The sequence below is a fragment of the Genypterus blacodes genome, unplaced genomic scaffold (assembly GCF_046128005.1).
Source record: "Genypterus blacodes isolate CSIRO-AG114 ecotype Tasmania unplaced genomic scaffold, CSIRO-AGI_Gbla_v1 ptg000039l_1, whole genome shotgun sequence".
Lineage (NCBI taxonomy): Eukaryota > Metazoa > Chordata > Actinopteri > Ophidiiformes > Ophidiidae > Genypterus > Genypterus blacodes.
The window spans coordinates 5064279-5204968 of NW_027466852.1; the positions used below are offsets into that span (position 1 = coordinate 5064279).

At 42.6% G+C, this 140690-nt stretch overlaps 11 protein-coding genes across 21 annotated transcripts; 1 reads left to right on the forward strand and 10 right to left on the reverse strand.

The window, feature by feature from the left end:
• Positions 1-1066: 1066 nt before the first annotated feature.
• LOC142997010 (peroxidasin homolog) lies at positions 1067-8460 on the reverse strand. The gene is made up of 9 exons (XM_076148168.1): positions 8085-8460; positions 6522-6794; positions 6009-6341; positions 5247-5498; positions 5059-5091; positions 3242-3493; positions 3078-3110; positions 1995-2246; positions 1067-1857 (listed from the first exon to the last, which is right to left on the reverse strand). Exons 1-9 carry the CDS (start codon positions 8155-8157, stop codon positions 1667-1669), a joined length of 1692 nt encoding a protein of 563 aa, XP_076004283.1. The 5' UTR covers positions 8158-8460; the 3' UTR covers positions 1067-1666.
• Positions 8461-19816: 11356 nt separating this feature from the next.
• LOC142996993 (vascular cell adhesion protein 1-like) lies at positions 19817-26623 on the reverse strand. 4 transcript variants are annotated; one of them, XM_076148145.1, is made up of 5 exons: positions 26352-26621; positions 23374-23646; positions 22861-23193; positions 22110-22361; positions 19817-19993 (listed from the first exon to the last, which is right to left on the reverse strand). In XM_076148145.1, the coding sequence occupies exons 1-5, from the start codon at positions 26422-26424 to the stop codon at positions 19962-19964; spliced, it is 963 nt and encodes a 320-aa protein (XP_076004260.1). In that variant the 5' UTR covers positions 26425-26621; the 3' UTR covers positions 19817-19961. The 4 variants fall into 4 exon arrangements, with proteins under 4 accessions (XP_076004260.1, XP_076004257.1, XP_076004258.1 ...); XM_076148142.1 differs by lacking the exon at positions 19817-19993 and adding an exon at positions 20432-20788 and having other exon boundaries at positions 26352-26622; XM_076148143.1 differs by lacking the exon at positions 19817-19993 and adding an exon at positions 21615-21942 and having other exon boundaries at positions 26352-26623.
• Positions 20865-40127, reverse strand: LOC142996996 (vascular cell adhesion protein 1-like). Of its 4 annotated transcripts, none has more exons than XR_012961797.1 (5): positions 39843-40127; positions 39339-39662; positions 33154-33405; positions 32598-33001; positions 20865-21483 (listed from the first exon to the last, which is right to left on the reverse strand). XR_012961797.1 is itself a non-coding variant. In XM_076148152.1 (5 exons), the coding sequence occupies exons 1-4, from the start codon at positions 39931-39933 to the stop codon at positions 32832-32834; spliced, it is 837 nt and encodes a 278-aa protein (XP_076004267.1). In that variant the 5' UTR covers positions 39934-40127; the 3' UTR covers positions 30587-32122; positions 32784-32831. The 4 variants fall into 4 exon arrangements, 3 of the variants coding, with proteins under 3 accessions (XP_076004267.1, XP_076004268.1, XP_076004266.1); XM_076148152.1 differs by lacking the exon at positions 20865-21483 and adding an exon at positions 30587-32122 and having other exon boundaries at positions 32784-33001; XM_076148153.1 differs by lacking the exons at positions 20865-21483; positions 32598-33001 and adding an exon at positions 30587-32122.
• Positions 40128-40737: 610 nt separating this feature from the next.
• LOC142996994 (vascular cell adhesion protein 1-like) lies at positions 40738-46590 on the reverse strand. 3 transcript variants are annotated; one of them, XM_076148146.1, is made up of 6 exons: positions 46355-46590; positions 43379-43651; positions 42866-43198; positions 42104-42355; positions 41466-41957; positions 40738-41171 (listed from the first exon to the last, which is right to left on the reverse strand). In XM_076148146.1, exons 1-5 carry the CDS (start codon positions 46425-46427, stop codon positions 41785-41787), a joined length of 1104 nt encoding a protein of 367 aa, XP_076004261.1. In that variant the 5' UTR covers positions 46428-46590; the 3' UTR covers positions 40738-41171; positions 41466-41784. The 3 variants fall into 3 exon arrangements, with proteins under 3 accessions (XP_076004261.1, XP_076004263.1, XP_076004262.1); XM_076148148.1 differs by lacking the exon at positions 46355-46590 and adding an exon at positions 46250-46340; XM_076148147.1 differs by lacking the exon at positions 41466-41957 and having other exon boundaries at positions 46355-46588.
• A 3209-nt stretch (positions 46591-49799) lies between these two features.
• Positions 49800-57300, reverse strand: LOC142996995 (vascular cell adhesion protein 1-like). Of its 2 annotated transcripts, none has more exons than XM_076148149.1 (5): positions 56849-57300; positions 52466-52738; positions 51953-52285; positions 51203-51454; positions 49800-51002 (listed from the first exon to the last, which is right to left on the reverse strand). In XM_076148149.1, the coding sequence occupies exons 1-5, from the start codon at positions 56919-56921 to the stop codon at positions 50830-50832; spliced, it is 1104 nt and encodes a 367-aa protein (XP_076004264.1). In that variant the 5' UTR covers positions 56922-57300; the 3' UTR covers positions 49800-50829. The 2 variants fall into 2 exon arrangements, with proteins under 2 accessions (XP_076004264.1, XP_076004265.1); XM_076148150.1 differs by having other exon boundaries at positions 49800-50233; positions 56849-57297.
• Positions 57301-60798: 3498 nt separating this feature from the next.
• gtf3c1 (general transcription factor IIIC subunit 1) lies at positions 60799-75861 on the reverse strand. 2 transcript variants are annotated; one of them, XM_076147776.1, is made up of 40 exons: positions 75417-75861; positions 74470-74679; positions 74160-74336; positions 73888-74031; positions 73396-73492; positions 73185-73308; positions 72644-72826; positions 72361-72476; positions 72044-72096; positions 71574-71953; positions 71400-71456; positions 70832-70971; positions 70618-70739; positions 70376-70529; positions 70024-70127; positions 69641-69777; positions 68848-69219; positions 68590-68735; positions 68252-68349; positions 68059-68155; positions 67640-67823; positions 67434-67524; positions 67062-67194; positions 66868-66955; positions 66608-66672; positions 66364-66472; positions 66097-66242; positions 65439-65581; positions 65278-65362; positions 65079-65191; positions 64818-64877; positions 64629-64722; positions 64347-64519; positions 63643-64251; positions 63357-63496; positions 63036-63140; positions 62661-62929; positions 62061-62575; positions 61765-61951; positions 60799-61243 (listed from the first exon to the last, which is right to left on the reverse strand). In XM_076147776.1, the coding sequence occupies exons 1-40, from the start codon at positions 75635-75637 to the stop codon at positions 61034-61036; spliced, it is 6651 nt and encodes a 2216-aa protein (XP_076003891.1). In that variant the 5' UTR covers positions 75638-75861; the 3' UTR covers positions 60799-61033. The 2 variants fall into 2 exon arrangements, with proteins under 2 accessions (XP_076003891.1, XP_076003890.1); XM_076147775.1 differs by having other exon boundaries at positions 70832-70974.
• A 1195-nt stretch (positions 75862-77056) lies between these two features.
• Positions 77057-88964, reverse strand: LOC142996787 (axin-1-like). The gene is made up of 13 exons (XM_076147873.1): positions 88794-88964; positions 87269-87959; positions 85284-85477; positions 84939-85091; positions 84065-84199; positions 83786-83882; positions 82600-82737; positions 81699-82086; positions 81408-81585; positions 81115-81294; positions 80120-80422; positions 79880-80029; positions 77057-79718 (listed from the first exon to the last, which is right to left on the reverse strand). Exons 2-13 carry the CDS (start codon positions 87887-87889, stop codon positions 79592-79594), a joined length of 2664 nt encoding a protein of 887 aa, XP_076003988.1. The 5' UTR covers positions 87890-87959; positions 88794-88964; the 3' UTR covers positions 77057-79591.
• A 9638-nt stretch (positions 88965-98602) lies between these two features.
• On the reverse strand, positions 98603-101077 carry thumpd1 (THUMP domain containing 1). Its single transcript, XM_076147616.1, has 5 exons — positions 100553-101077; positions 100045-100222; positions 99867-99952; positions 99529-99691; positions 98603-99388 (listed from the first exon to the last, which is right to left on the reverse strand). The coding sequence occupies exons 1-5, from the start codon at positions 100760-100762 to the stop codon at positions 99045-99047; spliced, it is 981 nt and encodes a 326-aa protein (XP_076003731.1). The 5' UTR covers positions 100763-101077; the 3' UTR covers positions 98603-99044.
• A 303-nt stretch (positions 101078-101380) lies between these two features.
• Positions 101381-105626, reverse strand: eri2 (ERI1 exoribonuclease family member 2). The gene is made up of 9 exons (XM_076148003.1): positions 105469-105626; positions 105132-105193; positions 104968-105048; positions 104426-104553; positions 104196-104340; positions 103677-103777; positions 103514-103595; positions 103323-103411; positions 101381-103075 (listed from the first exon to the last, which is right to left on the reverse strand). Exons 1-9 carry the CDS (start codon positions 105489-105491, stop codon positions 101633-101635), a joined length of 2154 nt encoding a protein of 717 aa, XP_076004118.1. The 5' UTR covers positions 105492-105626; the 3' UTR covers positions 101381-101632.
• A 342-nt stretch (positions 105627-105968) lies between these two features.
• On the forward strand, positions 105969-111645 carry rexo5 (RNA exonuclease 5). The gene is made up of 19 exons (XM_076147975.1): positions 105969-106065; positions 106576-106832; positions 106914-107040; positions 107122-107242; positions 107421-107528; positions 107615-107703; positions 107926-108041; positions 108218-108356; positions 108586-108680; positions 108771-108873; positions 108973-109067; positions 109307-109415; positions 109552-109668; positions 109758-109895; positions 110146-110238; positions 110331-110706; positions 110791-110984; positions 111129-111232; positions 111322-111645. The coding sequence occupies exons 2-19, from the start codon at positions 106597-106599 to the stop codon at positions 111452-111454; spliced, it is 2493 nt and encodes an 830-aa protein (XP_076004090.1). The 5' UTR covers positions 105969-106065; positions 106576-106596; the 3' UTR covers positions 111455-111645.
• A 115-nt stretch (positions 111646-111760) lies between these two features.
• Positions 111761-119403, reverse strand: parn (poly(A)-specific ribonuclease (deadenylation nuclease)). Its single transcript, XM_076147976.1, has 26 exons — positions 119309-119403; positions 119009-119086; positions 118845-118924; positions 118695-118762; positions 117785-117866; positions 117632-117692; positions 117392-117557; positions 116768-116830; positions 116612-116650; positions 116486-116528; positions 116319-116399; positions 116102-116158; positions 115850-115927; positions 115703-115746; positions 115553-115595; positions 114810-114885; positions 114608-114718; positions 114438-114507; positions 114303-114358; positions 114128-114214; positions 113966-114040; positions 113689-113866; positions 113448-113569; positions 113015-113081; positions 112782-112939; positions 111761-112670 (listed from the first exon to the last, which is right to left on the reverse strand). Exons 1-26 carry the CDS (start codon positions 119325-119327, stop codon positions 112624-112626), a joined length of 2049 nt encoding a protein of 682 aa, XP_076004091.1. The 5' UTR covers positions 119328-119403; the 3' UTR covers positions 111761-112623.
• Between the last annotated feature and the right edge of the window lie 21287 nt (positions 119404-140690).

The following is a 140690-nucleotide window of genomic DNA, read 5'->3' on the forward strand; positions in this document are numbered from 1 at the left end:
TTCTGTCTATTCTAGAAACAAAAATCTCACTTGTTATTCACGGTGACTTTCTTTTTCCAGGATACTGTTCCAGGTTTATTCTTAAGATAATTCTGTGTTAAGCTCTTCAATATCTGCTTTAATACAACAACACTGTAAGTGAATCAGTGCGTATTACTGTGAACCAGGAGAAAGCCAATGGTCATACCACCACTTGGACAGCAGGGGTCACTATCTAGCCATAAGAGTCAGCTACAGGAACTAAATCAACACGAATCCAACCAAATCTTATTATGATATGACATTAACATAAACGGAACCTTTCCTAAACTGCTACTCCTACAAAATAATAAATAAAAAAGTGTATGTTCTCAGGCAAACATATTGAATTGTTTAAGATTGGTGGACATTTTCTAGACATTTCTTTTTGCAAATTCATGAGCTGTTAAAAGTCTGTTTTATGTTTAAGAAAAAAAAAGTGGATTATCCTCCCCTAGCATGAAACAGATGCATTTCTGTCTGAGCACTTACCCCGAGGAACAATGATGAACCACATTAGAGACACATTTCAAGCCTGGAGTAAGCTATAACACTAAGGGACTTCCTATCACGATGACATAAAATCATAAAGAAAAATGTGGCACAGGTGCTTCCTCCTCAGGAAATCTACACTCATATTTGCCGTTGTAACCTCGCTATGAATATAAGCCATAATGAAAAATCACAGGACCATCAAGCAGTTAGTTCAGTAGTGATGTCTGACAAATTATCTGCTTTCATTTGAGTGGGTAAAAAAACAGAATTTTTTCCAGTGTAGGCTCAGGAAACAAGTGAGGTAATGCGACTGAATCGACAGGATGGCAGCTGATTATGGATTTCATGAGCTACACAACAACTTCATCAAAGGCACATCAGAGTCTTATCTTATCATATTTTTATTTATGACTGAGATTCCAGTGTACAGTTCATGTATTTGACAGTATTAACTTCTGATATGCATTCAGTCAGTATCCACACACACACGCGCACGCACACACACACACGCACACTTGGAGTGCCTGTTGCTCTACATGCAGCTGCAATCCAAGCACAACATGATTTCTCACACAGATTTAAAAGCTCGTCACACAATAACGGTGCCAGTAAGCACCACACAGATTCAACAGGAAATGGTTTAAAAAATTGAAAAATATTCTGATTTCAACAATAGCTTGGTAAAAGTGAACAGTGTAACGTGGAATTTCTAAAATGATTTCTTAACAATGTGAGAAAGGGATTTTTTTTAACCCTTTTTTGCCTATTCATTCAAAAGTAACGCACCAATTTTAATGCCGAAGACACAGATACATTTTTTAAAAAACTGCTGTTTCCTAAGATAGCATGGTGGCACAGTTGTTGCAGGTCATGGTGGCACAGTTGTTGCAGGGTCCCCGAGCGAGGCCCTGTCCATTCTATGCTGAGGATGTACATCTCCACTGAGAGGTGTGCTGGAGGTTTGCATCTCTCTGGCTTATTTAGACAACTTGGTGATATCTGATGGGTTTAGAGCAAACTAAGGCACAGCTGCACATTCATTTGCAGCAATCAGGTTTACGTGACTTAAAGGTTTCTTCCCTAAAATACAGTTGTAAACCCTAACCTGCAAAATGACAGAGCAGCAGCTGGTCCACACACTGTTTCCATTCATTCATTCCATTTGATTGGACACTGGAGCATGTTGAAACCTGTTCCTGAACCACAGTGTGTACTGTCCCATTCGGTTGTGTTTGTAACGCTTGATGTAGACTATGGCGGCGACGATGATGACAACAACCACCACAACTACCACACCTATTATAATAGCCACGTAGTTGACTGCAGGGGTTGGGGTCGGGAGCGCTATGAAAGAAGAGAGCGAACACAGAACGTTACGTCAAAACAATGGACTCGCTGCTCAACTGATGTGAGAGAGCAATCTGAACTCAACTTAATACCAAACACAAACACAAACACAAACACAAATCTCTTGCACTCACCGTTGACAGTCACATTATAGGTCACAGTGACGTTTCCCCGCTCGTTGCTGATGACGCACACATACTGGCCGCCATCTACCAAAGCCACAGAGCTGATGTTGAGGACGCTGCTGTTGAAGGAGTGAGGGCGAGCTGGCGGGAGCGTCCAGGTGTAGGAGGGCGCCGGGTTTGCAATGGCAGAGCAGTTCAGACTTAGCAGTTCTCCAGCTATGAGGGTGATGGACTGACTTGTCTGATCTGTCTGAGGCCCGTCTGTGCATGTGGGTTCACAAAGAGAGACCAGTGTGACCAAAGATGGACAGTTAACAAAGAGACACGTCCATAAAAGACAGTGAGTCGTGGATTAGATCAGAACACATTTAGGTCATGTGTATGTGGAAAGACTTCCAAGCATCTCAGACCAAATGTGGAGAACAAATTATAATCTTTTCCTTAAAAAAATGAAAATAAAAGTCATGTTCTTATTGTGCATTCCACATAATATTGAGCTGTTATTTCTGTTTAATACTTACGATTTTTCTAACCCAACATCAGAGTACACAATAAATATGCATGTATTACACTAGGAACTGCAGAACAGACAATAAAGATCATGTCAGCTTTCACATCACACCAGGTTAGAGTTGAATGAATCAGTCACATATCCTCACTTTATACTCTACTTTATACTGGAAGTTGGTAGTTATACTGGTAGTTGGTGCAATCAACATAATAAGAGCGCAAAAAACAACAAAGTGTAAATCTAAACTAAAAAATATACACCGTTATTTACAGAAAATGTAAGTGAATGGGCATGAGAGGCGCCGCCCCCCGCTGGAGGAATCTCCATAAAGCCTTTAGAGGGGCTCAGTGTATGTTTCACTCATTTTATGTTCGTTCTGAGAACACAAACGAAAAAAGGCCACATAGACTTATTTTGAATGCAACTTTTTTCATTTTGCTCTTCAAAGCATTCAAACCACATTAGAGGAAACACTAAACAAAAAAAATGGATTCTGTGAAACTGGACGTGTTTTCTATTATATTTAAACATCAAACAGTGTCTGCATGGAGGAACATAGGACAGTTACACTCTTCACTCACGTATTGGAATTGCAGGGGGTGGGGTCGGGAGCGCTGTGAAAAAAGAGAGAGAACACAGAACGTTACGTCAAAACAATGGACTCGCTGCTCAACTGATATGAGAGAGCAATCTGAACTCAACTTAATACCAAACACAAACACAAACACAAATCTCTTGCACTCACCGTTGACAGTCACATTATAGGTCACAGTGACGTTTCCCCGCTCGTTGCTGATGACGCACACATACTGGCCGCCATCTACCAAAGCCACAGAGCTGATGTTGAGGACGCTGCTGTTGAAGGAGTGAGGGCGAGCTGGCGGGAGCGTCCAGGTGTAGGAGGGCGCCGGGTTTGCAATGGCAGAGCAGTTCAGACTTAGCGGTTCTCCAGCTATGAGGGTGATGGACTGACTTGTCTGATCTGTCTGAGGCCCGTCTGTGCATGTGGGTTCACAAAGAGAGACCAGTGTGACCAAAGATGGACAGTTAACAAAGAGACACTTCCATAAAAGACAGTGAGTTGTGGATTACATCAGAACACATTCTTGGTCATGTGTATGTGGAAAGACTTCCAGGCATCTCAGACCAAATGTGCAGAACAAATTATAATCTTTTCCTTAAAAAAATGAAAATAAAAGTCATGTTCTTATTGTGCATTCCACATAATATTCAGCTGTTATTTCTGTTTTAATACTTACGATTTTTTAAACCCAACATCAGAGTACACAATAAATATGCATGTATTACACGTAGGAACTGCAGAACAGACAATAAAGATCATGTCAGCTTTCACACCACACCAGGTTAGAGTTGAATGAATCAGTCACATATCCTCACTTTATACTCTCACTGAATGTGCTCCAATGCATCAAGTAGGAAAGATGTCAACGTCATGAAAGCTTTGATTGTGATTAGTCCTTACATCCTGAATTCACTCAACCAATTCATTCAGTGTGCACAGAGGTGTTGCAACTAGTGACAATATAAGAGTTTTGCACAATAAAGAATCCAAAAGATTATACAAAGGGGATGGATCTTTGAACTGAACAAAATAATATGAATAATTTTTTTCAGGTACATCTTGTTTATTAACAATGCAATGTAAATCTTCTGCAGGCCCATCTCTACTCTTTAGGAGGAGTTAACGCTGAGCTCACTCAATCCTTGTTCTTTGGGAAGGTAAAGGCTTATCTGTAACTTTGAAGGTGGAGGACCAAAGAGGGAAAGTTGTTTCACCATGGAGACGCTGCTCTCCAAAGATGAGGAACTCTGGGACCCTGGAATGGCCAATCTGAAACAATTACATCCAGAGTCTCTTTGTCCTTGATTTAATGAGTTTTTAATGGGTCTAAAATATATAACATATGAATAATAACATAACGATCGCTATAGACAGAAAAGAAAACCCTGGTGATTCAGGTTTCCTTGAAATAAAGAACATAACTCCAACTGTCCACTGAGTGGTGCTGTAGTTCTGAACAAACGGCGGGACTAGAAAGAGGGAGTAGTCACTGTCCTTACCCAGAAGAACCCCCCTCATCAGAATCGGAATCAGAATCAGGAGAGCTTTACTGTGAATTAGGTTTCCACTTACAAGGAATTTGCTTTGGTAGTTGGTGCCAGAAATATAATAAGAGCACAAAAAACAACAAAGAGTACATCTAAAAGAAAAATATACACCGTTATTTACAGAAAATGTAAGTGAATGGGCATGAGAGGCGCCGCCCCCCGCTGGGGGAAGCTCCATAAAGCCTTTAGAGGGGCTCAGTGTATGTTTCACTCATTCTATGTTCGTTCTGAGAACACAAACGAAAAAAGGCCACATAGACTTATTTTGAATGCAACTTTTTTCATTTTGCTCTTCAAAGCATTCAAACCACATTAGAGGAAACACTAAACAAAAAAAATGGATTCTGTGAAACTGGACGTGTTTTCTATTATATTTAAACATCAAACAGTGTCTGCATGGAGGAACATAGGACAGTTACACTCTTCACTCACGTATTGGAATTGCAGGGGTTGTGGTCCGGAGCGCTGTGAAAAAAGAGAGAGAACACAGAACGTTACGTCAAAACAATGGACTCGCTGCTCAACTGATGTGAGAGAGCAATCTGAACTCAACTTAATACCAAACACAAACACAAACACAAACACAAACACAAACACAAACACAAATCTCTTGCACTCACCGTTGACAGTCACATTATAGGTCACAGTGACGTTTCCCCGCTCGTTGCTGATGACGCACACATACTGGCCGCCATCTACCAAAGCCACAGAGCTGATGTTGAGGACGCTGCTGTTGAAGGAGTGAGGGCGAGCTGGCGGGAGCGTCCAGGTGTAGGAGGGCGCCGGGTTTGCAATGGCAGAGCAGTTCAGACTTAGCGGTTCTCCAGCTATGAGGGTGATGGACTGACTTGTCTGATCTGTCTGAGGCCCGTCTGTGCATGTGGGTTCACAAAGAGAGACCAGTGTGACCAAAGATGGACAGTTAACAAAGAGACACGTCCATAAAAGACAGTGAGTTGTGGATTAGATCAGAACACATTCTTGGTCATGTGTATGTGGAAAGACTTCCAGGCATCTCAGACCAAATGTGGACAACAAAATTATAATCTTTTCCTTAAAAAAAATAAAATAAAAGTCATGTTTTTATTGTGCATTCCACATAATATTGAGGTTATTTCTGTTTTAATACTTAGTATGATTATACTACTATTTCTTTGCAATTTAAAAAATAGAATTAAGTTCTCTGCTTTTGCAGAAGATTTGGATTGGACAATTGAAACAAAAAACATTAAACCTTCACATCCAGGTAAAGAACCAATACTTATAATACAAATTAAGATTAAAGATAGAAACTAATAATTTAGGTTCAATAAATAAGCCTCTGCACTGCATCAAGCTGGACCTGTGGGTTAAACATGGGTTGCTTTTGTTGTCACACTCACAGTGGACAGTGGACTTGAGGCTTGTTGACTCAACCACAGGTTTGTCTCGTGGTCCATCAGGTCCCAGTTCTAGCGCGGCTTGACACCTGTACTGGACTCTGTCATCTTCCTTGGTAGCGGTGATGTTTAGACTGAAGAATTCAGTCACTGGGGTTTTCTGTCTGGTCATGGTGGATTGTGAAGGCCCGAGTGGTTCCTTTCCTTTGAGGAAGGTCACAAGGAGGTGCTCGGCGGGAGCCACGCCCTGAACCGTACACCGCAGAGTGTACTGGTGACCTTCAAGCATTGGTCCTGAGTGATCTACCAGGCTGATGGACACAATGTCTGGAGGCTCTGGGAGGGGGAGGAGGGTACAGAGGCAGAGAGAAAAGGAAAGAGATGAAGGAAGATGAACACGTGGCCGTCAGAACCCAAATCCAAACTTGTAACTTATTACAAAGTGAAGTCAAATCTAGCTCTTGATCAGTATTTGTGATTGTGAGGTTTGCTGTGTTTAGTGATGAGGTCACTTACGGTAAACAGTCACAGCCAGTCTGGCACAACATTGGTCGTCGTCATCATTAAAACTATAAATGCACATGGGAGATGTATCCCACTCAGTCATACGGTCAACATTCCAGGTTATCCTCGTTCCATTTGATGTTTTAGTCCCTAAAGCTGACTCCAAGTCAACGATTCTGTTTAGGCAAAGCCTTTTACATGCGACACACAGAGCCGAGGCCGGGTCATTAAACTTCACTACCAGTCTGGGTGGGAAGAATGCAGGTTTATCTTCACACGACCAAACTGCGGAACAGACAATAAAGATCATGTCAGCTTTCTCACCACACCAGGTTAGAGTTGAATGAATCAGTCACATATCCTCACTTTATACTCTCACTGAATGTGCTCCAATGCATCAAGTAGGAAAGATGTCAACGTCATGAAAGCTTTGATTGTGATTAGTCCTTACATCCTGAATTCACTCAACCAATTCATTCAGTGTGCACAGAGGTGTTGCCACTAGTGACAATATAAGAGTTTTGCACAATAAAAAATTCAAAAGATTATACAAAGGGGATGGGTCTTTGAACTGAACAAAATAATATGAATACATTTTTACAGGTACATCTAGTTTATTAACAATGCAATCTAAATCTTCTGCAGGCCCATCTCTACTCTTTAGGAGGAGTTAACGCTGAGCTCACTCAATCCTTGTTCTTTGGGAAGGTAAAGGCTTATCTGTAACTTTGAAGGTGGAGGACCAAAGAGGGAAAGTTGGTTCACCATGGAAACGCTGCTCTCAAAAGAAGAGGAACTCTGGGACCCTGGAATGGCCAATCTGAAACAATTACATCCAGAGTCTCTTTGTCCTTGATTTAATGAGTTTTTCATGGGTCTAAAATATATAATATATGAATAATAACATAACGATCGCTATAGACAGAAAAGAAAACCCTGGTGATTCAGGTTTCCTTGAAATAAAGAACATAACTCCAACTGTCCACTGAGTGGTGCTGTATTTCTGTACAAACGGAGGGACTAGAAAGAGGGAGTAGTCACTGTCCTTACCCAGAAGAACCCCCCTCATCAGAATCAGAATCAGAATCAGGAGAGCTTTACTGTGAATTAGGTTTCCACTTACAAGGAATTTGCTTTGGTAGTTGGTGCAATCAACATAATAAGAGCACAAAAAACAAGAAAGTGAAAATCTAAAAAAAAAATTTACACCGTTATTTAAAGAAAATGTAAGTGAATGGGCATGAGAGGCGCCGCCCCCCGCTGGAGGAAGCTCCATAAAGCCTTTAGAGGGGCTCAGTGTATGTTTCACTCATTCTATGTTCGTTCTGAGAACACAAACGAAAAAATTACATACAGTATATATTATATTATATTATATGACATTACATTATAATGAGGCAGCTCTATGCTCTCGTCTTGCTTCAGTCTGTAAACTTTGCGGCTGATATGAAACATAACGTCACCACTGACCTCTGTGTAAATCACACGCAGTTATATCGCTTGTAATAAATTATTGCCAACAAGGAGCATTTCCCCGGCGCGTCAAACACTGACAACAGCAAACTCTTCACTCACCGCAGCTGGAAACATGGAAGCGACGCTGAAAAGTCACCAGGGCCCAGAGAGCGAACACAGGACGGAGCAACATGGTGTCCAGAGAAACAAAGGAGGGAAACAAACCAAGCGGGCCGATAGCGCCAGAGGAGAAGCGAAAATAGATCCAGACTCTGCGCCGCCCCGCTGCGTCTCAAGATGCTGTACTAGCGTTGATTGATAAGTTCTGGGTCCAGCAAAGAAAGCATCTGAGGAGTGTTTCCGTTAGAGGGGCTTGATTCTTGTCTTCCTCCTGCCTCTCACAGGTAATGTGATGAACACATCCGAAGCAAAACTGAAAACGTTCCGTCAGTGAGTAAATGTGGTGAATGACTCATAGTGTAAAGCCCCAATGGTGTGTAGTATGTTGGTATTCCACAAACCACAAACAAAACCAATGTAGCTTATGTACAATAACAGGCTCAGAAGCCTGACAGAAGCCATGTGTGACCATGTTGACATGAGGAACACACACACACCGCACACACGTCACCAGCAGCACATGCAAACTTTGGTGATATATGGAGGAATTTTCTGGTGCAGAAACACAACTGGGAGCTTGAGTGAGGACATTCCTGGACTTCCCGGTGATCTTTATCATAGCTTCCTGAGAGTCTCCTCCTCCCCATACTAACCCCACCCTCACACTCACACACACACACATTCACCTCACTCCACCTCTTACACCAATAAGCTGAGATCATACTCCACATTCAAGGCTAATAGAGCTCAGGGTGAAGCAACAAGAACAGAGATTAAACCGGAATTAGTTAATCAGTAGAAGAGTGTTGGCTAAAGTATAAACCACAGAGTCAAGTTTGTTCATTTCCTCAAACAATCCTCAATTTCTCTTTTTATAAAATACTATAAATTTTACTTCGACTCCACCAATGTTGGGGAAGCTACTTTCAAGCTACTCTTGATTGAAAGTAGTTAAGCTGTATTGAGCAAACTACATTGAACTTCGTGGGGGATCATTACATGGTTGTATTGTTTCACTGGAAAAGAAATTAACCTGAAAAATGTGTGAAACAATGATTAATTTAAAGTAAGGCAAACATCTTTATATCTTTCCATAAAAGGTACAATGTGTTTTTCATAAATAATGTAAATAGTAGGGCTGTCAATCGATTAAAAGAAATTAACTAATTAATCGCACAAATTTCTGTAATTAATCGCGATTAATCGCGATTAATCTATCAAGAAATTAATTGCATTTTTCTACTTAAGACTGAAGCTTATAATGAATATCTTTTAATGTAAAATCATCAAATGAATGTAGAATAAACACTTTAACTGCCATAAATATTATTTGTATGATTTATTTTCATTAAGATTGATATGTTGTATTAACTCAACGCAGGAACTATGTTTATATGTCATGTTGTTCCGGGGACACCTTTAGTTGTTGCGACCGTCTGCAAGAAGAAGCATGAGAAGTTTTATACTCTGCTATAAGTTTAAGAGTAAGGTGCAAGATTTATGTTTTTTCCTTTAACAAGTGAACTCATTCTCTCTCGGTTGTGTGCAGCCAGCGAGGTATGTTTAGTTACATGTTTATGTTTGTCGCGCATTTTCATTTTGTCTTTAAAGTTGCGTGTGATATGAATGTGTGTTAATTTTGCATGTATTGTACATATTTGAACAGTTCGACGGTGGATTTGATGACGGCGATGTTGGAGCGCAATTAAGATAAATAAATCCATCAGTGATGAAGAACTATGGTGCCGTGTATTAACTGGAGGGAGTGATAGTCGAACTCGGACCTGCGTGAACTTTCCCTGACCTGCTCGTGCCCGACAACTCGTCAATACGAAAATACAGATAAGCCACTGTTTAGCGTAAAGGACACAAATTCAACAGTTTTTCATGAAGACGTCCATAAGTCAGACACTTAAGTTTGTGTTCTGAAACGTGACATAAAGACTGAAAAAAGAAAAAAAACTACAAGGGACTGTGTGTAACCTAATAACAACAACAGTGTTTTACAAGATAGGAAGGTGCATTGATGTAATTGGTTTACAAATATGTTCGTGTACATTTAAGTAAGTTGACATTTTGAGGGGAATGTTCTATTCATGGTTTTGTAGTGTTCCAAGCAAGTTCATTGAAGTGTCAACTGTAATTGATTTGAAAGACAGTGACCTACTTAAGTTAGCCTTTTCACCTGAGTATTTTGTGGAAATGCTTGTTGTTAACTGTACTGCTTATGTGAAACAAGTTGATTATGTACAGGTAATTGCTAAATAATTGAACATGTCACAAACAAATGTAGAGACTCAGGGTGTAGCAGCTGCCATAGCACAATCTGCAGAGCCAGAGCAGACAGAGGAGTCTAGCGAGGTACAACGAGTAGCACAGTCTGCAGAGCCTCGTAGAGGGGAAAGAGCCCGCACATTAACAGAAAAGGGAAAGGAATTTCTGAAAGAAAAGACAAAATGGCTTCTACTTCGCTTTGACAGTATTTATGAACGCTGGAAGGCTCTAACTAAAGTGGCTAAAAAATCTGTGATAAAACAGGATCCCAGTGACATCCTACAAGAACACATCCACACTATTCAAAGGGAATTATCTGAACTGAATACAGTTTATGATGAATGCCGAAGGATTGAAAGCCCAGCTCATGACATGCGCCGCAAGATGGACAACTGCATATCAGTCACCAGGATTGTTGTACAGAATGCCCAGTCTCTAATTCAAGGAACAAAGGAGGAGCTGATTTGGCCTGATGCCAGCTCTGTGTTTGCATCTTCAATATCCAGTGTTTCACCTCCAGCCTCTGATGGTTCTAAGGCTTCCTTTCGCTCTAATGTATCCTCAGTCAAAAGACAAGAAGCTGCTGCAGAGTACGCAGCTACGCAAGCTGTATTGAAGATTATGGCTGAGCAAGAGTGCCACCAAGAGAAACTGCACAGACTTGAAGCTGAGAATAAGCAGATAGTTGCAGACCAGGAAATAGCTGCATTAACTCGCCGTCTTCAAGGAGAAAGGGAAGAGACTGAACGTAGGATAGAAAAGGAGAGACAAGAGGCTGCTCTCTTAAAGAAACAGCAAGAAGAGAATTCCGCAAGAAAAAGGTCTGTAGAAGACTTGAAAAGAGAACTTGAGCGATTGGAGGAGCTGAAAAGGCTGAATGCAGCCAAAGCAAGGCTTCAGGTCTATGATGAAATTGAGTTCCATCCAGACCAAGGACTTACACAGCCACTAAGAGATGTGGCTCCGAGTAGTGTGCCTCAAGATGGTACGAGAGAGCTTGTGAAGGTCTTGGCTGAGGCTATATCAGCAAATAGGCTACCCATTCCAGAGCCTACAATCTTTAGTGGGGATCCACTCAAGTTTAATCATTGGAAGTCGTCCTTTCAGACACTAATTGAGAGGAAAAATATTTCAACTGCGGAGAAGATCTTCTTTCTTCAGAAATATGTTGGAGGAGCAGCTAAAGACGCCTTAGAAGGTTATTTTCTGATTGATTCAGAAGATTCATATCACGCAGCATGGGACCTGCTCAATGAACGATATGGCGAGCCCTTCGTCATTGCCAAAACCTTCCGAGACAAATTATATGCATGGCCAAAAATAGCCTCAAGGGAGAGTGCTGAGTTAAGGAAATTTGTGGACTTTTTACACAGTTGTGAATCTGCCATTGCTCACAATGAGAGTCTAAATGTTCTTAATGATGGAATTGAGAATCAAAGACTTACTGCCAAACTACCTGACTGGTTGAGCACTAGATGGAACCGAAAAGCCACACAATACCAACTGGAGCAAAGAAGGTTCCCAAGCTTCAGTTATTTTGTAAGGTTCCTAACAATGGAAGCAAGTATTGTCTGCAACCCCATAACATCTTATCATGCATTACGGCAAAGTGAACATGATAAGGCAAAGATCAAGAACCAAAATGTGGTGGCCTCTAAGAACCAAACTGTAGGTGCTAAGATCTTCACAACCAACACCAGCGAAAGGAACATAGTCACATGTGTGTTTTGTAAGAAAGTAGGTCACGGTGTACACAAGTGTTACAAATTCAGTGAGAAGCCAGTCACTGACCGAGTCAAATTTATTCAGAGTGAGAGACTGTGCTTTGGCTGTTTGAGTCCTGGCCATCAATCCAAGAGATGTAGTAACCGGATGGTCTGCGACACCTGCTCCAAACGTCACCCTACATGCATACACGAAGATCGTTCAAAACAACAACAAGAACAAAGGAGGGAACAATTTAATGAAATAAGTTACAGTAAGGAAAGACAGCCACAGTCAACACAACTACAAGACGTCACCAAAGAAACCACATCCAACAGAGTTGTGCAAGATGGCAATAGTACCCAGACTTCAGCAATAGTACCTGTCTATGTGTCAACGCCAAGTGATTCAAGCAAGGAAGTTCTCGTCTACGCTCTGCTTGATTCACAAAGTGATTCTTCATTCATTCTTGAGGAAGTGGCAGATGTTCTAGATACAAACACGGAACAAGTGAAGCTGAAACTGTCTACAATGTTGTCAAGAGGGACAATTGTACCTTGTAAAAGACTTAAAGGCCTTCAGATAAGAGGACTATATTCCTCTAAGAAGATCACAGTGCCAGTAACTTACACTCGTGAATTCATCCCTGCTAATCGGACACACATCCCGACTCCAGAAACAGCCAAGGCATGGCCTCATTTGGCGCATCTTGCAGAACACCTTGCTCCGCAAAGGGAATGGGAAATTGGTCTGCTGATCGGGTACAATTGCCCACAAGCTTTAATGCCTAGAGAAGTTGTATGTGGGGAGGAAAACCAACCTTTTGCTCAGAAAACCGATCTAGGTTGGAGCATAGTGAGTTATGGTAGCCCATGTGAGTATTACGGTGATGCAATTGGAGTAAGTCATCGTATCATTGTAAGGCAAGTGACGCCTGAACCCAAACCAACAGTCGAGCTCAAAAGAGAAGTTCACTATGTTTGTAAGACTCAGATCAAAGAAATGGTATCTCCAGAGGATGTAATTAAGATGCTAGAATCCGATTTCAGTGAAAGAATCGGAGAAGAAGCAACTGTCTCTCAGGAAGATCTCCACTTCTTGATTAAGCTGAAAGATGGAATCAAACACAAACAAGATGGTCATTATGAAATGCCCTTACCTTTCAAACAAGACAGACCAAATCTACCCAATAATAAGTCATGTGCTGTTCAGCTTCTGGTGTGCTTGGAAAGAAAGCTCAAGAGAGACCAGAAATACTGTTCAGACTACATGAACTTCATGAAGGACATTATCACTCGTGGCGATGCAGAGAGGGTCCCAGAAGAAGCACTCAACAATCAACCAGCCTGGTATATTCCCCACCACGGGGTATACCACCCTCAAAAGCCGGGGAAGATACGTGTTGTCTTTGATTGTTCAGCAAGGTTCAAAGACACATCATTGAACGACCACCTTCTTACTGGGCCAGAGCTCACAAACACCTTGGTGGGAGTTCTTTGTAGATTTCGTAAGGGCCCAATTGCTATTATGTGTGATGTCGAACGAATGTTCCATCAGTTCCATGTAAGGCCTGAAGACCAAGACTACCTGAGGTTCTTATGGTGGGAGAACGGTGATCTAGGAACTCCGCCATTAGTTTACCGGATGAAAGTCCATCTGTTTGGGGCAGCCTCCTCACCTGGCTGTGCCAACTTTGGTCTTAAACATCTAGCCACTGAAGGTCAGGATCAGTTTAGTCAAAACGCTGTTAAATTCATCCAAAGAAATTTTTATGTTGACGATGGGCTGGCGAGCGTCACGTCTGACGCTGAGGCTATCCAGCTCGTCAAGGAAGCAAGAGAGCTCTGCAGTGCAGGCAAGCTGAGACTACATAAGTTCATTTCCAACAGCGAGAAGGTATTGAAGTCAATACCAAAGGAAGAGTGCGCTGACAGTGTCAAAGACCTGGATATGGCTTTAGGAGAGTCGCTCATGGAAAGAGCTCTTGGTGTTCAATGGGGCGTCTCCTCCGATGACTTCCAGTTCAGAGTTACTGTCAAGGAACACGCACTGACCAGAAGAGGAGTGCTATCCACAGTAGCTTCCATCTACGACCCATTGGGGTTCGTAGCACCTTTCATCCTCCGGGGAAAGCTGATCTTGCAACAACTGTGTCGAGACAAGGTGGGTTGGGACGAGCCACTTCCAGAAGAGCTCAGAGCACAGTGGGAGTCATGGCTTCAGGATCTTCATAACTTGTCTAATGTAAAGATCAGAAGGTGCTACATACCAGCAAACTTCACGGATGTCAAGCAGTACGAGCTTCACCACTTCTCCGACGCCAGCGTCACAGGTTATGGGGTGTGTGTTTATCTCAGAGCAATCAATACCAATGGAGACGTCCACTGCTCGCTAGTTATGGGGAAGGCGCGTGTTGCCCCCACCAAAGTAACTACAGTACCACGGCTTGAGTTATCTGCAGCAGTGGTAGCAGCAAAGACCAGCGCTGTGCTCAGAAATGAGCTTGAAATAGATGGTCTTCAAGAATATTTTTGGACAGACTCAAAGGTCGTCCTTGGATACATAAACAATGATGCCAGACGGTTTCACGTGTTTGTGGCAAACAGAATCCAAAGAATCAAATCTGTTACAGATCCCAAGCAATGGCAATTTGTACATACTGAAGTTAATCCTGCAGATCATGCGTCGAGAGGCCTAAGTGCAGATCAGCTCGTTGCTTCAAACTGCTTTAATGGCCCAGACTTTCTATGGGAAAAGGAGTTACCCATAGGAGATGTTAAGGTAGGAACGGTCATTGACAACGATCCAGAACTTCGAAAGGCCCAGGTGCTCAACACCAAAGCAAAGGAAGACAGGACGTTGCTAGACCGCCTGACAAGGTTTTCTGACTGGAAAAGAGCTGTCAAGGCCATTGCTCGTCTTAAGTATCGTGCTAAGCAAATCAAGGGTCTCAAACCGAAGATAAATGAAGACACAAGCGTTGAGGAAAGACAGGAAGCAGAGCTTTTCTTAATCAAACTGGTCCAAACAGAAGCATTCAGCAGTGAGATCAAAAGTATAAGGCAAGGCAAGGAAGTAAAACCCAAAGACAAAGCAAACAAGCTACACAAACTTAGTCCATTTGTAGATGAGTACGGTGTGCTCAGGGTTGGAGGACGCTTGACAAGGTCCGGCCTTCACCCACATGTCAAGCATCCTGCCATTGTACCAAAGGCAAGTCATCTGTCTTCTTTGCTTATTAAGCACTACCATGAGAAGGTACATCATCAAGGAAGAGGAATTACTGTAAATGAATTGCGATCCAGGGGAATATGGGTCATAGGATGCAGCAACGCAGTTGCCTCGCACATCTTCAAGTGCACAACGTGCAGAAAGTACAGAAGGAACACACAAGATCCAAAGATGGCAGATTTGCCAGAAGAAAGAATGGAAAGTACACCTCCATTCACATATTGTGGCATAGATTGCTTTGGACCGTTCTATGTGAAGGAAGCGAGAAAGGAACTGAAGAAGTATGGTCTTCTTTTCACCTGTATGTGTTCTAGAGCCATACATGTTGAAATGCTTGATGATCTCACTACAGACGCTTTCATCAATGCATTGCGTGCATTCATTGCAATACGTGGTCATGTAAGACAGCTGAGATGTGATCAAGGCACAAACTTTGTAGGTGCAAAACGAGAGTTCATGAATGCAATGAAGGACCTGAATCACGAACAGCTGAAAGAACATGGATGTGAGTTCGTAATGAACACCCCATCATCAAGCCACATGGGAGGTGTATGGGAAAGACAGATAAGAACCATCAGATGTGTTCTGACAGCAATCCTGGATAAATCTGCTAAAAGACTTGACAGTGCCTCGCTTAGAACCCTTTTGTATGAAGTGATGGCTATTGTAAATAGCAGACCTTTGACAACAGAGCACTTAAATGATCCAACAAGTCTTGAACCTCTCACGCCTAACCACATTCTCATGATGAAGTCAAACATAGTATCGCCCCCCCCTGGCCAATTTGTGAGTCAGGATCTATATCTAAGCAAGAGATGGCGCCAGGTGCAGTTCCTGGCAAATGAGTTCTGGACAAGATGGAAGAAGGAATATGTTCTTAATCTTCAGCAAAGACAAATATGGCAAAAGGATAAGAGAAATACGAAGGTCAACGACATTGTCATCCTTCACGAGGATGGCTCTCCACGAAACCTATGGAGATTGGCAAGAGTAACAGAGGTGTATCCCAGCACTGATGGGAGAGTCAGAAAAGTAAAACTGTTAATGAGTGACTCAACTTTAGATAACCAGGGAAAACGCACCACTAAGCCAGTCTATCTTGATAGGCCTGTACAAAAGACTGTGCTACTGCTTGAAGCAGGGTAGTGAGAGTGAAATTGTGAAGTGAAATCACAAAATTTGTGATTTGGTGGGAGTTTAACTGCCATAAATATTATTTGTATGATTTATTTTTAAACGTTGAACAAAACAAAATTGTGACCTCTTGTTGGAAATGCCGTTTGTGCTCCATTTAAAGTGGGAGCTAGGGCTTCTTCTTCGGTGGTCGTGCTGATTCATCAGCCCTGCGCCTTTTAGATGCTGATGGTGGTGGTGGCGGTGGTGATGGTGGAGGTGGTGGCGGTGGTGGCGGTGGCGGTGGCGGCGGCGGCGGCGGCGGCGGCGGCAGGAGCTGCGGAAGCGCTGCCTCGATTTCTCCCATGCTGCGGGAGATGGCCTCCAACAGCCTCGCGGCCCTTAATGCCATTGCTCCGGCAGCCCCTGCCGCCCTGATGGCATTCTCCAATGGAACCATCTCTCCACCACTCCCTCCAGCGGCTCCTTGTTCCTCCCCAGAACTCATGGAGTCAGCCGGAAATGGTTCTTTTTTTTATGGTCGTTATTTTGTTGAGACTTCTACCTCAAGACAGAAGATGGCTGATTCTTTGCGCTTGTTTGAGAGAGAGGTGCAAGATTTATGTTTTTTCCTTTAACAAGTGAACTCATTCTCTCTCGGTTGTGTGCAGCCAGCGAGGTATGTTTATTTACATGTTTATGTTTGTCGCGCATTTTCATTTTGTCTTTAAAGTTGCGTGTGATATGAATGTGTGTTAATTTTGCATGTATTGTACATATTTGAACAGTTCGACGGTGGATTTGATGACGGCGATGTTGGAGCGCAATTAAGATAAATAAATCCATCAGTGATGAAGAACTATGGTGCCGTGTATTAACTGGAGGGAGTGATAAACACAAAGAAAGTACATTTGAATTCAAAAAACATTTTTAATGAACAGTGTAAATTCAAAAAAGAAAGGAAAGATACATTTGAAAGTTAAGAACATTTAACATTTTTAAGTGAGACTGTGACCGTTCTTTGCAGAGAGTGGGCCATGCAAGGCAGGTGTTCAAATGGAAGTAGCCTCGCGGCAGCAACCCTGTTACGAGCGCTATCAGTGCCGAGTGTGGTCAACTTTTCCTTGATTTCCCATTCGTTTGCAACATCCAGAAAATGGTTAGCACATGCCTCGGCATAATGTCGCTCCTCGGTTTTACTCACAGTAAGTGCAAACGACTTCAGAGTCCAATCTCGATCGATGAAATGCGCTGTGACGCCCAAATAATTATCGTTGCTGACAGACGTCCAGTGGTCACCTGTGACAGCGACGTGCTTTGCGTGCTGAATCATGTTCGTCCGCTGTGCCCTCTCATCCTCATACAACGTGTGTATTCTTGACACGATGGTTCCTCTCGAGGGTAAATTATAAGAGGTATCTCCCGATGCAACACGAAGTACTTCTCTCAGTCCATCATCCTCTACTGTGCTAACTGGGCGGCAGTTTTTAACAATCCAAGTAACCAAAGAATTGGTTAACCTTTCACTCACGGGTTTCGTCATTCGCCCACGAGTGCCACACTCCTGTAGAGTAGCCTGGCGAGGTCCTGTGGAGGTACTTGCAGCGGGGTGTTTTGCTCTCAGGTGATACGCCAAAGAGGTGGTACTTCTGTGGTAGTTGAATTCGGCTTTGCACAGTGTGCAAATTGCTTTTGTTTTATCCAAAGAGCCAGCCACCACCGGAAGTAAACAAAACCGCGTTAATTGCGTTAAAATTTTTTTAACGCATTAAAGGTTTAAAATTAATCGCCAAAATTAACGCGTTAACTTTGACAGCACTAGTAAATAGTCCTTTAGAGTTTCTGTCCATTTCAGACTTGACTGTTTCTTTTGCTACTGTTTATTCTTTCCTTGTCCACACTTACTGAGTATTTACCTGCATCGTGCGTTCCTGCTGTCTCTTAGCCAGAGGAGGCCTGGAGTGTGTATCAGCAGGTCCGTGTTGTAAATACCTGAGTGACACTTGGAAGTGTTTGGGAAAGAAGCGCAGAGCTGCATCGCCAGGATTACACAGTGGTGCCATGCAAAGTGGATCTCCAGCCCGCGGGAGGAATGAAGGAATAAAGGAATTCTGCAGTGTTTATCTGAGGACATACCACACACTGACAACCCAAAGCTCTATGCATCAGATATGAGACATGAGGATGCAGATACAAGAAATGGGAGAGTGTAAGAAAGACATGCATTTGCAACAATAGATAACAATAGATAACAATTCCAAAGGCATACAAATATCAACAAAGTTATACAATTGATAGCTTCTTGGCAGTTACTCTTGTTCTCTCCTGACTTGATCTTGGCTTGTGTTGTATTCAGATCTCCTTTGTACTCTGCTTTGAAAGCCAAATGATTGTTAAATGTCATGTATATCCATTTAAATCAACAAATGTCTCTCAAATCAAATTGGACTTAATCCTGTGCTCTGTTTAGACCCTCCAGACAAGAGTTGAGACAAATCAAACATGATGTGTGTTGTTATTTAGAATTTTAATTGTTGTCTCCTTTAAGTCCATACTTGTAAATGTCATAGTTGATGTTATTCCACATCTGATCAAACCGTAGCATCTAAACCAACTCTGATACAGATCATTCTATGAGTGAGTCATAAATATGGCGTCATGAATATCTCCATGTTCTTTTATTTCTTACTACTATTTTACTTGTAAGATTATAAAACAGATGATTTGCATGTAGTTTCCAATGTGCTGAAGTTTAGTGTGATTAAGCTTCTACAGTGCAGACAGACAAAGACAAATCATCATCTGAAACCATACAGAGAGCTTTTTCAATGCTTGGGAGGATGTGAAAGTCTGAGGGGAAATCACGTGAGTGTGGTGGGAAGGTTTTGTAGTTCATGACCTCACCATCACAGTTACTATGGGCGGGCTGAAATGAATGCGTCTGATGTGGAGGAAGAGAACTGAAAGATCAAAACAACACAACCGTGATCCAAGCAAGACAATGATTAACGACAGATTACTCAAGAGAAGTCAGTCGTGTTTCTGCATGTCGTCTGACCAGCACATATTATGCTCTGTTGGGTTCATTTCTTTGGGTAACTACTTCCTTTCTATCTGTGATCTTTAAAAAGAATTGTTGTAGTTTAGTCAAAGGCATGTCTGAAACATTTATTAACATTTAATGTTATTTCTCTGTAATCCTTCTTATAACAATCATTACATCCTTAGTGTCATACATTTGTAATATACCTGGAAAAGTGATCATTTTCAGCATTCTTTCAATCTTTACCGTAGTCAGGATCGACTCATTTACACTCATTTCTGGCTAAACATCTGACATTACCCTCACTTTACTGCAACATAAACATCAGTCATGAATGAATTGTGATGTATTTTTATTTACAACAAACATAATCTATAAAGAAAAAGTGTATGAAATAAAAGCGATCTCTTCTGTAAAACCAGAATTGAATGTTTACTGCTCTTATCTCATCTGTCAAAGCAAAGACCACAGAGCGAGAGAAGAGCGAGGGTTTGGGAGCTTTAACCAGGGTTCTACTGGTCACACAGCCAAACTCTACCAGAGCCTGACAGGACAGAGTGTGAAAAACACATCTGGGGTCAAACAAGGTCACGGTCTTCAATTTGACTGTATTAAGTTCTGATACACATTCAGTCAGTATCCACACACACACACACACACACACACACACACACACACACACACACACACACACACACACACACACACACACACACACGCGCTTGGTAAAAGTGTAATGTGGAATTTCTAAAATAATTTCTCCACATTGTGAAATCGTTTTTTTAACCCTTTTCTGCATATTCATTCAAAAATAACGCACAACTTTTAATGCTGAAGACACAGATACATTTTTTAAAACTGCTGTTCATGGTGGCACAGTTGTTGCAGGGTCCCCTGCACCTTTGTTGAACGCACTTATTGTAAGTCGCTTTGGATAAAAGCGTCTGCTAAATGACCGTAATTTAATGTAATGTAATGTCCCTGAGCGAGGCTCTGTCCATTCTATGCTGAGGATCAACATCTCCACAGAGATGTGTGCTGGAGGTTTGCACATTCATTTGCAGCATTCAGGTTTACGTGACTTAAAGGTTTCTTCCCTAAAATACAGTTGTAAACCCTAACCTGCAAAATGACAGAGCAGCAGCTGGTCCACACACTGTTTCCACTCATTCACTCCCATTGAGTGGCCACTGGAGCATTTTGCAACCTGTTCCTGCAGCAGGTGTGTACTGTCCCGTTCGGTTGCGTTTGTGATGCTGGTAGGAGACTATGGCGACGACGAAGATGACAAGTAGCAGCACCACAACTACCACACCTATTATAATAGGCACGTAGTCAACTGCAGTGTGGAGCAGGGCGAAAAAAGGGAGAGAACACAGAACGTTACGTCAAAACAATCAAATCACAGGACCATCAAGCAGTTAGTTCAGTAGTGATGTCTGACAAATTATCTGCTTTCATTTGAGTGGGTAAAAAAACAGAATTTTTTCCAGTGTAGGCTCAGGAAACAAGTGAGGTAATGCGACTGAATCGACAGGATGGCAGCTGATTATGGATTTCATGAGCTACACAACAACTTCATCAAAGGCACATCAGAGTCTTATCTTATCATATTTTCAATGACTGAGATTCCAGTGTACAGTTCATGTATTTGACAGTATTAACTTCAGATATGCATTCAGTCAGTATCCACACACACACGCGCACGCACACACACGCACACTTGGAGTGCCTGTTGCTCTACATGCAGCTGCAATCCAAGCACAACCTGATTTCTCACACAGATTTAAAAGCTCGTCACACAATAACGGTGCCAGTAAGCACCACACAGATTCAACAGGAAATGGTTTAAAACATTGAAAAATATTCTGATTTCAACAATAGCTTGGTAAAAGTGAACAGTGTAACGTGGAATTTCTAAAATGATTTCTTAACAATGTGAGAAAGGGATTTTTTTTTAACCCTTTTTTGCCTATTCATTCAAAAGTAACGCACCAATTTTAATGCCGAAGACACAGATACATTTTTTAAAAACTGCTGTTTCCTAAGATAGCATGGTGGCACAGTTGTTGCAGGTCATGGTGTCCATTCTATGCTGAGGATGTACATCTCCACTGAGAGGTGTGCTGGAGGTTTGCATCTCTCTGGCTTATTTAGACAACTTGGTGATATCTGATGGGTTTAGAGCAAACTAAGGCACAGCTGCACATTCATTTGCAGCAATCAGGTTTACGTGACTTAAAGGTTTCTTCCCTAAAATACAGTTGTAAACCCTAACCTGCGAAATGACAGAGCAGCAGCTGGTCCACACACTGTTTCCATTCATTCATTCCATTTGATTGGACACTGGAGCATGTTGAAACCTGTTCCTGAACCACAGTGTGTACTGTCCCATTCGGTTGTGTTTGTAATGCTTGATGTAGACTATGGCGGCGACAATGATGACAACAACCACCACAACTACCACACCTATTATAATAGCCACGTAGTTGACTGCAGGGGTTGGGGTCGGGAGCGCTGTGAAAAAAGAGAGCGAACACAGAACGTTACGTCAAAACAATGGACTCGCTGCTCAACTGATGTGAGAGAGCAATCTGAACTCAACTTAATACCAAACACAAACACAAACACAAACACAAACACAAATCTCTTGCACTCACCGTTGACAGTCACATTATAGGTCACAGTGACGTTTCCCCGCTCGTTGCTGATGACGCACACATACTGGCCGCCATCTACCAAAGCCACAGAGCTGATGTTGAGGACGCTGCTGTTGAAGGAGTGAGGGCGAGCTGGCGGGAGCGTCCAGGTGTAGGAGGGCGCCGGGTTTGCAATGGCAGAGCAGTTCAGACTTAGCAGTTCTCCAGCTATGAGGGTGATGGACTGACTTGTCTGATCTGTCTGAGGCCCGTCTGTGCATGTGGGTTCACAAAGAGAGACCAGTGTGACCAAAGATGGACAGTTAACAAAGAGACACGTCCATAAAAGACAGTGAGTTGTGGATTAGATCAGAACACATTCTTGGTCATGTGTATGTGGAAAGACATCCAGGCATCTCAGACCAAATGTGGAGAACAAATTATAATCTTTTCTTTAAAAAAAATAAAATAAAAGACATTTTTTTATTGTGCATTCCACATAATATTGAACTTTTATATCTGTTTTAATACTTAGTATGATTATACTAGTATTTCTTTGCAATTTAAAAAATAGAATTAAGTTCTCTGCTTTTGCAATAGATTTGGATTGGACGATTGAAACAAAAAACATTAAACCTTCACATCCAGGTAAAGAACCAATACTTATAATACAAATTAAGATTAAAGATAGAAACTAATAATTTAGGTTCAATAAATAAGCCTCTGCACTGCATCAAGCTGGACCTGTGGGTTAAACATGGGTTGCACTCACAGTGGACAGTGGACTTGAGGCTTGTTGACTCAACCACAGGTTTGTCTCGTGGTCCATCAGGTCCCAGTTCTAGCGCGGCTTGACACCTGTACTGGACTCTGTCATCTTCCTTGGTAGCGGTGATGTTTAGACTGAAGAATTCAGTCACTGGGGTTTTCTGTCTGGTCATGGTGGATTGTGAAGGCCCGAGTGGTTCCTTTCCTTTGAGGAAGGTCACAAGGAGGTGCTCGGCAGGAGCCACGCCCTGAACCATACACTGCAGAGTGTACTGGTGACCTTCAAGCATTGGTCCTGAGTGATCTACCAGGCTGATGGACACAATGTCTGGAGGCTCTGGGAGGGGGAGGAGGGTACAGAGGCAGAGAGGAAAGGAAAGAGATGAAGGAAGATGAACACGTGGCCGTCAGAACCCAAATCCAAACTTGTAACTTATTACAAAGTGAAGTCAAATCTAGCTCTTGATCAGTATTTGTGATTGTGAGGTTTGCTGTGTTTAGTGATGAGGTCACTTACGGTAAACAGTCACAGCCAGTCTGGCACAACATTGGTCGTCGTCATCATTAAAACTATAAAAGCACATGGGAGATGTATCCCACTCAGTCATACGGTCAACATCCCAGGTTATCCTCGTTCCATTTGATGTTTTAGTCCCTAAAGATATCTCCAAGTCAACTGTTCTGTTCAGGCAAAGCCTTTTACATCCGACACACAGAGCCGAGGCCGAGTCATTAAACTTCACTACCAGTCTGGGTGGGAAGAATACAGATTCATCTTCACACGTAGGAACTGCAGAACAGACAATAAAGATCATGTCAGCTTTCACATCACACCAGGTTAGAGTTGAATGAATCAGTCACATATCCTCACTTTATACTCTCACTGAATGTACTCCAATGCATCCAAGTCCTTAAATCCTGAACTCACTCAACCAGTGACAATATAAGTGGAATATGAGTTTTGTATAATAAAGAATACAAAAGATAATAAAAAGGGGATGGATCTTTGAACTGAACAAAACAATATGAATACATTTTTACAGGTACATCTAGTTTATTAACAATGCAATGTAAATCTTCTGCAGGCCCATCTCTACTCTTTAGGAAGAGTTAGCGCTGAGCTCACTCAACCCTTGTTTCTTGGGAAGGTAAAGGCTTATCTGTAACTTTGAAGGTGGAGGACCAAAGAGGGAAAGTTAGTTCACCATGGAGAAGCTGCTCTCCAAAGATGATGAGCCCTTGGACTCTGGAAGGGCAAATCTGAAACAATTACATCCAGAGTCCCTTTGTCCTTGATTTAATGAGTTTGTCATGGGTCTAAAATAGATAATATATACATTATAACATAATGATCGCTATAGACAGAAAAGAACCCCTGGTGATTCAGGTTTCCTTGAAATAAAGAACATAACTCCAACTGTCCACTGAGTGGTGCTGTAGTTCTGTACAAACGGAGGGACTACAAAGAGGGAGTAGTCACTGTCCTTACCCAGAGGAACCCCCCATCATCAGAATCAGAATCAGAATCAGAATCAGAATCAGAAGAGCTTTAATGCCAAGTAGGTTTCCGCTTAAAATGAATTTGCTTTGGTAGTTGGTACAATCAACATAATAAGAGTGCAAAAAACAACAAAGAGTATATCTGAAATAAATATATACACCGTTATTTACAGAAAATGTAACTGAATGGGCACGAGAGCCGCCGCCACCCGCTGGAGGAAGCTCCATAAAGCCTTTAGAGCAGGGGTCTTCAACGTTTTTCAGGCAAAAGACCCCCAAAGTGATGGAGAGACGGAGCGGGGACCCCCTATTGTATAAAATTGTGTTTTATATCAAACAGGGTGTTGTATAAACATATATTTTCTCATCAATGTCTGTTGACCTTGGAGGGATTTGAGACTAGTTTGGAAGTATTCAACAGGTTTGTCTTTTAAGTGGCTGTGGGTTGTCCCCAAGTGACGCTGCAGCTTTGATGGCTTCATAGATTCGTTTGACAGCACAGTAGATCAAATGGCACACATTGGTAATAGATGAAAGATAACATCTTCTGCCTCCGTTCATCCGTTCACTTCAATATGTTGGATTCATGTTATAGTGTACTTAAAGCAGTGGTCTCCAACCTTTTTGCCTCTGAGAGCTACTTTGACAAAATAAAAGTGTCCGAGAGCTCCTTGTGTTCACATTATTAGTAACATTTATCCACATGGCTGATTCTCCACCCAAACCAGCTGAATAAGCGTCTTCTGTGTAAACATTTACAAAATTTCGATATCCAACCCTCACATTTTGTATCAAAATGCACTTCAATTCAGCAACATGAGCTTCTTTGTTTCTGTTTACATTTTCAATGTCAAGCTCACACTAATGAATTCACATCATATTAAGGTCAAAGAAAAAAAACAATGTTATTACTGATTTTACTATTTAACTAATACTATACCTTTCATATTTCACATTTGTCTGTCCACATATCACTGTCACAATTTCCCTTCACATTGCCTGTAATTCAGGGAATTCCCTGTAGTTCCCATCTCATCTGTGCTTCACATGCATTGTCTGTTCTGATGTTAGTGAGATGACAGAGAGTGTGCTACTGTTTTCATGAGGAATTAAAATAGTTTTGGAATGTTCTTGCAGTGAAGCACGTTCTCTGTCCTACAGTTTTGGAATGTTTTCTTGTTTGGAAGAACATAAACTGGATTGAGTCGACATGTTTTTGCAAATTCTGTTGTGAATTGGTTGAACGGCACAACATCAGTTCCAACGTCCAGTCTTCCCCGTGATCATGGCACGGAGAAGACCATCCTATCATTCTGTCTTGTTTTAAGTTGCAGCCTGCTCCCATCGTTCAGTCGGCTCTTTGTTCGCCAACGACACATGACGCCCTGCTAGCTCATTCACATTCCTACATTTCTTTAATTCCTGATGGAAATAGTATATGTGTTGCCTTTTATCGGGGCTATTTTCCACGGTCATCCTCAAATCCAGTGTGCGCTCGCAAGCCGCATGTTACGGTGTCACGTAAACTGAACATGACAGCGGTGTCATTTGTTGGACTGACAGCTGATATAATATATATATATATAAACATAACAGCTTTACCAAGTGATGTGTTGTCAAATGTAGGTATTCTTTGAACCTTTTGCAAGCTACTCAAAAACGGCAGGCGAGCGACCTGTTGAAGAGCACTGATTTAAAGACATTTACAATTGGAGGAAAAAAACACTTCTCAACCACAAATTTCGCGACCCCCTGCAGTACCTTCGCGGACCCCCTGTTGAAGACCCCTGTATTATATTATAGTATGTTATGATGAGGCAGCTCTATGCTCTCGTCTTGCTTCAGTCTGTTAACTTTGCGGCTGATATGAAACATAACGTCACCGCTGACCTCTGTGTAAATCACACGCAGTTATATCGCTTGTAATAAATTATCGCCAACAAGGAGCATTTCCCCGGCGCGTCAAACACTGACAACAGCAAACTCTTCACTCACCGCAGCTGGAAACATGGAAGCGACGCTGAAAAGTCACCAGGGCCCAGAGAGCGAACACAGGACGGAGCAACATGGTGTCCAGAGAAACACGGAGGGAAACAAACCAAGCGGGCCGATAGCGCCAGAGGAGAAGCGAAAGTAGATCCAAACTCTGCGCCGCCCCGCTGCGTCTCAAGATGCTGTACTAGCGTTGATTGATAAGTTCTGCGTCCAGCAAAGAAAGCATCTGAGGAGTGCTTCCGTTAGAGGGGCTTGATTCTTGTCTTCCTCCTCCCTCTCACAGGTAATGTGATGAACACATCAGAAGCAGAACTGAAAACGTTCCGTCAGTGAGTAAATGTGGTGAATGACTCATAGTGTAAAGCCCCAATGGTGTGTAGTATGTTGGTATTCCACAAACCTAAAACAAAACCAATGTAGCTCATGTGCAATAACAGGCTCAGAAGCCTGACAGAAGCTATTTGTGACCATGTTGACATGAGGAACACACAAACACACACACACACACACACACACATGTCACCAGCAGCACATGCAAACTTTGGTGATATATGGAGGAATTTTCTGGTGCAGAAACACAACTGGGAGCTTGAGTGAGGACATTCCTGGACTTCCCGGGGATCTTTATCATAGCTCAGGGTGAAGCAACAAGAACAGAGATTAAACCGGAATTAGTTAATCAGTAGAAGTGTGTTGGCTAAAGTATAAACCACAGAGTCAAGTTTGTTCATTTCCTCAAACAATCCTCAATTTCTCTTTTTATAAAATACTATAAATTTTACTTCGACGCCACCAATGTTGGGGAAGCTACTTTCAAGCTACTCTTGATTGAAAGTAGTTAAGCTGTATTGAGCAAACTACATTGAACTTCGTGGGGGATCATTACATGGTTGTATTGTTTCACTGGAAAAGAAATTAACCTGAAAAATGTGTGAAACAATGATTAATTTAAAGTAAGGCAAACATATTTATATCTTTCCATAAAAGGTACAATGTGTTTTTCATAAATAATGTAAATAGTAGGGCTGTCAATCGATTAAAAAAAATTAACTAATTAATCGCACAAATTTCGCGATTAATCGCGATTAATCTATCAAGAAATTAATTGCATTTTTCTACTTAAGACTGAAGCTTATAATGAATATCTTTTAATGTAAAATCATCAAATGAATGTTGAATAAACACAAAGAAAGTACATTTAAATTCAAAAAACATTTTTAATGAACAGTGTAAATTCAAAAAAGAAAGGAAAGATACATTTGAAAGTTAAGAACATTTAACATTTTTAAGTGAGACTGTGACCGTTCTTTGCAGAGAGTGGGCCATGCAAGGCAGGTGTTCAAATGGAAGTAGCCTCGCGGCAGCAACCCTGTTACGAGCGCTATCAGTGCCGAGTGTGGTCAACTTTTCCTTGATTTCCCATTCGTTTGCAACATCCAGAAAATGGTTAGCACATGCCTCGGCATAATGTCGCTCCTCGGTTTTACTCACAGTAAGTGCAAACGACTTCAGAGTCCAATCTCGATCGATGAAATGCGCTGTGACGCCCAAATAATTATCGTTGCTGACAGACGTCCAGTGGTCACCTGTGACAGCGACGTGCTTTGCGTGCTGAATCATGTTCGTCCGCTGTGCCCTCTCATCCTCATACAACGTGTGTATTCTTGACACGATGGTTCCTCTCGAGGGTAAATTATAAGAGGTATCTCCCGATGCAACACGAAGTACTTCTCTCAGTCCATCATCCTCTACTGTGCTAACTGGGCGGCAGTTTTTAACAATCCAAGTAACCAAAGAATTGGTAAACCTTTCACTCACGGGTTTCGTCATTCGCCCACGAGTGCCACACTCCTGTAGAGTAGCCTGGCGAGGTCCTGTGGAGGTACTTGCAGCGGGGTGAAACGCCAAAGAGGTGGTACTTCTGTGGTAGTTGAATTCGGCTTTGCACAGTGTGCAAATTGCTTTTGTTTTATCCAAAGAGCCAGCCACCACCGGAAGTAAACAAAACCGCGTTAATTGCGTTAAAAAATTTTAACGCATTAAAAGTTTAAAATTAATCGCCAAAATTAACGCGTTAACTTTGACAGCACTAGTAAATAGTCCTTAAGAGTTTCTGTCCATTTCAGACTTGACTGTTTCTTTTGCTACTGTTTATTCTTTCCTTGTCCACACTTACTGAGTATTTACCTGCATCGTGCGTTCCTGCTGTCTCTTAGCCAGAGGAGGCCTGGAGTGTGTATCAGCAGGTCCGTGTTGTAAATACCTGAGTGACACTTGGAAGTGTTTGGGAAAGAAGCGCAGAGCTGCATCGCCAGGATTACACAGTGGTGCCATGCAAAGTGGATCTCCAGCCCGCGGGAGGAATGAAGGAATAAAGGAATTCTGCAGTGTTTATCTGAGGACATACCACACACTGACAACCCAAAGCTCTATGCATCAGATATGAGACATGAGGATGCAGATACAAGAAATGGGAGAGTGTAAGAAAGACATGCATTTGCAACAATCGATAATAATAGATAATAATTCCAAAGGCATAAAAATATCACCGTGGGGGGTAATGTAATGTAATGTAATGTAATGTAATGTAATGTATGGTAATGTTAATGTTAATGTTAATGTTAATATTAATGTTAAGGTGATGTGTGTTATTTAGAATTACATTTGTTGTCTCCTTTAAGTCGATATTTGTAAATGTCATAGTTGATGTTATTCCCCATCTGATCAAACCGTAGCATCTAAACCAGGGGTTTCCAACCTTTGTGCCTCTGAGAGCTAATTTGACAAAATAAAAGTGTCAGAGAGCTCCTCATGTTTTACATTATTACTAACATGTATCCACATGGCTGATTCTCCACCTAAAACAGCTGAATTAGCTAGCATCTTTTGTGTGAATATTTACAAAATGTGGCTTGGTAATTGCTGATGTTAGTGAGATGACAGTGAGTGTGGTATATTATCATGACGAATTAAAATAGTTTTGGAGTGTTCTTACAGTGAAGCATGTTCTCTGTCGTACAGTTTTGTAATGTTTTTTTAGAGTGTTTGCCTGTTTGGAAGAACATCCCAACAGTTGTAGAAGCGCTTACAGTAGCAGGCACGCTAGCCTGCCTTATTTCTTCCAACTGAACTGTTGGATGCACAGTTCTCATGTCTCTGAAGGTTTTTTGCAGACCCTGCTCGACATGACAGCTTCATTCAGCAAATTCTGCCTTTACGTTGTCACAATTGTTAAAATGCATCCAAATGCTGCTCTTTTCCCGCTCTGACTCATCTTTTTGCCCACTGCACTCACCGCACTTCTCTCCCTCTCCCTGTCCTGCTCTATACCTGTAGTAGACAGTCAGCACGCCCCGCCCCTCCCTGCTTGATGTTATGATCCTTGGCTGAATAACATCGCCGAATGTTACGGTGTCACGTTACCAAACATGACAGCAGCGTCATTTGTTGGACTGACAGCTGATTGGCTAATAGTCGTTATAATAATAGTCGTAATAATCGTTTTGGGACAAAAGGGGTCGGGATGTTTGTGAATTTGATTTAAACAGCTTTACCAAGTGATGTTGTGTTGTCAAATGTATTCTTTTAACCTTTAGCGAGCTACTCAGAAACGGGTGGCGAGCTACTGGTAGCTCGTGAGCGACCTGTTGGAGACCCCTGATCTAAACCAACTCTGATATATCTCCATGTTCTTTTACTTCTTACTACTATTTTACTTGTAAGATTATAAAACAGATGATTTGCATGAAGTTTCCAATGTGCTGAAGTTCAGTATGATTAAGCTTCTACAGTACAGACACACAAAGACCAATCATCATCTGAGGCCATACAGAGAGCTTTTTCGATGCTTGGGAAGATGTGATAGTCTGAGGGGAAATCACGTGAGTGTGGTGGAAAGGTTTTTTAGTTCATGACCTCACCATCACAGTTACTGTGGGCGGGCTGAAATGAATGCGTGTGATGTGGAGGAAGAGAACTGAAAGCTTAAAAACAACACAACCGTGATCCAAGCAAGACAATGATCAACCAGGGATAACCAGGGACTGTTTGTAAATGGAAATAAATGAACAAATGCAAGCCTCCCAGGGTTGCTATGGGCAATATTAGAAATCAAAAGGCCTGTAGGCTTTGGTTTTCATATTTGGGAATTACTATAACCAATGTGAAATTTGTGTCCACAATCTATCAGCAACCACCCTGAAATGTGACTTCCATTCCATTCTGTTTAGAAACATTTCATTTCTTCAAAATATCTTGAAGTGAAACATGGAAGTAAATGAAGCTGACGTGAGAGCAAAGGAAGCTGACACATAGGTAATGAATGGAGAGTTTTCAGTATTTTTAAATCATGACATGAGCTGTAGTGTCACCACAGGCCATGAAACCAGCATGACCTTATGACCTACAGTAGGGTCATAAGGTACAAACCTACACCGAATGCACAGAAGCTGATAAGTTGAAAGTTAGAATAGTCTTAAATCCACTCTCTAACATCACATTAGTTACCCAAAACACATTTCCTTCCCATTCAGCATTCTTTGTGCTTAATAAGCAGAATGTTAGTGGGATCTGGATGAGCCGGGTCACACTGAGGTCAACTGGAGGAAGCGTGCAAGCAATAAAAAGAAAACAATGAATGAATGAGGACAAAAAAAATGAAACATACAGGGAAGTCACAGGTGTCGCCACAACTCTGAGAAGCATGGGAATGAGATGATTATGTCGTGATAATAGAAATAGACAGATGAGTCACACAGACAGGATCTACTGGTTCCAGAGGGGACACAGTGTCACAGGTTACTCAAGAGAAGTCAGAAGTCGGATAGCAGTAGCTCAGTTGGTAGGGCTTTCGCTTGGGAACCGACGGGTCGCCGATTCCAGTCCCTGCCGAGGTGCCCCTGAGCAAGGCACCGCACCCTGAATTGCTCCCCCCTCTGTAATGGGTGGTAATGTAATGTAAGTCGCTTTGGATAAAAGCGTCTGCTAAATGACCGTAACGTAAAGTCACAGTTGTCTTTCTGCATGTCGTCTCACCAGCACATATTATGCTCTGTTGGGTTCATTTCTTTGGGCAACTACTTGCTTTCTATCAATGAAATGTAGTTTAGTCAAAGGCATGTCTGAAACATTTTGTTATTTCTCTGTAATCCTTCTAATAATAATCATTACATCCTTACTGTCATACATTTGTAAAATACCTGGAAAAGTGATCATTTTCAGCATTCTTTCAATCTTTACCGTACTCAGGATCGACTCATTTTCACTCATTTATGGCTAAACTTCTGACATTACCCTCACTTTGCTGCAACATAAACATCAGTCGTGAATGAATTGTGATGTATTTTTATTTAAAACAAACATAATCTATAAAGAAAATGTGAACAAAATAAAAGCGATCCCTCTTCTGTTAAACCAGAATTGAATGTTTACTGCTCTTATCTCATCTGTCAAAGCTGTAATGACACCAAAGACTTCATGAGACCCTTCAGGTATGGTCAAGTCCTCTGCGGTCCATTCAGAATGTTCCGTGTGAAGCGGGAGTCGAGCCGAAGATATTTTAGCTACGTACACGTGTGCCAGTGTCGTTCGTTAGGTAAGACCAGAGCGAGCCTCAGGCTGCAGCTGATGGTGGGTTCATAAAACACTGCGTCGGGGTCGTCCGCTCTCACTCCTGTCTGACCTCCCGTCTGGCCCACAGAGCGAGAGAAGAGCGAGGGTTTGGGAGCTTTAACCAGGGTTCTCCTGGTAACACAGCCCAACTCCACCAGAGCCTGACAGGAGAGAGGGAGCCAATAAACACATCTGGGGTCAAACAAGGTCACGGTCTTCAATTTTACTGTATTAAGGGGAGGCAGTAGTCGAGTGGGTAGAGCTTCCGCTTAAGAACCGGAGGGTTGCCGGTTCGAGTGCCTGCTGAGGTGCCCCTGAGCAAGGCAACGAACCCTCAATTGCTCCCCCCTCTGCGAACGGTGGTAATATAATGTAATGTAAGTCGCTTTGGATAAAGGCGTCTGCCAAATGATCGTGTCGTAATGTAAGTTCTGATACACATTCAGTCAGTATCCACAGACACACACACACACCCACACACACACTAGCTTGGTAACAGTGTAATGTGTAATTTCTAAGATAATTTCTCTACATTGTGAAATCGTTTTTTTTAACCCTTTTTTGCCTATTCATTCAAAAATAACGCAACACTTGTAATGCTGAAGATACATTACATTACATACATTTTTTTAAAACTGCTGTTTCTTATGGCAGCATGGTGGCACAGTTGTTGCAGGGTCCCTGAGCGAGGCTCTGTCCATTCTATGCTGAGGATCAACATCTCCACAGAGATGTGTGCTGGAGGTTTGCACATTCATTTGCAGCATTCAGGTTTACGTGACTTAAAGGTTTCTTCCCTAAAATACAGTTGTAAACCCTAACCTGCGAAATGACAGAGCAGCAGCTGGTCCACACACTGTTTCCACTCATTCATGCCCATTGAGTGGCCACTGGAGCATCTTGCAAACCTGTTCCTGCACCAGGTGTGTACTGTCCCGTTTGGTAGTGTTCGTGATGCTGGTAGTAGACTATGGCGGCGACGAAGATGACAAGTAGCAGCACCACAACTACCACACCTATTATAATGGGCACATAGTCAACTGCAGTGTGGAGCAGGACGAAAAAAGAGAGAGAACACAGAACGTTACGTCAAAACAATGGACTCACTGCTCAACTGATGTGAGAGAGCAATCTGAACTCAACTTAATACCAAACACAAACACAAACACAAACACAAATCTCTTGCACTCACCATTGACAGTCACATTATAGGTCACAGTGACGTTTCCCCGCTCGTTGCTGATGACGCACACATACTGGCCGCCATCCTCCAAAGCCACGGAGCTGATGTTGAGGACGCTGCTGTTGAAGGAGTGAGGGCGAGCTGGCGGGAGCGTCCAGGTGTAGGAGGGCGGCGGGTTTCCGATGGCAGAGCAGTTCAGACTTAGCGGTTCTCCAGCTATGAGGGTGATGGACTGACTTGTCTGATCTGTCTGAGGCCCGTCTGTGCATGTGGGTTCACAAAGAGAGACCAGTGTGACCAAATATGGACAGTTAACAAAGAGACACGTCCATAAAAGACAGTGAGTTGTGGATTAGATCAGAACACATTCTTGGTCATGTGTATGTGGAAAGACATCCAGGCATCTCAGACCAAATGTGGAGAACAAATTATAATCTTTTCCTTAAAAAAATTAAAATAAAAGTCATGTTCTTATTGTGCATTCCACATAATATTGAGCTGTTATTTCTGTTTTAATACTTACGATTTTTTAAACCCAACATCAGAGTACACAATAAATATGCATGTATTACACTAGGAACTGCAGAACAGACAATAAAGATCATGTCAGCTTTCACACCACACCAGGTTAGAGTTGAATGAATCAGTCACATATCCTCACTTTATACTCTCACTGAATGTACTCCAATGCATCCAGTAGGAAAGATGTCAAAGTCATGAAAGCTTTGATTGTGATTAGTCCTTACATCCTGAACTCACTCAACCAATTCATTCAGTGTGCACAGAGGTGTTGCAACTAGTGACAATAATAAGAATTTTGCACAATAAAGAATTCAAAAGATTATACAAAGGGGATGGATCTTTGAACTGAACAAAATAATATGAATACATTTTTACAGGTACATCTAGTTTATTAACAATGCAATCTAAATCTTCTGCAGGCCCATCTCTACTCTTTAGGAGGAGTTAACGCTGAGCTCACTCAATCCTTGTTCTTTGGGAAGGTAAAGGCTTATCTGTAACTTTGAAGGTGGAGGACCAAAGAGGGAAAGTTGGTTCACCATGGGAACGCTGCTCTCAAAAGAAGAGGAACTCTGGGACCCTGGAATGGCCAATCTGAAACAATTACATCCAACATGATCGCTATAGACAGAAAAGAACCCCTGGTGATTCAGGTTTCCTTGAAATAAAGAACATAACTCCAACTGTCCACTGAGTGGTGCTGTAGTACTGTACAAACGGAGGGACTAGAAAGAGGGAGTAGTCACTGTCCTTCCCCAGAAAAAATCCCCCATCATCAGAATCAGAATCGGAATCAGAATCAGAATCAGGAGAGCTTTACTGTGAATTAGGTTTCCACTTACAAGGAATTGGCTTTGGTAGTTTGGTTTGGTAGCAGGGGGCCCAGACGGAACACCAGGGAGAGTGATCAGAGACTGCGCCCACCAGCTTGCAGAGGTATTCACAGACATTTTCAATCTGTCACTGTCCCAGGCCATCATACCCACCTGCCTCAAATCTGCCGTAATCATCCCAGTGCCCAAACCGAGTAACATCACCTGTTTGAATGATTACAGACCAGTAGCACTCACTCCCATCATCACAAAATGTTTTGAAAAAGTAGTCCTAAAACACATAAAATCCAGTCTCCCTGCCAACTTCGACCAGCATCAATACGCCTACAGAGCACACCGATCCACAGAGGACGCCATTGCCCTTACCCTCCACACAGCACTCACGCACCTTGACAAGAATGGGACATATGTGAGAATGCTTTTTATCGACTACAGCTCAGCCTTTAATATCATCATTCCCAGCAGGCTGGTCAACAAACTGCTTGGCCTTGGTTTCGATAGCTCCCTCTGTATGTGGATTAAAGACTTTCTGTGTTGTTAAGGGCTGTGTCCTCAGTCCAATGCTGTACTCACTCTACACCTTTGACTGTATTTCCACACACCCAACTAACACAATAATCAAATTTGCCGACGACACAACAGTGGTGGGACTCATTTCAAACAACAATGAAACCCACTACCGTGAGGAAATGGACAAGCTGGCAGACTGGTGCATAGACAACAACCTCACACTCAACATTAAAAGAACTCATCATTGACTTCAGGAGACACCATGAGGACCACAGTCCTCTTGTCATCAAGGGAGAGGAGGTGGAGAGGGTTCGCTGCTTCAAGTTCCTGGGGACTTACATTAGTGAAGACCTTAATTGGACTGTGAACACCTCGGCCCTTGTCAAAAAGGCGCAGCAGCGACTCTATTTCCTCCGCACACTGAAGAAGAACCACCTGTCTGCAGAGCTGCTCAGGGCCTTCTACCAGTGCTGTATAGAAAGCGTCCTAACATACTGTGTGACAGCTTGGTATGCAAACTGCACCGAGGCAGATCGCCAAAAACTCAAAAGGACTGTTAAAACAGCAGGAAAAATAATTGGACTTCCCCTGCCCTCTCGGGACGACATTTTTAAAACTTGTTGTCTCCGCAGGGCCAACACCATCCTGAAAGATGCATCCCACCCTTGTAACTCCCTGTTCTGTCTGTTACCCTCTAAAAGGAGATACAGATCACTGAACACACGCACCACCAGACTGAAGAACAGCTTCTTTGTAAGGGCTGCTTAGTGAGCTAAACAAAATCAAACATTAGACAAATTAGTACCCCAAAAGTCAATTGCAATATTGGGACAAATTGGGACACATTGGGACATATTGGGCATCTTCAGCTATGATGTCATGTGATGTCATATGGGGCAAGGGACATGTGATGTCATTTGGGGTGTGATGTTGTGATGTCATGATGTCATATGGGATGTCGTGGTGTCATATGATGTCATATGTCATATGTGATGTCATGTGATGTCATATGTCATATGGATGTCATGTGATGTCGGGATGTCATATTGGATGTCGAGACATTTCATATCAGACATCTTAAGCTATTGGAACATCTTGAGCTGTGGGACTACTTATGTTTTAATGTATGAATGGAACTGTGTGTTGTTTATTTATTGTTATTTATTGTTTATTTATAGTTGTTTATTTATAGTTTATTGCTGTTATTGATCACTGTTCAAAGATTCAGGCACAGCACAAATGCATTTTGTTGTATCATCATATACAATGACAATAAAAGCTATTCTATTCTATTCTATTCTAGTTGGTCCAATAAAGCGCAAAAAACAACAAAGAGTAAATCTAAAAGAAAAATATACACCGTTATTTACAGAAAATGTAAGTGAATGGGCATGAGAGGCGCCGCCCCCCGCTGGAGGAAGCTCCATAAAGCCTTTAGAGGGGCTCAGTGTATGTTTCACTCATTCTATGTTCGTTCTGAGAACACAAACGAAAAAAGGCCACATAGACTTATTTTGAATGCAACTTTTTTCATTTTGCTCTTCAAAGCATTCAAACCACATTAGAGGAAACACTAAACAAAAAAAATGGATTCTGTGAAACTGGACGTGTTTTCTGTAATGTTTCTAATTGTAAATAAAGAAACTTGGGTTCTACAACAACGTGTCTTTACTCACGAACGTGGCAGGTGGATACAACAACGTACATCAGCTACTACGGTCTACTTCTTCTAGTCTAATTAACACACGCGTTAGTCACTGTTGTCACTGTTGCCATCTAATGGTTATTCTTTATCACTACATCCCCTCTCTGAGAAGTCAACAGTGCACAATAATTCCACATATATGCATTTTAACCAACTTCTGCTGCAAAACAAATTGTTTATATTTATATTTTAAACAAAGTAAACATTTCTTACATTCCTAAGACATAACACTGTTTTGTCTATTGTTTTTTTTAACACAACCCCTATAGATAGATGTTTTTATTCCACCATATTATTACATCTAAGAATAACAACAACAATATCAACTAAGTATTTTTCTTCTTTTTTTCTTCTTCTTCCTCTTTAAACAATACTTTTAAGGTCATAACGTTAAAGGTTGAGTCGCTCAGGGACTTTGATGTGACGTGTGGATCTTCTCAACACAGGCACTGATGCTGACTGCGTCTGTTCATCTGTTCCGCTGTCATCCGGCACTGCTGGTTCAACCGATGTAGTGCAGGTTGGAATGTCCTGTGGTTGTTGCTCTGGAAGTGTCTTTTTTGTTTTCAGCAGACTTCTACGATTCCTCCTCAATATTTGGCCATCTTCCGTCCTTACAGTGTAAGACCTTGGACCCACTTCATCCAAGACAGTTGCCTTTTTACTCCATATGATGAAATCCTCCACTCTCACTGTCTCATTTCTTGCAAGTGGCGTTAGGCTCCTTGAGGACTTGTCGTAGTTGGTTTTCTGTCTCCTTTGCAAATATTTTTGTTTCTGTCTCACTTCTTCGTGCTTCTCCAGGTCAACAGAATGAGGCAGGGTGGTGCGTAGCCTTCATCCCATTAAAAGTTCGGCAGGAGACAGTCCATGTTCCAGTGGTGCACCTCTTTAACTTAAAAGCGCCAAGTATGGGTCTGAGTTACTGTCTTTCGCCTTCCTCAGCAATTGTTTAACAACGTGTACACCTTTTTCTGCTTGACCATTGGACTGAGGGTAAAGAGGGCTCGACGTCACATGTTGAAAGTCATATTCATCTGCAAATGGACCATTATCACTGTAAACAGTCTCTGGTACCCCATGTCTTGCAAAGACTGGCTTCATCTGTCGTATGACACATGTTGCTGTCATGCTTGGGAGGAGTGCCATTTCAGGGTAGTTTGAAAAATAGTCAATCAGCAGCAGGTAGTTTTGTCCATCCCAGTGAAACAAGTCAGTACCAACCTTCTGCCAAGGATGCTGAGGCTGCTCCCTGACTGCCATAGGCTCCTTTGGTTGTTTCGCTTGATGTTTCAGACATGTTCCACAACTTGAGACCATCTTGTCAATGTCAGCATTGATTCCTGGCCAATAAACAGCTGTTCTGGCCCTTCCCTTGCATTTTTCCATACCGAGGTGTCCCTCGTGTAGGCTTTTCAGCATCTCTGGTCTCATTGTTTGAGGAATGACAATGCAGTTTTTTCTGAGCAAAAGGCCATTTACAACACTCAAATCTGCCCTGATGTTGTAATATTGTTGACAGTCATTTCTCGGCCAACCCTCCTGTAGGTTTCTGATTACTCTTTGCAAAACTGTGTCTTTCACTGTTTCGGCTACAATCTGTTTGAATTTTTTATCTGTCACAGGTAGTGACTCTCTTATCAAGTTCACATGAAGACTCACATCAGTCCCTGAAGAGCTCTCGCTGTGAGCTTCGTTCAGTGTTGTCGCCCTGGACAGTGCATCCGCAAGGATAATGTGCTTGCCCGGAGTGTAGATCAGGTTGAAATCATAGCGCTGTAGCTTCATCATCAGTCTCTGAATGCGTGGTGACATCTCACTGAGGTTTTTCTTGATGATGGCTATTAGCGGCTTGTGGTCTGTCTCTGCCACAAATGTTGGAAGTCTATACACATAGCTATGGAACTTCCCAAATCCATACACCAGTCCTAAACACTCTTTTTCAATTTGTGCATATCTGCATTCTGCTGCCGTCATTGTTCTTGATGCGTAAGCGACAGGCCTCCAATCCTCTCCATCTAACTGCAGTAGCACGGCTCCAATCCCATCTCTTTGATGAGTCGGTGGATATTTTCGTCTCCCTGGACGGATCAAAGAATGTTAACACTGGTTCGGTTGTGAGAACAGTTTTCAGCTGAGTCCATTCCTCTTCATCATCAGCTGTCCAATTGAACACACATTGGTCTTGCAACAACTGTCTCAGGTGCACAGTTTTTGTCGACAGGTTTGGTATGAATTTTCCAATGAAATTAATCATTCCCAATGCTCTCAAGACATCTTTTTTTTCCTCAGGTCTGGGCATCTCCATTATTGCCTTGATCTTGGTCTTGTCTGGTTCAATGCCAGCTCCAGATAATTTGTTTTAATACTTAGTATGATTATACTACTATTTTTTAGCAATTTGAAAGAAATAGAATTAAGTTTCCTGCTTTTGCAATAGATTTAGATTGGACGATTGAAACAAAAAACATCAAACCTTCACATCCAGGTAAAGAACCAATACTTATAATACAAATTAAGATTAAAGATAGAAACTAATAATTTAGGTTCAATAAACAAGCTTCTGCATTGTATCAAGCTGGACCTGTGGGTTAAACATGGGTTGGTTTTGTTGTCACACTCACAGTGGACAGTGGACTTGAGGCTTGTTGACTCAACCACAGGTTTGTCTCGTGGTCCATCAGGTCCCAGTTCTAGCGCGGCTTGACACCTGTACTGGACTCTGTCATCTTCCTTGGTAGCGGTGATGTTTAGACTTAAGAATTCCATCACTGGGGTTTTCTGTCTGGTCATGGTGGATTGTGAAGGCCCGAGTGGTTCCTTTCCTTTGAGGAAGGTCACAAGGAGGTGCTCGGCAGGAGCCACGCCCTGAACCATACACTGCAGAGTGTACTGGTGACCTTCAAGCATTGGTCCTGAGTGATCTATGGACACACTGTCTGGAGGCTCTGGGAGGGGGAGGAGGGTACAGAGGCAGAGAGAAAAGGAGAGATATGAAGGAAGATGAACACGTGGCCGTCAGAACCCAAATCCAAACTTGTAACTTATTACAAAGTGAAGTCAAATCTAGCTCTTGATCAGTATTTGTGATTGTGAGGTTTGCTGTGTTTAGTGATGAGGTCACTTACGGTAAACAGTCACAGCCAGTCTGGCACAACATTGGTCGTCGTCATCATTAAAAATATAAAAGCACGTGTGAGATGTATCCCACTCAGTCATACGGTCAACATCCCAGGTTATCCTCGTTCCATTTGATGTTTTAGTCCCTAAAAGTGACTCCAAGTCAACTGTTGTGTTTAGGCAAAGCCTTTCACATCCGACACACAGAGCCGAGGCCGAGTCATTAAACTTCACTACCAGTCTGGGTGGGAAGAATACAGATTCATCTTCACACGTAGGAACTGCAGAACAGACAATAAAGATCATGTCAGCTTTCAAGCCACACCAGGTTAGAGTTGAATGACTCAGTCACATTTCCTCACTTTATACTCTCACTGAATGTACTCCAATGCATCCAAGTCCTTAAAACTTGAACTCACTCAACCAGTGACAACATCCAAATCTTATGCAGGCCCATCTCTACTCTTTAGGAAGAGTTAGCGCTGAGCTCACTCAACCCTTGTTCTTTGGGAAGGTAAAGGCTTATCTGTAACTTTGAAGGTGGAGGACCAAAGAGGGAAAGTTGGTTCACAATGTAGACGCTGCTCTCAAAAGATGATGAGCGGTCGCCATAGTGTGAGTGTGGTGGAAAGGTTTTGTAGTTCATGACCTCACCATCACAGTTACTATGGGCGGGCTGAAATGAATGCGTCTGATGTGGAGGAAGAGAACTGAAAGATCAAAACAACACAACCGTGATCCAAGCAAGACAATGATTAACGACAGATTACTCAAGAGAAGTCAGTCGTGTTTCTGCATGTCGTCTGACCAGCACATATTATGCTCTGTTGGGTTCATTTCTTTGGGTAACTACTTCCTTTCTATCTGTGATCTTTAAAAAGAATTGTTGTAGTTTAGTCAAAGGCATGTCTGAAACATTTATTAACATTTAACGTTATTTCTCTGTAATCCTTCTAATAACAATCATTACATCCTTACTGTCATACATTTGTAATATACCTGGAAAAGTGATCATTTTCAGCATTCTTTCAATCTTTACCGTAGTCAGGATCGACTCATTTACACTCATTTCTGGCTAAACTTCTGACATTACCCTCACTTTACTGCAACATAAACATCAGTCATGAATGAATTGTGATGTATTTTTATTTACAACAAACATAATCTATAAAGAAAAAGTGTATGAAATAAAAGCGATCTCTTCTGTAAAACCAGAATTGAATGTTTACTGCTCTTATCTCATCTGTCAAAGCAAAGACCACAGAGCGAGAGAAGAGCGAGGGTTTGGGAGCTTTAACCAGGGTTCTACTGGTCACACAGCCAAACTCTACCAGAGCCTGACAGGAGAGAGTGTGAAAAACACATCTGGGGTCAAACAAGGTCACGGTCTTCAATTTGACTGTATTAAGTTCTGATACGCATTCAGTCAGTATCCACACACACACACACACACACACACACACACACACACACACACACACACACACACACACACACACACGCGCTTGGTAAAAGTGTAATGTGGAATTTCTAAAATAATTTCTCCACATTGTGAAATCGTTTTTTTTAACCCTTTTCTGCCTATTCATTCAAAAATAACGTACAACTTTTAATGCTGAAGACACAGATACATTTTTTAAAACTGCTGTTCATGGTGGCACAGTTGTTGCAGGGTCCCCTGCACCTTTGTTGAACGCACTTATTGTAAGTCGCTTTGGATAAAAGCGTCTGCTAAATGACCGTAATTTAATGTAATGTAATGTCCTTGAGCGAGGCTCTGTCCATTCTATGCTGAGGATCAACATCTCCACAGAGATGTGTGCTGGAGGTTTGCACATTCATTTGCAGCATTCAGGTTTACGTGACTTAAAGGTTTCTTCCCTAAAATACAGTTGTAAACCCTAACCTGCGAAATGACAGAGCAGCAGCTGGTCCACACACTGTTTCCACTCATTTATTCCCATTGAGTGGCCACTGGAGCATTTTGCAACCTGTTCCTGCACCAGGTGTGTACTGTCCCGTTCGGTTGCGTTTGTGATGCTGGTAGGAGACTATGGCGACGACGAAGATGACAAGTAGCAGCAACACAACTACCACACCTATTATAATAGGCACGTAGTCAACTGCAGTGTGGAGCAGGGCGAAAAAAGGGAGAGAACACAGAACGTTAAGTCAAAACAATGGACTCACTGCTCAACTGATGTGAGAGAGCAATCTGAACTCAACTTAATACCAAACACAAACACAAACACAAATCTCTTGCACTCACCGTTGACAGTCACATTATAGGTCACAGTGACGTTTCCCCGCTCGTTGCTGATGACGCACACATACTGGCCGCCATCTACCAAAGCCACAGAGCTGATGTTGAGGACGCTGCTGTTGAAGGAGTGAGGGCGAGCTGGCGGGAGCGTCCAGGTGTAGGAGGGCGCCGGGTTTGCAATGGCAGAGCAGTTCAGACTTAGCGGTTCTCCAGCTATGAGGGTGATGGACTGACTTGTCTGATCTGTCTGAGGCCCGTCTGTGCATGTGGGTTCACAAAGAGAGACCAGTGTGACCAAAGATGGACAGTTAACAAAGAGACACGTCCATAAAAGACAGTGAGTTGTGGATTAGATCAGAACACATTTTGGTCATGTGTATGTGGAAAGACTTCCAGGCATCTCAGACCAAATGTGGACAACAAATTATAATCTTTTCCTTAAAAAAAATAAAATAAAAGTCATGTTTTTATTGTGCATTCCACATAATATTGAGCTGTTATTTCTGTTTTAATACTTAGTATGATTATACTAGTATTTCTTTGCAATTTAAAAAATAGAATTAAGTTCTCTGCTTTTGCAGAAGATTTGGATTGGACAATTGAAACAAAAAACATTAAACCTTCACATCCAGGTAAAGAACCAATACTTATAATACAAATTAAGATTAAAGATAGAAACTAATAATTTAGGTTCAATAAATAAGCCTCTGCACTGCATCAAGCTGGACCTGTGGGTTAAACATGGGTTGCTTTTGTTGTCACACTCACAGTGGACAGTGGACTTGAGGCTTGTTGACTCAACCACAGGTTTGTCTCGTGGTCCATCAGGTCCCAGTTCTAGCGCGGCTTGACACCTGTACTGGACTCTGTCATCTTCCTTGGTAGCGGTGATGTTTAGACTGAAGAATTCAGTCACTGGGGTTTTCTGTCTGGTCATGGTGGATTGTGAAGGCCCGAGTGGTTCCTTTCCTTTGAGGAAGGTCACAAGGAGGTGCTCGGCGGGAGCCACGCCCTGAACCATACACTGCAGAGTGTACTGGTGACCTTCAAGCATTGGTCCTGAGTGATCTACCAGGCTGATGGACACAATGTCTGGAGGCTCTGGGAGGGGGAGGAGGGTACAGAGGCAGAGAGGAAAGGAAAGAGATGAAGGAAGATGAACACGTGGCCGTCAGAACCCAAATCCAAACTTGTAACTTATTACAAAGTGAAGTCAAATCTAGCTCTTGATCAGTATTTGTGATTGTGAGGTTTGCTGTGTTTAGTGATGAGGTCACTTACGGTAAACAGTCACAGCAAGTCTGGCACAACATTGGTCGTCGTCATCATTAAAACTATAAAAGCACATGGGAGATGTATCCCACTCAGTCATACGGTCAACATCCCAGGTTATCCTCGTTCCATTTGGTGTTTCAGTCCCTAAAGCTGACTCCAAGTCAACGGTTCTGTTCAGGCAAAGCCTTTCACATCCGACACACAGAGCCGAGGCCGAGTCATTAAACTTCACTACCAGTCTGGGTGGGAAGAATTCAGGTTTATCTTCACACGTAGGAACTGCAGAGCAGACAATAAAGATCATGTCAGCTTTCACATCACACCAGGTTAGAGTTGAATGAATCAGTCACATATCCTCACTTTATACTCTCACTGAATGTACTCCAATGCATCCAAGTCCTTAAATCCTGAACTCACTCAACCAGTGACAATATAAGTGGAATATGAGTTTTGTACAATAAAGAATACAAAAGATAATAAAAAGGGGATGGATCTTTGAACTGAACAAAACAATATGAATACATTTTTACAGGTACATTAAGTTTATTAACAATGCAATCTAAATCTTCTGCAGGCCCATCTCTACTCTTTAGGAAGAGTTAGCGCTGAGCTCACTCAACCCTTGTTTCTTGGGAAGGTAAAGGCTTATCTGTAACTTTGAAGGTGGAGGACCAAAGAGGGAAAGTTGTTTCACCATGGAGACGCTGCTCTCCAAAGATGATGAGCCCTTGGACTCTGGAAGGGCAAATCTGAAACAATTACATCCAGAGTCCCTTTGTCCTTGATTTAATGAGTTTGTCATGGGTCTAAAATAGATAATATATACATTATAACATAATGATCGCTATAGACAGAAAAGAACCCCTGGTGATTCAGGTTTCCTTGAAATAAAGAACATAACTCCAACTGTCCACTGAGTGGTGCTGTAGTTCTGTACAAACGGAGGGACTACAAAGAGGGAGTAGTCACTGTCCTTACCCAGAGGAACCCCCCATCATCAGAATCAGAATCAGAATCAGAATCAGAATCAGAAGAGCTTTAATGCCAAGTAGGTTTCCGCTTAAAATGAATTTGCTTTGGTAGTTGGTACAATCAACATAATAAGAGTGCAAAAAACAACAAAGAGTATATCTGAAATAAATATATACACCGTTATTTACAGAAAATGTAACTGAATGGGCACGAGAGCCGCCGCCACCCGCTGGGGGAAGCTCCATAAAGCCTTTAGAGCAGGGGTCTTCAACGTTTTTCAGGCAAAAGACCCCCAAAGTGATGGAGAGACGGAGCGGGGACCCCCTATTGTATAAAATTGTGTTTTATATCAAACAGGGTGTTGTATAAACATATATTTTCTCATCAATGTCTGTTGACCTTGGAGGGATTTGAGACTAGTTTGGAAGTATTCAACAGGTTTGTCTTTTAAGTGGCTGTGGGTTGTCCCCAAGTGACGCTGCAGCTTTGATGGCTTCATAGATTCGTTTGACAGCACAGTAGATCAAATGGCACACATTGGTAATAGATGAAAGATAACATCTTCTGCCTCCGTTCATCCGTTCACTACAATATGTTGGATTCATGTTATAGTGTACTTAAAGCAGTGGTCTCCAACCTTTTTGCCTCTGAGAGCTACTTTGACAAAATAAAAGTGTCCGAGAGCTCCTTGTGTTCACATTATTAGTAACATTTATCCACATGGCTGATTCTCCACCCAAACCAGCTGAATAAGCGTCTTCTGTGTAAACATTTACAAAATTTCGATATCCAACACTCACATTTTGTATCAAAATGCACTTCAATTCAGCAACATGAGCTTCTTTGTTTCTGTTTACATTTTCAATGTCCAGCTCACACTAATGAATTCACATCATATTAAGGTCAAAGAAAAAAAACAATGTTATTACTGATTTTACTATTTAACTAATACTATACCTTTCATATTTCACATTTGTCTGTCCACATATCACTGTCACAATTTCCCTTCACATTGCCTGTAATTCAGGGAATTCCCCGTAGTTCCCATCTCATCTGTGCTTCACATGCATTGTCTGTTCTGATGTGAGTGAGATGACAGAGAGTGTGCTACTGTTTTCATGAGGAATTAAAATAGTTTTGGAATGTTCTTGCAGTGAAGCACGTTCTCTGTCCTACAGTTTTGGAATGTTTTCTTGTTTGGAAGAACATAAACTGGATTGAGTCGACATGTTTTTGCAAATTCTGTTGTGAATTGGTTGAACGGCACAACATCAGTTCCAACGTCCAGTCTTCCCCGTGATCATGGCACGGAGAAGACCATCCTATCATTCTGTCTTGTTTTAAGTTGCAGCCTGCTCCCATCGTTCAGTCGGCTCTTTGTTCGCCAACGACACATGACGCCCTGCTAGCTCATTCACATTCCTACATTTCTTTAATTCCTGATGGAAATAGTATATGTGTTGCCTTTTATCGGGGCTATTTTCCACGGTCATCCTCAAATCCAGTGTGCGCTCGCAAGCCGCATGTTACGGTGTCACGTAAACTGAACATGACAGCGGTGTCATTTGTTGGACTGACAGCTGATATAATATATATATATAAACATAACAGCTTTACCAAGTGATGTGTTGTCAAATGTAGGTATTCTTTGAACCTTTTGCAAGCTACTCAAAAACGGCAGGCGAGCGACCTGTTGAAGAGCACTGATTTAAAGACATTTACAATTGGAGGAAAAAAACACTTCTCAACCACAAATTTCGCGACCCCCTGCAGTACCTTCGCGGACCCCCTGTTGAAGACCCCTGTATTATATTATAGTATGTTATGATGAGGCAGCTCTATGCTCTCGTCTTGCTTCAGTCTGTTAACTTTGCGGCTGATATGAAACATAACGTCACCGCTGACCTCTGTGTAAATCACACGCAGTTATATCGCTTGTAATAAATTATCGCCAACAAGGAGCATTTCCCCGGCGCGTCAAACACTGACAACAGCAAACTCTTCACTCACCGCAGCTGGAAACATGGAAGCGACGCTGAAAAGTCACGAGGGCCCAAAGAGCGAACACAGGACGGAGCAACATGGTGTCCGGAGAAACACGGAGGGAAACAAACCAAGCGGGCCGATAGCGCCAGAGGAGAAGCGAAAGTAGATCCAAACTCTGCGCCGCCCCGCTGCGTCTCAAGATGCTATACTAGCGTTGATTGATAAGTTCTGCGTCCAGCAAAGAAAGCATCTGAGGAGTGCTTCCGTTAGAGGGGCTTGATTCTTGTCTTCCTCCTCCCTCTCACAGGTAATGTGATGAACACATCAGAAGCAAAACTGAAAACGTTCCGTCAGTGAGTAAATGTGGTGAATGACTCATAGTGTAAAGCCCCAATGGTGTGTAGTATGTTGGTATTCCACAAACCTAAAACAAAACCAATGTAGCTCATGTGCAATAACAGGCTCAGAAGCCTGACAGAAGCTATTTGTGACCATGTTGACATGAGGAACACACAAACACACACACACACACACACGTCACCAGCAGCACATGCAAACTTTGGTGATATATGGAGGAATTTTCTGGTGCAGAAACACAACTGGGAGCTTGAGTGAGGACAGTCCTGCACTTCCCGGGGATCTTTATCATAGCTCAGGGTGAAGCAACAAGAACAGAGATTAAACCGGAATTAGTTAATCAGTAGAAGAGTGTTGGCTAAAGTATAAACCACAGAGTCAAGTTTGTTCATTTCCTCAAACAATCCTCAATTTCTCTTTTTATAAAATACTATAAATTTTACTTCGACTCCACCAATGTTGGGGAAGCTACTTTCAAGCTACTCTTGATTGAAAGTAGTTAAGCTGTATTGAGCAAACTACATTGAACTTCGTGGGGGATCATTACATGGTTGTATTGTTTCACTGGAAAAGAAATTAACCTGAAAAATGTGTGAAACAATGATTAATTTAAAGTAAGGCAAACATATTTATATCTTTCCATAAAAGGTACAATGTGTTTTTCATAAATAATGTAAATAGTAGGGCTGTCAATCGATTAAAAAAAATTAACTAATTAATCGCACAAATTTCTGTAATTAATCGCGATTAATCGCGATTAATCTATCAAGAAATTAATTGCATTTTTCTACTTAAGACTGAAGCTTATAATGAATATCTTTTAATGTAAAATCATCAAATGAATGTAGAATAAACACAAAGAAAGTACATTTAAATTCAAAAAACATTTTTAATGAACAGTGTAAATTCAAAAAAGAAAGGAAAGATACATTTGAAAGTTAAGAACATTTAACATTTTTAAGTGAGACTGTGACCGTTCTTTGCAGAGAGTGGGCCATGCAAGGCAGGTGTTCAAATGGAAGTAGCCTCGCGGCAGCAACCCTGTTACGAGCGCTATCAGTGCCGAGTGTGGTCAACTTTTCCTTGATTTCCCATTCGTTTGCAACATCCAGAAAATGGTTAGCACATGCCTCGGCATAATGTCGCTCCTCGGTTTTACTCACAGTAAGTGCAAACGACTTCAGAGTCCAATCTCGATCGATGAAAAGCGCTGTGACGCCCAAATAATTATCGTTGCTGACAGACGTCCAGTGGTCACCTGTGACAGCGACGTGCTTTGCGTGCTGAATCATGTTCGTCCGCTGTGCCCTCTCATCCTCATACAACGTGTGTATTCTTGACACGATGGTTCCTCTCGAGGGTAAATTATAAGAGGTATCTCCCGATGCAACACGAAGTACTTCTCTCAGTCCATCATCCTCTACTGTGCTAACTGGGCGGCAGTTTTTAACAATCCAAGTAACCAAAGAATTGGTTAACCTTTCACTCACGGGTTTCGTCATTCGCCCACGAGTGCCACACTCCTGTAGAGTAGCCTGGCGAGGTCCTGTGGAGGTACTTGCAGCGGGGTGTTTTGCTCTCAGGTGATACGCCAAAGAGGTGGTACTTCTGTGGTAGTTGAATTCGGCTTTGCACAGTGTGCAAATTGCTTTTGTTTTATCCAAAGAGCCAGCCACCACCGGAAGTAAACAAAACCGCGTTAATTGCGTTATAAATTTTTTAACGCATTAAAGGTTTAAAATTAATCGCCAAAATTAACGAGTTAACTTTGACAGCACTAGTAAATAGTCCTTTAGAGTTTCTGTCCATTTCAGACTTGACTGTTTCTTTTGCTACTGTTTATTCTTTCCTTGTCCACACTTACTGAGTATTTACCTGCATCGTGCGTTCCTGCTGTCTCTTAGCCAGAGGAGGCCTGGAGTGTGTATCAGCAGGTCCGTGTTGTAAATACCTGAGTGACACTTGGAAGTGTTTGGGAAAGAAGCGCAGAGCTGCATCGCCAGGATTACACAGTGGTGCCATGCAAAGTGGATCTCCAGCCCGCGGGAGGAATGAAGGAATAAAGGAATTCTGCAGTGTTTATCTGAGGACATACCACACACTGACAACCCAAAGCTCTATGCATCAGATATGAGACATGAGGATGCAGATACAAGAAATGGGAGAGTGTAAGAAAGACATGCATTTGCAACAATAGATAACAATAGATAACAATTCCAAAGGCATACAAATATCAACAAAGTTATACAATTGATAGCTTCTTGGCAGTTACTCTTGTTCTCTCCTGACTTGATCTTGGCTTGTGTTGTATTCAGATCTCCTATGTACTCTGCTTTGAAAGCCAAATGATTGTTAAATGTCATGTATATCCATTTAAATCAACAAATGTCTCTCAAATCAAATTGGACTTAATCCTGTGCTCTGTTTAGACCCTCCAGACAAGAGTTGAGACAAATCAAACATGATGTGTGTTGTTATTTAGAATTTTAATTGTTGTCTCCTTTAAGTCCATACTTGTAAATGTCATAGTTGATGTTATTCCACATCTGATCAAACCGTAGCATCTAAACCAACTCTGATACAGATCATTCTATGAGTGAGTCATAAATATGGCGTCATGAATATCTCCATGTTCTTTTATTTCTTACTACTATTTTACTTGTAAGATTATAAAACAGATGATTTGCATGTAGTTTCCAATGTGCTGAAGTTTAGTATGATTAAGCTTCTACAGTACAGACAGACAAAGACAAATCATCATCTGAAACCATACAGAGAGCTTTTTCAATGCTTGGGAGGATGTGAAAGTCTGAGGGGAAATCACATGAGTGTGGTGGAAAGGTTTTGTAGTTCATGACCTCACCATCACAGTTACTATGGGCGGGCTGAAATGAATGCGTCTGATGTGGAGGAAGAGAACTGAAAGATCAAAACAACACAACCGTGATCCAAGCAAGACAATGATTAACGACAGATTACTCAAGAGAAGTCAGTCGTGTTTCTGCATGTCGTCTGACCAGCACATATTATGCTCTGTTGGGTTCATTTCTTTGGGTAACTACTTCCTTTCTATCTGTGATCTTTAAAAAGAATTGTTGTAGTTTAGTCAAAGGCATGTCTGAAACATTTATTAACATTTAACGTTATTTCTCTGTAATCCTTCTAATAACAATCATTACATCCTTACTGTCATACATTTGTAATATACCTGGAAAAGTGATCATTTTCAGCATTCTTTCAATCTTTACCGTAGTCAGGATCGACTCATTTACACTCATTTCTGGCTAAACTTCTGACATTACCCTCACTTTACTGCAACATAAACATCAGTCATGAATGAATTGTGATGTATTTTTATTTACAACAAACATAATCTATAAAGAAAAAGTGTATGAAATAAAAGCGATCTCTTCTGTAAAACCAGAATTGAATGTTTACTGCTCTTATCTCATCTGTCAAAGCAAAGACCACAGAGCGAGAGAAGAGCGAGGGTTTGGGAGCTTTAACCAGGGTTCTACTGGTCACACAGCCAAACTCTACCAGAGCCTGACAGGAGAGAGTGTGAAAAACACATCTGGGGTCAAACAAGGTCACGGTCTTCAATTTGACTGTATTAAGTTCTGATACACATTCAGTCAGTATCCACACACACACACACACACACACACACACACACACACACACACACACACGCGCTTGGTAAAAGTGTAATGTGGAATTTCTAAAATAATTTCTCCACATTGTGAAATCGTTTTTTTTAACCCTTTTCTGCATATTCATTCAAAAATAACGCACAACTTTTAATGCTGAAGACACAGATACATTTTTTTAAAACTGCTGTTCATGGTGGCACAGTTGTTGCAGGGTCCCCTGCACCTTTGTTGAACGCACTTATTGTAAGTCGCTTTGGATAAAAGCGTCTGCTAAATGACCGTAATTTAATGTAATGTAATGTCCCTGAGCGAGGCTCTGTCCATTCTATGCTGAGGATCAACATCTCCACAGAGATGTGTGCTGGAGGTTTGCACATTCATTTGCAGCATTCAGGTTTACGTGACTTAAAGGTTTCTTCCCTAAAATACAGTTGTAAACCCTAACCTGCAAAATGACAGAGCAGCAGCTGGTCCACACACTGTTTCCACTCATTTATTCCCATTGAGTGGCCACTGGAGCATTTTGCAATCTGTTCCTGCAGCAGGTGTGTACTGTCCCGTTCGGTTGCGTTTGTGATGCTGGTAGGAGACTATGGCGACGACGAAGATGACAAGTAGCAGCAACACAACTACCACACGTATTATAATAGGCACGTAGTCAACTGCAGTGTGGAGCAGGGTGAAAAAAGGAAGAGAACACAGAACGTTAAGTCAAAACAATGGACTCACTGCTCAACTGATGTGAGAGAGCAATCTGAACTCAACTTACTACCAAACACAAACACAAACACAAACACAAACACAAACACAAACACAAACACAAACACAAACACAAACACAAACACAAATCTCTTGCACTCACCGTTGACAGTCACATTATAGGTCACAGTGACGTTTCCCCGCTCGTTGCTGATGATGCACACATACTGGCCGCCATCTACCAAAGCCACAGAGCTGATGTTGAGGACGCTGCTGTTGAAGGAGTGAGGGCGAGCTGGCGGGAGCGTCCAGGTGTAGGAGGGCGGCGGGTTTCCGATGGCAGAGCAGTTCAGACTTAGCGGTTCTCCAGCTATGAGGGTGATGGACTGACTTGTCTGATCTGTCTGAGGCCCGTCTGTGCATGTGGGTTCACAAAGAGAGACCAGTGTGACCAAAGATGGACAGTTAACAAAGAGACACGTCCATAAAAGACAGTGAGTTGTGGATTAGATCAGAACACATTCTTGGTCATGTGTATGTGGAAAGACTTCCAGGCATCTCAGACCAAATGTGGACAACAAAATTATAATCTTTTCCTTAAAAAAAATAAAATAAAAGTCATGTTTTTATTGTGCATTCCACATAATATTGAGGTTATTTCTGTTTTGATACTTAGTATGATTATACTACTATTTCTTTGCAATTTAAAAAATAGAATTAAGTTCTCTGCTTTTGCAGAAGATTTGGATTGGACGATTGAAACAAAAAACATTAAACCTTCACATCCAGGTAAAGAACCAATACTTATAATACAAATTAAGATTAAAGATAGAAACTAATAATTTAGGTTCAATAAATAAGCCTCTGCACTGCATCAAGCTGGACCTGTGGGTTAAACATGGGTTGCACTCACAGTGGACAGTGGACTTGAGGCTTGTTGACTCAACCACAGGTTTGTCTCGTGGTCCATCAGGTCCCAGTTCTAGCGCGGCTTGACACCTGTACTGGACTCTGTCATCTTCCTTGGTAGCGGTGATGTTTAGACTGAAGAATTCAGTCACTGGGGTTTTCTGTCTGGTCATGGTGGATTGTGAAGGCCCGAGTGGTTCCTTTCCTTTGAGGAAGGTCACAAGGAGGTGCTCGGCGGGAGCCACGCCCTGAACCATACACCGCAGAGTGTACTGGTGACCTTCAAGCATTGGTCCTGAGTGATCTACCAGGCTGATGGACACAATGTCTGGAGGCTCTGGGAGGGGGAGGAGGGTACAGAGGCAGAGAGAAAAGGAAAGAGATGAAGGAAGATGAACACGTGGCCGTCAGAACCCAAATCCAAACTTGTAACTTATTACAAAGTGAAGTCAAATCTAGCTCTTGATCAGAATTTGTGATTGTGAGGTTTGCTGTGTTTAGTGATGAGGTCACTTACGGTAAACAGTCACAGCCAGTCTGGCACAACATTGGTCGTCGTCATCATTAAAACTATAAAAGCACATGGGAGATGTATCCCACTCAGTCATACGGTCAACATCCCAGGTTATCCTCGTTCCATTTGATGTTTTAGTCCCTAAAGCTGACTCCAAGTCAACGATTCTGTTTAGGCAAAGCCTTTTACATCCGACACACAGAGCCGAGGCCGAGTCATTAAACTTCACTACCAGTCTGGGTGGGAAGAATGCAGGTTTATCTTCACACGACCGAACTGCGGAACAGACAATAAAGATCATGTCAGCTTTCACATCACACCAGGTTAGAGTTGAATGAATCAGTCACATATCCTCACTTTATACTCTCACTGAATGTACTCCAATGCATCCAAGTCCTTAAATCCTGAACTCACTCAACCAGTGACAATATAAGTGGAATATGAGTTTTGTACAATAAAGAATACAAAAGATAATAAAAAGGGGATGGATCTTTGAACTGAACAAAACAATATGAATACATTTTTACAGGTACATCTAGTTTATTAACAATGCAATCTAAATCTTCTGCAGGCCCATCTCTACTCTTTAGGAAGAGTTAGCGCTGAGCTCACTCAACCCTTGTTTCTTTGGAAGGTAAAGGCTTATCTGTAACTTTGAAGGTGGAGGACCAAAGAGGGAAAGTTAGTTCACCATGGAGACGCTGCTCTCCAAAGATGATGAGCCCTTGGACTCTGGAAGGGCAAATCTGAAACAATTACATCCAGAGTCCCTTTGTCCTTGATTTAATGAGTTTGTCATGGGTCTAAAATAGATTATATATACATTATAACATAATGATCGCTATAGACAGAAAAGAACCCCTGGTGATTCAGGTTTCCTTGAAATAAAGAACATAACTCCAACTGTCCACTGAGTGGTGCTGTAGTTCTGTACAAACGGAGGGACTAGAAAGAGGGAGTAGTCACTGTCCTTACCCAGAAGAACCCCCCTCATCAGAATCAGAATCAGAATCAGAATCAGAATCAGAAGAGCTTTAATGCCAAGTAGGTTTCCGCTTAAAAGGAATTTGCTTTGGTAGTTGGTGCAATCAACATAATAAGAGTGCAAAAAACAACAAAGAGTATATCTGAAATAAATATATACACCGTTATTTACAGAAAATGTAACTGAATGGGCACGAGAGCCGCCGCCACCCGCTGGAGGAAGCTCCATAAAGCCTTTAGAGCAGGGGTCTTCAACGTTTTTCAGGCAAAAGACCCCCAAAGTGATGGAGAGACGGAGCGGGGACCCCCTATTGCACATATGTCAAACTCAAGGCCCGCGGGCCAGATCCGGCCCGCAAATGAATTATCTATGGCCCCCGGGATGATATTTAATTACTATTAGAACCGGCCCGCGGCTGCCCGCTGGTGTTTTGCACGCACCAGCGTAACACTACATTCCCCACAATGCACCGCGAGCGATCTGTCAGTTCATGGAAAGCAAAGGGAAAGACACTACAGCGCTCCGAGATGAGAAGTTCCAGTGTGAAGTGGCGTTTCTGTGCGACATCACGAGCCATCTTAATGTAATGAACCTGCAGCTGCAGGGACGGGGGCGCATCATCTCTGACATGTTCAGTACAGTGAGGGCGTTTAAACTCAAGCTGAGTCTGTGGGAGACGCAGATGCGGAAAGAAAACTTGAGCCACTTTCCGAGCTGCCAGACCATGAAAGAGGAGCTCTCAACCGCTGTTTTCCCGAGTGCACAGTTTGCTGATAAACTCAGCGTACTTGCCGCCGACTTCCGACGCCGATTTGCTGACTTTGAAGCCCAAAAAAGCAGGTTTGAACTGCTCAGCAATCCTTTTGCAGTTGACATGGAAAGCGCACCACCAAACCTACAAATGGAGTTGATTGAGCTCCAGTGTGATGACGCACTGAAGGAAAAATATGAGAGAGTGGGCGCTGCTGAGTTTGCATGTTTCATCCCCGACACAACGCCCCAGCTGCGCATCCAAGCGGCTCAGACGCTCTCTATGTTTGGCAGCACATACCTGTGTGAACAACTGTTCTCTTTGATGAAGCTTAACAAAACATCACATAGGAGCCGGCTAACTGATGAACACCTTCATTCAATCCTGAGGATTTCCTCAGCTCAGAGCCTGACCCCAAACATTGATGAAATTGTACAAAAGATGAAACACCACCAAGTTTCAGGCTCAGCCTCAGACAAGTGAGCATCACAGAGCGTTAACGTATTTTCAGTTTTTAATTCAGTTAAATGTTTACATTTGTTACTATTTTCTCATTTTACTATTTGAAAGCAGTGATTGGTGAGGATCATAGAGCAGTACAATAATGCATTTTGGGTTCATAATGCATGCAATTTCATTTCTGCATTTATCTTGTTATCTTGTTAAGGAACATATTTTGTTTTTGAAGGAAATTTACTTGGTTGCTGTTTGCCTGTTGAAAAATGTTTCTGTTGAAATTACTGACAGAGCCATAAGAAAATATTGCTTGATTCATTAAATGATTCAATAATATACACTGTGTGAGGTCTTGGTTCAATAGGCTATGTGCAATCATTTCAATATGTTTTAATAAACATTGAACCAGTCCGGCCCTCGACTTGTAGCAAATGTAGTTTTATGGCCCTCTGTGTATTTTACTTTGACACCCCTGCCCTATTGTATAAAATTGTGTTTTATATCAAACAGGGTGTTGTATAAACATATATTTTCTCATCAATGTCTGTTGACCTTGGAGGGATTTGAGACTAGTTTGGAAGTATTCAACAGGTTTGTCTTTTAAGTGGCTGTGGGTTGTCCCCAAGTGACGCTGCAGCTTTGATGGCTTCATAGATTCGTTTGACAGCACAGTAGATCAAATGGCACACATTGGTAATAGATGAAAGATAACATCTTCTGCCTCCGTTCATCCGTTCACTACAATATGTTGGATTCATGTTATAGTGTACTTAAAGCAGTGGTCTCCAACCTTTTTGCCTCTGAGAGCTACTTTGACAAAATAAAAGTGTCCGAGAGCTCCTTGTGTTCACATTATTAGTAACATTTATCCACATGGCTGATTCTCCACCCAAACCAGCTGAATAAGCGTCTTCTGTGTAAACATTTACAAAATTTCGATATCCAACCCTCACATTTTGTATCAAAATGCACTTCAATTCAGCAACATGAGCTTCTTTGTTTCTGTTTACATTTTCAATGTCAAGCTCACACTAATGAATTCACATCATATTAAGGTCAAAGAAAAAAAACAATGTTATTACTGATTTTACTATTTAACTAATACTATACTTTCATATTTCACATTTGTCTGTCCACATATCACTGTCACAATTTCCCTTCACATTGCCTGTAATTCAGGGAATTCCCTGTAGTTCCCATCTCATCTGTGCTTCACATGCATTGTCTGTTCTGATGTTAGTGAGATGACAGAGAGTGTGCTACTGTTTTCATGAGGAATTAAAATAGTTTTGGAATGTTCTTGCAGTGAAGCACGTTCTCTGTCCTACAGTTTTGGAATGTTTTCTTGTTTGGAAGAACATAAACTGGATTGAGTCGACATGTTTTTGCAAATTCTGTTGTGAATTGGTTGAACGGCACAACATCAGTTCCAACGTCCAGCCTTCCCCGTGATCATGGCACGGAGAAGACCATCCTATCATTCTGTCTTGTTTTAAGTTGCAGAAATTTTTTAAAAAACGGCTCTCGGCCGGGAGCCTGCTCCCATCGTTCAGTCGGCTCTTTGTTCGCCAACGACACATGACGCCCTGCTAGCTCATTCACATTCCTACATTTCTTTAATTCCTGATGGAAATAGTATATGTGTTGCCTTTTATCGGGGCTATTTTCCACGGTCATCCTCAAATCCAGTGTGCGCTCGCAAGCCGCATGTTACGGTGTCACGTAAACTGAACATGACAGCGGTGTCATTTGTTGGACTGACAGCTGATATAATATATATATATAAACATAACAGCTTTACCAAGTGATGTGTTGTCAAATGTAGGTATTCTTTGAACCTTTTGCAAGCTACTCAAAAACGGCAGGCGAGCGACCTGTTGAAGAGCACTGATTTAAAGACATTTACAATTGGAGGAAAAAAACACTTCTCAACCACAAATTTCGCGACCCCCTGCAGTACCTTCGCGGACCCCCTGTTGAAGACCCCTGTATTATATTATAGTATGTTATGATGAGGCAGCTCTATGCTCTCGTCTTGCTTCAGTCTGTTAACTTTGCGGCTGATATGAAACATAACGTCACCGCTGACCTCTGTGTAAATCACACGCAGTTATATCGCTTGTAATAAATTATCGCCAACAAGGAGCATTTCCCCGGCGCGTCAAACACTGACAACAGCAAACTCTTCACTCACCGCAGCTGGAAACATGGAAGCGACGCTGAAAAGTCACCAGGGCCCAGAGAGCGAACACAGGACGGAGCAACATGGTGTCCAGAGAAACACGGAGGGAAACAAACCAAGCGGGCCGATAGCGCCAGAGGAGAAGCGAAAGTAGATCCAAACTCTGCGCCGCCCCGCTGCGTCTCAAGATGCTGTACTAGCGTTGATTGATAAGTTCTGCGTCCAGCAAAGAAAGCATCTGAGGAGTGCTTCCGTTAGAGGGGCTTGATTCTTGTCTTCCTCCTCCCTCTCACAGGTAATGTGATGAACACATCAGAAGCAAAACTGAAAACGTTCCGTCAGTGAGTAAATGTGGTGAATGACTCATAGTGTAAAGCCCCAATGGTGTGTAGTATGTTGGTATTCCACAAACCTAAAACAAAACCAATGTAGCTCATGTGCAATAACAGGCTCAGAAGCCTGACAGAAGCTATTTGTGACCATGTTGACATGAGGAACACACAAACACACACACACACATGTCACCAGCAGCACATGCAAACTTTGGTGATATATGGAGGAATTTTCTGGTGCAGAAACACAACTGGGAGCTTGAGTGAGGACATTCCTGGACTTCCTGGGGATCTTTATCATAGCTCAGGGTGAAGCAACAAAAACAGAGATTAAACCGGAATTAGTTAATCAGTAGAAGAGTGTTGGCTAAAGTATAAACCACAGAGTCAAGTTTGTTCATTTCCTCAAACAATCCTCAATTTCTCTTTTTATGAAATACTATAAATTTTACTTCGACGCCACCAATGTTGGGGAAGCTACTTTCAAGCTACTCTTGATTGAAAGTAGTTAAGCTGTAAGCAAACTACATTGAACTTCGTGGGGGATCATTACATGGTTGTATTGTTTCACTGGAAAAGAAATGAACCAGAAAAATGTGTGAAACAATGATTAATTTAAAGTAAGGCAAACATCTTTATATCTTTCCATAAAAGGTACAATGTGTTTTTCATAAATAATGTAAATAGTCCTTTAGAGTTTCTGTCCATTTCAGACTTGACTGTTTCTTTTGCTACTGTTTATTCTTTCCTTGTCCACACTTACTGAGTATTTACCTGCATCGTGCGTTCCTGCTGTCTCTTAGCCAGAGGAGGCCTGGAGTGTGTATCAGCAGGTCCGTGTTGTAAATACCTGAGTGACACTTGGAAGTGTTTGGGAAAGAAGCGCAGAGCTGCATCGCCAGGATTACACAGTGGTGCCATGCAAAGTGGATCTCCAGCCCGCGGGAGGAATGAAGGAATAAAGGAATTCTGCAGTGTTTATCTGAGGACATACCACACACTGACAACCCAAAGCTCTATGCTTCAGATATGAGACATGAGGATGCAGATACAAGAAATGGGAGATTGTAAGAGAGACATGCAATTGCAACAATCGATAATAATAGATAACAATTCCAAAGGCATAAAAATATCACCGTGGGGGGTAATGTAATGTAATGTAATGTATGGTAATGTTAATGTTAATGTTAATGTTAATGTTAATATTAATGTTAAGGTGATGTGTGTTATTTAGAATTACATTTGTTGTCTCCTTTAAGTCGATATTTGTAAATGTCATAGTTGATGTTATTCCCCATCTGATCAAACCGTAGCATCTAAACCAGGGGTTTCCAACCTTTGTGCCTCTGAGAGCTAATTTGACAAAATAAAAGTGTCAGAGAGCTCCTCATGTTTTACATTATTACTAACATGTATCCACATGGCTGATTCTCCACCTAAAACAGCTGAATTAGCTAGCATCTTTTGTGTGAATATTTACAAAATGTGGCTTGGTAATTGCTGATGTTAGTGAGATGACAGTGAGTGTGGTATATTATCATGACGAATTAAAATAGTTTTGGAATGTTCTTGCAGTGAAGCATGTTCTCTGTCGTACAGTTTTGTAATGTTTTTTTAAAGTGTTTGCCTGTTTGGAAGAACATCCCAACAGTTGTAGAAGCGCTTACAGTAGCAGGCACACTAGCCTGCCTTATTTCTTCCAACTGAACTGTTGGATGCACAGTTCTCATGTCTCTGAAGGTTTTTTGCAGATATAATAATAGTCGTAATAATCGTTTTGGGACAAAAGGGGTCGGGATGTTTGTGAATTTGATTTAAACAGCTTTACCAAGTGATGTTGTGTTGTCAAATGTATTCTTTTAACCTTTAGCGAGCTACTCAGAAACGGGTGGCGAGCTACTGGTAGCTCGCGAGCGACCTGTTGGAGACCCCTGATCTAAACCAACTCTGATACAGATCAGATCTGTTAGTGAGGCGTAAAAATAAATATGGCGTCATAAATATCTCCATGTTCTTTTACTTCTTACTACTATTTTACTTGTAAGATTATAAAACAGATGATTTGCATGAAGTTTCCAATGTGCTGAAGTTCAGTATGATTAAGCTTCTACAGTACAGACACACAAAGACCAATCCTCATCTGAGGCCATACAGAGAGCTTTTTCGATGCTTGGGAAGATGTGATAGTCTGAGGGGAAATCACGTGAGTGTGGTGGAAAGGTTTTTTAGTTCATGACCTCACCATCACAGTTACTGTGGGCGGGCTGAAATGAATGCGTGTGATGTGGAGGAAGAGAACTGAAAGCTTAAAAACAACACAACCGTGATCCAAGCAAGACAATGATCAACCAGGGATAACCAGGGACTGTTTGTAAATGACAAAGTACAAGCCTCCCTTGGCTGCTCTGGGCAATATTAAATATCAAAAGGCTTGTAGGCTTTTGTTTTTATGGAATTCATATTTAGGAATTACTATAACCAATGTGAAGTTTATGTCCACAATCTATCAGCAACCACCCTGAAATGTGACTTCCATTCCATTCTGTTTAGAAACATTTCACTTCTTCAAAATAACTTGAAGTGAAACATGGAAGTAAATGAAGCTGACGTGAGAGCGAAGGAAGCTGACACATAGGTAATGAATGGGGAGTTTCCAGTGGGTATTTTTAAATACCATCTCCGGCCATGAAACCAGCATGACCTTATGACCTACAGTAGGGTCATAAGGTACAAACCTGCACCGAATGAACAGAAGACAAGTTCAAAGTTAGAATAGTCTTAAATCCACTCTCTAACATCACATTAGTTTCCAAAAACACATTTCCTTCCCATTCAGCATTCTTTGTGCTTAATAAGCAGAATGTTAGTGGGATCTGGATGAGCCGGGTCACACTGAGGTCAACTGGAGGAAGCGTGCAAGCAATAAAAAGAAAACAATGAATGAATGAGGACAAAAAAATGAAACATACAGAGAAGTCCCGGGCGTCGCCACAACTCTGAGAAGCATGGGAATGAGATGATTATGTCGTGATAATAGAAATAGACAGATGAGTCACACAGACAGGATCTACTGGTTCCAGAGGGGACACAGTGTCACAGGTTACTCAAGAGAAGTCAGAAGTCAGATAGCAGTAGCTCAGTTGGTAGGGCTTTCGCTTGGGAACCGAAGGGTCGCCGATTCCAGTCCCTGCCGAGGTGCCCCTGAGCAAGGCACCGCACCCTCAACTGCTCCCCCCTCTGTAATGGGTGGTAATGTAATGTAAGTCGCTTTGGATAAAAGCGTCTGCTAAATGACCGTAACGTAAAGTCACAGTTGTCTTTCTGCATGTCGTCTCACCAGCACATATTAAGCTCTGTTGGGTTCATTTCTTTGGGCAACTACTTGATTTCTATCAATGAAATGTAGTTTAGTCAAAGGCATGTCTGAAACATTTTGTTATTTCTCTGTAATCCTTCTAATAATAATCATTACATCCTTACTGTCATACATTTGTAAAATACCTGGAAAAGTGATCATTTTCAGCATTCTTTCAATCTTTACCGTACTCAGGATCGACTCATTTTCACTCATTTATGGCTAAACTTCTGACATTACCCTCACTTTGCTGCAACATAAACATCAGTCATGAATGAATTGTGATGTATTTTTATTTACAACAAACATAATCTATAAAGAAAAAGTGTATGAAATAAAAGCGATCCCACTTCTGTAAAACCAGAATTGAATGTTTACTGCTCTTATCTCATCTGTCAAAGCTGTAATGACACCAAAGACTTCATGAGACCCTTCAGGTATGGTCAAGTCCTTTTTCGGTCCATTCAGAATGTTCCGTGTGAAGCGGGAGTCGAGCCGGGGATATTTTAGCTACGTACACGTGTGCCAGTGTCGTTCGTTAGGTAAGACCAGAGCGAGCCTCAGGCTGCAGCTGATGGTGGGTTCATAAAACACTGCGTCGGGGTCGTCCGCTCTCACTCCTGTCTGACCTCCCGTCTGGCCCACAGAGCGAGAGAAGAGCGAGGGTTTGGGAGCTTTAACCAGGGTTCTCCTGGTCACACAGCCCAACTCTACCAGAGCCTGACAGGAGAGAGGGAGCCAATAAACACATCTGGGGTCAAACAAGGTCACGGTCTTTCACAAAATCATTGTGGCAGGTTCAGAGGCAACACGTCATTTCACGATTGCGACGCCACCAGGTCAACTGATGAACCCAAGAACACAAACATTCATTACATTTGGTCACAATAGACTCATTTATTTATGGAATACAGCGCTTATTGTAGCCACACAGACTGAACTGTGGCAGCAAAATGTGACAAAACTCGGTTCAGACATTCTTCATATAGAAATGTGAGAAAAAGTTGTAGTCAGAGATCAAGCTGCCATATTTGACTCTAATGAGATCATAACTTTCCAAAGAAGCCCTTGATGAGAACACACACACTCAGCTGTGCATGTTTGTGTAATCTCCAGGCTTACACACACTTACCACATTTCCACATACAGTAGATGTGTCACAGTCAGACTGCAGACAGTGTTTGGCAATGTGACGGTAAAGATGAGTGGAAGAGCACATTTCCGTCTGTGTGTCTACGCACCTGTATGAGGTCCATCACTGCCACAGGCTGCAGCACGTCTTTGTAATGTTCCAGCATGGCGCGCTGTGTGAGTCCAGGCCGGGACATGATGTGGTGAAGGAGGCCCTCCAGCATGCCCCTACACACCTGCCGGTTCAAGTTGCCATCGACTAGGCGCCACGGCCGGCTGATGAAGCTCAAATTCCCACTGTGTCAGGATGAGACGGAGGGAAGACAAGCAGAGGCGGTGGGTTTGAAATTAATCGCAAGCGTGATTAAATCTGCAGCAGGGAATATGTCATGAAATGGACACTTACTCCTCATCGGGACCAGCTTGTCCTTCTGAGGGGACGTGTCCTTCGCCATCTCTTCCTGTATCTGTCCTGTCCTCTTTGGCTCCCTGCTCTCTCTCCTCCTCTTCAACTCTTTTCTCAGTTTCCTCCTCTCCTTTCTCTTCAGGCTGCGCTCGTTTGTCTTCTTCTTCACCTGAGTTCAGCAGTGGGTCCCCATGTTCTTCCACTTCTTTCACTTTCTGCTCTTCCAGCTGTTGTTGCTCGTTCCCTCCCTCTTGCATTAGTTTGCTTGGCACTCCATCTGCACCCTGTCCGTCCTCGCCTCCTTCCCTGTCCACGGCCACTTTCTTTTCCGGCGGCATTTCTGTCTCCCGTCGGCTTCTTCGACGTCTCTTGTGGCGGTTCTCACAAATAGGAAGCGACTCTTGTGACCAGGACTTAGCGTTTATGGTCAGGATCCACGGCTCAGCATGGCGCATGAGCACCCAGCGCACACCCAAACCCCCCACCTTTAACACCTGGCCACTTTCTTGTAGCTCCTACACCAGTAACAAAGAAAACATTAGACACGCAGAGACATTACACACTACTAAATTCAGTGGGATGGGCTGTAAGTGCATATACCTCCATATACTGCTGCAGGGACCTGGTGAGCCCACACTGTGGATCTTCTCGTAGTTGGAGCGCCTGATACAGGTCAGAAAACGTCAGTCCAGTCTCCCCAGCCTCGTCCAAGGTCCTCATCAGCTCAGCACGTGCCGACACATCCTGAGGACTGTAGCCTCGGGAGGGAGAGGAGGAGGAGGACGAGGAGGAGGGGGTGCGGATGGAGTGAGTGAAGATGGAGGGCAGCTGAGATGGACTACATTCATATAGGTTCAGGGGTAGAGAGTCTATAAAGGAGAGGGGGGAGAAGATAAGACACAGGGGTGAGAAGGGATATTTTCTTTTCACCCAAACTGTGTGTGAATGTCTCACGACTGTCCTGCTGCTTCTTACAGTCCATCTGAAACAGCTGGTGGGCCGGTGTGTGGCGCAGCTGAACCTTCATGACGCAGGACTCCACCACGATGTTGTCACAGGTGTTGAGGTTGCGCAGTTTGACTAGAAATGAAAAGCAACAACAACAAAAAAGATAAAGTGAGTGCAGGAATCTGGGATTCTGGGAACTTTTCATAATTGGCAAAGTTTGGTTTTCCTTATTACGCAAATGTTAAATAAGGTTACCAAAAATGCTACCAACTAGTTAAACTATAAAGTATCTTTAATTTAATTTCTGGTGTTCTATGATTTGAACAGAGTGACAGAAGCAGACAGCACCTATGCCAGGGCAGCAGTAGCCTCGCATCATCAGGTACTTGGTGTGCGACGCTTGATGTGCCTTCACTTCCTGTATCTTTTTCCCCTCGTTCTCCTCGCCGTCGTCATCCTCCTCGTCTTCTTCGTCCAACGTTCCCAAGCTGACAGGGGCACAGTTTACATTGAGTATGTCAAATTTAACTGGTATTCTCTTTTAAAAACATTTCTGCAGGTATCTGGAAAATGATGCTTTGATTACAAGCAGCAAGACACACAGTGTGCACACGTGTCCTCGGTTGTGTCTCACCTCTTGACAAAATCGTTGTTGACCAAGCTGCTGTCAACCACCACCATCTGTTTGGGTATGGACACATGCACGGAGAGCAGACCGAGAGTCATCAGGGCGAGACTGGCGGCGCAGGCGCCCCCTGGTGAATCAAGGGAGTACTGCATCAGGCCCGATGGAGGCTCCTTTGAAGCTTGGGACGCGGGGCTTGACGTGGGACAAACTACTGGTTGATCCATTTGGGGCTCGCTAATCTCAGCCTGCTCTTCGCCGGATGGAACATTGACTGATGACGTGTCTTCTGGTGGAAGCGGCTTGTGCGTTTTTGCCTCGTCATTATTCAGCTCCACATGCATTTCTTCCCCCCCAGCCTGGCTTTGCTCACTCTGTCCCTCCTTTGGCGTTTCATCCTTTGCTGTCTCGCTCTCTTTCTTTCCCTCTCTCGCTTTTTCTTTCCTTTCGGAACCTGCTCCTCTCTCCAATCCCTCCTCTTCGTCCTCTGCCCTCTTAGCGGTTTCGTGGTAGAACGCAGTCAAGGGTTGGTCGTCATCAGCCCCATTATTAATCAGGTTCCTCAAGTATCGGAAGACGTCTGTGCACAGCGAGTGGGGGAAACGCCACGTGAAACGCCTGAGAGACAGAAGACAGAATCACACAATTGGCCTCTGCAGACTTTTAATTTTCTAAGATCACTCCATCCAATTCACGCCAGACGGTGTGTGTACCTGAAGTATGATTGGGACAGCTGGTAGGACATGGGCATGATGGGCAGGGCTCGGTTCTTCTTTGGTCCATTGACAGGGTGGACGCGACGCCGGTTGACCAGGCCGGTCTTCCTGCAAAGGAGGAAGACTCGACACAGAAGCTCCTGATCATACCTGCCGTAGGTCTGGAAGGTCTGGGGTGGGTGAAAGATGGAGGATTGTGAGTCTGTGTTGAGTTTATATCTGCGAGCGCATAGGAGAGAAATCTACACACACAGGAAATGCGCATTGTGGCAAACGTACCTGAAAGGATCTACAGGACTTCATCTGATAGTTGCTCATGGCCAAAGTGCTCTGAATGAGGTTGTTCAGCACTATGGCATGGATGTCGTCGGCACTACAGCCACACAAGTCGACAAAAGCAATGACAGGTTGACATAGAAATATTTGACAGTGGGGACAATTGTAGTCAAGTCAAATTCCATTATTTACCAGTTGATTGTGTCTTTCGTGGACAACTTTGTCCCATTATCCAACGTGCAAACCTTAAACCTGCAGCACACACAGAGCACATAATGAGCGCACACACACACACACACACACACACACACACACACACACACACACACACACACACACACACACACACACACACACACACACACACACACACACACACACACACACACACACACACACACACACACACACACACACACACACACACACACACACACACACACACACACACACCATGAGAAGAGCTGGTGTTTGGAGTCGGGCATGATGAGACGACAGGAGTTCCCAGTTGAGCTGAACTTGTGCCTGAGCAGCCTGGTGTACTCAGAGAACGCTTCAGCACAATCCTAGAGCGACACGGGAAGGAATGTGTTAATGCAACGGGGGAAAATCAAAACTCCAGGCTTCAAAGAATAACAGCATGGCCATGTACCTCTGGACTGTCTGGATTGGCTGGTTTCTTCTCTTCCAACAGTTTCAACAGAGGTTTGTCCTGATACACTTCAGCCAGACAGATCCTGCAGAACAAACATTTGTTGGATAAGGCCGCACATGCACATAAAATCGTAAACCTGTGTGATAATCTGCACCGACCTGTAGTTGAGAAGGGTTTGAGGATTTTTGAGGATGTATCGTGTGCGACGTCGAACAGCGAGGGAGGTTTTATCCTTAGAAATCTCAATCTCTGCCTGCAGCAGGTCTCTAATCACACAGCTTGCTATGTATGGCCTTTGTAGCTGCAACACATCAAAACCTACATTAGTATAACAACAATCCCACTAGAACACGCCTGTTTGCTTCACTATCTTCTCCACAGTCATGGGTCAGATCAGCTAAATATTAGGTTTGACATATTTCCCAAACATTCATTGGCCCTTCACCTCTCACAATGTTTCAAAGCTTTTGTTTTTTTGTCATCACCAGATTGAAATTCCGGCGTAGCTGTGACCTTCATTTTTGATTTTTGGTTTCAATGTTATGACTCAGTAATGTGGCAGTGACCAGCTCAACATCAGTATTGCATCGTGTCATAAGTTTAGGTCATTACCATTGCAACTGTTGAACATTATCAAAAACACATCAATCCAATATACTAAAAATGTATATGAACTCAAAAAGTGTTTCATGCAATCCTGATCAACACAATGTATAGAATTATGGTTAAATAATGTTTATATAGTCAAGCCCTTGAGTCCTAGACAATGCAGAGAACAAAATACTACATATACACTGTGCGTGGGAGTGCGGGCACCTTGCTGTTGAGCAGGTGTGAGGCCACGCTGCAGAGCATCATCAGCGAGTCTTCCTGCGGGGACCAGTAGACGCGCTGCTTGGTCATCATCTTCAACGCTCGGTGGTCGGCCTCGTCGTGGGCGGGGGGGTAGCATTTCCTGGCTTCTAGAAGGCAAACATCAAAACACCCACACGCACACACATGCAGAAATTCAAACAAAAGGTGTCAACTGCGCAATACTGTATGCATGAACTCGTAGGTATGAATGTGTGTAAGCTTTCGTACCCTTCTTCTTCTTGCGTGGGACCTTGATCACCTCCTTTTTGCTTCTTTTGCGCTTCTGCCGCTTTCCCCCTACCACCTGCTGAGTCCTGGACGCAGGCTCTATAGCCACCTTGTAACAGAGATGGAGAAGGAACCGAGCAGAAAATATTCATGAGACTCAAAGATTAAACAGTAATATCAATTTACAGTAATCCTAATAGAACATCAGTGCAATATTCATCAATGAGCTGCTGTAAGCTCATACCTGGACGTTTTGTGGTATGATCAGTGGCCGCTTGGTATTCACATATCGAGGTGAAGTTGATTCTCCTGTTGCAGATACAGATGTTTATATGCTTACTCATAACCAAGCACAGACTCATCAATGTGTCTGGTCACCTCTGCTTTTTTACAGATGCTCTACATTGTCCTGGCACATGGATTAGTGCTGCTGTATTTAAGTCAAATGCTGTCTTTTGAAAACTGAGATTTGTTGCAGACAGAGTTCAAACCCCTGTGACTCACCAGCTTTCAGTGCAACCCTGAGAACATTTTTAGGCAGAAGACTCTTCAGTCTCATCTTGCTGTCATTCACATCTCCACTGTTTAGGCGCTGGAAATAGATGCATGTACAACAACCTTCTGTTTGAGCATTCTAGGCATATATACTATACACACACACATCAATAAATACAGTATTTTCAGCTTTGTGTACATACGTCTCTTTGAGAGAGTAAGTGACTCGTCCACCACCAGTTCCGTTTAAGATGAGCGAAGAATTCAGAATGCAGACCTGCTGCTCCTTTACCGTCTCCAGGTATTGACCAGTCATCACAGACTTCACGGCTGCCCCTGTGTGTGTGTGTGTGTGTGTGTGTGTGTGTGTGTGTGTGTGTGTGAACACAGGAAATAGAAACATCATCAACTTTGCACTGCAATGAAGCAAACATAGCAGCATGCCAAATACCATATTATAAATGGTGAAAAGAGGAAGAAAAGATACACAAGTTATTAATAGGAAAATTGTGGCCAGCAGTGGATGCTTCACTTTTTAACTTTGTAAAGTACAGCTCAGTACAGGCTAAACCTACTTGAGCAGATAAGCCATTCCTACGAACACATTGCGTTCCCGCACAAATGGAGGTGCTGTTCCATCTTCTCCTTTCTTGTAGCGGATTACCCCTGAAACACACAAAGGTACAGTACAACAGCACGTGCAAGGGCGATTAATTATACCAAGAAATCACAAGGTCACATACAGTATGACTCCTTGTGATGTAAATAAAAATGTGTGTACCCAGTGGTGTATTGAGGCAGACACACATCAGGTCAAACCAGTAGGTTTCTACATCTTCGGCAGTGTCCAGTGTGTACCGGCGTCTCTCAAATGGCTTCTCTGGTGACTCTGCGATCAGCCAGTAATGGGGCTCCGTACTGGTGGTGTTGACAATGGTGATCTTTTGCCTAAGGTACAAAAACACCTGGATAGGTGCAGAAAAGAAGACAGACTCAGACAAATCCTGCAAGTTCGACTCATTCCCTGTAGCACCAATGTGCGACACGGCACATGCAAGCGGACAAGTTACCTCAAACAACACAGTGTGACTACAAAACAGTTTTGAGGTATGCACGAAAACACACAATGAAGTGGTCAGTGATGTTTTCAAAGCAGCAGATCTATTACTTTTGTGTAGTGAATGTGTAGTTCATGTGTACCTGGTCTTTCTCCTTGAACTTCTCCACAGGGCCAAACTGCAGGAGTCCCATATAGGCCAGTTTCTGCACGTTCTCATAGAAACTGAAGATGTATTTCCTAATATAACAAAACCAATAGTACATTGATAAATACAAAGTCGGTTTTAATTTGTGTTATAGCACCAAAGAGAGAGCCAGAGCGAGAGGAAGTCACCGTTTATAAAGCAGCTGTCGTTTCATTTTGGACGGCAGCACTCTAACCAGATAGTGTTGCTTCACGGGGTCATTCAGATATTCCTCCAGTTCCTCTACCTGTGTACATAACCAGACAGACCACTGACTCATCCGTGAGATAAACATCCTATCCTACAAAAGCTCATTGAACTGATACTGAGGCTACTGCCGAGATAAGACAAGAAATTACACTAGAAAGAAAGTAGTATTGACGTGCATGAAAATGTACCGAGTGTTAATTTATCTGGCTGATTTTATCTGCCAGCAAATGTACTTTTTTTCCTGTGGAATTCTCCACAGTGTAACGTTCAGGCTCACCTTGTAGTTGATCTGTGTAATCTGAATGAAGACGGACAGGGGCAAATAGACCAGCACGTCCCTCAGCATGGCCCAGCCAGGACCAAAGTCCTTGTGTACACGAACTGGAGGAACAAACCTCTTCCACGAATCATCATCAACGTACACTATGAGATGTACAAAGATGACAGAAAAGCGATCAATGGGACAAAAAAATCTTTACGCATCTTAATTAGCTCCTTTGCTTGATGCTGCATGCTCTCACACACACACTCTCACCTTTCATAGACTCAGAGCAATCTAGCGTTGATGTGCATGTGTCCTCCTCTTCGTCCGCTGACAATGTCACCTCCACGTTGGACACGGCAGGATCTGTAGTTTGTGGCTCCGCAGTGCCAGTGGCAGGGTTTGTGGACTTGTTTGTGTCTTCATTGGACTCTGAGTCCGTTGGATTTGAGGGAACCGGGTTTTGGTTTGCCCCCAGGAGTTCATCGGAGTTAGATTCATTTGCGTCTGTTGCCGTTTGGCTGGATGAGTGAGCAGCAGTGGACTTGAGCGGGTGGCCGTATATGACGTGCCAGAGGAAGGTATGAACAAGACGAAGGCGATGCATTTTAGGTTGGAACCCCCAAGTCCTGCTTAGGCCCTTCACTTTAAAGCCAGAGAGACAGAGAGGACACAGAGATAGACAATGAATATGAGGGCAAAGATGGAAGCAATACTATCATGCTCTTCTCACACATACACAAGACCCAATTCAGAGTCGAAACAATCGTGCACAGGGCGCTGACTGGTTTGGTTGCAGTGGCTACGTTGTTGCTTGAGTGTGTGTGCTGCCATCAACCATGATTACTCAGGTAGTAAGAGATGTTTTCCAGCACATATCAGTTACTCTGGACTTACTACAGCTTCCTATAGGAATAAGTAAAATGGTGTTAAGACTGGGTTACAGATAGCTGCAGACATTCCTGAGGGAAATTCATTTAAAACTTATGCATGTGGATCTCAACTCTGAATCGGGCCCACAGCACATATACAGACAAGAACCCAGCTCCATATTACGCAGTCATACCCATTTTGGGCTTGAATTTGTCGTCGTCGTCATCAGTGTCTGTTTGCCTTTTGTCCGTTTTTCTCTTTTGGCTTTTGGTGGGATTCCCTTCAAGCTCCTTTACTTTCTCTCTGGCATTGTCTTCTGCCTGCTGCTGACTGTGGAACACAATAACAGTTAAAGTCAAAAAGTAACCAGTGTGTGACTCTGCCCAAAAGTTGTACATGCAAGTATCAGATCTCAGTATTTGTGTAATGTATCTGGACACAGAGGGTGGATATTAACACAAGGTATAAAAACTAAAGTCAGTCTAAATGAAGCGACTACATTAGGCCGCCCACTAAACTAATCTACTGTATATACTATAACTATACTAATCTAGCATAGTGAGTGGCTGTGCTTACCGAACAACCGAATAAGAGCTGGAGATTCGGAAGCGGACTTGCTCAATAGCTCTCCTCACGATATCATCATTGGGCTGAACAGAGGGGTGAACCACGATCTCCACCTGCATAAGGAAAATCACAGCAACAAGAGAGAAATTAGACATTGAAATACTTGTTTAATGTTGAGCATATATTATGGTGAACCCAGCAGTTTCTAAAACAAAACATGAGCCAATCGGGTGAAGGTTATAATCGACACAATATATGTACAGCGTTGATCTATCCAAATCATTTACAGGCTTTTAAGAGCTTAGCAAATTTAGGATGGCAAACTTCAGCAGACCCTCAAACGCGTGGCAGGTTGTTGTACCTTCTTGCTGATTCCGTCCTGTATGACAGTGGTGGTGAAGAGCTTCAGTAAGCCTTCCCTGGACAGACATTGGACGAGACGCAGAATCGTTTTTCTGCAACATTTTGTGCTGCTGCCGTCCTGCTTCTCTTCCTCGTTAATCATCTTCTGGAGCCTGGAGAAAGATTTTTTTTATTTGTATTCTAAATCATTTTGTTTAATTAAAACAAAATTGACTGGCAACATATTTAGGGCACACTGACGGAAAGAGACCCTCGATGATTCTGAGAGTCTGGACCGCCTCAGCGATCAGGTTCTTCCTCCTCAACAGGCGGTACGTCTCATGATTGCGCTCGCTGCTTTTAGAATAAGGCTCTTTTTGGACCTGCATCAATCAGAGACAGGAGATGGGTTCAGCTGGAACTTCTGACACCGTAAATCTTCATGTCTCAAGCTTTCCACAACCATCAAACTAACCTGATGCTGAAAGATATCTTCAACGACGGTGACACTGTTCTCGGTCAGACTGTGGTTTGCATTCACAGCGTCAGACCGATCCAACTGGTTGTCATGAGCTACGGTGGGCTGCCCCCCCTCCCCATCCTCAGCTGGAGCTTCTTCTGATGGAAAAGATAACAGAACAAAGACACTTTGTTATTGAACTTATTCACATTAACACACACTAGTAGATATTAGGTTTAACGCCACTTATGCCATTTGTTACTTAATTAGAAGAACTTTGTAGTACAGGATTTATAATTTGAGCTGTATATAGTGTTAGAAGACGATATTACTGCAAACTACTTTGGAAAACTAAAAACAACAAGCCTCGAATAAAGCTTTAATAACTGTGAAAAAAACACATGCCAATAACAATCAATCTGCAGCTGTAAACTATGATCGCGTCATCCTTTAGAGCCTTATTTTTGGAGAATTTAATAGAATAGAGATCTGTCTCAAGTGTTTACCCTGTCTGAGATACGGAAGTATAGAGATTGGACAGATTAATAGGAAAAAAACAAACAACACATTTCCCATTTCTTACCTGCAGTGACCACAGAGTCGGCATCGGTGCTTAATTTGTTCAGAGCTGAGCTTTCACCTGAGGGAAAGAGGTTCAAATGAAAGGAGGTTGGATCGGGGCAACACAGCGGTCTATGAAACACATTATAAAGCAAATACAGAATATGCTAAATGTGCATCAGCTACATCTACTCACTCTTAGCAGGTGTAGGATGTGTGGTGGGCGTGTCAGCTTTTGTCACCGTCGCTTTCTTCCCTTTTCCCTTCCCTTTTGTCTTTTGTCTCTCTTCATCTCTGTCTCCATCCAAGCCTTCATCTCCTGGATCCTCTTTGTCATCATCGCACAGCTGCCCGACCTCCTTCCCATCTACATCTCCATCTCTGTCCTGTGCCGCTTTCTGCACCTTCTTGGCTGAAGGAGTTTTGGGACCTCCTTTTGATTTGGCTCGAGAGTTAGACGGTGTTTTCGGGGTGGAAGGTGAAGAAACCGGTGTTTGCGGCGAGGAGGAGTGGAGTAACTTGTTGCGCTCCTGCTCCTTGGCAAACTGCTGTATGCGATCACTCAGGCCTGCACATCTGTCAGGACACACAAGCAGAGTGAGATGAAAAAAATGATTTGATATTACGTGATGAGGGCCCAACATCTATAAAACTACACCCTCTTACCTGCGGCTGATGTATTTGGTGGTTCTTTGTCGACCCTCGTCCTCCATGAATGTCTGCAGGGTGGAACACGGCACACAGATCAGTTAATGCCCATAACAGAGAATAACATGTTAGTAACATGTGTCATCCAATGCCTCCATCTCACCGTGAGAACCACGCAAAAGCAAACACTCTTTCCACCGACAATGCCAAACCCACATGCATTCAACAGCACACACACGTTTGGTGGTCAGTCAGCAGCACAGTTACAGCTGGACTTTTGAGAGGACTTATTACTATCATTATCATAGTTACTGCACCATTATCATAGTTCTTACCTTGACCAATTCATCCCGCTCCAGCTTTCGACATAGCATACGAGCTTCAAGCTTACCAACGTTCATTCTATACCCCAAAGCACTCTGGGAAATTCCCCTTGCGCCAGAGGACGACACTTTGTCGACAAAAAAAAGACAAATAATAAAGCATTATTTAGATGTGTAGAAAGCAGTTGATGAATGTTAATCCCAAACTCATTTCAACTGATTGACGGAAGAAATAGTTTTTACAGTAATATGAAAGTTATTAAGAGTCATTAAGACAATTTTGGAAGACACATACCGATATGATAGGCCTGTGAGAGCAAATCTTTCTCCATGATACGTCCCTGGGTCGGGACATGTCTTCTCCTCACTCGAGTTTCATCTTCATCATCCTCATCATCCTTATCCTCCTCATCATCAATGGTGTCCTTTTTTGAGTATGGCTTTAACAATTTCATACAGCGCACATGTATTTTAGTTCCTGGAAAATACAAACAAAACAACATGGGACAGAATGTGAGCTTAAAATGTGAATTTAAGAAAGAGAGAACATTTCCCTCATCCTTAAATTCACTTCACTTGTACTCACACACAAAACAATCAAAAGAATGTGTGTTGGCGTCTGCTATAAGAAGGTTTTTGGTAAGGGGAAGTTTAGCATTTTCAGGGAAACAATCTAATTGCTGACAGATCAAGATGGAGCAAGAACCGCTAATAATGTTGCCATGCCTGTGCAACAGCGGAATACGGTGCTGCGGAAACTGCGGAGCTCTGCATCATGGAATGAGCAGCCACAGTACCACGCTGTACACTGTACATGATTTATTGCTGGCAAATACCTCTTTTGGTGTTGCAGGGTCCAGCACCGGGATCAAAATCTTCCAGGGGCATTTGCACGAGCTCCACCAACTTGGCAGCCCGCATGTGATGAATCACATTTTTAGAAGTCGTCTCATTCAGCTTCTGTAAAAGAAAATGCCCATTGAATTTATTTGTATGCACCCAGAGACACACACAGAGGGTCAAACAGAGTTACAGGTAGGTACTCACAAGTTGTTCTCTGACTGTAACCAAGGTAGCAACCTGACCAAGCCTCTGCTCCAGGAAGTTAGATGTTTGCTCCATCAAAATGTCGTACTTACTCCTCCTGGAAGGACAGGTAGTTTTTACCAGAAAGAAAGAAAGAAAGAAAGAAAGAAAGAAAGAAAGAAAGAAAGAAAGAGGGGGGGTATTAGAGACACTTTTGATATAATGCAGCCCCAAATTACAACACAAGTGTTAACTATGGCCTCAAAGATTACCAAAACTGAATTTGCATCAACACATTTCTGACATGCACAAATAAAATCTGATGTACTGCAGTGACAGTGAAGGTGCACTGAACTAACCTGTCAATACACGCACGCACGCACACTCAGTTTACTGTAAGTGCATATGGTGTGTGTAGTAAGTAGTGTGTATTAAAAGAGAGGACACATAAAGCTTTGAACCGATGCAAGCTGGCTGGCTCTCTCTTTCTCTGCCTGTCTTACAGTTACACACCTGTTTATGTGGAAGCGTTTGAGCAACAGAAGTATGGAGTGCTGCTGTTGTCCTGAGCGTAGCCGTAACACCCGAGACTGCATGGTTACAAGTCTGTGTTTGACCAGAGACATCCTCAGGTAGTGGAACTTTCGAGCATCTGTCCTGTCCGAATAAAAAACAGAAGAAGAAGTGGCGGTTACGCAATGAATCCCTACAGTTAAGGACGTCACACTGATTCAAAGCAGCCCAGCGGAAACTGCTATAAAAAAAAATGTTCACGTGTCTCCTACTTGAAACAGCACACGTGTAGGTCCCTTTGCAGCTCTCCCTGCCAGCGAGCCCGACCCACTCGTTCCAGCACACAGTAAGAGCCGTCATTAAGTTTCAAATCGGGGTCGCTCTCTGCACCAATTAGAGCTCGGAATCTGACGTGCTGAGATGCTACAACCACAAGCTTCCGGCCGTATCTGAAAGAGAGTGAACCGAGGTGATGTGAAGACCAAATTCTTGATGGAGCAGTACATTTCTACATATTTATTAAACCTACTTAATCGTGGTGATCTGAAATGTAGACATAAGATGATTTGAAACACTACCAACCTTTGGAGAGCCTCATCCAAGCTGACCGAAGCAGTGAGGGAGTTAGTGCGGATGTTCTTGGTGACGTCTGACCTCTCTTTGAAGAACTGACATGAGCCCTGAACCCCATCCTTGTTTTCTGGTACAATATGGATCGGGTAGACTTCATTACTTGCCTCAGAAGACCCCTGGGCGTACTCGATTCCTGTGTCTGGGTCAACATATTTATACCTGAAACACACACACACATCCACATATAAAAAGGCCCTGATCTAATTAGCTGTAAAATTTGGGGAAATGTTGACAGTGATTACATCATTGCAGCGGCTATTTTGCGGAACAGACTAAAATGAGATGTGGTTGTTGAAGTTGGAGCAATAATTATGTGGCTCAATAAGTACTGAGAAATTGGTTCAGAGGTTAAAATCAAATATTGTGTGCTTTGCAGTGACAGAATTAATACTTGCAAGTTATTAAAAAATAATCAAATAGTCCCTCTCAAAATCAAATAATACTTCATGTGGTGAGAAACACTGAGCAGCAAAACCTACAGGTTGAGTTGAGTCTGATTTGGCCAACAGGGGGTGCTGTTCGCCATTGCAGCCCCTTTGTGGCGTTATTGCTCCTTTTCTCATCTAACTACTTGCTTGAAAACAAGAGCGCAGAAAACATTAGTGTCAGGTATACATCTTATCACTAGATAATTAAGTAAATACAACAATTTGTTCTACGTCTACGGTGCATTAAACCATTGTGTTGTTGCCACTGTTGCAGTGTGTTCAAAAGCTTCACCCACCATGGCACTGTCTCGCACGGTTTCTTGGTACGACCAGGGTAAAAATACATATAACTACCCACTGTCCACTTTTTATTTCATGGATAATAACTTTGAACATTTAAATTTCAATATGGGCCGCCAGACTACATGTGCTGTAATCTCTGTCTGCCTTGTTGTCGAACACACTCACCTGTCAAGCAGCACCACGTCCTTCCTCTCCTCGGGCAGCTCATAGAAGCTCAGGTCGCTGTTGCTTGCCAGTGACGCCCATATGAACTCCTTGGTGCTCGCGTCGAGCGCCGCGGGAAACGGCGGCTTTCTGTTTTCTAGTCGGATCCACAGAGAGGGGAGGGTGACGCCGTCAAGTCCCTCTAAAGCCACTTCATCCGCCGCTATACTCAATGCATCCATGGCGAGCCACAGACCGGGCAGGCTAGCATGCTAGCTCACAGACAGCTATTTCTATTTCCGCTCTCGCCCTGAGCTCAGAAATAAAACAATGTCGTGTATCCGCGTTATCAAGCGCCCTCAGAGCGGCGAACTGTGCGGTGACTATGTGCAATAACACGAACAAATCAACAAAATGCTCAAACTCAAACTCCGCTTCTAAGTATGGTGTGTTTTCTGTGCTTGCGTCAGTGTTCAACTTTGACCTTACGTACTACGTCATCAAAGAACCGAACCAAAATATCCGGTGTGTTCGATGTGTTGTTTATACATGCTGTGTGTGTGTGTGTGTGTGTGTGTGTGTGTGTGTGTGTGTGTGTGTGTGTGTGTGTGTGTGTGTGTGTTGTGTACTCGCTTTCAGTGTGTGGTACTGTTGTATATTTTTTACTAAGTTGGCTATTTGTTTTATAGAAGGATTGTTCGCTTGTAATTTATTGCAATCTATGTTTTAGTCAAATATTTGTATTCTTTGTGCTGCCTCTGTGGCAACTCTTTAGTGAAATGTGTATCAATGTGCGCTGCTCCCTTTAAGCAGGCCAGTAGATGGAGTAGACAAACAGTTTCTGAGGTCTCCGCAGAAGCATCTTTTGGTCATGGAGTAGATATTCGGTACTACACGATTTTCTTTTTTCAATGGAAAACCCTTTCTAACTGTGCTGTGCTGGTTTATAAGGGGTGAGCTCCACACTGCAGGCTCTATTCCAGGGTTTGAAGTTACTGTGTTGATTGCTTAACATGGGTTGATACCCCTTTGCAGTAGAGCAGTGGTTCTCAAACTTTTTTTTTCGCGCCCCCCTTTTATAGATCATTAGTTTTTCTAATAATAATCCAAAAGCAAGAACGTGTTGTCCGTGACGTTCCCGGCGCCCACGCGCGCAAAACTGCCGGGTTTAATATCGTCCTCCCTGTAACTCCCCTGTAACCAGAGGTTTTAGAGGAGGTTACAGGGGGCGCCAGACACACTGGTGGTTTCAGACGGTGGTCCCGGTGGCCGGAAATAATCTAAAAGGAAAAACGTGTTGTCCGTCATTTTCACCGGCAAGTGTGCCGGCGACGGTCGTTCCCGGCGACCGCGCGCGCAAAACCGGTGCTGGGTTTAATGTCGGCAATAATATATTAATATATAATAATATATAAAATATATAAAAGTTTGTCTAGATTCTAGAACATAACATTTTTTCCCTGTCAGGCTCATCATTTATCAATCAACCCTCACATTCTACTCATTAAAAAAGCAAATTATCAAGCTCATGAGTATCAGGCATGGAAGCTTGTCAGCCTGAGGAAGCAGTAACTTCACTAAATCCTTCAAGTCACCCGAGGTTATTGTTGTTCTTCACTTCAACCGTTTACTGCATAATTGAGTGATGAAAGAGAGAGCAGTTTTATTTAACATCTTTATTATGAAGTACCTTTTTAAAAGAAATGTACAAGTGGAACCAGCACAGTGACATCTTGGCATTAACCTTTGAAAAAACAGAACCACCGTGGACATGTGGTGCAGGTTTGAAGACACTTATGAAATGATAATGTACATATTTACAGCAGAGGATCTTTCCAGAACAGAAGAGAGCAAGCAAGGTGGTGGTTAAAAGTCCAATGGGACCGATTGAAAAATAAAACTACAATAAAAGTATGGATTGGTTCAGTAAACATAATTAGAAAGATAACATGATAAAGGCACTGTGTTTCACACGAATTGACAACACCACAGACGCAGCTGTTGGTTTTGTCCACTAGAAGAAATCATGATCACGAGAAACAACTCTAACAATGTTGTCATTCAATCATCCCTGGGCATTCTTCCTAGCAAACATAAAATATATCAAAGGGCCGTAGCATTTTGCAACTAAACATTAAAATAAAATAGACAATTCAACTCATCGGGAAAACATTCCTTAATAAGAACATGCTTGGTGATTATTAAAATTACATTTTTTTTATAAACAAATACATACATACCTAAATTTAAATTCCCTATTGAAGGCATAATGGGTTGAAGTAGGGACACGTGTGTTTTCTGCTCCTGTTTCCCTTACTAGGTCAAACCATGAACAAATTTGTTTTCGACATTCCTGCGAGACCTGGAACTCCTTTGTCTTCTTGCGACACACTCGGTTAACAGTAATCAGTACAGATAACACTTCACACTCAATTGGCCAACAGTTCTACATCAACACTGACGACAGACTCAAGCAATGATGTGACCAATGAAGCGATTCCTTTGAGGACATAACGGGTGCAAAAGAAAAAAAAACTAAAGAAAAAAAAAAGAAAAAAACAGCCCCCTTAATGTCAAATTACATTCAGCTTACGTAGCTGGTGTGTTATCAGTGCACTGTCTGCATGGTGCTTTATCATGGTTTTCTGGACTCAAGGCATTAGGTCCTGTACTGGTATGAACAGTATAAAATAAACAACACATTTCACACTCAATGCCAACTTGGCTACATCATTTGAAGTTTGGGAATCTGTGAGGGGATGGGGCAGAAGAGATTCCTTTATGCTCATGCTGAAACATAACATTTGATACTACACACACACACACACACACACACACACACACACACACACACACATACACACAATCTGCTCTTTGGCTGAATTCAGGCATACACAAAAAACACTTGCTTTCATACAAACACTCGTGAGATTTAGCAATCTAGATAGTACTGGCACTGGCCAGGCAGGCACCTAGACTGAGCTCGGAGTTACGTATACAGGTTCGCAGTATAAGCAGAAAGGTACATATATGAGGGTATAGTGTGGTCACAGTGCACACCTAAAGTGTGCACAACTACTTTTCATGAGAAGTAAAGAGCGGCATTCTATAACTGAGCTGGAAAAAATTAATTCCTATGTTTAAAATTAATTTCAGGGTAGAACACAACTGCACACTCCAAGGTAAACAGTACAGAATTTAGATAGAGGGATCTGGTATAGAGGGGGGAACAAAAGACACAAGAGGGGGGAACAAAAGACACAAAATGGCTGCCCTGAAGTGACTACTGAACTAGCTTCAAAACATACACAAAATACAACATTACGTTGAGATATGACAAAATTAGGCTGCCTTAATACGTAATAGTACCTGCCTTGTACATAGAATTCAAATAAAATGAAGACAAGTAATAAGGATACTTGTCTTATCAAAAATATGTAGCTTTGGTAAACAAGTTATGTAGAGGACCTGTCAGTGAACATAATGTGATAAATCACTACATGACATCGAGGAATCAAGGGTGAGCAAGTTCCTGTTTTCAGACTTAAGGAGGTAACGAGAGGAGGAGGAGACTAGGTTCCATTCCCAAGATCCTCTGTCCTCTCCCCTTGTCACGAACTGTTGTGGAACAGAGCCAGTAGAAGGCAGTGAGAATCCAAAATGGAAGAGAAAAAAAACTACTTTCTTTACTGTCCCAAGCACCGATTGAAGAGTTTCCGTGGTAATGTAGCAGCATCGTAATGGTCTGTGGAGGAGAGACTCCTCCAGGGCAGAGGAGGTGGAAGACTACTGATCCTCTCTCCTTTCCAGCAGTCTCTCATCCTGTCCATCCAGAGCAGTGGAAGACTGTTTAGACATCAGCGTTGAACAGCCCTCCTCCAATATCCACAGTGGAGACATGACAGGTGAAATATTTTGTGTCCCTTTCCTCCACTCGCACTCCCATCTAGCCAAGCCTTTTCTCTTTAAGTAGGTTCCATCCTACTCCATCACTCCATTAAAAACCCCTCCATAACGTTCAAAGCCAGGCTTCTACCACACAAAGCCATCTCCCTTCCGTCGTACTTTCCCCATACTTCCATCTTTCCACTTCCTTTTATGCATTTTCTGAGAGCTGAATTTCATTTCAATGTTCTTCTCTTCCAAACTTAGCAAATCATTTCGGTTATTTTGTTTCATCTTCGCATCTCCAAATTTCAGTCAACTTTCTCCACCTTCCCAATGATCTTCTCCTCAAAAATCGGCAAGATGGCGTCATCGTCTCGAACCTCCTCGAACACTACGCCGCAGTCAAACTCATCACTCACTTTCTTAAAGTAGAACCTGCACACAAAGAAACAGATTGTCACTCATTTGTTGGACTTAAAATCACTTTGTTTCTGTATCATAGCACATCACATCCGAGGCAGACGATATAGATCAATCAAAGCTGTACAATATCGTCACATTAAACATTTCCAGGTGCAAACATAAACTGCTCTCACCTATAGTGGCCCTTTTTGGTAAGCAGCTCCTTGAACTGGCCCAAAGTCACCACGCGGCCTTTGACTGATGTTCGGTATGGGATTGGCTCTCCACAGAAATAGTAGGCAACCGTCATGTTCTCACACAGTTGGCGCTTACTAGACTTGTGCCTTGGAGAAAAGAGGAGGCATTACAAAACAAATCCAAACTACCTGAACACAAACATTAATGCACAGATGCATTTACACGAGCCCGCCTACCTCTGCTTAGCCTGCTGTATTGCATTCCTCCTCCTCTCCTCCTCTAGCCTCCTCCTAGCCTCCTCCAGCTGGGTGAGGGGGTTGGGGGCTGGGTTGGGGGGCATAGCTGGGTCCTGGATGAAGGGATGGGAGGGCTGGACGACCTGGGCGGACGATGAACCGGGGATGGCCGATGACACGGTAGAGGGGTTGTTGCGGAGCTGGGCGGAAACCCAGGGGTGCACGGCTCCCGGTCGCTCCACTGAGGTCGGACGTGGCGTCTCGTTGCTGGTTGCCGTCCTCCTGGAGCCACTTGTGCTGCCGCTAAAATGACAACGGGGGAAGTTATGTCTGGTACACGCGCCGCCACGTCCAAGGTTGTTGGATCGCAGTACAATTCCTAGAATACTACCATGATGTCTAACATTCCAGCGTTGAGTCAAGAGGTGAATACGTAGACTCACACAGTTTGGGGCATTTTGCGCATAAATGATGCCCAGGATTCGATAAAGACATCCAGGCTCAACTGTCATGGTATTTCATACATCTGTTGTCTTATTAGAAGGTTAATAATTTTACTTATTTCATGGAGAAATGGCATATGTCTCACTCCTTACTAAGAATATTTACAGCATTCAGTCAAAGTTTAGGTTCTTAGGAACATTTTGGAGAAGTTTAATGGACCTTCACAACTACCAGGCAGCAATTATTCTCCTCTGAATAACCGAATGGAAGGGAAAACACACACCACGGAAGCTGTCCCTAGCAATATTCAGACCCTTGAAATATTTCAAAGAATAGAAAGCACTTATCAGGCTTTATCAACTGTAATAACCCGTCTAATTTCGCACAATAGAAGAACAAAACAACTGTTAACAAAGACTTCAATCATTAAAAATGTAAAATGATCTGAATTTTCCTTTTACATTTCAATGTTTTTTTAAATTGTTCAGACCCACAAGCAGTAGAAACTCTGTAAAACTTTTATTACATAGTTCAATCAGTGTGTCACTTACCCGTGTGAGCTCTTCTTGTGTCTGAGAGCCTCTCCTTCCATCATCCACTGCAGGATCTTCTGGTTTCTTTCTAAATCCTCTAGTGGTACTTGAGCCTCCAGGCCACGTCCGCCCTCATCACCTTTGCCAGGTGCCTCCGCCTTCTTACCGCCTCGGCGCGATAGCGTGCTACCTTTGCTGCTGCAGAATGAACACACAAGACGTACACAAATCAGTTGAGGTCATCTGCGTGCGTGGCAGCCAGGTTGCTGTGGTCCTGGCCGATGTAAACACACAGACACAAGCTAGCTCACCTGTAGCCCATCCCCTCCAGCGTGCTCGCGCCAGCACCATCGGCGTAGTTACGGCTTCTTCCTGTGTACTGGTTGGCTGGATCGCCGTTCCACGGGAAGTTGGTCGGTGACCTAGAGCTCGCGTCTTCCTGCCCTTCTCTTCCTCTGTGGTGATAGAGTTGCTTGTGGTGATGAATACCTGAGAGAAACACCAGGGACAGGATTCATTAGTGGCATGGCGGCCTCCTACCGATCCCTCCCACATTCAGTCTTCCCGCTGTCTGTCCCATTTACTCCCCCACACCCTCCTACCTTTGACTCCAGCAGCCGGCATACTGTGACCTGCCACTCGGTGAGGGGGGTAGTGAGGGGGGCCGACCCCCCCATCTGGTGACCGTGACGACTTGGGAGGAGAATGTCGGCCCCCTCCTCCTAAGGTGCTGTTGGTTGCCCCTGGCGACTGGCAGCCCGGCGTTTTCATCACACGTTGTACATGCTCATCCAAGATGGACTCTGGGTCGTCATCGTGGCAATCCTCCAAAGCAACCAGGCCGCCGTAGGTCGCGACTGTTGTATTAGCAGTGGTCTCTGAGTAACGGGCGCCATAAAGGGGCGGGAAAGACGAAGGGAGGGGGAGTGGTATGCTATGAGAAGACATGGAGGTTGTCACAGAGATGTCAGCATCATCCCCTTCTTCTTCCTGTTAGAAAAAGCAGCCATATAAACAATCACTGATTAATCACAGTTATGAACTTGATCCATGAAGAAACGATTTGCCAAAGTAGGTTGTGTGTTATACACATACACACACAACTGTTTCTGTACTTGTACATGTGTGCCAAATACTTTCAAGGGAAATATTTAGTCACATTTAGAATCAACGAGAGACACATTAACAACTTAACCGTTTGAGCATTTGTTGTTAAAAAAGCACATAGCCAAGAGATTTCTAAATACAGACAATATACTTGATTCCCGTAGATTTTTTAATCCTTTACATTTAAGTATAATTAATGCACATTTGCCATTTCAAAAAATGATCAAAATGGAAAATGTATCATTTCAGTGGAAATTGTAGTCATATGAACAACATCAATACTACAAGAAGTGGAGAGACTCATAGCTGAACTCGCAGCATGAAAATCACATGATGCAGCCAAGCGCACACACACACACACACACACACACACACACACACAGCACTCAAACTCACCAGACGGACTCTCTTCAGTCTCTCCTCCAGCCGTTCCTGAGCCTCCCTCTCTCGGAGAACCGTCTCCAGCCTGCTGATGAGCTCAGCCGCAAATCTCTCAGGTTCTACATGGATGTCCTTTGGCATGTGGTACGTGTGCTGCATAGACAATGGCCAAATGAGTTAAATGGAGAGAATTGCAACACAGCAGTAAGATGCTTCATTAGTAGATTAAGACAATAAAAATTTTAGTATTATTAATTATTAATGAAGTAGAGATAATTCTAATTTGTTGCAAGAAAATGTAGTTTCACATCATTGAATTGCTGTAAATTAAACTAATTATCCTTGAAGTCTTTATGCTGGGCAGCTCACAAAGCTGTGTACGTTTTGTGTGTGTGTTTGTGTCCGTGCTCAGGCTGGAGAGCAGGTACACGTTGTTAGTGAAGGAAACACGATTTTCGACATGAAGATACAAAATGAAAACAACTCCACAGCAGCAGTGCGGATCGAGTCTTCTGTACCCCAGAGTGGCTAATTACTCCTGACCTGGAGCCCGGAGGAGGCAGGAAAAGCAAGCATGCAGCTCAGAAATACTCCTCACAGCGCAGCGTCAAGGTAAAACATCAACCATTTCCTAACACAGTATCCAGTACAGCCACATGCGTCTCTGTGTCTTTCCCTTTGTCTCTACCCCTCTTCTTTTGAAGTCCCCCTTCTACCCGAAGACAGCATACAAAACAGCCTGTCTGCAATGTTCTTAAACATCAGGGGGATACTTCTGGTTATAGTAAAGATTGTACTCACTCTGTAGTTTCCTATACCTTGTCACCGCGGACTGCACACACACTGGAAAACCATTGTGCGTCGGCAGAAAAGGCTGTGCTGTACTGTAACACGTTTAACTGCTCGGCTGTCAGGTAATTAAGACTATTTGCAGAGCGGGGCGGAAAAAATGAAACGCAAAAATATGCCGTGGGTGATATTGTTTAGGTGAGGGTGGAGGCCGCATCTGTGCAAATAGCTGATATATGACAAATTCAGCTTGGTACAGCAATCCACAGCACGTCTGCACAAAGTGTTCTAAGTACTTTCTTCCCACCACGTTGCTATAGGAATGTTTTCGCAGCACACATCACTCCTGCAGGAAGAAGAAAGGTTTGGCTTGACGTTTTCGTCATATGAAGCTGGTGTCTGGGCGACTTACAGGTATATGAGGTAGGGGCACACGTCCATTGGCTTTGGCACTTTCATGCATCTCCTTACGATGCTGCTTTCGATATCTGTACGGAGGAATACCATCTCTGCACAAAGACAACAACAGATGAGAAACGCTTAGAGTTGATCAATTATGAGCGAGGCAGAGCGATGTAACACAGAAACCTCCAGTAGTAATGAATGAGGGGTTAAACGGAGCAACTAATTACGTCTTTATATGTGGAGGTAAACACTGCACACGCAGAGTGATGTACTTGCTGGTACTTACACACTGCTGTCGGGCAATGATAGCGTGTCTGCATCACTCGACATGCTCTGCTGCTCACTGTCATTGGCACTGGTTGCAGGAGCGCGGGCGTAACCCATGTTGGCGTAGTATGGGTTAACTGGCTCTCTCCATGGCCTGGGGATCAGTACAGACAAGTTAGTATACAGAATATTCTCCTCAATTAACATAATGTATAAAAATGTGGTGATAGCAGTAAAATCATACAGAGCAATTTTGATAATCTCCCCTAATAGCTTTAATAATTCACCCTAATATTACTTTCTGTTTCAACGCTTAATATCTAACTGCAATTTATTATTTACTGTATGAAGAGCATTAAATGCATACCTATCCAAACCAGCAAGTAATTTTAGACAACATTAAGGCTTCCTTTTTGAGTTCCTTAACAGTCACTACATTCACGTGTGCTCAATCCTGTACTGAGATTGTGGCAGAAAGGGGATGCTTTTATGCCATTTTAACACATCTTCTGATTTTCAGGTGGCTTACATCTGACTGTGGACCACTGACCTTGATTTATTATAAATATACGCTTACACTTATCAGACCGGGAGGCCTCAAAGGACCCTTATGGACGTTCTGAACGCCAAGATAAAAGCTAAACGTCCCTTGTGGATCTTTTCCTCCACAACATTCTCCCAGCTACTTCCCCTTAAAAATACTGGGAGAAATGTTGTGGGTAAAATGGAACACTTTGTGGGGCAATGGTGAAGCTTTACATGCTTTTCAATATGTGAAGCGCAGGGTTCCATAAGGGTCCATTCAAAGGTCTACAGACATGGTAATTGAACACCAAATCTCTACAGAGTTCTCCCACTAACGTGCACACACACCCACGCACGCACAAACACACCTGTACTCCCTGCTGTCCTGTCTCCTCCGGCTGACTGAGGTTCTCTGAGGCGCCGTCTGCATCAGCAGGCTTTGAGTCAGCCTACCAGCTGGTGTGTCTCCCGGCTCCTCTTCATTTTTCATTTCCTCCACTTCCCTTCCACCTCCTCCACACCTGAGTTCAGACAAAATTAGATGCGTTATAGAAACTCATTCATTAATTTTGGCTGTTAAATAGTTCAAAAATGTTTTATATGCATCTTTTCAAAGCCTATAAATGCTTTGTAGGGACTGTGGCCTTGTGAACTTATCATTCCAATAGGAAGGTGGGCGTTTAGCGACAGAGGGAGTCTCCAGGTCATCTTACCTCCACTCTTCATCCTCAGCGAGCGTGGGTAAGTACCCTGGCACAGGCTTGGCCGGCCCTGAAGAGGGGCTTTGATCGTTGGGGTTAGGCTTGGGGCTCTCTCCTCCTGTGCGCGTGAACTCCAGGTACAGATCCGACTTCAGGAACAAAGGGTAGGTGTTCTCTTCCATTGTGGTCTGGATCTCCGTCTGGGCCTGGGAGGGACACGGACATAAACACATCAGGAAAGAATACCATGTGCTGCCTTTACAGATGTTTTCGGTGTGACTTCTTGTGTGACTGCGGGGTTGGGATGCAATTTCGGGGTGGGGGTCTCTTTCGGTTCTCTTTGTTTTTTTGTTTCTCTCTTCTCTTTGCCACAGCCTATAATGCAAATTGTACTAGCCTACATTGCTGTTGGACATCATCCTGTGTTTATCCTGTTAGATCATTCAATCTACTTTTATTCTAACTCAGGGTCTACGTATAATCTTTAACAACAACAATATTATTAATGGTACAACCTTCCTTCTTCCTCTCTGTCTCTCTCTATCCTCTTCCCCCTCTTTCTGTATAAATAATGATCTCCAAAATGTCCTACAATTGTATGCACAATGTCACGTAAAATGTTTGTTTCAATAAAAACAAAAAGCAAAAAAAAAAAGGAAATGTTTTCTCATATCTTCCAATTGCTAAAATGTCCAATCAATTACGACAAGTTAAATCTGGCCAGCTAAAACAACAACTTCTTAAATCAGTGGTCTCTGCAAATAAACATCAGTCTAAGAGCCCAGATGAGCCACAGGTGCAGTTGGAATGAGTTTGCAATATGATGTGCAAAAGCAACCATTCAAATGACAAGAAAGAGGCGTTTATCCAGTTACTGCATCGCCATCAGCTGTTTCTTATACCTGACACTGAACATAGACGTCACAATGGAGTGATTTTGAGGAAATTAATGACTGAAATACACCTCGACCAATCAGGTTGGGACACTTCCTTAGTTGAGATGTGAACTCAACTGAAGCAAATTCAAATAAGATATAACACAAGGACATGCACAAGGTGACCATTATGGATCAACTCTGATACTAATCTCATATCTCATGTCTGCAGCTGACAGAAAATGTCGCACAGGCCTAGATGTGGGAATTACATCCTCTTCCTCTAGTTTTGTCTAAATCAACACCTCTGCATTTTATGTACCCATCATTAACGACCCACGATTTAAAATTACTACGACAAGATAAACCCACAGAAGACAAACACAGCATCACACAGCACTGCTGCTGAAATATCAAACTGGCCTGCACATCAAGCACATTTCTATGGAGTGAATTGGCAGTGATTGGTAACAAAACTCAAGATATTATTCAATGAAGTGGGGTGGAGGTGCTGAGAATAGAAGCAGAAGTCGTCTCCCACTTGCTGAATGCCACATTTTGAATGAACTACAGCAACTATTGGAAGCCAAGTCTAGTGAGACCAGGAAGGCATACAGTCCAGGCGTTACACAACTGCTGGTGCAAATTCTGTCCACAGAAAAGAACTTTTGGTTAAACCACGGAACTTTGACACTGGGGTTAATGTCTCACGTTTAGGCAGGCCTTCACTTTAAGCTAAATCCAATTTGGCATTTATCATTTTCGGACATTTGGGAAATTCAATTGACCCTAAATCGTTAAATAACACCAAATCAGATGGAGGAGATAAGATTGATGAAGAAGATGTTGGCCGGGGCAGTCTGAGAAGAGACATTGGTCTTAATACTTTTGATCGCATTAAATGATAATTTGCTTGTGATTTGTCTGAAATATCAACTTATATCTGACTTAACATTTGAATTAATCCGTAAATTTTACTGCCGAACCTTCTAACATACCTTGAAGTACAGCAATGCCATGTTCTGTTAACTGATGAGTGAAAAGTCCAACATTTCAGTGGTAGTGTGTTAGCTGAACAGGCATGGCAGCCATTAGACTCATCAATAAACATCAATACATCACCTGTTCAAACATGGCAGGGTCTGGATGTGGCCTGGCCACGCAGTCTCTGATGAAACTCTTGGTGGCCGGTTTGATCTGCCTGGAGACAATCCCACTTCCATCTACAATGTACTTCCTGTAAATGGCCTTGGCCAGCTTCGGCTTCTTCTCCTGACTGGTCTTCCTAAACCCCGAGCAGGCGAACCAGAAGTCAAGAAGGTCCGCACATCCTTCCTGGCACAGGAAAGTACGGAACAGCTGGATCCCTTCCTGGTCATCTAGGAGAGAGTGAAGTGACTCCGCCCACTTCAGGTAGGGTGGTGTTGGCGAAGCTGAACCTTCGGGTTCATAACCCAAGTCCAGGTCAGGGCGTCGCGGGGTCGCAGATGACGAAGACGGCGTGTAATTTAACGTGTCTGCCATTTTAGACGACAAGGACGATGGGGGGTATGAGGGGGGCTGGGAAAGGATGTTTGGACGGGTGGTGACCGACAGGACTGGAGGGTCCAAATCAGTTCCCTCCTCACCAGGAACCGGGGGTCGTGGAGCATCCTCTGTAAAGTGGTTGGGGCCGCCGAGAGGGATCACAACCCCACCCCCACCCCGGTACCCAATGCCATGTAATTCTCTGACAACACTCATGTCTCTGATTGCACACAGCAGAGGTCAGATCTTCATCCCGAGCAGTGATCCTGTTGACAAACAAGTCTCCCTGTGATGGAGACAAGAAAGAGGACGAGTCGGTGATGGCAGTCTGAGATAAAATATTATTGATGAACTTCATCTTCATCTAATTAAACACTGAACTCCGAAGGATGTAGCGACTCGTGTTACAATTCCTAGAAAGTGAACACTATCAATGCTAAAGCTAATGTGATGTCATGTTATCATGCTAGCTAATAAATCTGTCTTTCAATTAATGTAAAACTATGCATACTTTACAGTTCGGTAGAAAGACTCACACACACAAGTAGACAGTTTCACGTTTTAAAACTTTGCACATGCAAAATAAGTTAGTTCGAGTTCGCTAGGGACTTTAGTCGTCAGGTTGACAAACAGCTAGCTTCAAAGTTAGAGTTACCAGCTACCATAACAAACTTCCGTTTGTCAGATAACTTTTGCTGAAAACACAACAAATATTAAGAGGCTAACAATGCTGGCTAGCAACTTTGTAGCAATACCACCACCAATGCCAGAGCTTTGAAGTGAGAATCTCATTCATCTTGGCCTGCAAAGACGGTGGGGGATGGGTACAGAAACAAACTCTACAACCACACAAGACGGGCCTACGAGCTCTTACTGTAACATCGCTCTACACGAGCCGAGCCCGTGGATTTACTCGCACGGAGCAAAGTGGTACGAAATCACCGGGGACAGAACTGCTTATTGGTTTAAACAAATAAGCCAATCTGAGATAAAACAACAGAAGAAAGCGAGGGCACGTTTCCACTCTGCAGGCTGCAGCAGCGCCTGTGAGCTAGTTTTGGTTAGCAAGCTAGCTAGGTGCGTTCATGTCCCATGTTCAACACAAAACTGTCCGTCCTACCGTCTCTGAAAGCCCGATCCCCGTAATCCACTGCATTGGGGATACCGGCGCGAACTGTGTACTCCAAAACGCAGCATGTGGATAGCTTTCTGGTATTAAATATGAACGAAAATAAGCCGTCGTCTTGCCCTTAACTCCCCATGGTGGCTGGTTTGTGAGCAATAATACAGAGCACACAGAGAATACGTGCGCGTGCGGCGACGCCGTGCGGTGAGGTACGCGTATAGAACTAAAACTAATAGAACAGACATGCGTACGGCGGCGGCATTGAACGCAAGTTGTTGTCAACGATTTGATAGAAAAGTGAACAGTGACGTAGTGTTTAAATTGAGAAAAAAGTTTGGGAAATGTAAATGTCTAGATGATATTTAATGTTTATAATGTATAAATACACACTCAATCAGCCCAGAGTAACTCGCGCGTAAAATAAGAGAATTTGATGAAAACCTATTTCCGTCATTGTTCCAATCACAGCTATTCAGTGCAGAAATGCGCTTAATTACTCTTGAGTGATTTAATAGAGCATACCGGTTCTATCTTATTTAGTTCTTATGTAGCGCAGCGAGATTGTATCCAACAGCGCCCCCTTACAACTGGAATAAGAAATTACGCAACGCGTAAAATGGATTGCAGTAAAGAAAAAGCAACGCATTCTTCAATAGTTCCGATGTGATTAGCTGGTAGTGGCAAATAATAAGCAAACCAACAAACAAAGAACAAACGAACAAACTTGATGACAAATCACACGTTAATTTTATTCCCCCGTGAAAATATCCATATGCGCTATAAATAAAGATGGTTGTAAAAGGTGAATCCAAACAAAACCCAAAACACCACAAACATATGGCAGTACCTAATTAAACCTATCACAGGTCCTAGTCACTTTGCTCCGGGAGGTTCAACCTGTCTGGAACGCGAGATTAATCTAAAGAAATCCACATTTTCCTGAGAGAAATACAGACAAAATGGATTTTCTTACCGTAGAACAGTTGTTGAGATTACCATCCTGTCCATCGCCACTGGAAGAGTGACTGACAGGACAGAAGAAGCCGCCAGCTGAGCATCCTGCGTGTCACTCGCCTGCTGTCACTCAGTCAGGAGCATCGCGCTATACCACGGGTATGAGTGTGTGTGTATGTGTGTGTGTGTGTGTATGTGTGTGTGTGTGTGTGTGTGTATGTGTGTGTGTGTGTGTGTGTGTGTGTGTGTGTGTGTGTGTGTGTGTGTGAGTGTGAGTGTGAGTGTGAGAGAGAGAGAGAGAGAGAGAGAGAGAGAGGGGGGGGGGTGGTGGTTAGATTACATGTTTTTATTTATTTATTATAATTGTATTAAAATTACTCCGAAATCACTACAGCAAATCCCTAGCAGTACAACTTTAGGGGGATTTTATATCTCTTACTACATAAATGATCAACCTATAACATACACAGATGACCTCCAAAAGATCCGAATCACTTTTTTTTACATTCATTGTAATTTTTTGGAGCTGCTCCCTTGGAATATAATTACTGATGGAATTTGTCAGAGTTGAGATGAAGTGTAGGCTACTGCATGTATGGTCGCACAACTTTGGATCCCAAAATCTGCCGTGACTTTGTTAACAACATATAATGATTTTTTATGAGTCATGAGTTTTTTATCATCAGTCTCTGTAACTAGAGATGTATTTGAACTCGTGATACATACAATATTCTAGAGATACAGTATATCTATAAGCTATACTACTTTATTTCTCCCTTTAAAATGTGGATTAAAGAGTGGAATATAGTGGTTAACAAAGGTGTTTACCATGACCCCCGCAAGCCTGTCAGGCTAGCGGTTCCACATGGAGGGTCTGGAGGCTCAGGTGAGGTCCAGGCACCTGTCCATATCTGTGTCCATTTCTGGATGGATTGCTGTTCCATGCCAGTCTGAACCTGTGCAACGGAGGGAGAAGCAGCTTACTTATATAGTAACTCCTAGTTGTTACTCCTAGTAACAAGTGTTCAAGTTACATTTGCGCTGTGACCATCATAGAATGCACAATGCTTCATGCAAATCTGTATACATTAAATATTGGACTCTGAGAAGTGAACAAGGACAATTAAAAGCAGGACAGTATTGAACATTTTGAATATTTTGAATTTGTGTTGTTTTAATTAGCGTGATAGTGTTAATATGTGTGATCTCCATATTTTAATGGGCACAGTACAGTCCACCTACACACATGTCTGAACTATCTTGACTGTCCTAAATGACTGTAATGACCAATGGATTTTAAATCACGGTCACATTACGAAATTAGTTCCTTTCTCAGAATGTTAATATTGGTTAATCTCCTCTACAGGCACTAATGGTTATCCCCCAAATATTTAGTTTGTAGTATTTGCCATAGTGGTCATGACTGCTGAACTCACTAACAACATAATCCCTGACATACTGTATGTAGACACAACCTTTCACTGTTACACTCACAAAGTCATTTTGGCCGTGAGCTGCAGAGGCATTTGGAGTTGTTTTAAACAGATAATCAGATAATCATTCAGTGGGAAGAGCAGGGAAGCCATTCAGAGGGCAGCAGTGAAGACGTGCAGTGCTGCTTGTGGCCGTGGCTGGAGAAATGGATGATGAAATATGATTGGCAGATTTTTCAGCCAAGCTAAACATGCTTCATTATGAAAATGTATTCATATCACATCATGCTTCATATCATCAACAGTTAACACACATACACAAACACACACACACACACAAACACGCACAGGTTCCCACTGCAACAGGCTGTTGTTATGGTTGCTGCAGTTCCCCCTGAGACAATGAGGCGAGACAAAGAGAGAATGCTGAGGAAGATGAACTTGACCTTTCATGATGTCTTAGTGAGGAGGGGTTGGGGGCATGTTGGTACTTATGAATTTATAATGATTGGTGTGTGTGTGTGTGTGTGTGTGTGTGTGTCCTAGAGGTGTGTGTTCTTAGCTGAAGAAAGGTCATTACACAAAGGGGGGCACTAACACAACTGGCCCTTGTGCTCCTTCCGTGTATCTATCCTTCAATCTATCCTTTAATCTATCCTTCAATCTATCTATCTATCTATCTATCTATCTATCTATCTATCTATCTATCTATCTATCTATCTATCTATCTATCTATCTATCTATCTATCTATCTATCTATCTATCTATCTATCTATCTATCTATCTATCTAGCCAACTCTTCCTTGAGTAAGTCCCTCTAAACCTCTGCCAACACTTAGTTAGATAAACAAACATGAAAATGTGGCCTCATTGGCAGAGGTACATATCTACAGATATTGGTTCATTATAATGTCATTGATGCAGGAATAATCTCCATGCTTGCTCCCACAGTCCACTGACCCCAGCCAGTCAATTGTAGTTTAGTCTCCATTTTGTATCGGTAAACAAAAAAGCCCAATGCACCGTTCCTTAAGCAACATCAACAAAGTGACACAAATACATGAAATTCCATTCAGTCATTCCCAGTCAACATTAAAGTGGATTATTATTTCTCAAATTGAGAAAGTCCTCTTAACCAACTGAAATGGAGCGTTTTTTGTCAGTACGCTGGTCCAGCTCAGGGATCCTTTGTTCCAGCTGCCAGAGCAGATTTAGGCGTCTGTACAGAGGCCTGTCAGAAACAGGCTTATCTCTTGGGGGCCTCCCAGCACAAAGACCCATTTAGATGTTCACAGAGAGTGAAATCTTCATTATATACATCTTGAATGAGAAACAGACCTCTGCTCTTTGAGCTAATTAATTGAGGACAAGTATCTTTTTTGGTTGCAATAAAAGCCCCAAAACAAAGGATAAGAGGGATCTTAAAAGGGGTATCGCTTTATTTTGTTCAACAGAGTATAGAGATAGCAACATTTCAGCTGGTTGTGTGTTGTGTGAGATAAACACTGACATCGAGGTGTGAAAGAGCTTGAGAGTCGATGTTTATAAAAGAAATATCAGCTGCTGCTTTTCTGTCTACATTCTGCACTGTTTTCTTGAATTTATTTTTAATTAGTTACACAACAATATGTGATAAAACTGAAAAACTGAAAACTACAACAGTAATATCAGATGTCTCCATCCATCCATCCATCTGCTGGCCTTTCCCAGCCATGCCTGTAAGTAAAAGAGTGTCAGTATATCTGCCATGGCGTCCTGCTGATGTGTATTGTGATGGTGTTGAATACTCCAGCTACCAATATGGCCTGCACCAATACTGGATTAGCCACAGTGGATTAGCTGGCTGCCCTCCTGCTGCTTATTCAAATATTGTTTCACGTATTGTCATCATTTGGCAGAGCTCTGGCCCTCTAGCCTGCTAGCTGCAGCATATTCTCAAAGAAACAAGAAAAAAATGTCTTTGCATCCATTTCCCACAAAGCGTCTCATTTCATTTTGGAGCGAATGTGGAAAATTTGGACCGGTGCGGGTTTGGGAGAAAACGTCGATGGGTTTGCGTCCACGGTCCGCAGAAAGGAAGATGGAAAGATGATGGAGAGCGAAAACCCAACCAAGGCCAAAATCAGGCATGAAAGCGAGCCTTGATCTTTGATACATGGTGTTCTTCTTTTTCCCTTTCTCTCCCTTTTTCTCTCTCTCTCCCTCACACATACACTTGGGAGTCAAGGCAATTGATGTGCTGCCTTTGATGGCAAAGAGAGGCCTATATTAACAGCCAAAAAGAGCATGATGAAAGGGCCGAGAAAAAAAAAAAAGACGGAATGAAAAAGGGTAGAAATGTGTTATTAGGAAGAATGGCAACACATGATAAATACTTTGGATGGAGTGATGGTAGCCAGACATTGGGGCATTGAGGGTTTGATGGTTTAACGGCAGCGGAGGAAAGGCTAAGGTAGTCGGAGAGCTTACCGTGCTAGCCCGGCGGTGGTAATGGCTGAGGTTGGCTTGGTGGTTCCAGTATGTCATGGTGGTGGTCATCCTGTTACAATGGAGGGAGTGAATACAGCTGATGTGCGTCCAAGGTTCCTCCTGACCACTCGGAGGTCTGGATTCTAGTGGACGTCCCATAGTAGGAGCAGTCGCCATCTTTGTCCCGTTGTTGTCTTGGATATCCTCTCCTGCGTCTTCATCCCTCCCTCTCTCCTTTGATCATGCCTCCCTCCCTTGCTCTCTGCCGTGTGACATCATCACGCAGCGGTATCGACGAGCATCAAAGAACCTCTGGGCCGGACGACGCGTCTGTCTGTCTGTGCAGATGAAAAGGGTGTAAATATGGAGCATAAAGAGCGCTGTACACCCCTCGACATCCACCGTGCTCCTTTCCCCTGCAGATGGACGGTTTATTAGGCCAATACAAAACTATACAAACACACGCACACACCCACACCACCCATCTCTCACGCGGGTGTATCCAGAGGCCCCCTGCTGTGCCGGCGGCGTTTGATGATGTGTTTAACAGCTTCATTCATGTCCAAGCTTTCTCCCTTTCTCTAGGTTTTTCCGTCCTTCTTCTCCGGCGGTTTGCTGCATATATCAATGTTTCCCGAGTCAACTTGCTTTACGAAATGACGGAATGACAGATAATTCCCTCTTAAAATGATCTAGAAAGACTCCTCCCTGTGCCCCCTCCCCAAGTTGCTTGTGTCACCCTCTCATCCCCTTCTCCTTTTCTTGGAGCTTCATCCAGCTGGTCAGGACCATTTCCAATCCTGTTAAAGTTGCATGTCCTCTTAAGGAGGCCTTCTGTTTGTTTGTCCAGCCCTTGCCTTTCACATATACATGTTTCAGAGACATTCACAATGATCTGCGGCTGCCCTGATAAGCTGCCAGAAAAAAATACATTGAATTAGGAATGGTAGCATTGCTTTTCCATATTTTATATAAACAAGGATTTAAAAAATATTCTTCAAATCCAAATCCAAAAACTTAAATTTAAGTTTGTTAGAATTTGGCATGGCAAATGTGGCCTTTAGGGATATCAGGCTTAAACAATTCAGTCTCATTCAATCTCACACGCAATAGAAATACCATTCAGTTATTTGCTGTAAAAAAAAGAAAAAGAAAGGAATGCAAAAAAGAAAAGATGTCCCTGCTTGGTTGTTGCCTCTCATGCACTTCTTTTTTGCCCAAGTTTCTATTCACATCATTACTCTTACGCTGTCCTCCTGCCTCTCTGGCCCCTGTCCCCTCTCCTGTCTAACTAATTGTCAAGGTTCTTGTTAGCATTATGCTAAAATGTGTCTCTGCACCAAGAGCTATCCACTGATATGGAAAGCACCCTCACCAAGGATTATACCATTGATGACAATGACTGGATAAATGTGTGTGTGTGTGTGTGTGTGCGTGTGTGTGTGTGAGAGAGAGAGAGAGAGAGAGAGAGAGAGAGAGAGAGAGAGAGAGAGAGAGAGAGAGAGAGAGAGAGAGAGAGAGAAGAGAGGGAGAGAGAGAGAGCAGAAGAATAACTGTTTCTTGCTTTCTCCTCTTTCCATTTTGCTCCTTGCTCCTAAATATCACCTTTATTCTTAAAGCTCTTTTCTAAACAAAGTTACACAGTTGCATTGTAAAGTTGCATTTGAATGGAGCGACTCAATAAACTTAACGGAGTGAATAGAATTTCAGAATCAAGCGGTCAGCTTTCCACTAACCGATTGCAAAGACACCCCTGGTATTCAGCCTGGGCTCACGTCCAAGAAGCCCCAATCAGGCTCATAGGACCTTTTTATTAAATCTCTCTCTCTCTCTCTCTCTCTCCCTCTCTCTCTCTCTCTCTCTCTCTCTCTCTCTCTCTCTCTCCCTCTCTCTCTCTCTCTTTCTCTCTCTCTCTGTACATATTTACATTTTAGGCTTTATTACAGAAGGAACAGAGTGTAGACAGAATCACATCCCAGCTGGAAATATAGCAAAAAAACATCCAGTGTGGTTGACATCATCTCAGCCACAGGAGGCTCACAGAACCTTAACAGAACATCTTTGAGCACCGGTCATGTCTGACTGCACTATTGTAGAGCAGATGGTTGAAATGTAGGTTGTGATCAAAGATTACACCAAGAGTTTTAGCCGAGACTTTAACATTACAGGGTCGACATACAACAACATTTCTTCCTGCACATCCAGGTTATTACTTCAGTTGTGTTTTGTGATGCATCCAGCACGGCTTGATCTTTGACTCTACAACCTCTTTTCCCGCTAAAACCAATCTCACCTCACATAAACATCATTAAAGAGACAGACACAGAAGTAATCATACCAGCTATTAAAAGAACAACATTAATTTTAATAGACCATTCAAACATCCACTTACAGTTTTTCCTCTGCAAATTACTTCACATAATCAACAAAATCCATCCCCCTGCTTCTCCATTTTACAAGGACAAACAGAAATATTGGGAGTCAATACATGCACTCTTGTCCTACCTGTAGGATTGTTAAGGTAAGAGCTTATAGCTGCAATCTGACTGGCTGTAGAGGGTTGATAAGCATTTCTCATTACTGCACCCCATTCACATAAATAGCTGCTATGCACAAATAATAAACACACATGCACCTCCATTATGAATATCTCACAGAGGAATAGAGGTTCTCCCGAAAAACATTCCCATCACTATAACAATAACCATGAATAAATAAATGGTGTGCATTTATCGACTCCCTGTGTGTGTGTGTGTGTGTGTGTGTGTGTGTGTGTGTGTGTGTGTGTGTGTGTGTGTGTGTGTGTGTGTGTGTGTGTGTGCGCGTGTGTGTGTGTGTGAAAAGAGAAGCCATCTGGAAAGCTACAAAATGGCTCCTTGAATACCAGTTTGATTAAATTTGTGGTGTTCTGAGTTTCTCCAAATCGTGGGAGGAGATGATTTACTTTGATTACTTTAATTCTGTGTATCACAATGATGCGACGTATGTTTTCCATACAGGTCTTGAGCTGCCCAATTAATTTTTTTGTGCCTATGACCATTTAAATAGCCTGTTTTACATGGTGCTCATATGTATTACCTGCATTTACAGGGTGATGACCTGGTTTTACAGCCTGCACATGCAAATGAGGGTTTTGTTTCCTAGACGTGGTTCAACAACATGCCAGTACGGATGCAAATGAGACAATTATTATTGTCGGAGACAGCTATTACAGTCAGCGTGTGTTGCCATTATTGACATTTGATTAAATTGGCCATACGTATGAATACATAACAAACGTTTTTATATGAATTTAATATGATCGGTCACTAAGAAAATACAATACAGTTCATCAATATGAAAAGCCCTAAATATTGTGAGCCTTGGTGAGTTACTAACACTATACTGTGAGAGTGCTAGAGTTGTGAGTAGGTTAAGGCCACTGTTCGGTTAAAGTGAGACAAATGAGACCCTAGAGAACACGACTTAGCCACTCATAAAGGTCAAATATGGAGCCACAGCAATGGATGCTAATCCTGACCCCAGGGACCCTGTGCACATGCGCCTGTGGATGCAATTGTTTCACAATCCTGTGACATTTAAACCTGTACGAGCCAACAATCCTGGGTGGCAGCAATGTGTGTGTGTGTGTGTGTGTGTGTGTGTGTGTATGTGTGTGTGTGTGTCTTTTCCTGCCTGTTTGGCTCGAAAAGCAGTGGAATCAGACCACAGAGATTTAATTACACATGGCCTTGGGGGTAATTAAAACATCAGAGGCCTTATTTGTAAGTAGACAACACTGAGTGGTTACAAATGGAAATATTCTATTGACTGATTGTTTGTTTTAGCTGAATATTTATTATACTTATATTTCAGACACCATACTATACACTGCATTCAGAATTCAGTAATTAACTGATTTGTATGAAAATTGGGCTCTTTACCTGCAGAAATGTGTTTGTATGCACTTTCCAGACACAATGATTTCACCCTGTAGAGGCAAAACCATTAAGATGTTATTGTATATTGTAAAATCATTATGAGGCATCGCTGCGTCTTAGCCATTATGCAGGCGAGTCACACAGCCTAATTGGCGTTGTGCTAATCACACACTGTCAAGCTGAAAATGTCCAAACCAAGTCTCTAGTGTTGGAGCTATGAGCTTGTCAGTAGGTCACACTGATTGGGGCTCCTGAGAGCCGGCGGAGGCACAATTTGTGGGTTTTACTAGAATATGTTAGCGATAACAACCAGCGGGTCACAACAGTTCAGCCTGAGTGTAATGAGCAGAGGAAACAGAATGCTGTATAGATTTTGAATGGTTAGTGAATGGTTTGTGAGTGGTTGTATGATTAGTCACACAGACATGAACAGGTATTCCTTATTATTTTTAAGGCTTTGACAACATGCCAACACTGTCTCACCGGATGATTTTCGGAAATCTGATTTCCTATTTTATTGCAAATCAGATTTCCTAAAATACACTCAGGCTCATGGTGTCTCTGAACACGAGTGAGGCCGACAGGAGACAGAGGAGAGAGCTGCAGAGACATTCTCCAGCTCGTACCTGTAGCTACAGCTGAACACCTCTCACAATTTTGTCACATTTTTATTTTACAGCGTGACAGTTTTTGGAGAGATTGTTCCTCATGTCCACGAGGACATGGTGACAATGTGTGTGTGCAAAATCAGAATAGATTTTTCGCAAGCTTCTGTAGGTCATTCTTAAGCATGGTATTCTAATTAAAATGAGGGGTGGACTTCACTTTAAGATTTAGGGAGATATTAACGTCCTATCATAAATAATAATTGCAATACTCACATATATCATGCCTCTACAAAATGAGGGATTAACCCCATCTTGTGGTCTATACAAGAAGTGTCCAGCACAAGACGTATCAGTGTGGAATTCAGAATATCTCATTTCATTCAGTAAAATAAGCAACAACAAACACATGCCAACAACTGTCAAAAGCATTTTTAGGTTTAATTCAGGTGCAGCTTTGGGAAAATGTTTTTCTTTACAAAAAAAGCAGTTTGAAATACACTGTGTTGTTAAAAAGGAGACGAGTTGACCTGAACTAAACCGTTTTAAAAAGTTCAAACAGAAATAAAATATTACAATAAAAATACAACGGATGGATTTGAAGCTTCGGGTGAAATTGTCATAATGATGCTGAGATGTGTTGTAGTTCATTATAAAGAGCCGTTTCCAGTATTGTGTAATATTGAAACTAGTAGACAGATTACGCTGGATTCCTTAAGGAAAACTTAAATATTTCCTTCAGTCACATAGAAGAAAACAACATTGATCGTTCATCTGTTAACACACACACAACTATAAAGCAGCAAGAAAAATATACGTCAGAAATTCTAAATCTAACAACTGACACTCTGCTACCATAAGGGTTCATTCCACTCCGCCTTCCACCGCATCAGCTCCCTGCTTGACCTCGGGCTTATTTTTGTCCTTATCTTCAGCGTTTTTCTCTTCCTGGCACGTCTCCGCTGCGTCCCCTTTCTCATTTTGTTCGCTTTCGTGCGCATCATTTGTCACCGTGGTTACTTCAGCCTTGGGTACTTCAGCCTTGGGTACGTCCTCCTTCACTACTTCCTGGACATTGTACTTCCTAAAAACTGTATAGTCTTTTACAACACTAACGCAACACACCGCCTTGATGACCTCCACGATGATTGTGAGTTCTGGGTTTGTCAAATCCACCTTGTTCTTTGGGTTCAGCTTCCCGACAAGACCTGAAATGGTAACAAACCCAAAGTACGACCTGGTTAGCATCGAAACAGACAAAATGTTTCACTGTTTGAGTTATGTAGGTGAAGTGTTGTCATGATGGTATTTAGATGATGCATCAACATATCCTGGATCAGATGGCTACCTGCAATTGATTTGATGATTTCGTCCCGCTTGTTGTGGCTGCTGTTACGGGCCTTGAAGGCAATCTGATAGGTGGCACAGCTCGGGGCTTTGAACCAGAGCTCCAGGAAAGTGGTCACATACTTCATCATGTCTTCCTGGAAGGCTTTACATGTTCCATTCACCTGGATGAGGTAAACAATAATGACATGATAGATCCAACTAACTCATTTGTTTGGATTGTTCTGTAAGTGAGAACAAGGCATCGTTTTGATACATTTAATACAACAACAAACCCCCATATAGATGCAAGCACTTGATTCTCCCCTTAATAGCCATCTTAACCGTCTTGTTTCTCACCGGCAACATCCGCAGGATCACACGAGACTTCTTCTTCTTCGTCGAATGAAGATCGGACAGAATGTGATGCACCAGCTTGTCAGGTTCTGGGGAAAGCACATGTGTGGAACCATGAAGACTGAAAGGCTCAAACAATCAAAAGGCATTAGCTCCTCCCTTTACATGTTCAACATCTTACCCAGATTCTGTGTCTTGATGAAGACAACGTTGTTCGCCCCACTGTCCAGAGCCTGGAAGCGTCTCTCCTGCTTGACTCTGGACGCTCGCAGCAGAGCCACTTCCTTCTTCAGTGCCACATCCACGTCCTCTTCTTCTCCGTCCTCTTCTTCGCTGCTGCTTCCATTGGGATCTTGCAGCTGTGACAAGATTTTGTTTAACATTTCATGAGTGTCACAGCAAGTTGATTATTGATGGCTTATTAAGGAGGCTAAACTGGTTTTGGCCTGATTAAGGGAGATGGGGGACACTTACATTGTCAGGTACAAAATATGAGATTGAACACTGAAATTCCTGTTGTAAGGTACTTTCTAAAAGTTTGCAACTACTTAAGAAACTCACTTTACCCAGAACTCCACATGGGCGGGGGGTGGCGGTTCAAACCCCCTAAAATCGTAGACGGCCCTGCTGTTCTACACGATTCCGTGAAATAAAAAAGAGAAAGGAGAAAGTGTGTGTGTGGTTCTTACCTTCTCGGGTCCGTACAGCTCGTCTGCGTATTCGTTGAGCAGATTGAAGGCCTCGGCGGTGCACTTCTTCTCGTTCATGTTACAGGTGATGAGGATCCCCTGCATGCCCACCTCCAGCTCCCTGCTGCCCCTCCACCGCTTACTACCGTGCTGCCCGGACACAAAACGCCTCTTGCTCCGTTTCCTCGACTCGTTTCCCTCGTCGGACATGTTATCAAAGTTTAGCGAGCAGGAGAGGAGCTGAAACTTGAATGGAAAGGTTCGTGCTTCCAGCGACGAATGTGTTCGATCGCTGCCGTTTAGCTCTGCGGGTTAGCTAACACTTTAGCAACACTAGCCAGCTTTCTGATGGACGACGGTGTAATATAGGCTCAGTGGCGGAAATCAAACACTGCTGCAACACACGTCCCGGCAATGCGCACGTCCACCTGCTACCAACGGTGAATGGAGGACATGGAGTCAGACAACACGTTCTGTTACGATACAGCACGTTTAGAGTTAACTGGTACGGCGTCCGGGAGTGGACAAAAGGCCTAAATCTGTTTTGAAATTTTCTACCAACTTTATTGACATCAAAAATCGTGAACAGACAAGAGGGCGTTCCAATTGTTCACCATTTAATCCATTAAGTCAGAGTTCTTTTTGGTTGTAAGGGACATTTTCAGACGTTCCATAAGCACAACACACTCACATACCGTCCCCGATTTAGACCAGAGCTTCCATTAAATGAAAAAGAGAGAAACAAAGTAAAATTCTCAGTTTATTAAGATATAATTTTTCCGAATAAATTAATAAAATACTATAAATACATTGAGTACTATACACAGAAAGAAAATCTCATTTGCCCAACCATAATAGTGTCATTTATTTATGTTTTCAGTAGTAATAATTTACTCCATTAAAACACACAAAGATTCATCCAAAGTTACTACAGCCCACAGTGATTTATCAAAACAGGCAAAAATATTACATTCAGTCATTTAATCAATTTATTAAAATACAATAATTCACGAAATCTTTGGGAATGATTTGACAGAATAATTCATGATTGTATAAATATATATATAATTACATCCCATGTTACCAGCTTTTTCTTAGTGTGGACTTCTGAGGTGGATGACAGAGGAGACTTGAGTTGGCTTGACAGAGAGACACGGAGGACCTGACAGCTGGAGGGACCGGTGAGACGTTCATCAGAGCAGACTCCCACTTAAAGAACTCACACCCCTTCTTGATCTTTGTTCCACTGCCTGACCGGCGGACTGGACAGCAGTAAAACCCTCGGCCATTGTTTGGACCGCCGTTGGCCACAACTTGTCTCTTTGCCCGGCGTCCACACGCGCACAATGGAGCTGTGACCTTCCCTCCTCCCCTCCATAACTGAGGAATGGAGGTTTGATTCATAGCGAGTGAGCGGGTATTGGCTGAAGAAGAGGACAGGACGCTCTTAGGGGGACAGAGAGAGTGACCTATGACCTGTTTTACTGGATCAGGATAAATGGTAAAGGAGGGTTTTCCAATCTTGTTTTGCTGTTTGGGGTATGAAGAATTGATGTGTTGCGTGATGACTGATTTAGGTTTGACAAATAAGTTATTTGGGGTGGAGGTCTTCTCTGGTACAAAGGGCTTAGGTTTGAATGGAGCGGACATGTTAAAGGTTTTAGAGAGGGAACTTGGCTCATGTTGTAGCTTTAAAGAGGCTTTACCAAGTCCTACTGTATGCCGACGATCACTCGCTCTGCAGTTGAATGTCACCGTGTTAGGCACTAAGAGACACTCTGTTGCTGAGATTGTTGACTGAAACCTCATCTTATTTAAGAGATCAGAGGTGTAGGCACAAGATTGTTTATTGTTCATAGATTTTGATGACTCATGCTGCATGATATGAGTTTTAGATCTGTTTTCATCATTGAACGTTCTATTGTACATTGATCTCAAGGTGACTTCACTCCAAGATCCACTGTCACTCTCTCTCCTCTCTGTGTATAATTCACTGATGACATCATCATCCAACACCACGTCATCATATGAACCACACCTCTCCTCTGTCTCCACAAATATCTCTTCACCTTCCTCTTCCTCTGTAACCCCTACTGTTGCACTTGCTTTCGACTGCCGGCTTGGCTGAGGAAGACGGGAAACGAAGTCCACAGCGGTAGAACACAGAACAAGACTATTACTGTTAGTGTGTGATGAAAGACAATTTCTCATTGCAAGGGAGGAAAGATTAGTAACTGACCTACTGCTGCTGCTTCCCCATTGTGGCTTAGCTGGACCGCTCAGCAGCGTCTTTGGCAAGATCAGGCTCTGACACGTCTGAATGGGAGCCAAGTTCTCCTTAGTTTCTGAAAGTTTAGTATTGTTCTCCGAGCATGATTTTGTCCGGACAGATTGGAGGGGAATCTTGGATGAGGTTTCGATTGTGGTACGTCTCTGCTCATCTTCCTCGATGTTGGGTTTTTCTTTTCTGTCGTCTGCTTGACAAGTTGTATTTCTAGATGTGGGTTTGGCCATTAATGTAGTCTGTGAGGAGAAATGAAGGTGAGAGATGTAAACTCGTACACTAGAACCAAGATTGAATTTACCCTTTGAGGTACTTTTTCCTCCTTCTCTTTTTGTCTATGTCTAAGTATTTATTCAGTACAAGAATCCACCAAAAGGATCTGCTGAAAGGCCAGGAGATCATAGTTTATGACTGTAGTCAAGTAGCTGATGTGTATTTGTTATGCAAGTGTGTGTACATCAAAGGGAGTCATCAGCAGCCACACACCTTGTTTAGGGTCCTCGTGATCCTCATCACACACCCATCCCTCATCATCCTTGCTGCCAGCTGAGCTGTATTTCTGGCATCATCCAAACCTGAGGATAACCCATGAGTACAGTGAGAAGGCATGATAAACAGAGATGACGTTATGCTCATATTCAGTGTGGAATTGGACTGAAGGAGAATTTTTTTCTAACCAGAATGTTCTCTCCCAGAAAACTGTATTCCAAGATCCTGTAGTGCCCCATTGAGACCTTTGGGTTTCCTGTTGTAAAACATCTGTAAAACACAAGAGAGGATCTAATTTCCATGTGCCAGGAATGGGGGGATAGAGAAAGAGAGAGCGAGAGAGAGACTTACCCTGTATGTGCTTCTCAGGTCTATCCAGCTATTAAGTACATCAGGTTTATGGAGCTGCTTACGTTTACACTCATACTGCAAACAAACCCCCAGATCCCAGTCTGATAAACACAAGACACAGAGACAGAACGACATTAGTTACGTACTTGTAGTCCAGATTAAGTCGATAACCAATTTTTGAGCTGGGAATTATTTTACACTATATAGCCGTTTCAAATGATCCCATGCAACGTGTGCATCACTATATAAGCCTAATCTTCTATTAGACAATGGAGGTGATCTGTCTGATATCGTTTATTGACATTAGAACAACACACACCATACAACCTTCAACACCAAGTTCTCATTACAGTGAAAAGTGAATGATTTTGGAACCAAAGTTCAAGACCTGCTAATGCTATTTTTTGTCCAGCAAGAGTAATATCTTTTAGTGAGGCCTCGACCAATCATGGTGAAGTTTAAGATGTACCATCCACCTGTACTGGTTCAGCTGTAAACTAATACAAAAGGCTGTATTACCTGACCATGTGAGGAAAGCACACTGTTTTTGAGAGCCCGTCTGCTCCCTGGAAAACACCACACCCATCTGGAGCTGGAGAGTTTGTAACCAACGGTTGAATCGAGAAAGACAGATGTGGATGGGGATCCCTGCCTCAACTTGTGCCTTTAAGAAAATACACATGAAACTGACGAATGAAATGTAAGCAACATAAAGGGAACTAATATCTGTAGTTGTGTATGTATCACACCTGTGTAATACCGGTCAGCTCAGTGCAGAACGCAGACAGAATCGGGTGCTCGTGGGGTTGAACATACGCGTGAAACTCAGACTCGACCTCTCCTGTAGACGTGTTCAGCAACACAGCAGGGAACTCGACTAAAAACGGGAGAAAGGAGAGTGTCAGGTGAAAACGTGAGGTCAGAAGAAATGGGGATCGACACCAGACAGAGTTCATTGCGACACTTTTTTCTTCTTTTTGCATGAAGTTCAACATAGGTTCAATGCAACAAACTCAGGCATGTTTTTTGAGGCACTTAGATGATTAATAATAATTATGAATTGGGGATTAATAATAGTGTCAACCTTATTATGTTATGTCCCATTCACTGTTGTACTATTTACATGTCCTGATTGATGACCTCTATGAAGTTTTGGGGTCAAAATGTGTTACTTTAAAACAATAAAGTTCTTCTCCAGACTACAAGTATGACAGAGTCTTCATCTTCTTCAAACTATTCCCTTGTGCATGCTGTCGGCGTGGGTTCAGAGGACATTTCCTGTAAGACTTACTGATTTCTTGGCTCTTGTTGCTTTTCTCTCTCCAGCATGTGGACTCAAAATCAATCACAATAAGGTATGACAATATTTGATCTGGAAACAGACAACAGCATGTTATTCATTCATCTACCATAGCTCTGGGTATTGACATTATCGCATCAAATATTCCAACTTACTTGCTATGACTGATTTCTTGAGGCCAGAGGATTCGCTGCGCTGCCGCAGTACCCCCAGTTCTCTATGGAGTGGATCAGATGTTTGCATCAATGAAAAACACGAAATAACACAAACAAATCATCTGTACGGTTACACGGGATCTATCCTACCATTATTATTTTACCGAAATGTGAATGAGAACGCGAGCAACGAGTTGAGATTTGCGAATTTTAAAAACAATTTTCAAACAGGCAAACCAACACTTACATTCAACGGAGCAAGCGTTGTAAATACACGTTTCTATGTTTAGCTAACGTTAGCCAACAGGCTAATACTTGTTTGTCTCGAGTTACTTACTTGGCCAGTTTCTTTGTAGACATACTCAAATTCGTAGCCCTTGTAAGATTATGTTACTGCTTAAATATGTGTGAAACTACATCAGCTAAAGTCTTTCACACAGTAAATATCGCGCTATTTTTTTAAATCAAGCCCCCATCCATTATTCTGAACTTGATTTGTTGGGGCTACAAGTCAGAGAAATCAATCGATGTAGTAGATCAAGACAGACAATCGTATTTGCATCGAATTTTCCGGCATATACTATCTTGACTTCAAAATAAAATGAAACAACTGATGGTTAAAATTGGACGGTCTGATGGCAGCTAAAGCAACAGTGATATAACTTAATTACAATAACTAAAAAGCAACGGTATTGCCAGAGACTCAGATATTGTCAATTTATGTCGATATTCTAATTATTTTAGAGTTCCTGCAAAGAAGAAACGATTCCTGCTTTTTTTGATGTACTGTCTACCAGAGGGTCGTGCTTTTATTTTTTAAAAACCAACACGGAAGTCAGTGGAGAGTGAGGACCCTCGCTTGCTGTACTGGTGCCATGTGTTGATATGGACTAAGAGAGACATTAAGAGTATACGGGACAGTTTTTGATACCAGGTATTTACTCACATTTACTCTCCTTTCACTTTTCACATTTGCTTTGTGGCGTTTAAAGGCGTGGTCGATCCGTAGCAACGATCTACGATTCATGTACAATGTTATTAATCTCTATAACGCTGCCATGCTATTTTACTTGTAGTTTTAAAGGTACCGATAGAATGATTATGACGGTGAGCAGTTTGTGCGTGTTATCGTGACGATCGTGATCTTAGAACCTCTCAAATTTCAAGCCAATTGAATGGGAAGTGCGGTTCATTTTCACATGTCAAACCAGCCTTAAGCCTTAAGTTTAAGTCTTCCCCCAACTTCCTCCCAGATGTTCTGTATGCTGTCTTTACATACCTGAATAGCAACAATATAGGGAAACACTGAATCTCAGGAGAAGGAAGTGTGATCTCGACAGGAGCCACGTCAATGTCCTCTACCTCTTACTTTTAAAATGGCAAGAAAAAAGAAATGTTTGTATAGGTGATCAGTAATATAATTTTATGCATGTCCCATCTTTAGAAAATCACACCAAGGGTGAACATGGAGCCTTCGCACAGCAGAAAGAGGAGAAAGGACAATGCCTCAGCAACACAGGGGGATGTCAAGAGGTTAAAAACTGAGACCAAGGGAGAGAATGTATCGCATTGCAGCCATCGCCTCCATACACCAAGGATCTCTGTGCTGCGAGACCATCAACAGCCTATGACACAGGACGAGCTGATGGAGCTGCTGCACTTTGCTGCTCTGGGCAAAGCCGGTGGCATCGGACAGCCCAGGTAGATAAAGACCACTAAAGGCGGCGGATGTAAAGCTGTAACATGTCTTGAACTCACTCTTCTCTCTTCTTCCTCTGTCAGTTGGTGTCGTCTCCACCATCAGAGGAAGGTGAAAGCAGTGAACGTTGTGGTGGTAGAGGGTCTGACTCAGAGTCACTTCTATAAGCACTACCTCACCCTGCAGCATCTCAGAACACACTACTCCACTGTGAGTAACCTCAGTATGATGTCATCTGTTTGGGTGAACACCTATTCCTTCTTTTCATCTGATCTCCTCTTACTTTATTAGAGGGTCAGCTTCACTCCACCGTCCAACAACCTCACGTCAGAAATCTTCAGTAGGGAAGTTCATGAATGGGACGGTTCACCTGGCTCTCAAACTGAGCAGGAAAGCCGACCTCTACACAAAGGTGAGATCTTTGTTCATGTATAGTTTGTGTAAAACTGGGCAATGTATCAATGTAACAGTTTGATCAATAGTCTTAATGTTTGGATTCAGGATATATGTCTTCGCCAGTGCCCAATATAGATCTAATTTGAATTCTCTCTCTGTTTTGTGTGTGTGTGTGTGTATTTGTGCTATTGCAGTCCCAAACTGGCACCCAGTAATCAGCAAATTTGGCACAAAGAGGAGAGGACCAACAGCCTATGTTCTCACACAGGAGGAGATGATCAAGAAACGCTATCCTGTGAAAGGTGAGCCTCTCTCTCTCTCTCTCCCTCTTTCTCCCCCTCTCCCCTCCCTCTCCTATCACTTCCTCTTCTTTTGTTTTTTTTGACAGGAATGCCAGGCTTTGAGGACTTTGTGTGCACTGATAGTGATGCTTGTGTGAGTGACAGCAGCCCTCTGTACGGACTGGACTGTGAAATGGTGAATTGAGCACTTACTTTTTCATTCTGAGGATCCTCAATAGTCTTGCTGGTTGCCATTTGTGTAGAGTATAGTACAGCAAATAATCAATACACCTGGAAACTTTTTACAGCATACTTACTGCAGCCCTTCATAAGCAACATATCAAATTAATAATCCTACATTAGCACATGATTTCCTATTTAAAAAAAGTGAATCACTGTGTTAACTTTGTCTTTCCAGTGTTTAACAGAAAGAGGAAATGAGCTGGCTCGTGTTTCTCTGGTGGACAGCGATGGGAAATGTATGCTGGATGAGTTGGTGAAACCTCAGAATCGCATCATTAACTACCTCACCAGGTACACACACACACACACACACACACACACACACACACACACACACACACACACACACACACACACACACACACACACACACACACACACACACACACACACACACACACGCACGCAGTAGTATATTGTTACAAATGTTAAAACTCACTTCTCTATGGCTGCATGCCTCCTGTTAGGTTCTCTGGTATCACCGCGGCCATGTTGCAACCCATCACGACCACCCTCAGGGAAGTTCAAGTGAAGCTCAGGAAGCTGTTGCCACGGGATGCGGTGCTGGTCGGCCATTCCATCGACAATGACCTCATAGCCCTGAAAGTAAGAAAGTCGTCGTATAGTTTTGGCCCCAAGTATCCAAACTGACCTGTTAAATCAATGCAGTTGATTGAATTCAGACACAGCTTTTTATATATATATATATGTATATATATATATATATATGTGTGACAATTTTAACAGAAGAATTTGTGTTTCATTCCAAATTGTGATGACCATTTGACAGTAAAAATGATGTTGATGTCTGTCCTATTGCTGTTTTCCCCTGCAGCTCAACCATCCACATGTAATTGACACCTCGCTGCTCTACAGGAAAGAGTTTGGACAGAAGTTTAAGCTAAAGGTCCTGGCTGAGACAGTACTTCAGTAAGTTATCACCCTTGACCCTTGACCCCCCCCCCCTCCTCTCTCTTACCTACCATGGCTAATGATTAATTTCTCCAATCGCATCCCTAGGAGACAAATCCAAACTGCAGACAGGAGGGGTCATAATCCAACTGAGGACGCTGTGGCGGCCCTGGAGTTAGCTCAGTACTTTGTGAAAACGGGTCCGCTTCAGGTAACATGTCACACACACACACACACAACACAAACGGACCCACATACACACACATGCACACTCAACTAATGCGAAGTCCTCTCGTGTGCTCTTTGTCAGGTTGTAGAGCGCCATCTGGAGGAGCTGTGGGGAGGATATACAGTGGACCTGAATGAGTCCAACCTCTGTGGAGTTGCACCCACACTAAGTAACAGGTACCACATAAAGACACAAACTATCAACAAGCTGAGTGATTTCATACAAAGCTATTAAGGCTTTGCCAGTTGTAGAAACTTCCTCTTCGTTCACAATCCAAAATGAATTTGTTCCCGATGCTTCCAAGGAAAGTAAATCTTAGGCAACTGGACTTGCTGGTAAAGATGTTGCCTAAAATGTACTTTCCCTAGATACCACGACCTGGATGACTGAGAACCTTCACATGTTCCCCATGCAGGTTTGCTGATCGACTACAGAAGCATGGCCGGTCTATAGCCTATTTAGGAAAACGTGGTGACGTGGAGCTGGATCTGTCCCATCAGCAGTGGCACAACTCTGACAAAGAGGTAACAGGGGCACGAGTTGTGGATTAGGGAGATGTTGAATTGGGAGATTAGAATTATCTTGGCTTTGTTGCTCAAAATGTGAATGGATCTAGTTTAGTTTTGCTCTTCACTCATCTTGTTTCTTGGCCTCTTTCAGTTGCTGGCCTCTTTCAGGAGACAGACCACGTTCCCTTTCTTTTCCGTGCTTCGGTTATCATCCGTCTTAGACCAGGTGAACAATTCCTCCTCTCATCAGGAGCGCCACTACCAGAGGGTGAGTCATTTTTTCCCCTGAACATCCAACATCATTTTTCACCGTCTGTGCGCCACTGAAATGTGCTGTTTACTGTGTGTTTACTGCAGGTGTGTGGCAGCCTGAGAGACGCGCGTATGGTGTTTGCGGGGCCATTCTCTGCAGGTTTCTCTGAGAAAGATGTCAGCCGGCTGTTTCGCTGCTGTGGACCTGTTCAGAAAGTCAAAATGCTGAAGACGGTGGCCAGGGTAAGCATCAACTGAATAATGGACTCTGTGATCAATTTCTGAGTTCAGTGAATAAAATCCCTGTGTCATCCTGACAGAAAGTGACAGACTGTGGTGTGGAGTTATTCTCTCCCTGTCAGCCCCATCCACCCCTTTCCCCTTGTTTAGGGTCACTGGGTGGCTGTTTAACCTGAGCTGTTAAAGTTTCTCCTCTTCCTCGATGTGTTTTAGTCATTTTCCCTGTTTGTTTTTCCCATCCCCTGCTCCTCAGATCCACGCAGAGATTGAGTTTGAGTTGCTGGAGGGAGCTCTGCTGGCCTTAAAAACCCTGAATGGACTGAAGGTGCAGGGACAGACCATCAAGGTATCTAACACCGTCTCTTTAGCTACTTTATACAATTGAAATACGAGCAGATGGTGATATCTCTAATGTGTTTGCCTGTGTGCCTCCTCTAGGTCCAGAGGCCCGTTAATGAGTCAATGCTCGACTTGGATCTTACTCTTGATGCTTTAATGGGTGACAAGATCAATACCAATCAACTTTATGCTGTTAAATTTAACCCTCACATGACCAACTGCATACAAATCTCTGCAAAGTCAAGTTTAGATGCCACTTTTGTTCATCATGCTAAAGTAAATGGGTTAAAGCTGGATGCTTGCATTCCTGGGCTTCCACACGGTGTGGAGGAGTCATCTGTAGCAAAGCAGAGACGGCCCACAAGCTCTAAACTGACTGAGGAGATGCTCAGAGAGACATTTGGCATTTTTGGTAAGGTGGAGAGGATTGTCCTGCCTACCAAACCTGGAAAACGGGCAAGATATGCATGCATAAGTAAGTAAATGGCCCCTTTAGTCCATGTTTTTATATGTTGTGTGTGCGCACTTCTCACAATCTCAATCTGTGTGTGGCTGACAGAGTTTGATAGTTCAGAGGCTGTGTGTGCAGCCCTCAATGCCTCTGAAGATCTCTGGAAGGAGAAATATGTCATCTGTCCATCTCTGACTCCTCCCCATTTGCATTCGTGGGTCACCGCGACAACTGCAACGACCCCCAAGGATTCTGAAGGGGAAGCGGTAAATGGCGAGACCCTCATGCACACCAGCCCTCAGGTAAGGAGTGGGTTGCATTCACTGCAGTTGGTCATAGGATTTAAACACAACTTCACCTAATTCTCCTAGAAAGAACAGTGAAGTCCAATTAGGGCTACAAGACTGTCTTAAAAATATAATGAAGGCTCATTATCTTATGTGTAGGACCAGGACATGGAGGATGTGATGAGGAGGCTGGACCACCGACTGGGGAAACTCTTCAGATCTCTCCCAGAGTGCACCTTGTCTGTAGTGGTGCTGCAAACCAGGTGAAAACTCTGGCCGTGTCCCAAGACATTCAACTCTGCTGTGTCAACATTTCTAAACCTTTTCTTCCTTGCAACTTTCTCCTCCCCAGCACTCGCAGTCACCTTCCTGGTTTGTGCCTCATCGAGGTCAAGCAAGACCTTCTGGAGCCAGCTACACCGTTCACTTTAGGGACTAGCGCCAATGGCACACCAGCAAGAACCAGCCAGTCCAATGGCACCTGATCAAGGGTGGAGTTACTGTCCGATTACACAGGATGGGTACTGGGTCACTGTGAGCCAGAGGACATTTTTAAACTTGAACTCTTCCAATTAAAGAAACAAACCTGACAAACAGCTCGGTCACTGGTTCCATACAGGTTTTGTGTACTCAGTTCTGTAAATAAGTGCATCTAGCAGCACCAGGGTTTAATTGGACATAATTAAAAAAGAAAATGCATCTATAAACTATTTGTGCTGGAACAAAGTTACTAAACTAACGATCCCTCGTCTCAGCGACCATCAGCTAATTAACAGAGACTGAAACAGAGCTACTAAGAAACATTCTTTAATTTTTTTCCCCCTCTTTTCAAGGAAAGTATATTTTTTTTTTTTTACACAAAAATGTATACGTCTTCACGTTTACACATTTTGCATTAGAACATACTTTAACATTGCTGCAGGTTGACAGATACAAAACAAAAAGATACAGGAAAAACATTTATGTACAAATAACACAAGCACCTCCCATTGGTCAAAAATGCCACCAATAATAAACATTGATAAGCATTCGTTTGATTAAAACTGAAGTTGTAGACTTACATATTTTTTAAAATGGGGGGGGAAACATTTTACTGCATTAAAATACTAAATTACCCTGACATTGTAAACTACAGAGCCTGTCAAGTGGTCTTTTTGCTTTCGCAACTTTATGAAATGTGTTCAGAAGCATACAAAGACTAGAGAAAATGTACAACTCCCTCACATGCACATACGTTCATACAACTCACACTCACTAAATAAGACTCAGAGGTGACAGTGTGGTTAAAACTGGCGCTTGAATCCACTGTGGTGGCAGATTCCAGTCTGAACATGTAAGAGAATACAATGCGAAACTTTACATCACGATATTCTAGTGGCGTGTGTGTCGACCTCTAAGGAGTTGCCTGCTCCTCTGGTATCCACGCTCCAAAAAAATGGCAGCTGTTATGGCTTGAGTTCTCAATTGTCCAAACAAGTTATTTGGCCGGTTGCTTTGGATGCGGCATCCACAGCTGTTCAGTGAACTAATGAATTGTGTCGTATTCAAAGCTCCCAGTTGATGTGCGACCTTAAGTGCTAAGGAGAGACACTAGGACAGCGGCCCAGTATTGGAGAGGGTCTTGTTGGTCGGCCTCTTCACCATTTACCTACTGCTACCAAACTTCGGGGACATCAAACAGGGACACCTTAGATTCAGCTCCTGTAGAGATGTTGAGAACATGAATTCAAGGTCCATTACACGCTCGCAACACAATGTTGTTAGCCAGGACATTACTGTGGAACATTTACAAAACGCCAGTAATGAACACACCTTCAGCCTTCTTTTTCTTGTTCTTACGACCTTTTCGTCCGTGGGAATTCGAGGCTTGTTGCCAGGCGACTGCTCCCTCTGGGTCATTGGCTGGATCTGTCCCCTCAGAACCTTCTTCATCTGGGACTGGACTTGACCCTGATGAATCTGCCGTGTCTCTGCAGGAGCATTGGAGGCTTGGATCAGACAGTGCATGGGGGATACCGTAACAATAATGGCTGCATTCTGCTTACTGCGTCTTTAGCCAGCCTTCTGACGTCTTGCTGTTAATAACTCCTGCATTGGCCTCTGCACTCATGTCTAGAAAAGAAAAACATTTTAATACTTCCTTCATTTCAGGTAGAAATATTGAAAAACTGAAAATGGAAGCTGTCAAACTAAATCTAAACAAAGAATTTACGTAACTCCAACATGCACAAACCGATTAACGTTTCTGTTTTATGCGTATTTAATGCATCAGTCAAGTAGGTGTTTGATCCTTGTATTGCGGAGCAGGTGGCTGTACCAAGACATGGACGTTAAGCCAATTGATTTGGGTTTATTATTCACACCACTGCATCTCTCCACCAGCTACTGTCCTGGGGGAAACGTGTGCTGCTGCCCTGCATGCTGCCAGATTGCAACAGGGAGGTACATATGCAGGCCTGCGTGCATCTGCTCACACACCGTCGGCTTTCATCTTCTTGCTGCCTGCGCTATCCGAGTATCGGCTCCAGCCATCTGCAATTAGGCCGTCTCCACTTCCCTGCTCCACTTGATTGGGACTCATGCTGCGTTTCCTCAGAGCCCTGGACAAGACAAAGTTCAGGTTGTCGATTATAAACACTATGTGGATGCCTGCAGAAACTTTGCCGTGCACAAACGCACAATGTTGCACAGTTATGAGTGGACTGTCGCACAACTGCACCTGGCGTAGCTGAATCCAGTGGCTGACGTGGAGGAGGTGTAGTGAGATTTGGACCAGCTGTCATCTCCCCAGGATTTGGCAGCCTGACTGGGCTTATCCTTCTCCTGGTTCTTACCCTGGATGTACTCGGCATACGTCTGGATCCTGTAGCTCTCTGCATAGCGACTGGTGTTCATAGCTGCAGAACGAAAGGAGAGAAGTTGAATGATTTTGCTTTACCTCCATTTGTACACGATGAAAATCAGTTTGGTGCGATTAGCAAGGCGGTGAGACTTACCTATCTGTACCTGGTCAGTCTGACTTAAGGACACAAATGCTGACGTGTCATCTATCCATGAAACCTGGATGTTACCTTGGTGAATAATGGACAGAGGAAATTAGTGATAAATGATGGGTCATACGCTTGTGAAGCAGAATAAGTGTACAAACTCTGCCTTACCAAAGGCACTGAAGAGCTGGTAGAGGTCACTCGTCTTCCATTCTTTCGGGAAGGTGACATACAGGACATGATCTCTTTTAGGCTGCACTGTAGACGGAAAGCGGCGCGTGAGGTGGAGAAGTGGCAACAAGTGTGAAAGCGTGTAGTCAATGCAACAATCATTGCTAGTACTCACGATCGGGTCCTGTGATGTTGAGGTAGGGAATATCTATGATCCTCATCAGGAAGAGCCTTGAATACAGAGAAAGGGTTAAACACCAGCAGGCTCTGTAAGGGAGGTGCAAATGAATAAAAGCAGTCCATCTCTCACTTGTTGAAGAAAGGCTCAATTAGTTTAGAGCGAGGTGCAATGTAGGCTTTTGGTGGAGTCAGGAAAGAGCCTGAAGAAAAAAAAAAAAAAAAAAAAAAGGTCAGTCAACAAAGTTTAACATTAATTGGTAGTGTATTTTTCCCCTGACGAGGTCAATTTGAATATGTTACCCAGGTAGTTGGCCATGGAGATGAAACAGAGTCCAGTGATGTAGGCATCATATCCTGCCTCATGGAGCTGTTCCTGGGCCGTGTCATAACTGGGGAAGCCCTCTGCCGTCCCTGACAGATCAACGTTACAGAGGAGAAAAGGTGTCAGCAGGGCTGTGGACGGTCAGAAGACGTTCAAGCAAATATTAGTGCATTTTCTCACCGACTTGCGGTTGCTTAAAGGGGCCCTCCTTCAGCTGCTTCTCCAGCTCTGCTAGAGAAGTGTTGGTGATCATCTCCTGCAATACACAGAGGGCACAACAACGTGAATTTTGATTTTCGTCTTCCCCGAATGTAAACACAGGCAGGCTCTAGTGACAGTACAGTAAACTGATGAGCTCTATTTGATTGCAGTATATGTAACTCGTACCTCTTTCAACCAACACAACTTGGCTCAGTTTTAGAAGTAAAAAGTGATGTCCAACACTACAACTTGTAGTTTGTGTCATGTTGTCATAACAAATGAATTAACAGCCGCTGGCTTGAACATATTTGATCTGCCTCTGTGCTTGAATCACATGTTACTGGTGTTTTCACATCAGCTTCACCAATGTTTCTCAAAGTACATGAGCTCATGATGGCATTGTACAATATACATACAAAAGACTAGGAAGAGTTTTGCAAAATAACCTTGCACAACTGTCCCAACCAAGACTTTATAAGAATGAACCCGATACTGTAATTGACCCAAATTCAAATGAATGTGACATTTGGTGAGCAACAGATCACTACTCAGGATAAACTTTGTAAAATAGATTCAGGGAAGGAGTTCTCATTTCTTCAATACTGACTAATAACCGAAATTAAAAATGACTATGGAACAGTGATCTGTGATCTATTTTGAGTAAAATACATGTTGGTGGCACTTGCACCAGCTGCATACGTGTCGACTCTGAATGAACTCACCTTAAAAGGCTGAGTCGACGCCATCAACTTTGTGTCCAGAAGCCTGCGAGTGAAGAGAGACAAAGAACGGCTTGAAGGATAGAAGGGCTTGTTTGGCACTGAAACACATTTGTTGTGAAAAGTGGAAAGTTAATTTGACAGAAATATTACCTTGGGAAGACGCACATTGTGACCTCTTTGAAGTCCAGAAGATCCTAGTGATCAAAGTATTATGTTATTATAAGTGACAGAGAAAACACAGTTGGCTTCAAACAGCAGATACAAAAGGCACAAAATTGTGAATTCTTAAGTACCTACCTCTGGCAGAGGACAGTAGAACTGGTGGATGGTGTGCATCACATCCAGCAGCATGTTATGGCCAACTACCAGTTTACCCTGTTTTAAATGAAATGGACATGCAGCAAACATCACATCAGTTACAAAACCAAAAAACCCCTGAAACAAAAATCTGTCATTGGCAGGTTTTACAGCGTTTTGAATGATGTCGCCATTGTTAAATTTCTCCTTTTGAACATGAGCTATTACAGAGTAGAGTGAGTGAGGACTCACAGATTTGGAGATGGCGTGGATGACCCTGGAGAAGCCCACAGCGTCATTTAGTTCCTCCTGTTGGGCCAGGAAGAAGGGCATTCTAAACAACAGTGGAGCACTGGAACAAAAGTCACTCAGCAAAGACAGGACAATGTTTAAATGAGCCTACTTTCAATAAAACCACCAGACAAATACGACACCATTTCACCAGATATCTGGTTCATCCCAAACTCACCTGCTCCCTCTCCAGTTTCTGTTGCTCCCTCCTCTTTCTCTCCTCGTCGTCTACTTTACTGATCTGGATGAATCGCTCCTTCTACAGACAAACAGAACTCGATATCCATATCTACACAACAAAGGAACTCGCGGGATAAATAGGCTCAAACTAAGACATGCGCTCACCTTTTCTGTCTCGATCGTTTCCACATGGAGCCCCTTAGGGAATCTGTGGGTGCAAAACAAGAAGTGATATAATAATGTGCAAACAAACAAACAAAAACAGCAGCAACAGCATAAACTCTGACTCACTTCCAGTTCAGTGTCTGGTATATCAGCTTTCGCTGGAACCTAATATGGAAATATAAATATAAGTAAAATGATACAAGTGAGGATGCAAGAACAAAACACATGGAACTTGAAAATCAGGGAGTCTCAATAGAGTTAAGAGAGTCGGAGCTGGATTACCCAGTGCATGGATCCAAATCAATAGTCTTCTCCGAGTTAGTGAAGAGGGCGTCCACCTTTTCTCTGTGGTGGGACAATAAGAAACGATCAAAAGTGAGGCTCACACGTTCATCCATCCATTTCCTATACCCATTTCCCTGCCCGGGGTTATGAACGATCAAAAGTGAGGCTCACACGTTCATCCATCCATTTCCTATACCCATCTCCCTGCCCGGGGTTATGAACGCCATGGGCTGAACCCAACATCCATTCAGACACTGGGTGCACACGAAAATGGAAATCTATGGGTGAAATCACAGAATCACAGCCACCCTTTATAGATAAACCCATCCACACACTGTTGTTCTTTAAGTCACAGCTCATTCTACCATCACGGTCAGGTGTGACTGTAGTCGGGGTCATGTTGCAAATGTCTGAGCTCATCAAATGCTAAGTGAAAATGTTAGATACTGTTTGGTAGCTCCAAGTTAAAATGACGCTCAAGAATCGGATTGCAAACATTTAACATTCGCAGTGCCTCTCAATGCACTTTGTGAATTATTGACCAAGTGACCATTTCCTATAAAAAGTGATGTCTCCAATGTGATCAGTGAGATGAGAGAGATCAAGCTGTCCAACTCTTACACCACTTTGTTGATGAAGTCTTTGTGTTCCTCGGGTACATGTGCAGGACCTTTGGAACACGGGGAGATGAAAGACGGTGTCCCTGCACCGTTAGCATGTTGATTCCTCCTCTCCTCGGTCTGCTCCCTCAGCTGGGCTTCCTCTTCTTGATTGAGGTACGGAATTCCTTTCAAAAAACAAATAAAAACATTTAGATCGAAATCCAACCACCTTATGTAGGACATTTAGTGGCGTACTCACCGTGACGGAACACCTTGTTGAAGTCAAATCCCTGACTGGCCAGGAAGTCGATGCTGGAACTCTGAAATGACAAGGAATGTGAAAGGATTACATCTTCATCACTAATACATACACAAATTCATCCAATGACAACATGGGTCCACAATGACTTACTTGACAGATGAACTTTATGTCAGGTGATGTCCTGCTGAACGGTTTGGGGAATACGTAAAAATTAAAAGACTTTGTGATGTACCTGAAGAGAGGGAATGAGAAGAGACAGAAGAAAAGGCAAAGCATTAGTCCAATTCACCGAGTTGTTTGGGCAACACGTGTCCGTGCAAAGGAAGTGTTCTACATGTCTGAGAAATGTTTTCATGCACGTCCTACAAAAGCGCTGGTAGATATGAAATGACACATTTGTGACCATTATAGATTGACAAACAAGTCCAACACAATGACATGTCAATGAATTTTGGTTTGGCTTGAGGAAGTGTTTCAAAGGCTACTGCTACATCTTTTGCCAGTCTGCAGAGCACAAACAATGCTAGAGAAGTGGTGAAGAAAACGCAAGGAAAAGAGCGACAACTGTGGAAACAAGACGTGTGCATCCACAGATAAGACAGCAACTGTCGACGCACGGCAGCACAAACATTACATAAGCTCCACTTTCACTTCAAAGAGAAATCTGAAAACCGATTACCCTTACGTTTGGTTTATATTAACTTTATATTTATTCACCTATATTCAGTCTTGGTTGGTTCAAAACTCCATAGACTTATTGTGACATCATCTCGCAGTGAGTGTAACATTTTGCTTGGAATTCTACAAGTTGGAAAAACTCTGCAAGACTGAAGAGCAGAAGGCTTGATTTTCATGTTTAATGTGTTTAGGATGAACACTGAAATCAAGTAAATATGAATGCAGTCCTTTCATTTGGGCTCAGGGTGGAAACTTGCCACCATTTTGGATGGAAATTTAATAGGCATTTTTCACCCATTTGCACAAAGCAATCACAATCATTCATTGATCCAAAAAAACAAAAAAAACAATCAGACACACTGCAGGGAGTCATTGCACTAACTTTGATGCCGCCTGGTCATACTTGAATGTACACAAGCCAAACTGGAACAGCAGAAAGTCCATGGAGTGCTGGGGGACAGAGAGGAGACGTCATGGGAAGAACTGCTCACCTTCTCTGCACACGTGAACAGAAGGAATCACCGCTACTTACCTTCTTCAGCTTCGTGTATCGTTCTTCTGGCGTGTCCAGCCCGTTGGTTAGTGCGCTGACGTTAGGACCATCACTTATTCCTGCATTGAATGAAAATGAATTCTCATTTATTTAGAAATCAAGGGTGACGGCATCATCGTTATATCCATTTTGCACCCTTTTACCTGAAAATTCTCCATCGATAGCGAGGAAATCCGCCTCTTCTATGGCGCTGTACACGGTGTTTAATGAGTCTTTATAATCTGGAGAGAGGAGAGGACAGAATGAAGAGTTGTGTGATGGGGAAGCGTGCGGTGGAGACGCTCTGCCTACGGCTAGCTAGCTAGCTAGCGTCACATACAATGAGGAACGGGGCCGTTTGTCAATGTTAAACCTCGCAGCGCAGGTTTGCCGCTGTGCTACACATTTTCAAGATGTATATATGCAACTACATTCATGCATTTTCATTATGATCCGCTACTCACTTCTCCGTGTCACCTCCATTCCTGCACAATGACTGAACCGACTGACAGCTAACGCTAGCTAGCTGCGTCAACAGGCTTTTAACCCTTTGGCGAACACTTCCGGTGCTGCAGCGTTTCACGCGCTCGCGTTCAGTGTCTTTATTTAGAAATATAAGATTCTCCCAACAAAATACAAATTATATATTCAGCGTCTACATTAAACATTAATTCCAATCTGTTTATAATTCTGTGAAATCCAAAATATTTTAGTTCCACACATGACTGTAGCCATCTATGAGGTCACCGAGGCACAGGCCTAAGCAATGACGTCATGGTGAAAAATAAAAATCGACTATATAACTGTTATATAATGGGGTTGAGTGGCTTGTCTGGCAGCTCTCCCTCTGTCTCTCTCTCTCTCCATCTGTGTGTGTGTGTCGGTGTGTCTCGTGGTAATGACTTGCTGCTTGCTGCTTGCTGCTTGTCACGGTTGTTGACATCATGAATGGGACCTTGCACCTCCTGTCACAGTTGGTAACGACGTCATAATCGATGTCACAGTTGACGCATCGATATCATGAATGATGTCACAGTTGACACACTGATGGATGGAACCACTGCGGCATGTCAAAGTCATCAATGACATCCTGACTGAAGGGGTGGGGCAGGAGGGGCACCCAGAGGAGGCTGGGGTCAAGGGTGATGGGTCAAGCTAGGGTGAAATATCAGGAGAACAAGCAAGAAGAGAGGGTGTGTGAGTGTGTGTGTTTGTCGTTTGTTTGTAGTGTATAAGTTGAGCTACTTGTCTGGGTTTTCTGTTTTGTCATTTGTTTTCCTGTAGTCGTATGATAGTGGTTCTTTTGGTTCTCTAGTTGTTCCCTGCCTCCACATATCTCCAGTTTAGTATTTTTAGTATTTTCCTGTGGAATATTCTCCCACTCCCCTTCAATAGCTGCATGAAGGTTCTAGCTATTGGTGGAGCACGCTGCCGTATGGATGCCGGTCCTGAGCATCCCAAACATGCTCAATGGGTGACATGGGATATCTTCAGCTTTGAGGAGTTGTGTAAAGATCCTTGCAACATTGGGCCATGCATTGTCACACTGAAACATGAGATAGTGGTGGAGGAGTGTCACAGCAATGGACCTCAGGATTTTATCCCAATTTCTCTGTGCATTCAAATTGCCATGGATATAATGCACTTGGATTTGCTGCCCCACCATTGGCCACTCTGTTTACAACATTGACATCAGCAAACTGCTCACCCACCCGACGCTGTACACACTGCCTGCCATCTGCCTTGTACAGCTGAAACTGATTCATCTGTGAAGAGGACCGCTCTCCAGTGTGCCAGTGGCCATTGAAGGTGAGCTCTTGCTCACTTGCATCGATTGTGACACCAAACCGCAGACAAATTAAGACCCCGGTGTGGATGGCATGTACACAGTTGAGCTTCCCTGAGGCAATTTCTGACAGTTTGTGCAGAAATTCTCCAGTTGTGTAAACCAACTGTTTCATCAGCTGTCTTTGTGGCTGACCTCGTGTGTGTGTGTATGGGTGTGCGTGTGTGTGTCTGTTTAAAGAATGTATGTTGCTCAGTGATCAAACATAAATGCAGTACACTGTGATAAAGTCAATATTGGGTTCATAAAATCCTCACATCTAGAAGGAAAGATGAAGTAGAATCTTTGATAAAAATATTCCAAAAGACTGAAGTGGACAAGTCAAGTGATTTGGAAAACCATTTGAATTGCAGCAGAGACTAACATGGAGCCAAACGCTTACAGAGCTTCATTAAAATGACAAGATAAATTAGATTGATTAAAGTAAATAGATTTGATGGGTGAAATTGTGTCATACTGGAAGAGAGCGAGAGACAGAGAATGTGAGTGGATTATGTGTGTGTGACCGCACTGAACTTTAACAGAGGACACTTGAATCACAATTGATCTGTTGGATGTGTTTATTTTTGAATGACCTTTGAGGCGTTATTTCCGATTTAGTGCTGTTTATCTGTGATGTGTTGAGTTTTCTCTCCACACATCTCTCCTTCCTCTGTGTTCTGAAATGTGCTGCCGGATAACATTCCCTGCTGACATTCTGGAGCTGGAAACGTTGCTTAGGAACACTCACCCCATGTCATCTCGCCTCACGTTTCCATCAGATGAAGGCCGGATGTATTTTTGTAAAAATATCAGACCTAGAGAAAAGTTGTTCTAGTCTGTTTTTTGAGTGCTACAGTTTTTATTTGTGAAAAAATGGTAATTATTGTTAAAAGCATTTCTGGTTTGGAGTTCCTGAAAGTGAAATTCCTGTGACTTCTAAATGAAAATGCCGTAGTTCACTGTTAAGCTGTTTTCCTGCCCTTTGCCAGTGTGGCCCCTGTTGACTGGGACATGGAACTTGCATGAAACAGTTTGCCACCCAAGAGTCTGGTTCATCAGCTGGTATCACTGATCCGGTCCTCAACTCCATATAATTACACATGATATAATCAGTGAAACTAGTGGGTACAGCATATGCTTGTTTTGGTTAGAATATTCACAATGAAAACATGTCATAGTGATTTTATATATCTGGAGTCTTCTTTTATCCATAGCAAGTCAAGTACATTTTATTTGTAAAGCCCAATATCATATACAATGTCTCAACGGGGTTTATAGGCCCACTACATCAGGAAATTTCAAGACCTCACACAAAGCTCTCTACGAAGATGAGCAGAGACCTCAGAGAAAACCTTAATGTATAAGGAAGAAAGGAAGAAAACTCAGGAGAGGCAATTCCAAAAGTCAATGGCTGGCTGTGCAATAGGAACTTCCAGTGGAATATACAAAGACGGAGACGAGGGAGAGATAGAATCATATAAGCACAATAAAGTGCAGTCCTATTAGTCAGAGTCTCTCTCCTGGAGCAGCAGTCCATGCAGGTAGGTCCTCTAGCAGCCCTGTCTCTTTCCTTGAGTGACCTCTGATGTGTGTGTTAGTGAAGTCTGACATTGAAAATGTCAACACACACCTGGGACAATTGTGGGTGTCACCTGAGTTTAGTTTCAAATTGCTTCAGACTGTTTGGAGTGTAGGAAATGTCACAGAGTGTTCAGGTTAATTTCCGGCACTGTATCGACCTTCAGTGACAAGCCTGTAATCCCCCGCTGGTTTGATTGAGCCCAATCAAACAGCTCCAACAGACAGACCATCAGGACAGCTGTAAGACACGGTGAGGCTGTGCAGTGGGAGGTTTACTGAGTTTGCAGGGGGACGTTTGGATGTGGATGAAAGAACCTTATCAACACAATATTAACAATGCCAGTCATGCAAACTTCATTAAGTTGCAATATAGCTTAATATCACAATTACGTTTCTATATCTATCTTGCATTGCAAACATGTTCAGTATTAATTTGACTTATTCAATCTTGTCTTGCCACAAGTCTAACAGCTGAGAATCCACCTCCTGTCTCTCAATTTGTGTTTGTATTTTAATAGCTGTCTGCCCGTGAAAGGAAGCTCAGTATTCAGGCCCTGGGATCCACATTTAGCATTTTAAAGCACACAAACTGATGAAACATACAAATCGTTTAAATTAAATGACATTAAAACAACACAATACACATTTTCTACATACATGTGGAGTAGATGACATTTGAAATGACTACATCTTAGACTAGATTGCCACCATATGAGGGCGCCATTTACCACAGTTTGAGTAGACTTGTCAGCTTGCTGGTAGAAAGACCCGCCCCCTTCCCTTTCACACACAAACACACACACACACGTGCAGGCACGCACACACGCACACACAAACACAGACACACTTAACACATGTGAATGCCTTAGCCTACTATTATACTATAACTGTCTGACATTATTTCAAAGCAAATCAAACCTAATTGCAATCATAAGAATACATTGTAATCAGAATGAGGGATGAGCAGCAACAGTGGGACAGAGAGAAGGCAGGCATGAGGAAGCAAGTGTGTTTGTGGATGTGTGTTTTGTGCTGTTTGTTTACACCTTAGTTGCATCAATCTCTACAATAAACCAGTCAAAGAAATATAAGCGAGATGGAAGCGGAAAAGAATAAAATGTACAATCAGTGAGGTTGGATGAAGGTCAAGGGGGGAAGTGGCCAGATGTTTGTAAGGCAGCTGGTAAAATGGAACACTAAAGAGTAAGAGAGCACAGATGGAAAACAGACAGGGACAATCTGGTTCTAATGTGACAGCGACTCATCCAATAAATATTTTTGAAGCGCGCACACACACACACAAACATATGTGCACACACAAGTAAGGAGCTCCTAGGTTTTGAAACCTGCTCAGACAGTTGTGTTATTGCTCTCCTAATCATGCGTGAGATTAGGTGGCAAGACACAAGCAAAACCCTGCTGGTGACGCGTGCAATGACACACACACACACACACACACACACACACACACACACCAAGCTTGAACTTGAACTGATTTGCTTACATAAATGGAGGAATGAATTAATATGGTTTATCAGTCTATAATTACAGGAAAGGAACAGAGACATCGCAGTGAGATCAAATGTTTCTCAGAGGTGTGGAAGTGTTACCGATAAGTAAGAACAAAGAATAAATTGATGGTAATTTGTGTGTAGACGCGTGTTGCGTTGCTGATTGGGTCACTCTGGTCTGGCCCCACGGTTTACAGTAAAACATACTTAGATAGAATGATGAGTGTGACCCCTGTGAAAGAGAGAGCCGACGTCTGCCGTGGATCACAGCAGCAGGAGGAAATGCAGCAAAGCTTTAGTTCCCACAGGTGGGACGAACATCACTTTAAGCATGCTTGTTATCCATCACTGCAGTACACTAAAATGGCTTTCATTCAGGCATAGTGGATTGTAAACATGCACGATCAGAAAAGAATTTCTCCTTCAACAGTGAAATGACTTCGTTGACCGACCGTAGCTTGCAGGTAAGATCTCCAACCAAACCTGTTCTTGTGAGAATTAGCATCAAATCGGGAATCGACACACCACACGCCACAGCACACAATCAATGTCAGGCAATAACTGCATGCAAATACACAAACTAGTACAAAAAGACGTTACTTTGATCTAACCTACCTCAGGAAAAGTGAACGTTTCCCTTTCTATGTGGTTCAGATCGGCTTTACTGTGAAACGCCATATATCAGACATTTTCAGTTCAGACTGAATTTCATGTGTACTCCACTATCTCATATATTTCCGATATGTGGCATAGAGGCCCCAGTTTAGAAATGTAATGAAAATGATATAATCAGAATCCAGGCAGGTTTTTAGGTCACTTTAAAGTTTGGTTTCAGTTGAGACTGAAGGCAAGGACAACATAATGGAAAAAGTCGATGAATGATCAAATCTGAGAATCTGACAGTTGCATTCACTTATATTCGGTAGGTTAAATATGACAAACATTTAAACGTATAACTTGGAATTTAGCTCATACGGAGATGTGTAATAAGTGTATATGCACACACACACACACACACACATGCAGTTAAGCATTAGGTGAGGATAATCTCATTCTCACTGCCACAGTAATTTTATGTATCACATCCAATTTCCCAGCCCTCTGACTCTGCAGGATAGAAGGCAGTTACCGTACGGTTTACTAAATAACTGCATGAGTCACCCTCATTCTACTGTCCAGCACGTTCCCTCTCTGGTGATGGATGGATGGATAGATGGTAGAGAGAGAGAGAGAGACAGAGAGAGAGTGCACATATTGGTATTTTAAAGAAATCATAAGCAGATCTCACATTCCTTCTGTGGTTTCTTTGTTCTAATTCCGAGAGCAACTAAGATCAAAAATTTGTAATAAACTTTTTGACTCCAAACATTTCTAAACCATAGTGGAGGAAAGCTTCTATGTTGCCGATTTGTCAACAAAAAGTGTTTGAATTTTTCATCCAAACACTTCCTGTGCACATCAGTCCAAATCCCTATTAGTGTTGTTTTTTACTTCTTTTGGAGACCACGTTTGCTCTGGATCATCATCAATAATCTAAATCTAAATGTTGTGCCTTCGAGCTATAAAGAACTAATCTACTCCCTTAACATTTCTGAATGATCTCATTAATGGATACATGTAATTTAAAATATTCCTGCGGCCCCCTTTAAAACAACTCATTATAAATCATCTAATTTGAATCTAGTTTGAATAACTTATAATGAGGTGGTTGTAGAAAAAGTAGAATTCCTTTCCTTTAACTGAAAAAATAAATTCATATAGTTTCTGTTACACTTAAATGTTGACGCTAATGTTGCATGCACAAAAACGAAAAGAAGTACAGTTTCTATTACAACCTGCATTCTTCTAGATTTACTGTACCATAAGTGGTTCATAATGGGCCCTTCCGAGACACAACTTAAGAAGCTGCTCAGATGAGTGGAGTCCAGCTGGCATGCCCCACTACTCTACTGCTTAATGCATTCCAAAAATAAGCATCAATTCTGAATCAAGTGATCACTTTATAATACTGCTTTCTGAGCACACACACACACACAGGCGCGCACACACACACACACGCACACACACACACACACATACACACACACACACACATACACACACACACACACACACACACACACACACACACACACACACACACACACAAACACACACACAGAATGTCATCTGAGGACTGATGGCAAATTCAGTTCACGAAAACGCAGCACGTCAGATAAGTGTTCTTTACGTCATACGGACAGAATAAATTGTGGCATGTAGCCCCATGTACATGAATGCAACCATGGAGAGGGTAGAAGATTTGTTTGCATGATTTATTGATGATGACAACACCTGAAGGAGGGGTAAGTGTCAAATAAACATGTCGTTTATATTTTTGGTTTGTTTGATTCATATAAAAGAACACCACAATGATTTATAAATCTCTTATTCTGAGATTCAACTTGAGCGCCTGGAGCCTAAAGAGCTTCAGTTGAGCTCTGGAAGCAGTTTTGCACGAATAAAGACGGCCTAATCTCGAACAGAGTAGTCACACATCAGGGCCAGAGAAGGACATTTTACTTGAATGTATTCTAAATATCTATCTATATCTATACTAAATTAAAGCTAGCTAATGTAAAGCTAGAATAGAAAATCTCTTGATGTTGCCTCATGTGTTTAGAAGCACATCTTTCTTGTATCTCCAGAATAGAAAAGCCACAGTGTTGCCTTGCCATTCCCTCAACTTCCTACCTTAACAACAATCTTGAGGCAAGTGTGGAACAAGAGAGCCTAACACAGGGCTTGACATTTAAGAGTGGAGTGATTTCCCTGCGGCAGTAAAGACACTTACCACCTATCTCATAGTAGCGGGATCGAGGCAATGACGTGAATGTGAACGTGAACATGACATGAATGACAGGTTTGGAGTGGAGGATGGTTATAACATAAATGGGTAGTATTTGCATAAAGAAATCTGTGTACAGGTAAGAGGCTTTGTGTGCCGAATCCAAGCTTTGTGATTACTTCATGCCCGTATGTGAAGGTACGGGTTGGCTTTCGATGTGGCTGTGAGCTTCTTTATACTCAAACTGTCTGGCTCTAAATGCGAGTGGGCAACAACATCTGGAATTTCAAGCTGGTCAGTAGAAACTCGAAATGAGATGGTATTAGGATTAACTACTGACAGAACTTTTATGGTCCTTTCTACATAATAAAGAACATATATTAGTTTCTGACAGACTTCAAATTACACTACAATGTCAGCTTCCCTCCAGTGTTCCATCTCACTCTGTATCTGTGTCATGTTGCTACTGTACCTCATATGCAAATTGTCTGTGCTTGAGCTAGTGCTTCTTTTTATGGCTATAAGTGAGAGCAAACTCACACAATAAAGCATGCATCATCAAGCAGCTGGACAACTGTTTGTGATGCAAAATGGCACGGAAACTCTGAGTCATAGTTTGATTAATGTGTATACATTACCCAAATCCCCTTCACTAATTACAACTAAAATAGGAATGCTTCACATGTCTTAATCTAATTCAATTATGCTTCAAAAATGAATTTATTTGGATCAAGGTATTAAGCAATTTCTGCTGAATGTAGATAACATTTAAATATCACAGATTTGGCCATTAGTTTCTAATGCTGTTCAGTCTCACATACACCTGTGTGCCTATGCACATGCATGCACATGTGTGTGTGGCAGAGAGAGAACGAGAGAGAGAGAGAGAGAGAGAGAGAGAGAGAGAGAGAGAGAGAGAGAGAGAGAGAGAGAGAGAATAGATACACATTGGGAATTTGTGTGTTTGATGGTTTAAAGCAGTCATTCATCCAACTGTGTGTGTGTGTGTGTGTGTGTGTGTGTATGTGTGTGTGTGTGTGTGTATGTGTGTATGTGTGTGTGTGTGTGTGTGTGTGTGTGTGTGTGTGTGTGTGTGTGTGTGTGTGTGTGTGTGTGTGTGTGTGTTGTGTAAGTGAATTTGTGCATAGGATTATGTATGTCAGCTCACTTATCTCCAATTAGTGCACAGAGGCAAAGCATGAGAGAGACACTAACATGAAAACATGATCCATTATTAATAAATACAGAGGCCCACATTCTAAACGCTTTCATATAGTATGAACGCTCACCTTCCCAGTCAGTCTTCCAGTTAGCCAGGTACTGTCACACACATCTGTAGCTTCATCAGTTAGCAGTCAGTCAGCTCGCCTGCTCCATTTCACAGTGACAAGTCTGTGTAAAAATAATAGAGATTTATTAACTTCTCAGTGTGTAGACAAAGTCTTTTCTTTACAGACAAACTTAAACACAGCTTCTGAAGCTTTAATGTCTGCTGTAACACCATTTGTGAGGAAGTTTCGCCCTTTGCTTGTAAAAATCCACTCGAGCGGAGGAATTATGGAGTGTTTAGCCCTTTGACTTGCAACCTCTGCAAAATTATTTAGAGATCATGGGAAAAGAAAAAACACTTCTGCAGGAACCACATTGCACATCCATGAATATTCACAACACATGTCTTTCATTAAGTGGCGTATTTACACTGAAGATGCAAAGGAGCTCAGCCGCAGCTGAGGCCAACTAAATGAAGTGCTGCAATTAAGCAGCAGCTGAACTGGAACGTTGGCTAAAGACGTTATTTTGGAGCAGATACTGATAAGTGCTGATAATATTAATGAAAGTTTGGTAGTGACGGATCAACTCAAGACTTTACTGGAGTTATGAAAGATAAATCTGGGAGATTCTTCATTATTCTCAGAAACTTTGAACTCATATTTTTTGACAGGTAATCGCTCTGAATAGATAAAGGAACAGTTCCCTCTGCCGCTGCAGTCACACAGCAATGATAAATCTGTTACCGTCTTCATCGGAACGCCCAGAAATATACAAGATTACGCATATTTGTAAGTAACTTCAAGTATTTGTCATTTTTTTCTCAGGTGTGGTTGCATCGTAAGGAGAATATATTGCTTAAGATTAAAGGAACGTGATTTTACACATTCTAGTAATTCTATTTGACATATCTTTGACAGAGTTTGGGTGTGTGTTGGAATTCCAATGCAATATAAACGATCAGTATATGCCTCTTATAATAGTATAAAAGTATATTTCCTATTTCATTTACCAGTGTACAAATGTGATCTCTGTCTTCTCACACATTATCTGGGTATTGACGTCCAATGGGATTTATATTTACACCACACATCTAAAAAGAGTTCTTGCTATGCAGATTGTGCCTGCACTGTGATGGGATCTCAGTAGCTACATTGTCCTGCTACTAAAGGCCTCACTCAGTGGAGAATCGACATCCATTATGCTTTCACTGTCTGCTGTATGAACTGCAGTGAGTGGAGTGATGAAGACGAAGCAGAGTGTTTCTTTGTGCTCTGCGTGCATATTCACACCTTGCCTTCATATGCGTTTTCCTCTTTCTGGATAATTTAAATGTCAGAATTAAATGACAAATACCTTTATCATCTGGTCATTTCTTGTATTTTTTCTGGTTCACCATCATTTGTTTGTATGGTTGTAATTCATCATCTTTTTGACGTGCTGTTATGACCTCAGACAAGCAGACAATGGAAAAAATACACTACTGAATACGTCTGCCAGTCAAAAATGCAACAATGACAAATGCATGCCAAAACGTAGGAAAATGTAGAAGACAAAAACAAATAATTCATCTTATATTTCCCTACACCTGTTATATCACTTCTACCAATGGAGCAGATAAAATGTGTGTGTGTGTGTGTGTGTGTGTGTGTGTGTGTGTGTGTGTGTGTGTGTGTGTGTGTGTGTGTGTGTGTGTGTGATAGGAAAACCAAAATAGAGAGGAAAGATAGAGGTTGGGGAGAGAGAGAGAAAGAGAAGTGACTATGGTAAATCATCGCACTCACAAAGACACACACACACACACACATTTAATCTCATCTGGCCTTGTGCTGGGGGAGGAATCTGAAGTAGCACTGGGCTCAGCCTTGAAGGGGAACAGAAGATGGCTTGAAGTGATGAAAAGAGAGAGAGAGAGAGGGGGGGCAGAGAGACTGAAGAGAAGCAAGACGTTTTGATCAATCTCTCTCTTTCTTGATGTTCATCTACTGCGATGTGTTCATGTACAATCAATGCAGTTATTTGGTTATTTAATTGGCTCATTGAGTTTCTTATGCATGTATGTTCAAATGGCTTAGTGTGTGTGTGAGTGTGTGTGTCTGTGTGTTTGTTTGTGTAAAAGTGTGTAAAAGTGTATAGGTTTCCAAACCAAGCAAATAAGAGTTGATGACAAACAACTAATAGAGGGATTGTCTGACTTGTGACATGTGATGTCCAGTGTCCCGGCCTTGACATGGTGGCCAGAGAGGAGCTGAAAATGAGATTGTGGTTTATGAGTGTGTCACATATCACACATACACACGGGCACACAAGCACACTCACACCTGCAGTGGCGCAAATAGGACAAACGTTTACTTTTATGTGAGAGCATCCACTCATTAAATTTGGTGCTTGAAATGTGATACAGTAGGCTTTATAGCATGTTTGCTGCCTGATATGTGAAAGGGAGAAAATTGTCTACCGCTGACAAGTGTGTGTGTGTGTATGTGAGTCTTTGGATGTGCTTCCATTGCAACTTCCATAATAATAGCTTGTTTGATTTGATGTCTGTGCCCCTTCACAGTTTTCTATCTGGCGGTGTAATGGCAACATTTTTTTGTTTTAGTTTGAGCTTGCTATGTGTTTCACAGCTTTTTGTCTCCCACTGAATTTAATACATTGTCTCCCCTGTTGTTTTGAGCAATGCTTTGAAACCAAATTTGTTCAAAGAAGAGTGAAGGTCCATAAAATGAATCACTTTACTGCTGAACATTTCTTGTGGCAGGAATCAGGATGAAATTTGTTTAAATGAAATACCAATATTGGTGTAAATATCTTGTCTCTCAACAGAGTTTGCAACCATTTCAGACCCATTTAGAAATATTATTCAGTATGAGATATGAAGTTAAATTGAAATAAACCTACAAGGGATACTATTTATGTGATAAGCAGCAAACAGCAAACAAACTCACAACTGGAATCTCCTCCAGCTCCCTTTGACATTCAGGCATAAATTCAGTATCTGATTCAGATTCACAAAATGTGTCTTGTAAGTTTACTATTTTATGACTTCACATCTCAAGGGATAAGTCACACATGTTCGTATCTGCATATGTTTATACATTCCAATCAATGTTGAATTGGAAGTGAATTCATGGGACCCAGTTATAGCTTTGCAGAGCCTGGGGTCTACAACTGCAAACCCTCAGGCAACCTTGGAGTTTGACCAATCGATAGTGAGGAGTTCACAAATCTAGGCACTATAGCCTGATTGTGACTGGGTTGACATTCCAGTTTGGCAGGAGAATCCTGAACCAGCTGCAGTTTCTTCAGCGGCGACAGGAGATTAGGGAGTTGCAATAGTCGGAGTGGATTGAAGCCGGTTTAAGGGCTCAGTGAGGGACAATGGGATATAATTTAGAATTTATTTTATTGGTGAAGGGGACAGGACTGAGACAGTGACTTAACATATTCGTCAAGGTTTATATATTGATGAAAGAGGACCCTGAAATTCCTGGAAGAGAGCTTAAGGTCCCCAGTATACTTCAAAAGACATACAAAAGAATCATCTGGTGAGCACAGCGCTTAAGATCTGGACTTCTTTTTATGCGACTGGGTGCAATGAAAAGAGGCTTACAAATGACAGGGGGGGGAATTGGAATTGGCTTTTGTTTATTTAGCAAGAAAAAGGAAAAAGAAGATGGACAAAGGGATGATAAGTTTGCTCTCGGATTCCGAGCTGGAAGAAGGATGGAGAATCTTCTGCTCTTTGACAGAGACAGCCGAAACTAAAGCTCTGTCCTCTGGCCCCTGACTGGTAACGCAAACTGTGGCCAAACGGAGGTATCAGAAGTACAAACCCAGATTACTTGATATGTTTTAGGGTTAGTTAAGGAGGATACTGAGCAGAGGCTTATCTGTGCTGCTGATGCAATCGGGGACAATAAAGAGGAAGTCAATAGGATGAAGCTGAGCAGAAAAAGATTGACCTATGAATCCTTAATTTTCAACCCTAAAACTGTTCTGCGTAGACATCGGTGTGAATGAATCATAAAAAAGGTAATAGTCAATTTCCTCCCAGCTGATTAAATCAGTGCTTATCGAAGTCTATTGGGCAGAGACATAACTCATGAGGGGAACCAATAACAGACACACTGACGGGCTGGAGGCTCAGGCATCCCTAAATTATTACTCCACTCATGCCTGGGTAGAGCGGGCTGAAACAAACATCTGCGTACACACATACTCTCTATACCGAAACGACTTCTTAATCCCACGATACAGTGCGCTCCTTGTTCATAAGAGTGGAAGGTGCGCTTCGCTGTGGGTTTAGAAGTCCCTGAGCGAGCTGTTTTTCATCCCAGATGAGATGCTCTACGGCGAGGCCCCTATTCCCCTGCCAGCCCCTCCTCCCATTACCCTCAGCAAACTAGTCCATATATTCTCACCTCGACATTTATAGCGTGAGCTTCTGGACTGCTGTATACTGGCTGCAGATCCACGGTTGCTCGCTCTGTTCCTCTCTAAACAAATACATGCCTACATTCACCTGCCCATGATGAAGAGAGCTATGAGTGCTCAGGTCAGCATCGGGTCGCAGGGATGAAGATTGAATTCTCTCTGTCGTGTGGGGAACACTGGCAGCCATAAATACCATCACATTATAGTTGAATATATTCATCGCTTCCATGTGATAATATTGTTCACATTATCTGTTCTGACATCCTACAAAGATTCTCATTGCCACATGCTGTTATAATTATGTTTATATAGGACACAAATAAAACGGAAATGTCAATGTCATTGTGATTTTTTGTATTAATAAATGATTTCTGTCTGTCTGTCTATATTATAAAAAACCCCGATTCCTTCTGGATACTGCAGGATCTGCACTGGAGTGGAAATATTGGTCCCAAAGAGCAGTTTAGGATTGGAGTGGAATTTTGTGTAACAATTCACTAAACTCTACCTTAACTCGGGGCTGCCCACAAGGGGCCGACGGAAAATTACACTCATGTTGTGCTCAAGCACCCATTAACCTACTGTACATATTACTTAGCACAACCAGCAAAGAGGAAAAGCCTGCCACTATAGCCCATTACTCAAATGGGTGCTTGGACACCGAATTACAGTGAGTGTAATTTTCAGACGATCCCCTGTGTACAGCAGCGCTTTAGAAACAAACCAGCGAGGGACATGGCTCATTTGCATATTGAACGCACTCATCATCCACTCAGAACAGCTTGTCCTCAAAAATGGCAGACTGAGGGGTTTGAAACATGCTGTAGGAGCTGAGGCAATAAACTTCATTAAAAAAGATAAAATAAGAAATAAAATAAAATGTATAGACCAAGGGGAACTATACTAACTTGAAAATAGAGAAAAATAAGAGTCATCTATACAAATCTATCCTTCACAAATGTTATGATCAAAGTGGTACAGTAGGTGGGCCAACTGTTGGGAGCTTTATAACCACATCCAGGGACAAACTCAGCCTTTCAGGGGCCTTAATTGAGATTTGCCTTTTGGGACCTTCTACATCTCAACCTGGTTGACCCTTAAGAGTCGGCCCTGTTACTGTGCATGAGTCGGCCTCGCTCCCAAAGCTCTACAGTGAAGCCCTGCAGCTCCACAAAGCCCTGCAGTGAAGTGAGCTATGTGATACTGAATGTCACAATGGCAAAAACCAGCAAAATGTTGTGATAAATTCATGGCATAATTTCAGTTAAAACTAAAAATGATAGTTACAAACAGGGAGCTGGCAGTGATTTTTGGAAATGTTCCTATTCCAGGGCAAGTAAGTGGATCATTGGGAGGAGTTATTATTGCACAAGCTTTTGACAGAGGAATGAAAGACACACATGTGGGGAGAATTGTTGAATTCTATGCCCATTGGACTCAAAGCTTCTGGCCTATGGATGACCTTGTTGGAGACACATGCACACGCACGTACGCACACACGTGCACACACGCACACACACGCGCACTCACGCGCACGCACGCGCACATGCATGCACACACGCATGCACACACTTACCGATTCGCAGTCACATCTGTCCTGTTGACCTTGACTCAAACACATTCTCAGTATCACGTAGTTAATGTGAGGTTATGGTTCCACATAACCTTTAACCCTCTTTTTCAAACAGCTCAATCTCAGAGAGAGCCTTGTTGTACCAGCAGATACACATAAACAATGGCCAAGGCAGAGCCCATAAAATAATGCAAACATTATATCTTAGTGTAATGCTGTTCACTGTGGAGGATAAACACACATATTCAAATGAGGATAGAGGGAGTTATGCATAAAGTGAATGAGCAGCAGTGAATGAACAGATAATATGAAAGATTGTGCTATATGGTATACTGTTTGGATTAGATGAACTTCTCCTAGAATTACACTTCAACGTAATTGTTATTGACGGTCTATACATTTGCTTATGACTGACCATACATATAGAAAAAATACATGCTTATCGTACTAAAACACACAAACAAACACAACATTCCCCATAAAGCTACTGCAAAGATTACTTTTAGGGACAGGATAAGGAACAATGCTTTATATTGTGTAAACAAATGTCATTTCAGTAAAAATACGCACAGCACCGTACAGCATAAGCTTCTTACAATATGACAACATTCTAGAATAGAATGCAGTAATATGACTCATTCTTATATGGCCCTTCCATACAATAAACAGCCATATAGCCCGATTACTGTTGGGGAAAAAAACATAAACAAATATATAAATCATAAATACAGAATGCTGGAAAACTGTATAGTGTTATTTTGGTACAACATGTTCCATGATCATCATTGAACACAATTTTAAAGAAAATGTAATCTGAAAATGAGCTTTGTTTGTCAAGCTTATTCTCTATGTTTATATGGCAGGCAGATATTGAACACTGCTACAGCATGAGATGCAGACTGAGGTAGGAGGCGTATAAGGTTTGCTGTCACATGAAGTTAGAGTAAAAAAAACTCGAGCAAAGAGCCCCTAAATGAAGAGAGTCTCTTTGGCGTAGGCCACATTTGGTGGAAAAGAATAACGCCTCCGCAGATCCTGCCAGCGAAGGCGGCGGGGGCGAGCAGCCTAACCCTGGACAGCAGGAGAGGGACCAAACTGGTGGGGAGGATGAGGGATGAACATACATCCGTCAGCACACTGAAAGCAGCAGAGATTAACGCCAGTGAAGGCATTTGAACAGGTGAGCGTGCATGTGATTGGACAGACCGCCGAATGAACGGTGACGTGTCTCAGCTTGTTAACCGGCGGCCGTTGACCTGACTGGAGAAGGTAATGAATAAATGTGACCTCGCTTTGAGTGGAGGAACAGGTGAATGAGTGTTGTGCTCTATGAGTCTCACCAGTAGAACTAACCTTGGAAGCTTACATTCCCAGACGGAACGTGCATTGAAAAGTAGTTCTGTGACATCATACATGATGGCAACATGGGGGGTGCTAGGGTGGCTCGATTCATGACTGCAAGGAAGACTGTAGCGTGGCCAAACGGTCTAAGGCACTGGATTACATATCCAGGTTGATCTTGATAGTGTTCATGTTGTGTGTGCACATCTTTGGCGTTTTTCTCTGTCCTGATTTTGTTGAAGTGCATGATTGCACAGTTGATCTGCACAGATTCAAACCTACAGTGAGTGCTCTGAGAGAAATGCACACACGCAATATTCAACAATTCCAGTGTACAAGAATCGGGGCCACCGATAATAAAAACAGACTAATAAAGATTTTGAGCGGTGGAGAAAATCAAATTGTGTGTATAGCCTTTGGGAAGCAGGGAGTCATGCTGAGAATGCTGACTGTCTCTGTCTGCGGAAGAAAGGGAGCTTTTGGACAGGGATGGGCGTTTGCCTGAGGCCCTGCTAAGAAACAGAAGGAACAGCTGTCCTTGACACATACATTGCACTCAAATATCCATTCAAGCATACAAAGACATTGTGCATGGACACGTGCATGTAGACTGCATGCACACACACACACACACAAAATAAGCCTGTCTATTGTCCCCTGAAGGCACATTTTGTATTGAGAGTGAGCTATTCCACAGGACAGGAACAGCAAAAGACATCACAATCTCCAGGTACTGAAGGCCCCGTGCAAGACTTTACTGTAAGACCACCGTACACATACTCCTCTGTTTATCCTGGTTGGTCTGAGAAACGATGTGTATTCCTTATCTAAATGTTCTGTTTCTGCCTCTCCATCTGCCTCTGTCTGTTTCTTTTCCCTAAATTAAAAACTCTGTAACTGAAGAATGACATAGGACTTAAATTCTCTCATGTAAAATGAACACACACAGAAACACAAATACATTAAGATACAGCTGCTTAAGTTCATAGGTGCTAAAATCTGATTGTGGTCATTTTCACAAGATCACACACACGTGGACACTTGGTGATAAGTGATTATAACATTTTGATTTTCTGTAATAACTTTTGAAAGATGGCTACAAAACACTTTTGTTAGTGTGTGTGTGTGTGTGTGTGTGTGTGTGTGTGTGTGTTAGTGTGTCTATGCACTTGCTTGTGCAGTCAGCAAAGCGGACACAGAACTATGCAGTGCTTTTGTAAAGCTAAAGTGATTTTATTCCACTTTGTTTTTGGGAAATATATTTTATTTCTGAACTTCCTCAGGCTGCAGCAGGAGATGGGGTCATGCAGGTTCGCTCACATAATGAATAAATAAGGACATTATATATAAACTGCACCTCAAGAAACACACACAAGCAAAACCCATTACAATCCTCTCTCCCGTTCTGATGATGAGGGCGATTCCACATTAATAGTGATACATGTATTAATCTTCTAAAGACACAAAAAGAAAATCAATAATAATTAATTTGATCAGCATTCAACAGACTTTGTTTAATGTAGTTAATCACTGAATAGTTTTTTGAAAGCATTAGTTCATTACTGAATTCTATTTAACCACTGAAGAACTTTGAAAGCACTGAAATCATTGTGGCGGCTCCATACAGCCACACATGAGTGTGTCTGTATGTCTGTGTGTTTGTATGTCTGTAGCATGTGAGTGCAACCTGTCAGCATGTGTAATATAGAACAGCCTTTATTGGCAAATGTGGCTGGGATCATTATTTGATCAGTTAATGAAAGAATGTGGCCTAGTTCAAACACACACACACACACACACACACACACACACACACACACACACACACACACACACACACACACACACACAGAGAGCTCCTATGCTGAATATGTATGAGAGCTGATGCTTCCTAGTGGGATGACAGACTGTTTTCAACCCCCTTTGATCTGTATGCCTGCTTCCATGCCCCCCCTTCACACATACGCTCTCTCTCTCTCTCTCTCTCTCTCTCTCTCTCTCTCTCTATCTCTCTCTCTCTCTCTCTCTCTCTCTCTGCCTCTCTCTGTCCCTTTGAACAGCTTCCAAAATGGTAGGTCAGTAGCACACAAACAGGAAATGAAGCTGGTCCATTTAGAACTCGGGATCATCAAACTCTCGTTTACATATTAAACAGAGAAAAATGGGAATAAAAGAGAGGGAGAGACGGAGGACGGCAGATAACAGAAGGGAGGGCAATAAGATAAATGCAGCTGAAGAAAGCGTGATAAGTGTGGAGCCTTTCTAGTGCTGTTAAAGAGATTCTTGATGGAGGGGTGACAGTAAATGCATCTAAGTATATTTTGCATGTGTGTACAGATTGTGTGCATACAGGCATGGCTGCATAGGTGTGTGTTACAGTGTGTATGTCACTGCAAGTGTCTGCGTACTTTTGTGTCTACTTGTGTGTCTATATGCGTCTGTCTGTTGAATAGGCTTCTTGTCATTGACCTAAAAACAGTGCGAGAGCCTGCCAGTGTCTCTTAAATCCTCTTTTCTTCTCCATTCCCAGTCTCTCTGTCTTCCCGGGAGCACACACACCCGTGTGTTTCTGAGCGCATGCACACGCATCGGTTGCGGTCTCTATTTAAACATCATACAGACTCACAAATGGCATTCCTGCCAACAGAGATGAGAGCATGCTGTGCACAAAGACTCGCACTCTCCCACTCTCTCTCCCACTCTCTTCCTCCGTTCCCTTTATACTTTGGGTTACCCATGGGATATCATTAGTGTTATTACCGAACTGAGATAAATGAGGGCATAGTATATGTCTGGATGTGTTGGTGTGTGTGTGTGTGTGTGTGTGTGCGTGTGTGCGCGTGCAGACATGTGCATGCGCCAAAAGCATGATGGAAGTAGTTTGATGCCACATGACCAAACCTGATATGAAGGGTTGTGCATAATTATACGTAAATAGCAATGGTTCCAGGTATTCTTCTTTATAACCAGCTACCCCACCTTTTCTGTGTGTGTGTGTGTGTGTGTGTGTGTGTGTGTGTGTGTGTGTGTGTGTGTGTGTGTGTGTGTGTGTGTGTGTGTGTGTATTGTGAAGGTAGAGTGACATATTGGTGTGAAACCTCATCAATGTTACATCACTGTCATATCTCTCCATGGGTGAGGGTTAAGTAGAATCACAGCTGCTGCTCTTCACCTTCCTCTCCTTCCTTTTCTTCCAGACATACAATGACACACATTCCTGTGACACACCAACTCTCACTCTTACTTCATGATTTCCACTGAGTCAATTTTGTAAGACTTCATTTCAATTTTGTAATCCGCACTTTGTCTGATGTTTAGATTCGATTGTAGCATATGACATAATAACATGTATATTGTAAGGTGTGTATCTTAAAGAAGACATAACCATGGAATTGCCTTCATGCTCTTCAGAGATTTTAGTTTCCAGGTGTACTTGCTTCAAACAAACATTCACAAACACAGGATGGGACACACACCTGACACACACACACCTCACCATTTAGAGACAGGATCAGAATCACTGTGGCTGTCCTTCACTGTCAATCATCTCAGACGTCCCCCTGTCATTGCTGCACTCTGCTTGGCTTTCTGGAGTCTCAAGATCGTGTGAATGTCTGCATCTTTCCAACAGAGGAAGGAAGGAAACACATGAATGAGCTTTTTATGAAGGTAAATAAATAAAGCGAGTGTTCACCATTTACCAGTATATCTGTTTCATTATACAGAATATGTAAATGCGCTGAATGAATGATTTTGCCCTTCACAACTTTGTCTGCGTGCCACTGCTTCTTTACTATTGGCCTGTTGTCTTCAGTCACATGCTGCACATTGCCATGCACTGTCTGTTATTCTGTACACACACTGAGCAGGACTTGGCAAATTCTTCCTATGTTTATGTGATTAGATGTAAACAGGAATGTATGTGCTCGTCCTTCAAGTATAACCTCTACTTGAACTGTATGGTTGCAATGCATACATATCTGACAATCACTTTGTGTACTACACGTGTAAATGTGCTGGTGTTGTGACATCACATTAACATGCCATGTATTGTAGCAGCAGGAGAGCCCTCAGAGCCACTTTAACCCTCTGAAACCTTTACATTAATCATGGTGGTACATATCTGAGCAAAAAGCTACTTTCTAGACATGTTTTGCAGTGATGCTCAGTAGTCATATCATATATGCTCAGCAGTCATATACACATGGAGGAATACGAGCTGGTTTCTCCACTGTTACAATACAATACATCAAATTGCAGCAATCATGAGAGAGGGCACACATCTCACTGTTGGTAAACTGGAAAAGAAGAAGAAGAGAATGTAGGAAATCTCTGGAAAACTGATAGAAGTAGACGTTGCTTAGTTTCAAACTCTTTGCTCACTCAACTGGAAACTCTCAAATTGTCATACAAGCAATTATAGAACGTTTCATTCTATATTTTGGATACAATGTGTGTAAGGTCATAGGTCAGGTCATAGGTCAGGTCATCTACTAAAAGAATAATAGAAATCCAGTATCTTGCTCATTACTGATTGGTGTGTCAGCATGGAAGACATTGTATTGTATTCCGGTCTATTCTATTCTTTTCTTCAGCGACAGACAGGAGGAATTATTTACAGGATTTCTGTCATCTGCTGATGTCTGTTTTATGCTTCCTTTCTTTTCTCCTCTCTGACCTCATTCGTCTCTCATACCCTTAATTCCTAATTACTCAGCTGCGCGTTACGAAGGTCACCAGGGTACAGTTCACTGGAATGTCAGCAGCTACCTAAAGCTATGTAGCTGCACATTACTGGATTTATATATAGTGGTTTATACCCATTAATGTGACACACGATGTTAATGCATGTCCAGTGGACGTATGATCTTGGACTCTGTGGTACAATAAAAATAATGATAAGGCAAATCACAGTGTGTGTGAACGGCTTTATACTGATATTATACAGTGTATATGTGTCTTCTGTGGTTTGTGTGTGTGTGCTTGTATTAAAGAGGCAGTTAATCTGACCATGTCTGTTGGCAGGACATCAAGTTGCCCATCGTGCATTTAGGCAAACAGCCAATCTGATAGGTAGGTCTCTCTCTCTCTCTCTCTCTCTCTCTCTCTCTCTCTCTCTCTCTCTCTGGTAGGTTACCCTGTGCCTACAGCAGGAAACCTGATGCACTCATGAGAACAGCTGGGGCGGGAGGAAACACCCAGCAGGTTTAAATCAACCCCGAAACATAATAACATTACTGCGCTGTGCTCTGCTCTGCTGTAGCTACTGTGTCTATTTCACTCAACAGCCGAACCCCAATAGCCATTTCATGCAATTTAGTCAAGAACCTACCGAGTTTGCATGTGATAGTAAAGTACTTATAGTATAATAGTAAAGTACCAGGCCATCTCCCTCTTGAAACGGCAAAGCGTGTAATCTACTCATCTAAATGACTGTATGGCGCTTGAAGTGCTATACGCAAACCTCTTTGCTCTACCG

Bases quoted from the DNA above. Each gene is read 5' to 3' on its own strand.
- LOC142996787 (XM_076147873.1), bottom strand. From the start codon at position 87,889: ATGAGTGTTGTCAGAGAATTACATGGCATTGGGTACCGGGGTGGGGGT. The intron at 83,883-84,064 runs GTAAGTACCAGC...GTCTTTGTGCAG, and splicing joins TCATTGCCCGACAGCAGTGT to AGATGGTATTCCTCCGTACA. The intron at 81,295-81,407 runs GTGAGCTAGCTT...TTCATTCTGCAG, and splicing joins CTGGAGGGGATGGGCTACAG to CAGCAAAGGTAGCACGCTAT.
- parn (XM_076147976.1), bottom strand. The intron at 117,867-118,694 runs GTTAGTGCAATG...CCCTCTCTTCAG, and splicing joins TATGACCAGGCGGCATCAAA to GTACATCACAAAGTCTTTTA. The intron at 114,041-114,127 runs GTAAGGCAGAGT...TTATTCACCAAG, and splicing joins CCAGCTCTTCAGTGCCTTTG to GTAACATCCAGGTTTCATGG.
- gtf3c1 (XM_076147775.1), bottom strand. From the start codon at position 75,637: ATGGATGCATTGAGTATAGCGGCGGATGAAGTGGCTTTAGAGGGACTT. The intron at 65,192-65,277 runs GTACATGGCCAT...GTGTCGCTCTAG, and splicing joins CCAATCCAGACAGTCCAGAG to GATTGTGCTGAAGCGTTCTC. The intron at 62,576-62,660 runs GTATATGCACTT...TTACTGGTGTAG, and splicing joins CCCTGCAGCAGTATATGGAG to GAGCTACAAGAAAGTGGCCA.
- LOC142996993 (XM_076148141.1), bottom strand. From the start codon at position 26,424: ATGTTGCTCCGTCCTGTGTTCGCTCTCTGGGCCCTGGTGACTTTTCAG. The intron at 23,647-26,351 runs GTGAGTGAAGAG...TCTGTTCTGCAG, and splicing joins CTTCCATGTTTCCAGCTGCG to TTCCTACGTGTGAAGATGAA. The intron at 23,194-23,373 runs GTAAGTGACCTC...TCCCCCTCCCAG, and splicing joins ACTGGCTGTGACTGTTTACC to AGCCTCCAGACATTGTGTCC.
- rexo5 (XM_076147975.1), top strand. From the start codon at position 106,597: ATGGAGCCTTCGCACAGCAGAAAGAGGAGAAAGGACAATGCCTCAGCA. The intron at 107,529-107,614 runs GTGAGCCTCTCT...TTTTTTTGACAG, and splicing joins GAAACGCTATCCTGTGAAAG to GAATGCCAGGCTTTGAGGAC. The intron at 108,681-108,770 runs GTAAGTTATCAC...TCGCATCCCTAG, and splicing joins CTGGCTGAGACAGTACTTCA to GAGACAAATCCAAACTGCAG.
- LOC142996996 (XM_076148152.1), bottom strand. From the start codon at position 39,933: ATGACTGAGTGGGATACATCTCACACGTGCTTTTATATTTTTAATGAT. The intron at 39,663-39,842 runs GTAAGTGACCTC...TCCCCCTCCCAG, and splicing joins ACTGGCTGTGACTGTTTACC to AGCCTCCAGACAGTGTGTCC. The intron at 33,406-39,338 runs GTGAGTGTGACA...CCACATGCACAG, and splicing joins CCTCAAGTCCACTGTCCACT to ACGGGCCTCAGACAGATCAG.
- LOC142997010 (XM_076148168.1), bottom strand. From the start codon at position 8,157: ATGTTGCTCCGTCCTGTGTTCGCTCTCTGGGCCCTGGTGACTTTTCAG. The intron at 6,342-6,521 runs GTAAGTGACCTC...TCCCCCTCCCAG, and splicing joins ACTGGCTGTGACTGTTTACC to AGCCTCCAGACATTGTGTCC. The intron at 3,494-5,058 runs GTGAGTGAAGAG...CCACATGCACAG, and splicing joins AACCCCTGCAATTCCAATAC to ACGGGCCTCAGACAGATCAG.
- eri2 (XM_076148003.1), bottom strand. From the start codon at position 105,491: ATGTCTACAAAGAAACTGGCCAA. The intron at 105,194-105,468 runs GTAAGTAACTCG...TCCACTCCATAG, and splicing joins TCTACAAAGAAACTGGCCAA to AGAACTGGGGGTACTGCGGC. The intron at 103,076-103,322 runs GTGTGTGGCTGC...TTCTCCTCACAG, and splicing joins TCACGAGGACCCTAAACAAG to ACTACATTAATGGCCAAACC.
- thumpd1 (XM_076147616.1), bottom strand. From the start codon at position 100,762: ATGTCCGACGAGGGAAACGAGTCGAGGAAACGGAGCAAGAGGCGTTTT. The intron at 99,692-99,866 runs GTGAGAAACAAG...TACCTCATCCAG, and splicing joins TGATCCTGCGGATGTTGCCG to GTGAATGGAACATGTAAAGC. The intron at 99,389-99,528 runs GTAGCCATCTGA...TTACCATTTCAG, and splicing joins AATCATCAAATCAATTGCAG to GTCTTGTCGGGAAGCTGAAC.
- LOC142996994 (XM_076148146.1), bottom strand. From the start codon at position 46,427: ATGTTGCTCCGTCCTGTGTTCGCTCTTTGGGCCCTCGTGACTTTTCAG. The intron at 43,652-46,354 runs GTGAGTGAAGAG...TCTGCTCTGCAG, and splicing joins CTTCCATGTTTCCAGCTGCG to TTCCTACGTGTGAAGATAAA. The intron at 41,958-42,103 runs GTGAGTGCAAGA...TCCACACTGCAG, and splicing joins CTATAATGTGACTGTCAACG to TTGACTACGTGCCTATTATA.
- LOC142996995 (XM_076148149.1), bottom strand. From the start codon at position 56,921: ATGTTGCTCCGTCCTGTGTTCGCTCTCTGGGCCCTGGTGACTTTTCAG. The intron at 52,286-52,465 runs GTAAGTGACCTC...TCCCCCTCCCAG, and splicing joins ACTGGCTGTGACTGTTTACC to AGCCTCCAGACATTGTGTCC. The intron at 51,003-51,202 runs GTGAGTGCAAGA...TCCACACTGCAG, and splicing joins CTATAATGTGACTGTCAACG to TTGACTACGTGCCTATTATA.